We start from the raw sequence: 140,685 nt of genomic DNA, 5'->3' as shown, positions 1-140,685 counted from the left end.
ATGCAGGGAAAAACACAAATGCATATGACAGGGGACAGACAGGGATTTTTGAAAAACAAATAACTTTGATTCATGCCCAGTAGTTTTCTAGGAAAACACCAAAAAAATTATCTGCTCTAAATTCTTGCAGCACAAAAGGTATAATTCCTAACAGTAGCTAGTCCACCATTCTGAAACATTTGGGAAACTATGTTCATTAGTTACTCTGTGTGGACACCTAGGATTAAGTAATGCAGTTTTTAAGGATTCACAATGCAAATTTTCCATACCCTATCCTTCTCTTCTCAGACAGCGTCTGTCAAATCAGTGCCTAGATCTACACCATGGGGCAGTGCACTCCAGTGTGCACTTCCAAGTCCTTGTCCCCAGACAGTAGGATCTGTTGGAGACTGTTGTGGCACTCTTCTGGCCCATGCATCCAGATTTTCTTCCCAGGGAAATCAGAGCATAATGAAGTAACATGGAGCTGGCACACCACTGGGTTTTGTCTTGACATATTGTAATGACATGCCTAAAAAGCAACCTATTTTATACAGTGTAGATATAGCCAATGGGTCTCTGCTCAGGAAAAAATCAACAGCTGGGGTAACCTAGCAATATAGAGAGATCTTCCTGCTCAACAGAACCTTCCCCAAGAGACTGGAGCTACTCGCCGTTACTAACCGTAAGAATCTTCTTTGTTCCTCTGTTACTTCAATCTCCAAAGGGGGAGAGATGGAGGAGGACAATAATTTCTTTTTGCCACCTACTGCAGCCTCCTTCTCATAGGAATCTGTGAATGAAACAGTTAGAAGTATCCCTCTTAGAACATTCATGCAGGCATTACCCTTAATGACCCTATGGTTTGACACATAATCCTCTGTTTGGATTGAAAAGTGACCACAGAATTCTTTCTCCTGGAACTTGTGGAGGACTGGGAATGTCACAGACCAGACATCTAGTCTCTGGGGAGGGCGTGGTTAATGCCACTTTGTTTTTTCCCACCAGTTCCAAAAAAGAGTCACCCTAAATAGCAAAAGACTACTGATATTTTTAAGTTAACTCACAGACAGCCATTTTTCCACAGAATAATTTGATATGAATGGCATTATAATACTATTCATTAAGCATTTCTCCCTTCAGTCTTTAACTATTTTCAGTACCTGGCCAAAAAGAGCAAAGTTCCTGGAATCTTCTTTGCAGGGATTGCATGGTATTTGTTGATGAAAGAGAAGGTCAATGATTTTTAAGCCTTTGATGGATGGCTATTGTGCTTTTTAACACTGAAACCAATGGCTAATGAACTTACAGAAAAGACTGTTATCCCTCTGCAAACAGTTTCAGAATGTGAAAATTTCAGGCTTTAAGCATGGTATTCAGCTAAAAAGGAACCAAATAAACCATGCTCTGTACTCTGCATCCCATGTCTTACCCTTCACAGCATAACCATATAATCTTATTGATACTGCTCTATTTCCTCTCCATTATTCTTCCTATCAGTCTTCCTGCTCTCTCATTATGTCAGGACTATTTTAGTTTGATAATTCTGTGGGTAGGGAGTACATCTTCTATTTTCGGAAACACTGTCACAATTTTCTGCTGCCAATACTCTTAACAGCTACAAATACTGAATGCCTGCACTTTCCTAGGGATCAGAATAAAGATGACAAGCGAAGATCCTGCTTGTTCCATTCATCCCAGATTTATCCTTATTTTAAGTTAGTTAGCAAGCTTTCCTTGTAAGACAGCTCTTGTTTGCACTTTGCTGAGCACTGATTATCTTTCCTAAGACCAGCAGAATCCTCACCTGCAATAAGCTGCTCCAGGCGGATCCGTTCATGAGCTGCATGTTGGTCCACCAACACCAAGAGGTTTCCACCTAAAAATGTATCAGTAGACATTAGAAATAGGCAGCTTTGTACCAGACAGCTGTGCAGGCTGGGAGGAAGAATGACCCCTCCCCATAGGCCACATTTAGAAGATAACTATCAGCCAGCTTTACAGAAATGAAGTGAGGAGGAGGCTGTGTTAGCAGAACATAAAGTCACTACAAAACTAAAATTCAGCGATCCAAATGGGGCATTTAAATTAAGGATAATCAGAGTGACTATGAAAATTTTGTCTAATGACATCTTCATCTAACACAAGAATAAGAACTGAGGTAATCAACAAACTGCTCTGCTTAATGCAGACTTTAAAACGTTATGAAACTGCTGATTTTGAATGCTTATTTTATACAGCTCCAGCAAGCTCCAGTAATGAATGTGTCCAGGCATTGTGAACACAATCTGTTAGTAATTTGTAATTAGTAATTACACAATGTATTGTGTACAAAATACACTTTGTATTAGTAATTAACACAATGTTAGTAATTTGAGTATAATCTATTTTTATAATACTAATCTGAAGGCAGTAGGAACATTCAACAATGTCCAAAATAAAGAGAAAGAAGATCCAGGAAATTTCAAATGAAGGCTAACATTTTCCTCTACTCACAATATTAGCCTAAGGCATGAAGATAATACAAGTAGGACACTGTTCACTCTGCAGTGAAAGTGAGTGAGAGCTACTTCACCTTAGTATTGATAACTATTCTTACCTGCCTTTTTATCCATTTCATTCCTTGTGTTGATTAAACAAGCGATAAATTTATTGTCCACTTGCTGAAGAACCTGTAAGATATTCAGAACAATCACTACCCAGTGGTAAAACAATTCTAAAATTAAGGTAACATTAGAAGACAATCAAAATGGATCAATTGCAGAGAAGAGCTGTTATGAATAGGGGAGTGGAAATCACATCTTATCAGACACGATTAAAGAATTTGGTCTAGCAAAATTAAGACTAAGAGACTAAGATATATAATGATTCTTAAAATACATTGGGGGTAAATATAGAACAGGTACAGTTATTTAAGATAAAGGATGAAGATCACATGACCATAAATTGGTCATAATCTGGAACTAAAAGAACCTTTCAAAACGTCCAAGAAAATTATTGTGGATCAATTTTTCAAACAGAGTTGTAAGGGCAGGAACCTTAGTTGTTCTAAGATGTAGCTGGAAATTTACAAAATGGATTAAATGGTGGTGTAGGAGGCTCCTTGAGTTAGGAATTAAAGCTGTGAGCAATGACTCTGAGTATTTGATTTGCTGTTACCATCAAAAGAGAATGTAAAGAACCTTTAATCTGCCTTGTGTTTATACTGCATTTAACTAAGCCCATGTTTCAGGGCTTCTGCTGATTACCCACAGGAGCCAAGAAGCAAATTTTTCCTCTTTTTTGAGGTAAAACTTGCCTCTGACAGTTGGATCCACCTTCCCCAGAAGCATCAGAAAACAACCAGAGCTACAGAGAGAATACTGGGCAATGATGTGCATGCTTTGCGTATCTAATTGTTAGATTTAAATTAACAAATGTGATGTTAGGGAGGAACTTCTCTCCCAAGTCAGATGGACAGAGCTCACTGAATACTCTGTCTTAAAACATGTGCATGCTCCACCTCCCAGGTAAAAATGAATAGATGACTATTTCCTTGAAGGGATGCAAGACATTAATGATCTTTTTTATTCTCTTCCTGTGGCATGATGCAACATTTTGTGCTTTTGGTCTTTTCTACAGAGATTCTTATAATTGCTATAAGGTACTGAGGGTGTTATTAGCTTCTTCAGGAAAAAGGGAGGTGGTAATTTTTTACAGCTTTATCTTCCTAAGTACTTCAAAGGAAAGCACTGCTCAGGTAGTTAATCACAGAACCACTAGGTAAGTTGTAAAGAACAGTTCTTATTATGAGAAATGCTTAGAAAAATGGTACCCTCTTTTTCCCAGCTTTCCTCTCCTGTCTTTTTGATACATACCTGTCTCGTCTAATAACTTAATTTACCCCCCTTATTCTTGCACACAGATAGAGAGAATCATTAGTATCCTTGTCTGTCTTGGAGATCAACAAGATACTTCACCATGTCTCACCCAATCACACATCTGTCTCTTAAGTCAGGAATCTGATCACATGAGAATAATGCTAATTTATCCTGTAAGCCTTTAGTAGATAAGAAGTAACAGAGGGAAAGAATCCACTTTGACATTTCTATCCAGACAGATCATCAGCGGATAGAAGCTGAAAGCATACATTTACATTACCTTTTTAGTTTATAATCAAAATATTTGATAAAGAAGCACTAAAAGAGAGTTAAGCTTCATGTTGTAGTGCCATTTTTAAGAATCACTTTTCAGAACAGATATAAGTCTTAAAAGAAATTTCAAGTCTTTCCATGAAATCTGGGATTTGCTGTTGAAAACCACTCTGCTGAAGAATTAACCTTCTAAGGTCAATAACAATGGAACACACAGGACAGAGATTTTTGGGGCATATGAACTAAGCAAATATCTAGAACAAATGCAAAAAAATGCTTGCTGAATTATTATTTAGTTAAGGCCCAAAAGTGTTTCAAAGCAGCAGTAACAGAGCTGCCTCTTGATTTGATTTAACCATATAGTCAAGGAATTTTAGAGTCACTTTGCAGATATTTGTTTATCCAAGAAAAGATACTAAGATCTGGCTTGATACACAGGCCTGGTGTCTTATACCAACCAAGAGTTATATCTGAGCCTGTGAAAATTAAGGTTATGAACAATCTCCCTGGATACCTCTTTCCAGCAAAGCAGAAATATCAGCAAATCCCATCTGCTGAGTGGGAATTTTGGGGTAAAAGCTCTTATTGTACCTGCATTGAATGAATCATGTCTTTGGTGAAACGATAAGGATACAAGATATTATGAATTTTCACAGCCAGATTCTCAGCCTGACTGCTGGTCACATCAACAGCAATCTGTAAAAACAGAATTACATGGATAATTTATAGAATTAAGCATTCAATGGGGAGGATATGGCAACAAAAAAGCAAATAACTAGTTTTAAGTAAAACCATTCTGGAAATAGCTCTCCTTGTATTTTGATAAACTGAGCTAACAAGAATAGCACTAGCCAAAGTGCTATTCCTGTATATTCATCCCTGTATACTTTCCCATCTGGATATTACATGCTAACTTCAATCCAGTCAGCTAATTTCAAGAACCTATCAGAAAATCTGAAGTAATTATCAGGCTACACAGGCTTTCAACGGATTGCGTTACAAAAGATGTATTATCTGAAATGACTCAGAGCACCTGTTTCTGTCACAACTGAACAGAACTGTTCCTTTTCAGAAACTCACCAGCAGGTGGTTTGCTACTCCATCTCTATTGTTTGCAGGTGGAAATGGTTACATACATATGTTTACACACACACAACATGATGATTAAAGATAATGCTACCTCGTGACAACAAAGGAAGTCTTTCTAAAAGCTCCAACATTGTTCCCCTCTCACATGCTATAATCTTGCCAGGCTGTAAAAACAACCACAGTAAAATACAGTTTTAAGACCCATTGCATCCCACAGAAGAAAGATGGGTTGTTTTTCTTTTTCCATGAAGAGGACAGACACTACCTTACAATTTTGCCACCAGATAACATTTTATTTTAAGATAACTGTTTCTGCAGAGGGGAAAACAGCTTACAACAATGTTTTGCTTTTCAAACAGTGTAAGACATGAGATTAGCCAGATAGTTTTTTCTCTGAATTTGAATGAATCCACAAAAATGACTTAGTTATAAGCAATCTATAAAAAGATGTACCTGCTAAGTCTAGAGTCTGATATTTAGCTGAATAAATTATACGCAATAGTTACAGTATTTGCAATTTTGGTCCCCACATCAGAAAATAACAGAAGGAAAAAATTACTCCTATTTTAGCATTAGATGTAAGATGATACCCACCTCTGGGCAGCGAACAAAAACAGGATTATCCCATTCTGAAAACAGTGACTGGAGAGACTCCCCTTCAGCATCTAGGAAAGAACATAGAGATAATATGGGGACTAGCACCATCTAGAATGTGTTTCAATGGAAGGTAAAGGATGTTTTCTTCCCAACACTTTGGGTATCTCTACCTCACACTGATTGTATTCTATTTTGTTTTCCCTTAGAAAAAGTGAGGATGAAAGATAAATAATGGAGCATAAGACTAGGCTTCTCTATTGACTGTTTTAACTAGAACTCTGGGCAGCTCTCTGACTCCTAAGTGTGCTGCACCACAGTTCAACAGGCCCTGGAAATGAAGGGGGGAGGAAAGAAAAAAAAAGGGGGTGGGGGAACCTGTTTAGCCACCCGCTCCCTCTGGACAAAGCCACATACCAGAAAGGTGATTTCATCCTTTCCAACACAAGAAAATTGTTAGGACTGAAGCTATTTTTTCCATTCCAAGGTTGGAATGAGTACAAAGAAGGGAGTAGGTAATTATTCTTTAAACTACTGACATAATTCAACAAAGAACTGGGTATTTCATCCTGTAAATAAGTACCCCCTAACCCGCCTTCAACCCTAAAAGATTTTTCTTTCCAGTTCTAGGTTTGAGATGACTCACACAGTCCCATTGTTAACAGACCTTGGGTAATTCTGGGTTCCTGTTGGGACATCTGGGAGAATTCTTTGATTTGTTCTTACCACAGTACACTGTGTCCTGGAAAGCTGGCCCTACCTCTCAGATCCTGGCTTGCTACAGTCCTCTCTTTCCGAGGTCTAGGAAGGAAGGGTAGCACAATCTCACTTCTAAAGGGATGGCACCTGCACTGAACCCCTAAACACAATATAAATTTACTGCTGCAGATTTAACAGCATGCAAAATTACAAAAAGCTATACAATTATTATTATATTCTGATAAATGAGTGCGTGCTTAGCCCTCTACAAACTAGAGAATCCCGCAGAATTTGCAATCTAACACTTAGAAATAACAGTACCTATGTAAAATGCTGAGAATAACCAGAGACTTGCACCAGGAAATGCCTTTTAACATATATTAATATATCTATCTAGCAACATTTCTAAGGTGACTGGAATAACCCTGGTGGCTCAACCAAAGCAGGTATTTTAAGGAAGGATTTAAATGAGGCCAAGAAGCCAAACATAAAAAGAGGCACCTTCATAAATATAGCCACACTTCAGGCATATGTAACAAAGATTAAACACAGGCAAGGTATGCTTACATTGTGTACTTTATATGAAGTGTTACAAAGTAATTTATAAAGAGACTGACAAACATGAGGCCAAGCTTTTAAAGGTATTTTAGTGTCTCAAGTAACAACTAGGCATTCAATGGAGTTTTCAAAAGAAGCTCAATGTCTAATTCCCATTTATTTATTTGGATGCACCTATTTAAAATTGGCTCTCAGTGAATAAACTTTTCAAGTTAAGATTATAATAGGTCTCAGAAGTAAGTCAGACCTACTGAATACTTGAAAGGAAAACTCCACAGATTACAAAGACGTTGAGGAAAAATAGTATTGATGATGTCATGCATGATTTCCTCCCTCTCAGTCAGTAGCAAGTAGGTACAATGATCAGCAAAGTAACTTAATCCAAATGCTCAGTATTTCAGCAAACAAAACACTCTTGTCCCTGGATATATCTGTTTGCTAAAGACTCCATAAAATTTTTAGATGTTGTCCAGGACAAATAAAAAATTGAGTAATTATATTGTTTCCTTAATTTCTTCTGAAAGCAAGTATAAGATTATCAAGCAATTCTTTTTCTAAATTCTGTCTATATTTGCTATTAAAGAATTCTTCCTCTACCTACAAAGACGACTGTATTGCAGAGGTAGAGGAAGGGGTTCTTGTTAGTCCGTCAGTTATTCTCATAAAGAAACTAGGAATCTTTTCAGACAGGCGATGAAGAGTGTGGTTGAAGGAGTTGGTACAGTGCCTCTCACACAGAGAGAAAAAGAAAGAGATGAAGGAAATAAAAGCAAGGACTACACTAGGTGTTCTCATATATCTGAAGATAAACAATATTTAAAACAAGGCACAGGCTAATGCAGAATTTTTGTTTGTTTTATTCTGTTTCCTCTTTGGCAAATGTAAAGGCCACATCCTGGCTGTCAAATTCACACTCCCAGGCTACTGAATGACCTTCCACTCACATGAGACCGATGAACAAACACTGCTCAATGTTGTCTGAAGAGAGCAAAAGAGGTCCAGAAACTCTAGTGTGGTTTTCTTTCTCACTGACTGCAGTTAGACTACTGGATGCTGAGTTAGTTGAGCTAAGTACTGAGCAACTTACACAGCTACTAAACGCTGAATATGTTCAGGATAGCTGACATTACTGTGATTTCTGCAAGACTGCCCTTCTTAAGTAGGCTGCTACTTTAATCATCAGAATTATCTCCAGAATTTGTGCAAGCAAAAGTGTTATTCCCAAAGGAAAGAGAAGGCATACAGTAAAGTTTGTCGGGTGTCAAAACACTCCTGCCTTCCCTATTTTCAGGAATGCCAGAACTGTCAGTCTATCACCACCTATGTCAGTATTTAGTACAGTAATCAGGAACTTGTAAAATACAAAACTCCAAGTCACTGAGACCACATGAGATATCACAGTTAGCCTAACAACATGTTCCAACCCAACCAGAAATGATTTAATGATATTACAAACCTGCATTGTTATCAAGATTACTAAGAAAAGTGGCTGAGATTTCCAACACAGTGGTAAACATTTCACCCTTCCTTTGGTACAATTCAGACTTCTATTCTTTGTGAAATAATAATGAATTAATAAAGTTCCTTTCTACTAAGAAATTAAGGGTGTGCATTCAGGAAAAGTGGCAGAGTGATAAAGCCAAGGAAAACCAGCTGTGTGCTGATAAGCTCAGTATGGAAAAGTTCTATGAGATCCTATGGCCAGTCTATACAGCCCTGGCTGTTGGCTTCAATCCAGTATAGAGCAATGATGGTTCTCCCCCAAGGGCTGATAAGATGCAAATCCGTTTGAGAATCCTTCCAAGAATCTCTGAATTGGCAGTCCAGCACAGGAAATTCACTCATCATCCAATCACCACAAAACGCAGCCACAGACTCTCTTACCAAATAGCCTTCGCTACTGGAGATTATTGAGACTATTATCTTCCCTCGTAAAAAGACAAGATGGCCCAATGTGATTTGCATGAAGTTGTGGCAAACTGAAGAATTCTACCTAAATTACACTTTGACAGAACTTTCATAGCTACTGCCATGGAAAGATATTATTCCACAAGTTCACAGAAGCATCCATCATCTACCTATATGAACAGTTCCAGTATTTTATACATGTAATGAGAAAAGATTAATTTCCCTGCTTCTCGTTTCAGGGAGAATCCTTGCTCAGGACATACACTATTCATGAAGTTAAGATTTTCTTGTCCAAAGCCAGTGAGAATTTAGAGCCAGCAGAGATATTATTAATATGATTCTTCTGACAAGTAACATTTGACAAGCAACATATTTTATGAAGGCCGAAAAAAGACCAAGATCTTTAATATGGGGCTAACAGTAATAACATATACTTGGAAACATGACCATTTAGGACAAAAGGTTAAAAAAAAAGTATCCTTACTTTGATGTCTCTCATTTTATATATGACAACAATTATATATAATGGTAATCACAGTAAATGTCACAATGCTCAGAAAGAAATAGGCAGGTGTCTGTTGACTGATATGGTGCTAACATTTCTTTTCAATGTTGAATTAAAAATTATCTTTTAGATGCTTAAATGTTAATGTTTTACTGTTTTTATATTGACTCCAATACTTTTCTGTTTTCCATACAGCTATTACATTTAAGGCAGTGGGTATTTCCATAAGAACTGTCAGGCACTGCCAGCAAGATCTTTCATTCATCTAGCAAAATGCAAACTGTTTTCCTCATCCCTTTTTTACAACAACAAAAAACATCCTCTTACCATTCTCTGAGACAACATTCACAGCCATTGTGGTTATATCTTTAGTGCAGGCAGCTTGAAATTCTTCAGCAGGAGGAGCATTGTAAGTGCTCAGCCCGGTTGTTTTATTGATGTAAATTGTCTTACCTGACGAAACATCAAAATCTTGCAGCCAGTCAGAAAAACATGAATCATTCCTGGCATCACCTGTACTTGTGTCATCTGCAGAGAATTCCAAGCAACTTAGGAAAGTCATACAGGGAAGCTCAGCAGCTTTCGAAGTTTGTTTTGAGGATTCACCTAACATACTCTTCTCTGTGCAGATGACATTAGAACAAACTTTTTTACCAGGTAATGATAAAACACTGCTTGAGGAGACTGTGTACTCCTCCCCTTCCATACTGCTGAGTGGTGACTGGCTCACAGTATTTTCCATGGACTCTGCTCTTGTACTGTGCAATTGCCAGGGAGTATCCCCCTTAGAAAAGCTGAAATGATTTCTCGTCATTTTTTCCATGGCGGTTTTATACATTTGACAATCATTACACAAAAAATCATTATTTGAAGATTCAAGATTGAATGAGTTGTTATCTCTTCTACTTGAATCTGTTTGGAATTGTTCACCAGGTTGTTCTACTTCTCTGTGGTCACTTTTCATTCTGGACAGTTTAGACGCTAATGATCCCAGAGATCTTGCACTACTCACATTTTTTTTAGCAACCTGAGAGGAATCAGTCAATGTGAAAGGATTCTTACTCTGACAAAGTGCTTGTCTGTCCAGTAACGTGTCTTCGCTGCTGAATATTGTCTCTTCCAAAGAAACAAGAACTTGGCTACTATTGTTAGAATCCGTATACTCCAAAGCTGGAGTTTCACAAATGCTCAGGTTACCATGATCGTCATTCTGATTCTTTGAGGAGTCACGATTAGCTCGTGAATTAAAAAACGTTAGACCACGTTCACGCTCCTCTGGCAATGGTGTTGATAGCGTACACTTGACTCTACCATAGTATCTCCTGAACTTTTCTAATGAACCGAGCTGCATGGACAAGCCTAGCTTCTTACAGGGCTGAGATCTTGGTTCAGCTACTTGTTTTCCAGTGCTTTGCACAATTTCATTCTGAGGAATACCAGATCTTGCCAATGTCAATTCTCTGATATTCGATGTCACACAATGCCTTTTGCCAGCTGCAGTAGGCATGGCTATCCCCTCACTCACCTGATTTGGCAAAGTTTTGTTCTCCAACCGCTTATTCCCATCAGCCATGCACATTTCTCTGTTGCAAGGAAGGGTATATTCTTTATTTATATTACTGGAAATACCCTTAACATTTAAAGAATGAATTGGAAAATTCACTTTGCCTCCAAAAATATCCTTGGCACTGACAGGGCCAGGTCTACAGTGTGCATTTAATGCAAGATTTGTTTCTATTTGTTCACATTCACATGGTGGCTCATTTTGCATAACATGTGTTATAAGGCCTGTAGAACACAATTTTAATGGTATTGAAGTAACAGCCCCTCTGCCAGCAGCATATGTCATTTCAGTTGTTTCTCTATTTCCTTTCTTTGCATCACACATTCCCACCACTGAACTTCCAGTGACAATTTCAGGTCCTACTGCTGTTTCAGTAGGGTCTTCTAGTCTCTTAGATGGCCACTGAGTAAAATCATTATTTAAGATATGGACGGTATTGCTTTTCTGCACTACTTCGCCTTGCTGGCTTCCCACATCTTTTATATAATTCTCTGCACAATGCTGCAGGTCATCACACAGGTCTGTTTCTATTTTTTCTGATCTGGCCCCTTCACCAAGAGAGGAACAGAGATTTTCTGAAGATTTGAGATCAGTATCAAACACCTTTTGGGAAATGTTAGTGTCTTTTGGCTCCTGTTCTGAGACATCCGATATACTGAAATCAGAAGCTGTGCTGTCTTTGTTGGGCAGTAGCATCTCTGCTTCATTGTTCCTACAGGTGTCAATCGGTTCAGCCATCATTTGATCTGGGGATATTTCAGTTTCCTCTAGATTGCGATTTGACTCAAAAGGACTGGAAGGCTTTTTTCCACTCACTGATTTCCTTTTGACATCTTTGGATTGCAAGTTACACATTTCATAGGAATCCACAATTTCATCACAGGCTTTCTTAAAGCTATCTTGGATGTTCTTCTCAGAGACTGAAGGTTTCAAAACTGGGGCACTAGACAAGCAAAAGTCATTATCTTCATTAAATTCTCTGATGTCTTCACTACACGGTTCAATAAATAAATGTTCTCGTTTTAAAAATATTTTCACTCCTTCCTCAACGCAAGTTAGAAGAACATCCCAGTTATGGAATTCGATTAGAGTTTTTGCAGGGTCTAGACACACATCATAGTCACTGTACTGACATGTCACATTGAGAACAAAGATTCCATGCAACTCTGGGCCACAGCGATGGTGACCAGGACTTGAACTAGTCTGTCTGCTGGTGGTGACACTTTTTGCCTTGCAAATAACACTTTCTTTTCTTAATAAAAAATCAATTAGTTTATGTATTCTTGTCTTTAAAACCAGTCTTCTATTCACATACAAGAACTGCATATTCTTATTGTAATGCCCTTCGGAACTGATATAACCACTTAGCTCAAATCCCCCAGACTTATGCCTTATTTCTCGTAACTTCTGTGATCTGCCCAGTCCATAAATTTGACAAAAACGAGAATATACATCTCGTGTCTTGGGGAGCTGAAGCACCATGGAACAAGAGACATCATTCCTTAAAGAGAGTGAAACAGCAGGATGCATCAGTGAAATAGCCTCTACTTTCTGTCTTATTCTCTCAAATTCCAAGACAGGATCCATGCACTTCCTCCTCACTGGTAACTGATGGAACAGATTATACACAGTCACTGTAGTTCCACCACTTGGTCTGCTCACTTCAGCTTCACAGACTTCCAATCCTTGCCCATTGTGAAACAGTTTCACAAAAGTTTTTGCCATCCTGTTGGTCTTAGATGAAACTTCCACTATGCTGGCCATGTTTGCTATGCTTGCCACAGCCTCCCCTCTAAAGCCATAGAACTTCAGGTTCTCTAAGTCTTCCACTGAGTGGCATTTACTAGTGAAGTACCGCTTTCCCATTTTATTTAAGTCTTCTCTCCCCATCCCAGAACCATTGTCCACCACCTGGATCTTAAAAGCTTCCAAATCCACCCTGATAGCTATACATGTTGCTTTGGCATCAATGCTATTGAGGACAAGCTCCTCAACACACTGCCCCAGTGAGCTGACAGCCACTCCAGAACGCAGCCTGGCTCGCACATCTTCTACCAGACATCTGATCATGTCAAAATCGGGTGGATGACAAACTCAAGAAACTGCAGCAAGCTCACTCATCCATATTTGTTAAAACAATTCCCTGGGTGGGGAAAAAAAAGAAATACAAATTATGAGCACAGAAAATCTCTTATTTATTGTACTCACCCTCATAAATATACTTTTGTTTGTTCTCATGGTATTTAAAGGCTTTTTCTGTAATTACTTTCCTGCTCTGGGACTGATTACACATCAGTTGGTGCCTTCTGGATAAAAGGCCAAAATCAGAAACTATGCTCCTTAGTAGCTACATACTTGTTTCCCAAATTTAACATCCCCAAAAGAAAATCCAACCACAATGAGGCCAAATTCAAGTGACATGCAAGCAAAAAGCTTCTGTTTCCATTTGTATCAGAAATATGTACTCAGCATCACCAAGAGTAAGGCTTGAGAGCTGCTTTCCTCTCATTTTTACCTGCAGTCTCCTCACATACATTCATGATGCCTCACTCTGGTCAGAGAGCACCTGCTGCTATTTGTCCAAGAGAGGAAAAGCTGGCTTAAGAATGGAGGTGGGACACTGACTAAGCTGTTCATATAAAAGAGATCCCAGTATTTTCCATGCTTTTCCTTGATGACTCCTGCTTTCTTACGGGTATTCAAGGGAACATACAGTTTTTCCTCGCACCCCACACGCAGGGCTCCCTGGGCAGCCTAGCAAGCGCTGCTCGCCCTCCTCGGACCTCTCCTCGGACCTCTGCCTGTGGAGCCCCAGGCGGGTCTCCAAGGGCGCCCCGGCCCCGGCGCAGAGCAGGGCGGTGCAGCCCCGCGCACACTTTCGCTACGACGCGTCACGGCTGCGGTGTGCGGGGGCAGCGGGCGGGTACCACGGTCAGCCGCTTTCCCCTCCCCGCCAGGGACTCTGCCACCCCCGCACCGAGAAGCGAAAGGCACCGGCAGTCAGGGGGCGAAGCGCGGTGACAGCCGCTGACAGGCGGGCCCGTCGGCAGGGCCAGGCAGTCTTCCCCCGCGAGAGGAGGCCCTTCTCCCCCGGCGCCTCCCTGCCGCTCCCCCGCTCAGTGCCCGCCGGCCTGGAGACGGAGGGGGGGGGGGGGGGCACAACGGTCGCAGCGCGAGACCAACCGTCGCGGGCTCCGGGCGCGCACGCGGCTCCCGCGACAAGGCAACGCCGGGTGACGGCACGGACGGGCGCACGCACCGCGCCTGCGCGCCAGGGGTCTCGGGGAGGGGCGGGAACAACGGCACGGAGACTACGGCGCCCATTACGCCTCGCGCACCGCGGGCAGTGCATGCTGGGAGCTGTAGTTTCCGGGGGCGGGCTGCCATATCTACCCCGTTTCTCAAGCAGGCCGGGAGGCCCTGCCTGAGTGGGTGGGGGCTAATCACTCCGACTGCACTCTCCGTTCTGCTCCACAGTTCATTGGAATTGGGGGAAGCAGCTTCCTCTGGGCTAGCCTCCCACATACGCCACCAATTTGAGAGGTAGCCGGGTCTCCAGAGGTCAGCGACAGCTCATGTAAGGAGTGGTTCAAGGACCACGTCATTCAAAACAGCATAAAGGTTCATGTGTTAGTGTGAGCGAGCATTTGAAAGCACGATTCCCTAGAGACAGGTATCTCCAATAGGAACACAGCACCCCTAAATATCCACTATCCATTCAACACAAAAAGCAAGTTCCAAGCAATTTTATTCAAAAGAAAAAATAAATAAATTTCTTACCAGGGAGAGAACAAAATAAATAGTTTCTGAGACATTTAGATCACAAAAAAATAATGTAAATTATCCATTTAGCAATATTTAGTATCACTTCTACAACTTCCTTGAAGTAGCAGAACACTATACAAATTATTTTACCCATGTACTATTCAAACTCATTCTGCACATATTCAGAAGTAAGAGGCTGTGCTTCTAATCAGCCCCTTCAATAAAGATAATACAACTCTTCAACCTACCTGTCAGAATATTATGAATGCTTGAAAGTTAGGCAAACTGCAAAACAAGCCAATAAATTAGAACAGTAATAAAATAAAGTTCTCTGTTAGCTGAATATTAGCTGACAACAAATGGAGAAGAGGAGACTACTCTGTGAGGGTGGCTCAGGCTTCAAATGTTGGTGTTCTCTGGACAAAGCTACTTCAAAATCGTAAAGTCCTTGTGCTCCAGCGCCTCAATCTTCTTCTCATTGCGGAACTCCGCTCGGCTGATGTGGGACTGGGGGCTTCCCGTCTTTCTGAGCCATTCCTGGAGTTCCCGTACGTTGGCCATTGGACCCTGAAGTTGTCCTTGCACAGTGCCGTGGCTAGTATTTTTGACCCAACCAACCACTCCTAGTCGCTTACCCTCAGCCTGAGAAGAAAACATAGAGCAGGGTGAGATTAAACTGAACTGAAGGTGAACTACACAATGCCATTCATACATAGGAGTCAGTTTTATAGACAAAACACACATCTCCAGGGAAGTTCCTACAGGTCAGACAGGAGAGCAGCAGAGGATTCATCCAGCTACTCATTATATTCCTCCACATGAAAAACAGAGGCTGAAATACACTTTCCAGCTAGGCTTACATAACGCAGCGCAAAGCCACCCGCAGCACACAGTGCAGAGCCTCCAGCAAAAAGCAGCGAGGAGCATGAGCCAGGACCGCGGCGGCGATCCAGCCAGGCTCCTTTGGCTCGGCCCCCACCGAGCCGCTTCCAGTAGACGCAAAAGCCGCATCAGAGGTCCAGGCGGCCGCACAGGGGGGCCCCGCGCCGCCCTCGGCCCGCACCCCCGGGGGCAGGGCGCCCTCCCCCAGGGGACGCCGAGGGGGCGGGAGGCGTGCCGCAGGGCGCACCTGGGTGTACTTGCGGAAGAAAACGCCCTGCACTTTGCCGAACACCTCGTAGTCCACCGACACCAGCCCCTCGCCCGCCGCCATGGCCACCCCGCCGCCTCCTGCCGCCGCAGCCGCCGCTGCGCGATTGCTGCGCCCCCGCGCCTGCGCGACGCTGCCCGCGGCCGGGGGCGGGGCCGCCCGCGCGCCCGGCGGCCAATGGCGAGCGAGGCCCCGCGCGGGGGAGAGGAGCACCCCCACCGCAAACGGCTGCATGAATAATACGTGTCCCCGCCCCAACGGATCGCCGCTGCTCAGGCATAGAGAGGCAGTCTTCCAGAGAGCAGAGTGGTCCCGCACCACAGCTCACAACTTCCGTCTCTAGCGCCGAGTGGAAGAGAAGCCTCCCAGGAGAGCCATAGAGAGGCCACTGCTCGGCGAGAGCGGCACAGGAAGTAGCTTGAGCATGCGTGTCTCTAGGCAACAGTAGTCAACACAGCGTCCGGCGCCCAGGGCGGTGGTAAGAGGGGGGACTTAGGGCGCCTGGCCTAGCCGTTCCTCCGTGATGGGGCAGCCCGCGGCGCGGTGTGCGCCTCGGCTTCAGCAGTGCGGGCGCGGGAATGAGGTCAGCGGCTCGGTGGGGCCGCCTCCCGGAGGCTCCCAGACCGGCAGGGGACAGCGGGGAGAGCTCGGCGCTGCCCTGGTGCGGGCGGGGGGGGGAGGAGCTGCTGCTGTGTGCGGAGTCACTCGGCTTTGCCAACCCCCGGATGCTGGGCTTAAAAGCGAGCCGGAGCCGGCTTGGGATTCGTCCAGGCTGCTGTGCCCTGGACGCCGCGACGCGGATGGGGCGGGTCAGCGGCTCCGGCCGCAGCCGTTACCGCGGCGCGGCTCCGGCCGCCGTGGGGCCGCGGCCGCGAGCGAGCCGGGCCCCGTCCCGCCCGCCGCCCGCGGCTGCGCGCCATTGGCTCGGCTGCAGCAGCCGTCACAATACCGCCACGCCAATCAGCCGCTCGGGCGTTGTCGCGCCGCGCCGGGGGGGGCTTCCGGGCGGGGAGCCGCCTGCGCCCCTCTGGCCGCCTCCAGTAAAGGGGCGCGGGGCTTGCCGTCCCCTCCTCGTCCCTGTGCGGCATTTGCCGAGATTGCAGGTCTAAGGGTAGCCACTTTTTTCTTTTTTTTTTTCCTTTTCTTTTTTTTAAGCTGTATTTGTAGTAATGGTGGCTTTGCGTGGGTGTCTGAAACTTACTTTTCAGGAGATAACAGATAATAGCATGTGCTGCAGAAGAACTGGACCGTGCTTTACAGGATGCCTGTGTCTCGGACCTGTGTACCACACCGACAGATCTGCAGTGGCAAAACTGAAGGCACACATGGGAAATGCCCTGAGAGATATAATGGTTTCCCTGACGTTGTAGCATATTTTTGTTGCTACAATGATGACAGGGCACAGACAGAAAGTGAAAGAAAGGCATATCTTATTTCTAGCTACATAGACAATTAGGACTGGAAGAGGCAGCATAGGAGCCCCCTAGGTGAAAGGAAGGTAGGGATTTATAGAACCCAGAAAAGTTAAAAAGCTTTGCTAGCATTTATTAGAGCCTCTCATTATAGCTTCCAGGTGTAGATTGTTGGGAGGGAATTTATCCAGTTTTGGAGAAGATAGTGTGTAATGATTTTGCTTCTAACCTTGGGCTGTTCCTCAGGTGCTAAATGGCTGAACTGCAGTTGGCTTTGTTTCCACCTGTGGATTCTGTGGTGGCAGCTCCCAAGCTTCCAGTGACAGGAAGATACGATTCCAAAGTCCCAGTCCACCAATCCCAGCTGGAACACTTGAAGAGCACTTTTCATCACAAACTCCTACATGACAAAGAAGAAAGTTTAAAGGATCTCTACACCCCAAAAACCAGAAGCTATTCCTATTCTCTTTCTGCAGAAAGCAGTCGAGACAGCTCCAAACAGGGAGGCTGCTGTTTAGCTGGACTCCAGAGCAAATACCTTACCAGCCAGGCCAAGACTCTGCCCTCTAAATCAGTAGCCAGACGGAGGGAAGGAGTGGACCGTTCATATCCCCTGAAACCAATCTTTCACCGCAAGGCTAGAAGTGTTCCAGCGGTCAACGCAGCACAGCTTAGAAGTCCCCCATACATGGAGGAGTCTCTAAGTAGTTGGTCTAGCTCAAAGAGCAAAGGGAAGCCTCCAGCAGGGAAGTCTCAACTAGCTGCAGTGCTGTCTCCTTGGACAGTAGAACCGAAACAGCCAGCCTCCCCTCTCTACAGAAGAGAGCTGGCCTACATCCTAAGGCTGGAGGCAGATGGACAGAATCTGGAAGAGGAAATCCGAAAAAAAGAGGCCCTCCTCAGAGAGAAGCTGAGGAGAACAAAGGAGGAGCTTAGGAGGATTCAAAGAGAGAAAGAGCTAGTGGAGGCAGAGGAGAGAAGAGCCAGAGAAGCAGAGAAGACCCCTGAGCGAAAGGCCACAAGGCACTCTGAAGAGAACGTTTTCAGAATTGCAGTCAGGCCTGGTGATGGGGACTTTGATAGGGTGCAGTCTCCAGAGGTCACTAGGCCCAAGCTGGGCACCACCCTCCATCCCCAAGAGCTAGCTATGGGGAAACTCAAGAAGGAACGTTTGGTGGCCAGCAATAGCAAAATACGAGACTGCATACCCGTGGAGGATTTAGCCTCTTGCTCAGAGCCAGTCTCAAAACATAGCCATTCTCCCTCTACCCTTTCAGATCAAGAATCTGGTGACCACCTAGCCACAGAGATGTTGTACATGCAGGCTGCCAGCGCTGTGGAGCAGGGGGAGCTAGGACAGTGCAGCTTCTGTGGACGTAAGTTTCTTTGCGCCAGGCTTGAGCAGCACACAAATATCTGCAGCAAGAGCCAAGGCTCTAAGAGGAAGGTGTTTGACTCAAGCAAGGCTAGAGCCAGGGGCACAGACCTGGAACAGTATCGGCAGTGGAAGAGCTCAGAGAGCCCTCAGGTAATGTGCAGTCCCTTTGCCACCTTCAATCTGCGCGTACCGCTCACGTTCCTCCCAGCCGGAGATATAATTCTGACTGAGATGTGAGCTCCTTCCCATGTACATAGGGCTGGGGGATACAATCCAGCCATCCCCCTGAAAGGCACCTGCCAAGCAGGTAAATGGGAGGAGCTGCAGCTGCTATTAGGCGTGCATGTGCGCGCACGTGTGTGTGTGTCTTAATGAACTTGTTTTTGCAATGTGTCAACGATGTACTTCCAGAGAAAACTCACTCCTAGTTGGAGTCAGGATGCTCCTGTCAGAGGGCAGGGTGGGTCGGCTGCAGTGAAGCAGAGACTGGTGGTGGCATTAGGAGGGTGCAGAGAACTGGTTGAAAATCCAGGTAATAAAACATACTATTAAAGTGAAGGCAGTGGAAAAAATGCAGCCTTGTTCCTACAAAGTATCTCTAGAAACTTCCTCAAGTTCCTTGGCCCTTTTTCTTCTGAGTATTCTCAAGCTTTTCCTAAGTATTGGTGGAAATATTGGTAACTCCTTCAATTCCTCCTTAGTGCTGATCTGCTCAATCCTCTATGAGGAGACTCGGCTTCTCTGGGGGGTTGTTAAATCAGCAGCTGGGATCAGGGAGGGGAGACCTGAGTTGGACCCTAAGAGTAAGATGGCAAATAGGGCTGACTCTTGTGCCAGCCGCTTTGACTGCGTTTCCCTTCTGCAGAATGAGCCACTCAGAAAGAACAACTGGAGGCAGAAGCACGAGTCGTTCATCCAGACTCTACGCCAGGCCCGCCAGGTGCAGCAAGTGCTCTCCAAGGGAGGAAAGGTGTCTGAGCTGCCTCCGCTGCCTCCTGTTGAGAACCCAGACTACATTGCCTGTCCTTACTGCAGCCGACGATTTGCACCCAAAGTGGCTGAGAGACATATTCCTAAATGTAAAACTATCAAGAATAGGCCCCCACCCCCACCACAAAAGAGGTGCTGCTGAGGCAGTGCCCACCTGTACCTGCTACTGTGATTCCCTGCCTGCTTTCTGCTAGGTTTCCAGTTGCACCTTGTGCTTTCCCCTACTGGCTGTGAGGGTTGAGCTAGTATGTACAGCAAGTGAACAGCTCAGGAAATAGAAGCACACTATTAAAATGTGTGTACTTTGACCTGGGCCTGATAGTTCCTGAGCACATGTGAGGGGGTTGTGCCATTTGGGATGCCCCTCTGAGGGTCCTCTTCCCCATCTGGTGTTCTCAACAAGAAGACTTAGTGCAGGTGGAAGGGTGTTACCATACAGTGTCCTAAGCAGGGAAGAAAAGTTGTTGCTACAGGCTGTCAATAGGATAGCAGCAAAGAACAAACTAGCCATCAGAAAGGGGTTGGTCTTCAGAATCATATTTTGCTTTTAGTTTAGAGAGGTTTGGTTTTTCTCCCTACTTAACAATGATGGTGTCTGGTGTGAAATTAACTGTTCTCCCTCTTGCTCATGAGTTTCTGAAGGCTCAGGGTTTTTTTCTACCACAAAAGTAAAGAGTATTGCTGTGCTGAGGAGCTGAAATTTGCATCTGTGTGTGAGAGGCACAGCTGGGCTGGAGAATGCATCTGCCTTTGGTTTATTCTGTTGCTCTGTGGATGCTAATGTTGACACCTGAGCATGCTAACAGTGACACTGATTGTGCCTGCAATAGCATTTTTATTATAACTACCTACAAGAGACTGAGATGTGAGGGGGTCCCTTTTTTTTTTGCCATAGGAAGGATTCTGCATTCTTAAAAACTATTTAGCAATTTAGATAAGACATTTGGAGAAGCCATACGATGAGGGGGGAGCTATGTAAGTAGTCAAATTAGAAAGCAGCACTCAGACTGCTGTGTTTTTTCCCTCATCAGTAACTCTGCTAGACTGCAGAATCCAGAGCTGCTTTTCAGTCATTTTTCATGTTGGCCTGTTTGTTGTAGCACTGTTAAGTTGAATAATGAAGGCTGATAGGTTTAGTCCATACTTGTTCTACATCAGCCCAAGAGTTTTAGATGCTTTTCTGGAAGCCCAGTGACAATCCTGAAGCTCAGCGACATACTACCTTTCAGAAATTCAGTATCTTTTGAAGTGGAAGTCTGATGACATTGCTTGAAGTAGGAAAGAAGAACTGGGAGGAATATTATTAACTGCTTGCTCAACACAAGAATCTCAGGAGCAGAAATTCAGGGGTTGAAAAGCTAGCAGTAGCAGGCACTTACTGTTTTGAGAATTTTTATGCCAATTCATGCATGTACAACAGCAGACACTCAGAACTGGCCAGGCCCTTGCAGCAATGGAACAATCATCCCAAAGTGATTACTTACCACATACAATAACTGCGACTCAGAGTCGGGAAAGGGCGGAAGAAGAAATATTTCAAGTTAAAGAATAATACCATGCATGATCAAAAACAGGTCATGAATAAACTTTAACTGTAAATAAGGTTTCTAACCAGGAGAGGAGGTCATGGAAAAAAACCTTCCAAATAGATTAGCGAGGGCAAGGAATCTATGTTGTTTCAAGATGGGCTTTGAGAAGATCAGGGAAGGAAGCATATTGCCAAAGTTAGAAACTGGTGCGATACAGAGCATCATAATATCTCCAGGCTTGTAATCCTTATCAACACTTGTTGTATAAAGCGCAAATGACAGATGAGTAGTAGTTCTGTGCTTCACTTTCAGGAGCTGAGATGGAATCTCCTTTCCCACTACCACCTACTCTTGATTCCTAACTTGGCTTCTGACTCTTTTTTTTTTTTTTTTTTAACTTTCATCTGAAGCTAAGAATTGCTACAGCTTTAAAAAAAAAAAAAAAAAAAAAGTAACCAGACAGTACACTTAGGAACTTCACATCTGAAAACTTCTCAGCTGTTTTGCTCATGTGTTCAGGGTTAAAATCAAAAATTAGATTTAATATCAAAAAAATTGAGTTTTTCCTCTAGGCTAGGTTGGTAAGGACCTCTAAAACACAAGGCTTACATGCTTCCTTCAGTCACCTGGTTATTTTCATCTTTTGTGCTGCAATGGTAGGGAATTATGACAAAAATAATGCCCTTTCTCTTGCTTTCTTCCTGAGATGCAGAGTAGTTCTTGGTGATTTTGGCCTTATGCTAGAAGTATGAGTTTGTCATGCACTGTTAAAATATCTTTTTGGAGGTCAGGGGGTAGATGTGGATAGATACTTTTAGGGAAGCATCTGTTTGTAGTTGATGACAGTTGCTGATGCACATGTTTCTAGGTCAATTTATTTCAAGATTCTGATTTTTAAGATATTATTAGACTAGCTCTGTTGTGTAAAAAGCCCTATTAAATGGTCACAGTGTTTTTTGTTCTCAGAGTGGGGTTGACTACGAGTATGAGAAATCTGCAACAGGAAGCAAACAAGGAACAAAAAAATTCCAGCAGCTCCTTTTGCAAGCCCTTCAGTAAGGCAGCCCCAGTTCATGGGAATCTAGAAGAAGATAAAAAGGGACTAGATTGAACTGGCTTAGTTGGAAGCTGGATATGAGGAAACACTCCAGCCTGCAATGGGTGGAACAGATTCCTGAAAAAAGTTGGAGTGCTTCTGCCTACAGATATGTGGGCAGAAGTCCCAATACCTTGGCACACCCTGGAAAAATATGAAGGTCTCAGAAGGGGTCAGTGCTGAACTGGTCTGGCTGAGTATGTGTAAGAGTGTACAAACCTAGAGAGGAGAGAAAACCAGGCCCAGAACAATGGAAAAGAATTTGGTATATCCAAATGGATCAGAGAAGCAAGAGCAGTACTTTAACTTCAGAGCTTATTAATAAACAATAGCAAGAGGCGACAGGAGAAGAGGAAGGAAAGGGGTAGACTGAAAGCTTTATGCCAGTCTCCTATGAATTAATGAAAGGTGTAATTGAATTAAATGAAGAATAGTTAACTACCCCTGCCTGTCATGTAATATGAACTTATTAACACATTTTTCCTTGCACTATATTTTATTGACCACATTTAGTGGATCTTAAAAGTCAGCAGGGTACAAATGGTGGCTGTGGTAGATACACACATGCATGCATGCTTTTGGTACTAGAAAAAAAAAAATCTATCTGCTGGGGACGTCTCTTAAGTGACAGATAGGAAAAAGTGGCTAATACTGTGATAGAAGTTGTAGATTAAATAGAATTTGTTGAAATTACATCACTAGACTTAAATTGTCATCTTTGTTTCAGAGTTAAGCAGGGGCAGTTCACCCCTCTTTGCTGAGCTATTGTTTCAGGTGGTTTGAAGGAACACCTTTAAAAGTAACAGCAGTATCCAGAAAGTCTCAGGTAGCTGTTTTAAAACTTACTAATAGTTTAGCCATAGCACAAGGCTAAATGCAAACAGATTTACCCTCCCTCTTTGCTATTGTGATTAGCATTACCTCAATACTACTCGGGCTGTGTTACTCAAACTGGCTCAGTTTGCTCTTCTGCTACTGCAGTACAAGCCCATTCTCGGAGACATGCTGCATTTTTATTTCTTCAAATCTCTTGTGAATTAGAAGTCTCTAACCCAGTTATGCCTCTCAAGACATTTCATAATTTACTGAAAGCCCTGATAACAAGTGAGAAGTGACAGGCTTAAGTACATTTTGCAGGAACAGCTAGCTGAGCAGGTGTCAGCCAGGTTCTCGCTCTGGAAACTAAAATGCTCAGCAGAAGCTGTTCTGAAAGAAACAGGTTTTTCCCTTTGAGCCTGTCTCTTCCTATTACTCATTTCCCACTTGGCACCAAAGCTGTTGTAAAACCAACACACACTAAAGGCCCTTGATGTCACTAGAAGATGCAGCAGCAAGAGAAGAGAGCCACTCCCCCCTCACCTTTTTTTTAAAAAGGGTACAGAACTTGACTTTTTTCCACAGCAATGAACCTGCAAGCCCTTGGCTCTTTCTGTAAGCAAAATCAAAACATCAGAACTCCGATATCCCAGCTGTTTGTATGCATATTCCCCCTTCCCTCCTACAAAGAGTCAGAACACAGAATGAGTTTAAACATTTATTTAAACAGAAACTCCAAACCACTCCACCCTTTAACCTTTCAAAAAAAGACAACGACAAACTAGTTTTTCAGCCAGAGTGTCAGAGCAGGCGTAAGTTGTGTTTCACTATAACAACTCAGTAGCAATACTAGCAGGAGACTGACACATACAGAGCTAGCACTGCAAGAAGGGGAGAAGGCAAAGGGGTTTGAAATTGCTCAAAGCACTTCTGCCCACTTGCCCTCCCATTTTCAGGCCAAGACGAAGGTGCTGGCTTTAAACTGCTTTTTTGGTTGCATAGCTGGCTGGTGTGAAATCTGTGGTCTGTAATAGGCACAACCTGGATAGTGTGAATCCTCTAAGGCACATATGAGATTGCGGAGCACAGGGCATCCTCTGTCAGGGACCCTAATCCTCCACCAGATCCAAGGGGAATCCAGTCTGTGCACCTAGCTTCCCAACTGCAGAGCATTGAGAAATGAGGATAGCAGTGCACTGCAGGAGAGCGACTCCCATCTGCTCGATGCTTGCTTCTTGGACACAGCTCAGGCTCAGCTCTTCACTCCTCAAAGGCACTGCTGCGACATGACCAACTCATTCATTTCCAACGGCAACAACAACAACCAAGCTGGGACCCTAACCTGAGAACTGGCTCCAACACACATGGGGGAAAAGAGGGCAGTCACGAGGGCACCCAGTAATGTGGCCACGCCAGAGCATGACACTTGCCACCTCCCACGAGGGCTGTCCTCCTGCCCTTCCTTCAGTAACAACGGACAGACATACTGGTACTACCCTTGCCCTGAACACTGCACTGTAGAGACTGCACTTGATTGAGCTCTAAGAAACTAGCGATAGGCACCAGAGAAAGTTTTTGAGGAGCATTAATTACAAGCAGAATAGCTTGGTATTCACCTCTAGAGACAAAGGGGGAATGCTGGGTCCCCAAGAAGAGTCTCTCAAAGGAAAAGGTCTAGGAGAGGTGGTAGGATAGCCATCTCCAGTAGACCCAAGGCAATTCTAGTGATGGGGATGATTTAAGGATAACAAAATCAAAACCCCACTCTCATAGCAATGGTGAGAGGGAGTCAGGACTCCTTAGAGACTTCATGTAAGGTGGGGGGAGGCTAGCTGCTCCTGGGGTCCCCACCAATCCCACAGGCTTAGTCCAAAATCATTTACTAAAAAAATTTAAGGGGAATAAAATTAACTTGATTATCTAATGGGAAATGAGGTAATTCTGAGCATCAGACCATGCCTCTTCCCATCTCCAATTTTCTTGGGAAAGCCTCTTGCTTCTAGAAAGAGGGTGAATTCCAGCCAGAGCCTTGATCATCCACGGTCACTGGGAAAGGCTGCATCCTGTGACCATGGCATTAATGACCTATTCTGGGTAGGAAACTACATTCCAGCTTCATCAAAACACTGAGTGGAAAAATACTGATTCTTCCCACACCCGCACAGAACACGGGTGCCAGGGGCTAAGCAGAACAGAAGCCAAGCAGGGGGCAGCTATGGGCTTATGCCAAGAAGCCAGAAGCTCTGGCACCCAAACCAAGTTGAACAGCTGAAGGAAGAAATGCACGACTTAGTCTGAGACCCAGGCACTTGTCATCTGGTTAGAAAGCAGGTGGTCTGACACTGGGTACCAGAGACCCCATCTCAGACTGTCCCCTCTGCTGCTGTTGGAAATTACATCTGATTCACTTGTCTCTGTGCAGTGCCTGGAAGGTGGAAAGCTCTAGGCCCCCAGAATAAAGCCTTTAAACTCTCTCCGTACTGGCCACCGGACATAGCCATAGGGCCAGAAGTTATGCCTCGAGGCCAGGGACATGCTGCCTGCCATTATCTCCCTAACAGGGAGATCTCCACTGCCTCCAGAATGAGACGTTCTCTGCTCCCTCTGCCCCTGAACAGAGGGGAGCAGCGTCACCGGCTGGGCCTTACCATGTGCTAGGGAGAGGATCCAAGTCCTTCACCCTTCTGAAGTGAAGGTGGCGAGTGTTCGGGTTCAGCCTGCTTCAGTAAAAACATGTTTCCTCCTCCTCACACCTAGAAATGCAGTGATGAATACTGGGGTCCCAAAGGCAGCTCCCAGGAAGCAGTGAAACAATGAAAGGGCCACAAGCTGCTACTGGAGCCATCGCCGTGACGGGGCTGTTCTGCCTCATGTGCAGAATTGATAGATGAGGTACAAAGAGGAGCTGCTGCTGCTTCAATCACTGAGCTGGCCTGGAGCTCAGGGGCCCTCCCCCTCTCAAACTCACTCCTAGTTCATATCAAACGTACATGGGTGCTGCTCTGGAGCCTCCAGCCTCGCTCCTTGTCTGCGAGTGACCTGAAGCCAGGAAAGCCGCTCTCTGCATTCGGTTAGTGTGCTGTGAAGTTAGATGGATCCCAGTGGGCTCAGGAGACTAGAGGCTGGAGCGGCACGAGTCCGTTCCCAGGAGACACCAAGAATCTGAATCCAAGTCAGGTTTTGGATCTACTTCCATCTCCTCTTTGGCTGTCTGGGTTCCTTTGGAATGAACCTCCACCTGTCGAGCATAGAGCAGCTCTCAAAACAGCTCTGGACTGGCTGCAAAGCTAGGAGCTGTGTAAAGCACAACTCCTATTCTCCACAGCTATCTGTGATTCTCCACAATATCTGACTACTCATCTCTTCTCACCAGGAGAGATAAAAGAGAATCCCAAAACCCTCAAGTGTTGGGCTGTCCTCACAGGAAACTGATTTCTTGGCTTTATTCCTGTTACTACTACCAGAACCAGCATCAGGAGCTCCACAAGCCTTGCTCTAAGAGAAGAGTCTGTAAAGAGCTACTTGCCTTTCTGCAGGCTCCACAGGCTACATAGGAGCCAAGATCAGGGTCCTGAACCCTCAGCACAGGCATGCACCCAGAACCCCAGCTGATAGGTACGCACCTGCTGTCCCTCTGTCCCCCTGCAGAACCTCTGGAGCTGGGTGCTCAGATGAACCGTTTCCTGCTGCAGCTTCTTCTGGTCATCCAGACACTGTAAGACCAGGCCCCGGAGGTGCACCACTTCTGCTTGCAGAGCACTGCACATGCAGCCTGTGACGGGAGACACAGCCTTTTCTCCATCGCATGGCAAGGCTGGACCCAGGCAAGTGGGCTGCAGAGACACGGAGGGGAATCAGACCAGGTTTGTGTGGAAGGAAGGGAACTTTTAAACCAGGGGTTGTAAATGCCACAAGAAAAGACCATGCACAAAACGTTATCGTCCCAGATGAGTCCTGACTTTCAAAGCTCGTAGCAGCCAGGTTGTTAAGAGTCTTCACTACCAAGCCACTATCTTCCTCCTTTTTCTGGGAAAGCTGATCCTGTACTCCTATCATCAAAATACATCTGGTCCACTCCCTTGCTCCTAAGACTGGGATCTGTGCCTGCTCTTGGGACAGATGCTCCTGGAATAAGGCAGTCTCGCAGGCTGTATTTTCTCAGTAATTTCCTATGTAAATCCCTCTTCCTTCCTATCTCACAGCAATTTATGCTTTCTAAATAAATTTCTGTCTGCTGGTGGGCTTCTGGGCCCCCGGATTCTACATTTTCAAATGCATTAAGTGAATTTTTCTCCAGAATTGATTTTTTTTTAATCTGACCAAGCTCCTGCTCCATGTTCCAGACTGCCTTGAACTGTTCTCATCACAGTATTTGCAGCATCATCTTTGATTATCAACACCCCTCTTTTCCTCATCCAGAAGAATTAGACCAATCCAGCACCCCTTTCCCAGCTCTCCCCATAGTTCAACCATTGCTATTTATGGTCCCAGGATCTTTTGGCCAAGCATTCACTGTGGGAAACTTGGATAACGTTACCCAGGCCTCTGTTTTGGGCTTGTTGAATCCAGTAGACTCCTCAGGGGCCACTTTTAGTCCTTGAAGTTCCTGGTAAGGAAGAGTCTCCTTTTCAGGCTCTGAAGATGCCATGCTCAGAGGAAAGGGGCTGTCAGGCATGGGGATGAATTCAGCATTCTCCAGCTCCTGGACACACCAGAGCAGTGCTGTTAGGCCTGCCTGCTTTCCCGCAGTTGACTTCAATCTCCTCAGCCAATGCACCAGCACCCTCTTGTGGTAAAAAGGGCAGCTATGGCTAAAGATCTCTTCACACAGCCACAGCTTGAAGTGGGACTGGCAAGCAGGACCCCTCCATCACAGGGCAGCCTGCCCCCCAGTGCTGCCAGACAGCTCAGGCAGCGAGGCTGCTGCCATGGCCTGCCCAGCCCATGCTCTGTTTGCAGAATCATTCTAGCAGCTATTTCAGAACAGGGCACATGAGCTGGCCAGGAGGGTGTTTCTCTGCACTCTCTGGTGAAGCAGAACAGAAATTGCACAGGCAACTCTGATAAACTCTTTTCTGAGTATCCCTTACAGAAAGGGCCCCTTGCTTTTCCCCAACCTCAATCCCTATTTTAAGGCATTTCTGAGATACCACATTACCTTGCGCAGCCAGCCAGGGCAGGAGCTGCTGTCAGCACTGTTGCCCCCCTTAGCTTCTGTAGTGCTGATCCAGCCCCCTATTCCACGATCTGCTTCCATGGTTCCTCGAAAGCCTCCACTAGGATCAGGAGTCTCTGCTTCTCCTTCATTTTCCTCTTCCTCTCCTCCTCCACTTGTGCAGCTCTGAGCCACTAACAAACAAGAAGTGACAACTTTACACTTTTCCTTTCTCTGCTATTCCAGCAACCACAACTGCTGCCAAACCCCAGCTGGAGCACAGAAGATGGCTTCCCCAGAAATCAAGGCTGTACAGCCATGATAAGTGCACATACTGGCAGCATCTCCCTAGACAGCTGTTTACCTCCTAGCACTCTCTGCAGGCCTCACCAAAACAGGTTATCTGCTGCAATCTCTTGCAGCTTCTTGGCCCCAGTCCTCCCACAGGTCCATGACACCGGACTCCATCTTTCCAACAGCTTTCCCATAACCCCACCTACCTTACTCATCTCCCTTAGTGAACTGCTCTCACTGTTTCCACGTCAAATTGATGCTTCTCACTACAAAGGCCTTACTGCTTCCCTGTGCTCCCTCTCATTTCAGTTCTCCCCAGCCTTGGCCCTTGCCTTCCCATGCACTGCACTAACTGGATTTCCTCCCTTCCCATGCTTCTGTAAGGCCTTTCAAAGACAAAGAAACCATGCTGCAGGACTGAGCTGCACTCAGTCACAATAACCACTGAATTGACTTAAAACACAGCTGGTTACTCACCAGTACCAATGGACAGGCCGCTGCTGTTGGATCGGATGGTTTTAGAGTTCAGCACCTTTTCTACAGGGAGAAAGAACACACCCCTTCAGTTACATGGCCACACGGAGAACAAGGGAACTCCTACAAATGGCACAGGACAAAGCCAATGTTGCAGTCTTAGAGTTGAGAGGGGCTCACCACATTCCCCCACAGCAACCTGGACTGTTTCCAGGCAGGATTTATAGGCCAGGTCCTGGCAAACAGTACATCATCATAACCTAGCTCCAGAAATAATTCATCACGGAATCACACTTACCAACAATGATGATGGTGTGCCAGCCACGACATGACAGGTCGGGGACATGATGCAGAGATCCAAATATTGGCCGAGGCCATGAGGTACAAATATCTGACCCGTGAGCTCTCTCAGTTGGTGTCATCGCCAGTCGCCCATTCCCACCATTGCCCCAGGCAAAGATATGGTTGTCTGAGGAAAGAGAGATTCAGGAGCCTCAAGTCACTCACTCTCTGTCAGCCTGTAATTGTTGCAGGGATCTCAACTTCTCTGTTGTAACTGCTATCTCAAAGCACCTAATCCACCAGCTCCAGTTTGTCAGTAGGAGGACAAACTGATAATGACTCTGACAAGCAGCCTGCAAGGCAGCACTCTGCAGCCCCAAGGACAGCAAATGCTTGGCGCTGCACTGGAACAAGGCACTGAGGCCCAGTCTGTGAGGATTTCTTTATTCCAGTGCAGTGCTGTGGAAGATGGTCTAAGAAATGCTCAGTGGGAGCCAGTTAACCACCCTGCAGATCTAGTTCAAAGGAACCCACCACAACCTCACAAAGACCCACTCACCGTCAGTAGCAGCTATGGTGAATTCATCTCCACATGAAACCCTGATCACCTGCTTACCCCCCAAGGGGCCTCCCAGCAGGTTAATTCCCAGGCGCTTCTTATAGTCCCCAACACCAAGCTGTCCACACTTGTTGGAGCCGAAGGTCAGCAGGCGGCCTCGCTCTGAGAGGAGGAACGAGGAGACAGTCACAGCGAGGGCCCAACTCTAGAAGCAGCCATGCATGCAGAGAGCTAACAGCAACAGCCCATGATTTGAAAGGACTCTACTGAGAAGTCAGCCAGGCTGGGAAGGGACAGTGCCAGCCAACAGGAATGGCTTCAGCTGGGAAATGCCTCCCCAGTTCTTTCTCTCTTTGCTCCCCTTTTCTGATGCTGGGAGGTGGGACTTCTCCAGCCCTCTGACCAAGTTTCACCTTGCCCAAGTGAGAGTCAAAAATGTTTCCTCCACTTTCCCAAAGCATAACTCTTCCAAAACCTCTTTTTTTTTTTAAAGAAGGCTGGCCCAGCACTTAATGTTGCTTGCTTCAGCTGGCCAGGAGGCAGCACTCCTAAGGAATAGGAGTCTTGGGTTCCTCAGCCAGGCATGAGCCCTGCTACCAAAGTGTAACCCTCAATGCCAGGATCCTTGCATAGATCCTGCTGCTTCACCCAGAGAAGCCGGGCTGAAAGGGCAAAGCTGCCGTAAAGCAACCAGTATCCATTTCTGAACACACCAGCTTAGAATTCCTTTCTCTGGCTTCAGCAAACTGGGGCCCATCCCCGGGGGCTGCAAGTAGGGCTCACCATCAATGGAAGCTGTGTGTGTCTTCCCTGGAGAAATGGTACGGATCTTGTAGAAGGAGAGCTGCTTGGCCAAAGTAAGGGAAGTGGTGTAGGGCACCTCACAGTACGTCTGAGAAAAGACATTTAGATAAGCACAGAGCGAAAGATCAGATGTTCATCAGCTAAGACCTACTCAAGCAGGTCTTGATAGACCACAGTGTTAACTTAGACAGCCCCCTCCAGCTATGGGAAGCTCCTGCCAGATTCCATGTCACTGGGTAAGTTACCTTGAAGCAGGCCACTATCTGTTTTACTACCTCGGCTTTGACATGAGCCCACGGGGCAGACAGGAAGCCGAGGAACAATTTGCCTCTTCTCACAATACCAGTATCCATCCTCTTGGACTGGAACTAACAGATTGGCACAAAGCTAACACATGCCCTGTCACTGCTGTGGGACCTCTATTTCCCCATATGCTACTGACTGCTGGAAATTGAAACTAGGGACCCAAATGCACTTACATCATGGTTAATTATCCCTGATGTGCACTGATTCAAGCCCAGCTTGTTGAACTCGTTCAGTCCACATGCCAAAACTTTGCCTGTCTGGGTGAGCAGGAAAGTCCCATCACAGCCACAGTGAACAGAAACAATGTTCAAGGTCTTTGGAACATCCACCTACATAAAGGAAACAAATCATAAGAAAATCAAAATCCCAACACCCAGTGCACAGAAGCTGGGCCCATGGAAAACACGTATTGAATTAAAGCAGTGGTTCAGCTAGCCTGAGCACTGACAGCATCTAACACAGTTGTTTCAAATGAAGGTGCAATAATATCATAAAATCTATAGCATACTGAGAAACTCTGGCCACAATACAGAAATTTAAGACATGTCTAGACCTTCTATGCAGACACTTCTCAGCAGAGGAATGAGAAATATGGTGCACAGGCATCCCAGCAACTGGGGTCTACAAGCACCCAACTCAGTTAGCCAAGCAGGGCTGGGTCTGTGCTGTGTGGGTGCAATACTGTGTGATTGCAGCTTCTAGGCACCAGCTACTAAGTGTGCATTGTGCTCTGTGGACCCAGTAGTTCCAGTTAAAATCAGCCTGGGAGAGCCAGGCATGCATATGCCAACGTATGATGCAGACCTGTCAGCTAAGAGGAATACCAACAAGTTAAACCTGGCCCAAGTTTACTGTTTCCTTGCTTGTTTCTACTACCCACAATGGAATTATTACCTCTTATTTCAAAAAGGTTTTACTTTCAACTCATCTTTAACACATTATGTCAAATTCGAAGATTCCCAGTTGTCTGGAATGCTGCAAGTTTCCTCTACAGATCTGAGGTATGCAATTTGATATTTCCTACTATGACTTCTACAATGTTCTCTAAGTTCAGCATTTCCAGTTTCAGCTTGGAGATCAGAGACATGAATCTCTAAGTCAAGATGTTAGCTGGTTTGGGAGTGGCATGTCCAGGGACAAATGAAGCAAAGTAAAGGTAAGACCCTCACAAACTTTGTGATACCTCAGAAAAAACACCTTCACTTCAAACAGTCAGTATTTCAAAACAGGGACTAATCTCCATTTATGCCCATGCAGATTTTGAGAAGAGGCAGTCAAAGCCCTACCTTCTGAGGGGTGTAGTGATCTTCTTCTGAATCCAAGCCCAAGCGCCCTGCATCAGCAAAGACACTGCAGTGAGAAATGGCCACACAAGATGCCTGCTCCTAAGAAACAGTGTGGTCTCTCCCTAGTCCCAAAGGAATCTCCTCACAGCACTAGAAACCTGCTTCTGTACATCCATCATTGCCCACCATTTCTCAAGACAACCCACCCCAATCACAGAATGACTACCTCACTCCCAGAAAAGCCACACAGCACCCTGCAAGATCCCCGAATGAAGTCCCAAGGGCTCAGCCCCCAGTCCCCATTCTCACAAGGAAAGAAAACCCCAAAGAAGCAATCTTTCCCCCTAGGGCATACCAGAGAGCCCTCACCCAGGCCCTGCATCACACACCTGCACCAAGCCGCTTCCAGGAGCGGGCATGCACCAGTGCTGTTAGGTCCAGGCAGATTCTACCTACCATACTCCCCACAGCCCCACGTGTAGACTTCTCTGTTCCTGGTCAGAACTGCCACATGGTTATCTCCACATGAAACCTGCTCCACAGGGTTGGTAAGAAAAAAATCCAACTGCAGGGGCTCAAGCACTTCAGAGCCATAAGCTTTGTCAATGCCAATGCATCCGTAATAGTCCGAGCCAAAGGCATACACCTGGCCCTCATCTGCAGGACACAAAGGAAGCAGTCAGCACACAGAGCTTGTATTAGGCTGCATATTAACCTCTCAGGATGTGGCAAGAGCAATTAATTTTTTGTAATCATCCTCATCTTCAGTGCAGAGGAATGGCATCAGGAGACTACAGAGACTTTTCTAGTTCACAAGAAGATGGATAACATTATGCCACAACCTGCAGCTTTTGCAGGCCACCAGTGTCACAAAATACATGGCTGAACCTGCCACCTTTTGTAAGAGAAACCCACAAATTGACTCTGAGGCTCCCTAAGTCACTATCATAGCACACAGAGCATTTGAATTCATCTCTGTCAGACTCTGCTTTTCCAGAACTGGCAGAGCAAATTGCAAAATCTCTTGTTGAGAATTATGTTTTCAAGGGCAGAGTATGATCTGAATTCTCCTATAACAGGCAATACCATGGTTCACACATCCTTAAAAGTATTGACAAGATTAGAACTAGAGACAGCCACCAGGTCTCAAGCTTTCTGAATTAAATAGCAAATCTCAAACCCACCTCTCATTTCACCCTTGGGGTACCCCAAAAAGGGGCACATCCTCAGCAAAACCACCACCCTCCCTGGGAGTCAACATCTTCCTCTGTAGAATAATGTGGATCTTTCTCCACTATTGCACCTATTATCTGCAAAACTGACAGGTAAGTAAAACATGGGACCCTCTCCTTTGCACAAAGCTGCTATACTAATCTTATTGTTAAGGCAAGCCATCTCCACAGCACAGCAAAGTGAGGGTCCACTGTAGTCCCCTTTCAGCTCTTACCTGTGATGCAGACTGTGAAATCATCTCCACAGGACACCTGGCGAATGGCTTTTCCCTGAAGCTTCTCTACATGTTTTGGCTGCCGGTAGGAGGCTTTATCTCCATGCCCCAGCTGCCCGTGTAACTTGGTACCCCCCTGCATATTCTGTAAGACAGAAACATCTGTAAGGTTATGTAACCACAACTCGAGAGATAGTGCCAATAATTACACAGCTTCCTAGGAACAACTGAAAAGAGCAAGAGAAAATGTCTAAGCTATCCTATGGAAAAGGCCGTTTAGCTATATGGCATAACAGCAGGCACCATTTAAATGGCAGCACAGACTTTCAGGCACTTATGCACTAACGAGTGATCCAGTCTCAGGTCACCAGCTGTTAGGTCTAAGAATCGGAGAGGAATCCCAGCTCCTTCCTCGCCGCACTCATCTGCCAGGCCACCAAACACACTCCCTTGCTGCAGGACTGCAATTCATCCTTCAGCTTTTTTACCTACATTTCTATATCCTAATAGCTGCAAAGAAACCCATAAAATGAAACAAATGTCACTAAAGAGGTGTCAGGCCTGCCAAGCCTGCAGGCAAACTAAAACAACAGCTCTGAGGAGTGCTGAAGCTGAAACTAAAATGTTAATAGCCAAGTCAAAATTTTCAATGGCCATTCTTGCAGAAGCATCCAGTGAATGACCTCAAACTGCTCCCCTCCAATTTGGATTTCTTTCTTCTCTCACCTACCGACCAGTGTTTCCTAATCTTTCTTAACAGATTCTGTATCATAAATACAAAAGCTGATATAAGCCTGGATACCTGCAGGATACCTCTCTGTTACTGACCATGTAAGCCCAAGATGACTGGATTCAACTGTTTTAAATGCACTGAATGCTACAGCTTTTTGTTCACTTTAAGCTGTTGCAGAATTTCCACTCATCATGAAAATCAGTTGTTTAATACAGGACAGCTCTGGCTACATCCACAAGTCACTTCACAGATGACTTCTTTATTACAGTGAGGTCAACCATCCCATCCTCTATGATCTCAAAAATCTTCCTCAGAAATACACAAGCCAACAAAGCGTCGCAATGCCTCCAGTGCATTTCTAGTGGTCAGAAAGAGGAAGAGGAGCTGTTCGACTCAGCTTCTGGGCCTAGAGGTCCACCACCTACAAGCCTCAAGAGCACAGCAAGTCTCCAAAACACTTCCCAGCCTGATGGAAAACTTCTCCCAAAAATACATTTGCCTTGGGAGACTTGGGTTAGCCCCAGAGCAGATTGTCTCCTCCATTCCCCAGCGTTCCCTGCAATTAAATTTCTCTCTTTCCAAGCTGCCTCCCCATCTGCTTTTAACAGGCTCATGAATGGGGTTGGTGGTGGATCTGGACTCTCCTCTCCCCCTTTATACACTTCCTGTGGTTTCTCTCACTTACCACCCAGGTGTAGAGCTCCTTCTCCACTGTCACCACAGCAAAGTGAGTGTTACCAGCACACACCTGGCGTGCACTGCAGCCACTTTTGATGGCATCCAGCTTCTGGGGGGTGGACTTCCCACCCCCCCAAACATACACCTCGCTAGTGCGTGAAGTCACCACCGCAATGGGAGCCTCATTCATGGTACTTGACCTGCATAAGACCCACCCCCGCAAAACACAAATGCTTTTAATAATGAGTTTATGATCACTGTCACCACTCACTTTTCTACTGCATGCTACCAATTTTCCCATGCCCAATCTGCAGCCCTTCAAAACCACTCATGGTTTTTTCTTTTCACCAACTGCTCTCTTTGTTCAGCAATTGTGAGGCCTGAACCACTAGAGAGGCTCAGGAACAAATCTGTCTCAGAGCAGCAGAGAAAGGAGCCTCCAGCAAGCATTAAAAAAAGTCTAGAATCCAATTCAATGTAATTAAAAAAAAAAAAGGGGGCTTTCACTGAATAGCCATGGAGCTGTTCTTATTTGTGAAACCTGAAAGCCTCACAAACAGTCATGAAATCTTGCTCAAAACATGGAAGCATCCAAAATCCTCTAGGTTCCCTCCACCTCCTCTTTATTTAAGTTTCAGGCATTCCATCTGAAGGCAAAAATATAACTCTTATGCAGATAAGAATCAATTCACAAGCAGATTGCAAAATTGAAATTGTAACTGAAGCAAACACTTTGTGAACAACCCATGAACTGAACAACCTCACATAAAGTGCTCAGACAGCAATTTCAAGTTTATGAGGAAAAAAAGGTCAAATTCTATCTGATAATTCAACAGGAAAACAGCTATACATGTCACAGAACATATCTGCCACACAGAGCAACCCTGCCTTACAGGCTTGCTGGAGACCAGGGAGAATGTTTCCCTACATCCGGTTTTATGAAAGATATTCATATTCATTATGAAAGATAGTCAACAGTCAGATAGCCATATTCTTCCTGCTGAAGGGAACCTGCCTGAAAGGAGGGAGGTTGTCACAGTCTAACGCTTTCATTAAAGTTCCTCTCTGGGGAGCTGTTCTTTTCAGACTTCCTTTCAAACACATGCCCAAATAATTACCTTGGTCGCTTGTTTGGCCCATTAAGCAGTGTGACTTTCTCTTCCATCTCCCTGCCAAAAGAGAAAAAGCATTTAGGAAACAGCAACATATCTCCCAAAGCAATTTACTGACAAGCAGCATGCAGAGACAGCTTTCCCTTTCAATAAAATGCTGCTCCCTCTTGGAGGAAATGTCGCAGCTGTTTACCAGCTCACAGCAATACACAGTAAGTAGGGCAGAAGTAATGTGCCATAGAGCTAACAAACTTCCAGGAGAGCTAGTGACAGCCACCTACATATACACCAGAATTTGGCCAACCAAATGAGAACGACTTTAAATGGCTAAATGTTATCAGGATTTGGGTTTTTACACGAGTGAGACAAAACTCAGCAACTTTGCTGCCCACCAAATAAGACAATCTTTGCATAAGGGACTAAGTCTACTGTCCCAAAAGCAGCCAAAGTAGGAACCAAACAGTCTAAAATCCTGGTCCATCTTTCATAGAAAGACACTGCATGGAGGCCGATGGTCGACCTGAGCTAAAATTGACTTCCTCAGGAAAAGGGAGAGAACGAAGGGAGAAAGTGCAGGCCTAGCCTCATTGCAGGAGTTGTATATTATAAAAGACCTTTTCCAATGACCATACAAGGATCTAGGCGTAACCCTTCATTCATAGAGATTTAACGTGAAGAGTGAAAACCAGCATTCTTCAAAGGAGCCTCAGAAAGGGATGCCTCAGGGTTCTCAGTACAACAGCTGCTGAGGCCCTTCTCACGCAACCCATGTGGCAACAGACACAGTGATTGATCAAAGACAAGACAGCAAAAATGCACTTTCTCCTAAAGTGGATGAAATCTACTTCAACCACCACCTCATGCCAGGCACAAATTAGTCTAAGGACTTTGCTTCAAAAGCATCAACACCACCAGTTTGCACAAGCCCTCCTGTTCTCCCTGACACCTCTGGCTCACCGAGGTCTCAGGCAAGACTATAGGGTTACCTCCTGCGTTTGTTGAGAAGAGGTTGTTCAAGCAGTTCATCTGCAGTAGGTCTCTTCTCTGGATCCTGAAAGAGGTGAGCAACAAGTCACTCCCTGGGAAAAGCTCATCATCTACAACAAAATCTTGGGCTAGAAGACCTCGTGCAAGGGTGCATGGTCTTCTTTCCCTCACTCCTTACACAAGGGAGAGGAAAGAATTAAATATTTAGAATGAACAGCAATAAATGCCAGGAATGAGCAGTATGAACCTCCCCACTACAAAGATATCAATATTACGTTTGCTTGGAAGAAATTAATTCCCTAAAGAAATGCAGAGTCACAGTCAGAAAGCCAGAACCTTAAGAGATTGTACCGAACTGATGTTCTCACTTTTAAAGTGCCGCATAAGAAAACAATCACTTCGGCCAGCCCATAAAATAAGCATCATCAGAACAAACCCAGCACCCCTCCAAACCCTGCAGAACTGAATGACATCTTGAGAGGATGCTTCAGAGGACTGGAAGAAGCCCAGCCTTAGTGATACATCAGGCCTCACAGATATTACCTGGCATCAACATCCCTCATGCTGAAACAAGCATGTCGGTCCCCTCCACCCCTGAATGGCATGGCTTAGGCAGCTCAGCAGTGGTGTCTGAAAATTGAAAAGCATCTCACCAACCTGATCAAGGCAGGAATTGACCATCTGGATCAGCTCCCGAGAGTAGATAGTAGAATCAACCTCCATGGCCCGATTCCCCTGTACAATCTTCACACAAAGGTTCAGGGGATTCTAGGCAGAAAACAGAAATCAGCTGTAAAAGAACTGAACTGGACAATGTGTCTCATGGGGAGAGACGCTAGAGGCCATCAACATTTACTCTCCCTTCTGTGATCAAAGGACATATCCTTCTTCTTCCCTGTGTAGGACGTTCTCCAGAAACCTAGCAATTATTTCTGCAGATGTGGTACTTCTGATAGCTAGGACTTGGTGGCAACATCCACCTTTTTGCCAAATTCCTTAGCAGTGGAGGAGGGTAGGCTTCTCTCTGCACAAAAGCTCCTATGCAGCATACTGGTATTGAAACACTGCACAGCAGCACAGTCACTGGGAACTTGGCAGCCCTGAAGAGAGGAAGGCAGAAAGGGACGGTATTTTGACATAGTTCTTTAAGGGTTACAAAATCTTGCACCAGGTCAGCTAGCTGCTCTCCCCATCTCGTAGCACATGCTGGCAAATCACCTATGCCAGTCAATAATGCTCCCTTTCACCCTCTCAGTGCCAGCTGACCACATTTCCCTTGCATCCTAACTTCAGGTAAGGGCAAGAGGATTAAATCTTATGAAATACAAGACTTTCCCTATAGAATGCTGCACAGAAAGCTCATAACCACCAATGCTGAACCAAGACTACCCCATCACAAACTTCCTTCTTCTAGATGAAAGGATGTTTCACTCACAGCACTGATGCAAACTAGCACAGTTTGCATTTCTGTATCTGATAAACCCAGTGCTGCACACAGGGTAGGTTTGTCGGAAGCGGGAGAGGTACCGGCAGTGCAGGGTAGGGAAAATCTTGCATGCATTTTCTCTGGCTGTAGTTAGCAGTCCCAGGCCACTATTTTCTTAATCAGTAGATTTATCAACAATGAAAGAAAAACAGGAGCTAAGAAAAGCTATGAGCCAAGTGCAGATCTCAGGATGATGCAAATCAGGGTACTCAGTCCATCCTGGTTTGCAAACTTACTGTAGCATCAAAGGTCCTCTTCAGAGTGAGAAGTTCAAAGATGACACAGCCCACAGCCCAAATATCTGATTTGAAGTTGTATTTCACACCCTGGCAGAGTTCTGGGGACATGTAGTATGGAGTTCCCACCAGCTAGGAAAAAAAGAACATTTAAAAATCAGAAATAATCCAGCAACCTTCAGTTCTGGAGCTCTGCATCCATCATGTTCACATAGGCCCATCAGAGCTGGATGCAGCTGCAACTCAGCAGGCAAGAGATGCAGACCATACACACCACCAACATGTGCTAGAGGAAAGGGAACAAACGCATTTCTTCCCTTCCTATCCACAAACCTGTGCCTGCATTTCTTAAAAGACCCCCAACACCACCTTGCTCAGATTCTGATGTGTTATATACTGCCCAATAGAGCAGTAGTCATGAGAACACAGTGAGGACTTGCCCCTCTTTTAAATACCTTATATTCTGGGTTAATCAGGGGTTCAGGTAGTGACCAGACATATGGGAACCCTCAGGAGAGGCTGGGGGAAAAGGGATCTAGTAAAGCTTCCAAATGCAGACGCCAGCCCATAGCTGTGGAGCCACTCTGTCTGATCAGAGGGTACTGCTAGGACAAAGGCCATTTTGTCTCTCAATAAAGAGGGGTTACTTCTGGGTCAGTAAGTAGAAAGCTGGCATGAGTCCCACATGAAAGACTTTCTTCAGAAGTGAAGCTTTCCTGACAAATTGTTTCAAACAAAAAAAAATCCATTCACCACCCCAAAATCCGAAACCCCACCATTTAAATATGGAAACCTTCCCAGCTACAACAGAAATGGTGGCATAGCTCAAAGCCACAACAAGGAGAAACAGAACAAACATGACAAAAGGTGTAAGGATGAAGCTTCCCAATGAATGGAGCTGACTTCCTAGCAAAGGAACCAGACAGTGGAATAAAACGAAAAGTACAGAATTTAGGAGAGAGGGAAATATTTATAATTGCCCTCTTTTCAACTCTCTCAGCAAAGCTCCAAGGACTGACTACAGAGTTGGCCTTTCATTAGCTCTGCCAGTATACCAGATACCTAATGGGCACATTCAGAATCTATCGTCTACCTTCCATTTCCCTTTACACAGCATGACAGCTAGAGCTATGTAAGTCCTAATCACAGGAAGGTTTTAAAATCCCACCTAGCTAGAATATCACAGGGAGAAGAGAACTAGGACACTGCTCTTCGACCTTTTTGGAGCAAAGAATAATGTAAACTTTTTAGAAGACAGACACAGGCATATTTTCTATATCATCATCTTTGACTGGGAGAAAGCTTGGTAAATTAAGAACTTAGCATTTAGTAAGCAAGAAGTTAACATTTTACAAAATCATAATTTGACTGTTACAATTACAACCTCTGTAATGAAAAATACCGACAACAACATGTTATGGACTCATTTCACAGAGGATGTCTTCCAGACTGCCATCGGTCACTAGATCACAAATTGAGCAAATAGGCTCGAGCACAGCAGCATATACAGAACTAAAGATGGTTGAAAGTACTTAGTTCAAGATTATTCATCGGTGAAAAAGGAAAGAAAAGTAAACTTGCATGTGTAGATGAAGCCACACAACACAGACAAAAACAAACCTGGAAATTCATAGCACAGACAGTGCTTTCCCTGAAAGTCAGAAGCCCAAGAAGAACACGACATACCAGATATGGTTTTGCTAGGCCCACATTTAGCAAGGACTATATGCAATATTCTTGAGTTCCCACTTACTATGGAACTGCACAGTAATGCTTATGTTCTGGAAGGAGGTTGACAAGTGTTTAATTATGCAGCCTATCAGGACAGCAATAGTTTGCATTAAGTGTAATAATAAGCCCTGGTAAGGGGAAGTGCAAGCTGGCTGGCATCCTAAACTATAAAAGCCTTTAGCAAATCAGAGCTCCAGACAATGTCTCCCTTCCCAAGCCTACTGCTCACAACAGAATTAATAGAGCTGGGAAATGCAGGCTGAGGTGTTCAGGTGGCTGCAGTACAGCTTACCCTGTATCATAACTCTGGGTGTGAAACTGCTTTCTGGAAGGGTCTGGAACAAAGCCAATCTTGACAACCTTCTGGTAGAATTAATCTCTTCTGCAAAGCTCTGCCCCTCTTCAAGAGCATTACCAATAAACCACACTTTGTTACCAAAAGGAAAGTCAGTGCCTCTCTTGCTTCTTTGAAATTCAGTTCAGAGCCTGAATATCAAAGTTAAAGGACACATATCCATGGCACAATGCAGTGTCAGGCAAACACAACCAAGCCAGCTCTGACCCAGCAGAGGAAAAATACCCCTATAAGCCCAGCAGCATGCCCAAACTAATTTGTCTTACTAAGCTGGGCTCAATTACCCCAGAGGGAAAGCTATGTGACATGACTATACTGCTGCCTCTGTCCCTTTGGATGGTATGGATGGCCTTCATGTTATGTAGATTCACCTTTGGAAGTACAACTAGATACCAGGGAAAGAAGAGCAGTGCTCCCTAACATAGCTATACTGGCTCTGGTACAATTACATGCCCATAATGTCATTTATTGTTAGTCTATGCTGCTTTGCAGAGAGACAGATCTTCAAAAGGTAACCTGGGAGCAAGGATAATTGCAGGCTGCAAAACATCAGCAAATATATTTGTGTTACTGAGACAACCTAGGTGGTGGAGAGGCAAAGAAAGAACAAAAAAAACAAGCAGCAAGAAAACTACAGCATTTCTGGTCTTCTGCGAGGCATGCAGAGGTAAAAGAAAGAAAAATCTGTTCTGCACACAAGGCAGATACTCACAGTCTCAGCCATAGAGTACTCAGAGTTCAGCTTCTTTGCCAACCCATAGTCTCCTAATTTAATCAGGTTTGCCTTGGTTAGAAAGATATTTAATGTCTTTATATCTCTGAAAGGAGAAAGACAAATGTAGACATTCAGATATATTTCCAGATTTCACGTTCTTCCACACATTATCATCCTTTCTTCCCCCCATAAAGTAACTCCTACTCTATCAGCACGTTCTCATACATGCAACTCTCCAAAACCAGTCTGACCGCAAGTACTGCGGTAGTAACTGCTGCAATGTTTTATCGTATCCCCACACAAACACAAGACAGCCCAAAAAGCTCAGCCTCCAAACAGCCATGTAAAGACCACCAAGCAAAGATGGTTTTTTTCCCCCTCTCAACCCTTTCTCACATGAAGGCCATTGGACAAGTCTTATTTTTCCTGTTTTTATATATAGACCAAAGCCAAATGTCTCTGAGCTCACCAGAAACATAAGTACATGCATGAATGTGTATGTAGGTGCATATATACATATATACCTAAATGCACACACACACAGAGTGTAAAATAGATGCCACTCTGGAATTTAACCATAACGTCTTTCTACCTTATGCCTCAGGCAAAAGTCATTATGACGTGATATACTGTACCCAGAAGGTCAAAACGCGGATGGCCACTAAAATGCTGAATTCCAAAACTCACTGAAAACATTTTGTCCCAGATGGAATAATTTGTATTTAAAGTTTCACAGATCAATACAAGAAGCTGTAAATACAGTGAGGAAGCCCCTGCAGAATATGCTTCCCATGGCCAACACTTCATAACACCCCCTTTTCCTAACGTACCATCAACAACTTCCCAGTGTAGATCAGGACAACACCAAGTAAAGCAGCACTTTGCATTCATCCACTTGGGGCATCGCAAAGTCCTGGGTCACTCTGACAATGTCTGCAGCAGCAGGAAATCACTGCAAACATTTAAATAACTGTTCAATTTGTTATTATGGAAGGATTTGGGGCCACAGGTGTTCCTAGATTGTGAACCTTGCTGTCAGGATGGGTAACAGAGGTGGTAAGCAGGAAATCATTGCAAAGCAGGACAGACATGACATCTGCTTTAAGTCAAAAATATATGCACTGCTTTGTTGAGCATTAGGCACCAATCCCTCATTAGCAAGGCTCTACCAAAGATCAGAATGGAAGCAATCAGGATGCTATCCCACAGAAAACATCCTCATACAGCTATCCTCATTAGTTACAGAAGGATGCGGCCCACCACGTGATCCAAGTATGCTGAAAATAGCTGTCTACATATGCAGTACTCCCCAGAACACCATGGCCTCCTTACTCTGCCCATGCATTGGGCACTCTTGAAGCACTCATAAGCAATGAAATTTACCCCTCCCAAATAGAAAAGGGCAGCAGAAAAATGTAACTAGCTACTCATTAAACTCTCAGAGTCGATGTCAAAATTACCACTACCAGCTAACAAGCTCTATTATTTCCTTAAATAACAGGCCAAAGAAACAGGATTAAGCCAAATGTAGGACAAATCTTCACCTGGCTGGATCTTACAGCAATGCACCAGTGCAAAATCTTCATCACTGTCAGCCTTCAGGAGTTACATGAGGATGTACATGTGATCTGCAGCTATTACTTGTGAAGCAGGAGGGAAGTACCCTCAGCCACTGGAGACTGCTCCTTCCTACCCAATTTAGCAAACATCATTTATGTGCTGTGGCAATAAACAGCAAATTTACTCCATTCCTACATGGATTAACTCTTTATTCACAGAGCTGCAGCACCACACAGATAGTGATTCCATTTTTATACAGAAAATTTCTTGCACATTTATTACAAGACAGTTTGTAGCCAAGAAAAATTTGTGATAAAAGTGATATTTGATGTCTGAGCAATCCAGCTACACTTTGAACAGAGAAGCTCAGTGATTGCTTTAAACACAGAAGCAAAGGCTACTCAGAGGAGTTCTGCACTCACATCTGTGAATCACTGTTTCACTTTAGCTTTAATGCATGCCACACTTACCTGTGAAGAATTCCTGCTCGATGAATGCAGCTCACAGCTGACACAATTTGAAAGAGATACCAAATCACCATCTGCAAAGGTAGAAATAAAGCCTTATGCGAGATTCAGAGAAAATCGAGAAAACCTGACATACAGAGGCACAGCAAGAAGGCCTAACTGTACCGTTTAGATGCTCTTTTGGGAGGTATGTAAATTTGTCATTCCCTTGGGAATTTCCTGTTCCAGAAATCTCTGAAAAGAGGAAAATTCCAAAAGGTTGCTTGTTCTAGCACCTTTCATGGTGTCTGTCCTGATGAGCACCACAGAAGTCAAAATTCATTAAGTGAAAAGAAATGGGAAGAGAAGCTAATGACCACCTATCTGTGAAAGATCTGCTGTTGGGCTCTCTAGAATGAGAACTTGGACCATTGGAATGAGAACTCTAGAATGAGAACTTGGATCATTTAATATTCACCATGAGGCAGAAGGCCTTAAAATTCATTATATAAGAAAAATAAGTGCAATTATCACAGCAAGAGGTGGAAGCAGAGAGTGGAAAATAAGCAAAAAAAAAGGAAAAAAGAAAGAAAGAAAGAAAGAAAAAGGAACAGGAAAAAGTCCATGGTGATACAGATTCAAAGCAACTACTAAATGAGGCTTACTCTGAAAAGAGCCTATAGAATGGCTAAAGAGTGAGAGAAACTGAACATCAACCATGAAGAAACACAGAGGGAGATTTTAAAGCGAAAGGTTAGCCAAGACGACAAGGTGACCAAAATCGGTTGAGCTCTCTCTTTCTGTAATGCCAGAGACAGCCAAAAATTAAAGGAAAAGATTTCTGATAATCCATAAATGCTTGCAATATTCGACAGGAGAAGAAGGATGTCAGTCCCCAGATCTACACAAAAATTCCCTTAGCATTACTGCAGAAAAAATATAATGTAAATACTCAGATAAACAGTCAGATCCCCACAACATCAAGTCAGCCCCCCTACTCCCTCAAACCAGTCAAAATTACCTCTTCTTCAAATAACTTGTCTTTCTGTCGCAGAATCTTATCGTAGAGGTTCCCTCCTGTAATTATAAGTGAGTGAGAAAGACAGAGAGGTTCATCTTGGTTAATGGCAGCAGTCATTCTGCTGAGGTACTGCTGAGAACACTCAAATCCCACAGGAGATCTGATGATGGTTCATCACAGCTCTCCCCCACCACTCTTCACTTAAACTGGTCAGGCACTCTCAAAATCAAGTTCTTCTTCCATCTAAGAACTTCACTGGCATATCTAAGCTTAGGCAGAGATCATTGTTTTCCAGCATAACCATTCAGTACACTCTGAAAGATGGATCAGAAAGAAAGGCTAGCAAGTCCCTGCTTTTTCACCTGTCAATGCTTCTTGGGATAAGCAAACAAGCCTTCTTTTTTTGTTCCATCTAATCAGTTTAACTTTTTGACCTCCTATTTTCTCTTCAGAACATCTATTTCATAGGCTGTTTCTTCCCTCAAACTATTGCAAATCATGTGAGATTGTCTGGCTGAGCAGGACAAAAAAGATAATAAATAAAAAAAGCAACCCCCGCCCCCCCCAAAAAAAACCAAAAAACAATTACAAGTCTAGAGAAGTTCCTGAAGGCAGCAGTTACTGCCTTTCCATACTTATTGCCTAGCTCTGACCTGCTCATTTCCTTCATCCACCCTGCCACATGTGTCGATGAAGAATTCAAAAACAGGGTTGACAATAGCAATAGCACCCAAACAGAAGCCTGAAATCAGCAAATAGCCTCTTCAGGGTGCCACAATTTGAAGACTGCAGACTGAAAATTAAGAACTAAAAGAAATGATTGCTGCAAGCAGGGAACAATAAGAGAGTCCCTGCCAGATTGGAATCTTACTAGTAAATCCCAAATCTCTGATCACATCCTATTGCTATTCCACTTCCCAATTATCATATATTATGTTCTAATAGTAACAAAACACCAGGCCCCCTGTTCCATTCCTAAAGGAATGGTGCAAGACAGTTTTCTGATGCATGTTTTTCCCCAAGTGCGTCAAGCTGTAGATATCCAAAAAAGGTGTCCAAAAAAGGTGACAATGGCTCCTTTGCCTCCTCTGGGGAGTATTTCAGACTTCCACGTTAGGAAGATTTTTTGATGTTCCAGTTAAGATTCCCTTTGCTTATGTTCTTCTCATTCTGCCTTGTTATAACCTCTCAACATTTATTTTTCTTGTGCTATGTTCATGCTTGCTCATATCTGTAAACGACTCTGCATTTACAAATTAACCAAAGTATTCACTTGTACCTCTTCCCATGAATCTCTTTCCCCATGATTCAGACTACACAGGCTTTTAGTGATGTCTGTTTCTCAACTCTAAATTTTTTTCATCTTTTCTGCAGCTTTTCTGAACCAAAGTGCAGCATGCCAGGCGCTATATCACCAAGATGATATGCCAGGAGAAAATTTAGTTCTCTGCTCAGTTAATCAATACCTCTATGCATACACATGCCAAAAAAAAAAAGCCCTCTTTTTTGTTTCATCTAATCAGTTTAACTTTTTGACCTCCTATTTTCTCTTCAACACATCTATTTAATAGGCTGTTTCCTCCCTCAAACTATTGCAGATGTATTCACTGATATTATTCCATGACAAATCCAAGTCTCATGGTACCACTATGCACAGACAGTACTATATGTAAATCACCAGTTCAGTTTATTCATTTGTGAAGAGGGGAGAATATTTACTCAAATTTGAAGGCCTTTCCTAGATCTCTAGAAGAGACATGCCAATTAAAAAGCAGAAACTTTCCAAATCTGGCTGTTTTTTGTCTCTGCTGTGTTTTCAGATTCTGAGAAGTATCTGACAGCATCCAGTCTAGCCTTATTTTAAAAACTACTTACAAATTATCTTGGACTTGTACACTGAAAAAAAAAAGCCACAAAAACAACTACTAAGACAACCATTGACCAAAATGATACCCATAATTCTAAACCAGATGCCCTCTTCTCATGCCTCTACTTCTGTACCACCTGCCTGGACTCGGACATATCCAGGTAATGCAGGCTGTATACTCATCTCTTGATTATTGTCCCAAAGTAAAGCAATCAGTTTGGAGACATTAACATACATTTACAGACATTAACATTACACGGCTTCTCTTAATATCCTCCAATTAATTTATAGTGGCCCTAAGCATACGGTCCTTATGGGGCGGCCAAATAAGTCACACAGGGTACTCCTAAAATAAACGGAGCATCAAAAGGCTAACGTTTCCCTACTCCTGCACTGGCCTCTACTCTCTGTGAGAGCAAAAAATGACGGACTTGAGAAGTGAAAACAGTTTTGGCCAACCTGTCAACCAGCAACAACAGGCTCCTCCTGTTGAAGCTCCTTGCTTCAAAAACATTTTGTACAAGTCCTTTGCCCTCCCCAACCTGATCCAGCAAAAGCTGTTTGTCTAAGATGATGAAAATGGGATGACAGCCTTTTCCACCCAAAACCCCTCTCTGATAACATGCCAAGGCTTAACATAGCCCCCAAACACACACAGGATACCAGGGGAGCTGTCTTACTCATCCAAATATGCACACTATACCACCCCTTGATCTGGAAAGCATATTGTATACCTAAGTAGGCAACCTGTTCTAACAGTATTAGGTGTATTATCTCTTCTTCCAGCTGCCTAACAGCAGCTGCAGCTCAGCCCCTCATATTGAATCCTCCTGCCTCCCCATCCCAGTGGGGATTGGTCCCCCCGCAAACTCCAGGTAACACCACTTGATCTACTCCTGGATGGAATTTGAAGGTTTTCTCCACCACCAGAGGACTGGGCAAATGTCAGCAGAAGCTGACAGTGTCAGGCAAGAAAGAGACCTGATTATACTGGACAAGCAGATTTTCAGCTTTGATTTGTAATTGCCAAATGAAGGCATCTATAGGCAACTTTACTAAAAAAAAAGAAAAAAAAAAAAGCCCAATTCTGTACCAGCAGAGAGGCACAAATATCTTTATATATATCCTATATATAAATATCCTTATAGTCTTTTCCCACTGCTCTCAAAGCAAGGCACATTAGAAGTGTAGATGAACGATAACCCACAACAAATCAGAAGGGTTCTCAATCTCTTCTTCAGCAGCTACACAACAAAATTCATCTCCATGCCTCTGCTCCCTAGAGGATACCCAAGCAGTACTCTCTGCCAGTTCTGTGGGAGGGTAACTCAGCAACGTGGCAGCCTCCTTTTCCTAAGTGGGAGAAGGGATCTCACCATTACAGTACTCCAGCTCAATCAGCAGCGTGGTGTTATCCATGAAGTGATTGTAGTACGCTATGATGTTCTCATGCTGCAACAGAGCAAGGATAACGATTTCATTCAAAGCATCACGACGCTCCTTTTCTGACAGCCGGGTCAGGTCCACCTCCTTCCACACTACAAGTGAGTCATCCTGAAACACAAAAACATATTTTAATTAAAACACACTGCTCTAAAGAGAACAGCATGTGCCTTTATTGCAGGAAATTAAAATTTCAGGAAAAGTAAACAGACTTTCAGCCTCTCACAGGTTTCAGACAAAGATTCTTCACAAAAATAAGTTTGAGTTTTTCTGTTTGATGCTAGGAATAGCAGTCTGAAGCCATCTTTCTAGCTGGCTGGCATCCTCTTCAAAAAAAAGAACTACAAAGGTTTCCAGGGAAAGGACACAGAGTTTGTTTTGTCTCAATCAAGACTAAACATACTCTGGTCCAACATGGGGGGGGAAAAAAAGTGCATTTCCAATCCTATGCTTGTAGGATATCGTACAATACTAACCATTACGAGTACACAGCTATTCCTAAAAATCATCGCGGAAACAAGAACAAACTTCGTTTGCCCTTACAAGACCCACCCGCGCAGCGAGACGCGCTCGGAGCGGTCGGTTAGGCGGACGGTGATCACTTACAACGGTTCAAGCTGCGGTGCCTGCGGGCAGCTTCCCCTGTAAAGAAGCTAAAGATTTTCCCCTGGGAACCAAGCCAAGTGCTTCTCTTGGGCAGCCGTTAAAAAGCCAACTATAATCGAACCGGACAGCATTAAGCGACTTGGGAGCAAAGGAAAGACCGGTTTTTAACCAGTTCCACCTGATTATGCTGAAATTCTCATCACGCAAGACAGTTACCTGTATAAGATGCCCCCATGTCCTCTGTGACTGGAAAAAAACGTAGAAAAATCAGGCATCTACCGGCGTCGGAGGAGGCTCAGCGTCTCCCCACGGCGCCCCCCGCTCCGCTCCGCCCCGCCGCGAGCGGCCCGCACCGCGCAGGCGGCTCGGCGCCAGCCGCCGCGGCCCCCGCCCGCCAACCACCCGACGGGGCCCGCGGCCAGGCCCGGCCGCCCTCCGCCCCGCAGAGCCGCGGCGGCCCCCGGCGCGCTCCCGCGGCCTGCCCCGCGCGGGGCGGCAGCCTACCTCGGTGCGGCGGTAGAGGGTGGCCTCGCCGAAGGCGCCGCGGCCCAGGATGCGGATGGGGATGTAGTGCAGCTCCTCCTGCTCGCCGGGCAGGCTGCCGCCGCCGCGGGAGCCGCCCCTGCCCGAGGACTCGCTCCCGAAGTCGGAGCTGATGGAGTCGCAGTGCCGCTCGTACTTGCCCAGCGACATGGCGGCGGCGGCGCGGCCCCGCTCGCCCCGCTGCGGCTCGGCGCGGCCGCTGCTCAGCGAGGCCTCGCGGGCTCCATGTTGGCTCCCGCCGCCGACCCGGAACCGCTTCCTGCCGCCGCCGCCGCGCTGACCCCGCGCACCCGCCCCGGCCCGCGGCCTGCTCGTAGGCGCCCGGCGCTCGCCGTCCCGCCTCGGACGGGCCGGGCCGGGCCGGGCCGGGAGGCGCCGCTGCCTCGTCCGAGAGCGAGACACACCGGGGCGGCGCGACCACCACCCCCCCGCGCCGCGTCGCGGGGACGGAGCCCCGGCGCCTCCCCGGGCCCGGCCGCGCGGCGCCCCGCGGCAGGAGGCAGCCGCGTCCCGGGCTGCCGCTCGCTTTCTCTCGGGGAGCGTCAAAAGTGTCTAAAGCAGCTTGAGGAGCCTCCTAAGTAAACCACTTAAATAAACCAGGGGGTATTTTAAGGTGTAAACACATGGATTAAGCACAGCGGCCACAAACTGCGCATACCTTACCAGAGGATGGACCCGCCATCCCGGCCCAGGAGGTTCTTCTGCGGCTTGCAAGAAAGCCAGAGAGATGAGCAGATTCAAGATGCATTTAAAACACTCCTTTTTTAAAGCCATGTAAGGTGTACTAGAAACTCCTGTATTTTCCTCCGTGTGGTACTTACCCTACTGATGGCCTGAATGGATAATCATTTAGCTTCATTAATCTGCGTCTAATTCTGCCTTTCTCTCCCCCAAACCATCGTATACCTAATAAAACCTATATAAGCAGAAATCTCTCAGCTCTTGACAGAGAAGTTTTTACTTCCCAAGAAGTCAGAAATTGAAGGTTTATTTTCCTAAAAAGCTTTCAAAATACATTTTGGTAATAAAAATGGTCTGAAGTAACTGATTCATATCAAAAAAGTTATTACTGTTTTTTTGTATATATCAGAGAGATGTTAACTTTTCTTCTTACTTAAATATGCTACACATACTACATGTTATTGAAAAATAATTGCTACGGGGAAAACATGCCGATAAACATAAAAATTGTTTCCCAAGCTTAAAGATCTGCTAGGAAGATTAGGTCATTTGTGATGGATACACATTTTACACAGTTAATAAAGTATAACAGTATTCCTTACCACGCTATTCATGATTCATGACATTTTTCTATAACCAAGATGAAATAAACTGAAAGCTTCAAAAATAGTATCTTAGAGCTAGAGCTGCAATAACTTCTCTGTCGTAAGGAAGTATTAGCAACCTTAATCTTAGGTAAATGATTTGTTTTCTGCATAGATAATGTACATTATTATCTTTTGATTATTTTGTTTTCAAAGTTCAACAGTGACAGACAGCCACAGACCAGAAAACACAACTTAATGATAGAGAATGTACACTTCAGGTTGCATGATCCTACGCTCACATTAGACTTCAGGAGCTGAAGTATAGATCCCTAAAAACAAGTAGAACAAAGCCTGGATAGCTTTATCTCACTATCTTGAGAAGATTCTCTATTGCTCATAGATTGTGACATGACTGGGGTTCCTTGTAACACGGTGAAGTTTAAAGAGGTGTTCAACATTTCCATTATAAATACCTATTTCAAAAGTGAATAATTTATCTATCAAAGTTTATTAGCTGTGGGTCGTACCTCTTTCCATACAAAGATGTTGTCCTTCCAAGCAGCAAAGATTGCACCTCAGGTTTAAAATAAAGGAGCTTACAAGAATGCATGATGGCACCTCAGGTTTAAAATAAAGGAGCTTACAAGAATGCATGAAAAAGCTCAGATATGTTCTGCTAAATATTATTCACTGCCTCTCCCTCCACTGTAAGAGAAATACCTAGCAAAATGTAATCTGTCAAAAAAAAAAAATCTCATGGAAATGAGATTAAAGAATCCGCAACAACTGCAAAAAACTAAAAGACTACTTGAAAAAAATCAATAATTATGTTCCATATTTAAAAAGGAGACCTATCTTATCCATTACCTGCAATTTCATCCTGGCCTTTCATAAGCTGATGATCACAGTAGTACCTACAATCAGGTTTAGCTACCCCACAATTTTGCCTTTACTGCATTTTAAAAAGCACAGCATAGCAAGACATACACGGCCACTCAGGTTTATTGGAATAGGAATGAAGAATATATACCCAACTTTATATTGCATTTTTCACTGAAACATTTAAAGAGACCACAATTTAGATTAGAGTATTTGGATTTGATAATATGCCATTCTCTCCCTTGCAAAATCATTACTGAAAGATTAATTCAGCCTAGGGTAGGGATACTGTCATTTGAACTAAAACAGTGAAGGTCCTTACTAACTTAAGGAAAGAGAAGCCCACAATGAGAAGTGAAAAGGCACCTACATGGTTAATCATAATTAAGATGACAACACAATGAGGTTCACGTTACATACATACAGCAAGCATCATCTACCTGGGGGAAGATTACCTGCATGGAAAGTATATTGAGGGGAAAGAAAAGACCGAGCAGCAGCAATGGGTGAAAAAAAACCTAGAGTGTGAAGCTCTGCAGCAAATCCACCTGGAGTTGCAATGTGATATAGCTGCAAAACACAAGCACGTCTCCCTCTGCCTGCCTTGTCTGGCAGGCGGCACCTGCAGGAATACTCTGCCCCAGAGAACCAAGAGGACAGTTCATCTCATTAAAACTCGACTCAGTAGGGCCACTCTCCTCATACAGCCTTTGTAAAGATCACACAATATAACTGTATGATTTAAAAGCTCAAGGAAAAGGTACCTCAAGAATATTATCTAGGAAAGGAAATTAGTGACAGAGGAAACCATAAAAGAAGCAATACTGAGCTACGTGATAACTGTTCTGTAACTGCGTTTTTTGAGTAACAGGCTCCAAAAGGAAATTATTCAACACCTACATTTTATTGCAGAAACTGAAATAAAACAAATCAAAAGGGCCCTCAAGGAAACAGCTGCTCTCTCCAAACATTAGCTCTACAAATGACTCTTACAGGTAAGATGGCTGGGGCGGGTACCTAGAAATCAGAAGTCCTCTGGCAGGCTATTTCAGCAAGTCCGAAATAAGTAAGTGTAAGCCATTGCATTTAGTTTAAGGTAATAAACCACAGGGACCACTTGCAACATAAGGAGCAATCAAGCATCACTTACTGCTATTTTGCAGAAAGTTTAGGGAGTTACCTTAGCTGCAGCTGAAACAAGGTAACTCCTAGCTCATTTCCCTGTGAAGTAAAACAGACTTCTTAAAAACATGGCTGAACAACCTGCCAGTTTTCTGTGCAAGTTTGTACTATATTTTAGCGTTGCAGGAAACACTTGGGCTCACCTGTTTTGGATTTATGGAAAGGTCCAAGAAATACCAACAGGCAGAGTCTTTCTAAATCCCCTGCTCTTTCCACCTTCCTCAAAGAGGGACAGGTCTTCTAGAGTCACCCCACAAACACCTATGGTTGCTTGGGGGATAGAAACATCAGAACATGCAGGGGGCCTGACAACATTTTTAAACGTTGGGGAAGAGCAGCAGACAATACAACCCACCCTGAACAGCTAGTCTTCACAAGCCACCAAGCTCAGCTTCTTTCTCCTGTGAAAGACGCATCAGTTTCAGGTTTCTGCTCTCTCCTTTCCACAGAGCAACCTTCAACTGAGGAGAAGTTCATTTCCCACAGAGACTGTTCATTAAAGGCAAGGACATCGTGGGCCTCAAAGACAAGTACGGTTGAAGGACACAACTAAAGAGATGAGAGAGACAGAAATTCATTCCATGAATTTGCAACAGTTAAGAGAGGCCACATTAGTTTCCCTAAATGCCTCTTGTAGGACCCCATGAACTGTACAGGCTGGAATCCCCTAATGATCTTGCCAACCAGTTGCGAGACTAGTTTGAGTCCTTCAGAGGCTGTGCCGTAGTTAAACATGCTGATCTGTTGGTTATGAGACAACACAGGTGTTGTACACTTGGGCTATTTCTCACGTACCTGACTCGTGAGAAGTGGGCAGGGTGTAAAATATTCGTCCCCTGAAGCGTGCACACACACAACAGCTGCCCTGGGTACTTTTTTTTTTTTTTTTACAAAGAGTACAATTTACGTTGACATAGCAGGAGGGGGGATACATGAAGCTATATCTTACTTAGGAAGATTCATGCACTGTGTAAGTAGCGTGATAATTAAACTATTAGTCATGTTGAGAAGTGGGAGGAAGAGGCTGGAAACGTCTGATGCAGTTTGCTACAGGCAATTATAGATTTATCAATGATGCATCTATCACACACAAAGATGGGCTCAGACCCAAGTATCTGTAACAGCTCAACTTTAGCCCATTTCCCAGAAGTAAAATGGAACGAACATACCAGCTCTGCATCCACAGTACTTTGAAACAGCTCAGACCCACCTCCAACCTACCACATGAGAACAGCTGTATGATTTCACATACTCAAATACTCATCCAAGCAAGAACTTGTAGAGGCTAATCCCTTATCCAGAGGTCTGGGAATTTCCCTTCTTGAAATTCTCCCTGGTACTACTAACCAGTTATGTAGCATTTAAGTAGCCTCAGCCCTATTATGTGACACATCTCACTTGGTTACTGCATGAGGCCCAATAGAGGATATCCGGCAGCAGTTAGGTAAAAACCTCATCACTCTCTTCAGTGAGCATCTGTCGCTCACATAGGACTAACTCATCTTTGCAACAATTTAAGATTTCCTCTGAAGCACAAAACTGAAAGTAATTAAATTTCTCTTAATGAACAGAATTTTATTTGGGAGATGACAGTAAAAAACTGAATCTTGTGCTCTAGGAGCATCAGCCCAATTTCACTATCAGCCAAGCATGAACCAAACTGGTATTCTCAAAACCTCTCCATGTAGAGAGAGAGAATTAGGAGGGGGGGGGGGGGAAGCAAACAAAACAAAGACTTTTATTAGAGACAACTCTTTCTGAATGACTGGCATTTGCCATGTTGATCCTATTCCTCAGACAGAATCCAGTACATATAGTCCTGTCCAGACTCCAGAATTCTCAAATTTTTTAGAAAATGACTTTTGGTAGAGAAATACAAAGTCCTAGGAGTCTGCGTGTTTGCCGTTTCCTGTGACAGGTCAGCTTGCAGGGAACAGCAGTCAGTAGGAATGCGCACAAAGAGGACAAGACTTGCACAGACAACTGAGGTGGGTTATTTTTCCCCAAAGAAATTTTATTTGAGAAAATTGACAAAATCCCCCAACCAGTCATTACAGATAAATCCATACTAGTCCCCCACATCTGTTCTCTGGTAATCATACCAGTACAGTGCAGGTCAAAAAGCAACATCGTAATGATGATACTGCAACAGTCACCTGGGGAACTGAAAGCCTCACCACCATTTTTAGGATAAAGATTTGTTTTGTACTCTGATAAGGTTGGGGAGAGGATATCAAAACAGACAAGACACGGAAAGCCTCCTCCTTGTATTGTCTTTTCAGTTTATATATGTATGAAAAAGCAAAACCTTAGCAGATCTGCTACAGGCTTCAAACTGTAGGACCTAAAACTAACTTCAAGTGACTTTTGTAATTCAGTCCTGTGGCATAACTGCTGTTCTGCACTGTAACAGCTCTCAAAAATTTACAAGGACAAAGTAAATGCAGGGGGAGAGGAGTGGACTTGGGTTCTTCATATGGCTTTATTAAAAAGGAAACAAATTAAAAGCAATATAAGCACTTTCCAGTGGAACTAACAACTCCAGGATCTTGGCAATGGAAAAGGAGGTGCAAAGTCATAATGTATTAGATGACAGTAGATCATCTTTTCATCCTCTTTCCCATTGCCTCACCCTGAACAACCGTTTCCCTCCCAACAATAGATCAGATTCAGGTTAGAAATTATAAACATATGCTTTTTGCAAAATGGTAGGCTGGCCCCAGGGCCACGACAACCCTTTCCCTAGCCAGAATGGTCTAGACACAAGTCCACAATGCTGTGCTGCCAAACCATTTGCTCTGAAGGAATGCAGAGAAGGTGAAAGGATTTTAATCACTGCATAAAAACTGCAGCATGCAAGTCCAGGAAATTAACCTGCCTGTTCTTTTCCCAGCCTGGATTATTTGACATAATGCCATCTGGACGGCTAAGAACCTACGAGAGTCCACTTGCTCTCTGTAATACCGCATAGGAGAATAACAGTTCTGCTGATGGCACAGCTCAGATGCCCCATAGATGTTGCATTAGCCTGTTCCTACTGTGTACTGCTTTCTAGTTCATCCACATACTTCCAACAAATCCTGTGCTAACCTGCAAAGCACCTCTTGCACCCCCAGACCTCAAAGCAGGGCACAGGCCTTCACATAGCAAAAGCATTCCTTGCTTTGAGGTCTCAAAGGAGAAGATTCAGCCAGCTGTCTGCTCAATAAACTCTACAGTGTTAGGTGAGAAAAGTCTCTGCTCAACGAAAGACAAAGTTTCCTAGCACAACCTGCTCCTATTTGCACTGTGACTGTATGTGACTGATGCCTCCTGTCTGCAATGCAAAAGGCTGTCACTGACCACAGCTTTCAGGGAAACTGCTCCATCGTTTCAGAACAGGAGAGGCTAATCCAAGAAAAACACACGGAGCAAGGGTGGAATCAAGGCTGGACAGCTTATCTGAGCAGGACAGGCTTCTCTTCTCCAAGCTCAAACATGTTAGCAAGCTCTCTTTCCAAGGCTCCCCTTCCTCGAGGCTGAACCACCATATATGCTCAAGTGCCTGGACCCATCAGCACAAAGATTTCAGCTCCCACAGGGAGAAACACCGAGGTCCACGACAGGTATCAACCCTTGGACCTGGATCCCTCTGTCCTCAGGCCCTGCTGGAATGATGAATCCTATTGCTTTGCACTGACCTCTGTCTGCATGAGGCTTAGGTCCCAGCTGGTCAGAACAGGGAATCCCCCACTCTGCCCCGGTGCTGGCTGCATCGCACCTAATGAGCTCAGCAGTATCAAGTGGCTCAGAGTAACACTACAGTCACAGACAGATGGGAGACATCATCAAGCCAGGATTATAAATGGAAAACAGACAGCGCAAAAGCTTGCTGCAGCTGTCATGGAAACATCATTTTTATTTAATCGCTGCCCCAGGAACCCCCAAACCCATCACAACCTCCCCCACCCTCAACATCCAACAGGATTTCGGAAGTCCCCAATTGCCTCCGATGTCTATGCTCCCCTCCCCCTTTAGGGGCCAAGTTCCTGCAGAAAAGCTCCAATCAGTGGGTATCATCCATGAGATGGCTCCAGAGGGCCACGGCTGGGTCCCAGCGGTGTCCAGCTGGGTCTGAAAGGAGGGGGAGGAGGTCTTGCTCCTTTACTCAATCAGTTTCTTGGCCTTGAAGAAGCGACGCAGGTAGAAGACCTGCCAGGTGGCCAGTCCGATGAGACAGCACATGGAGAAAATGCTGAAGTACAGAACCCGGGTGTTTGTCGACTCTGAAACAGACAACAAACCATTGCACAGGAATCCAACATCACAGGATGCTCCTCAAGAGGGCAAAGTCCCCAGGATTTTTTTTCCCCATCCCTACAAAACTTTAAAGTCAAGATATCAAAAAGCATGAAGGTAAGGTAAGGGCACCCAAACATGAGCAGTATATGAGAATGAAGAAAGGCCATCTAATGAGAGGGGACAAGATGAAACTGCGATTAACTGCCAGCATGAAACAGTACAGAATTCACATTAGGAATGCAGAGAGAAAGAACTGATTTCTAGAGAGAGGACACACAAGACTGAGTGACTGCTTCAGAAGAGAGATGTTTCAGAGGGTTTCCTCTGACTAGGAACAGAACAGGCAGAGACCCCTGTAACCGCCTCATCTCCAGATTCTGTCCTAATAACACATTCAGCTAGACCAAACGTCTCAGAGCTCCAGTCCTCCCAAGGAATACACAAACTCTTACCATTAGTGTCCCTCATCTCCTCTTCTCGTTTCTTCATATAGGCAAAGTCATTAACGATGGACTCTGAAAGATCTTCTAGGCGCCTCAATTCTACTTCCAGAGGCTTCAGCTTTTCCACTTTAGCAATCTAGAAAACAGGAGAATCAGGAAATCAGAGGCAAAAACAAAAGCTCCCACATGGGCTTTTGCTGCCAGCTTGAACCATTCCTTCTCACATACTTCAGATCTGGGGCATTCTACCCCTAGGGAAATACCTCTACAAGCCAGAAACTACCATAGCATAAAACACTATCAGTTCTCCCACCTGTTCTCAGAAACATGGATTTACCCCTCCTACTCAAAGGAGGGGCAAAGCATGCACACAAGCACATTCCTTTCTTATTCTGCTGAATGTTACTTTAATCACAGTTGGCTCCCAAGGACTGGGTATGAAGAGCTTACCACATGGCTAAACGTCCAGTGAATAGAAGCCACAGACCAAGGTACAGGTGACTAACTTATACATGCATACAGTATTGTTATATGTGCACACTGGATAGTAGCACTGAGACTCACTTTGCTAAACATTGCCATAGGTCTCAGAAAGTCAGGGTACTTTGACTCCTAATAGCAGTGGTTTTATTACATACATAAGAGCACAATGCTCTTGGTAGGGACCATGCAGCTACAGAGTGCTCCATCTGCCTCAAGGCACCAGATGACGCTGCTGGAGTGCATAAAGGGATGGGCTCCATCTGAGCCAATTAGAAAAAAAAATACAGCTAGCTTCATAAAACTGGATCTTGCAGGACATTTTTGTGCATATCATGCAACCCATGTTCCTGTAAGCCACAAATTTATATGTAAAAGAAAACTCTACAGAAAATTCAATTAGAAAGCACATTCCATTACATTTTCAACTTTAAGTAGTTGCTGTAAACATGTGGAGTCACAAAAGTTCCCTGGCCCTGCCCAACTAAACAGCATGTAAAATGTGTGACACAAAGATACTACCCAAAGAAACTAACTGCAATTCCTGCCACTGCTATGTTGCAGATTTTGAATAACTTTGTTTCTTGCACAGAATTTGTCATTACTATGACTGAGAGAACCCCCAGCATGAAGGCCAGACTCCGTGTCCTGAGGTAACGCAATGGAAGACAAATACTATATGACCTGGGAATCACCACAGGAAACACATGGCACACCTTCAGCTCACAGACTGGCTGGGGAGCACACTTCTCACAGTGACACAGAATTACTTAGAAATAAACTCCAGGTCCAAGTCCCTCACAGCTCAAAGCGCCAGTCATGCGGGCAACAGAGGGCGCTCACGGAGCAGGCATCCCAGAAATGCCATTTCTAGATACAGCTGTCCAGGCAGAACGGGTCTGAAGAGACACTTACAACCAGGACAATGCTATTTAATCAGCCATTTCACTGAAGGGTCTCCTGCATGACATGCATGTTCTGGTAAGCAGCAGGCCCTCAAGCTCTGTACTACAACTCTGCCAGCAAAGCAGCATCGGTTTGGAAAAAGTATGGGGGGGGGGGGGTAGGAAACAGGAGATTAAAACACCCTCCCACTTTTTAGCTGACACACTGCACTAACAAAACCCTGCGGTCTGGATGCACCTCTGCCGGAAGAGCTTTGCTGAAAAACTGGCACTAGCATAATCATGCCTATGGCCTGTGCTCTGCTGACACAGCTACAGCAGCAGTCTGTAGCACACACGTTTCAGGCATCTCTACTGACAAACCAACTCTGAGTTAACAGGCTCCAATACCTTCCTGGAGGGCCCTTTCGCACATTCACAGAAAGACTTCACAGGGAAAAACCTAGGCTTGTCTATTCCACCTTGCATCCCTTCAGCTGCTGTTAATAGGTAAGGCTACTCTCAGTCCTGCATGGACTTACAGACATATATCCTTAAACCCCTCTCGCCCCTAGTGAATCCAACCTCCCATTAGCAACATGCACAGTTGCTGCAACGGATTTTGTAAAAAGCCCACCAAGCACCTGTGATGGTGAGCAATGGAAACACCATCAGCCTAGAAGGCATGAGAACATCTCGACCACCAGAACAACCAAGAAAACAACTCCATCGAGCTTCTCAGGGGCCACACACAGATGGGCCACAGCCCAACCCTCCTACCAGCACAGAGACACACACTGTGGCAGAATTTGGCAGGACTTGGAGACAGACGTTCCCTTCTAGATCAGCTAGTCCTCCTGGTATCCTCTGAAAAGTCTTTTCACCTTTCCCTACCTCCATTTCTATCTGCCAAATGGGAAAGTTTTGCTTCCCTACCCCAGGGAACAAAGACGACTGACAAAACCATACAGTAGGACAGCTAAGATTTCTCTAACCTAGCTCACTGTCTTAGTTGTATAGATCCAGACATTCTTGGAGCAAAGCAAGCTGATGCAGCCAGATTCAGACATCACCCCTACGCTCACTGCACATATCCATGCACAAGCAGGACAGTATCACTGACCCTGGTTCAAACCCCTGCATCAACTCGCCTTGCAACAGCTCAACAAGAAGAATTGGGAGGAGGAGAGGACAATGGTGCCTTACAGCAGATTAACATCACAAGCAAAAGGCTCAAAAAGGCAGCAATTCCAGGAGAGAATCCTGGACAACAGTCCTCTCCTCTGAGGCCTTACACCAGCCTGTCATGTCAAAAAACCACAAACACTACAGCAACTTGGAGACAAGGGGAAAACACATTGCAAAGCAGCATGGCTAAACAACATCATTAGCAGCAGTACAAACAGTAAACCAGTTTGAGTACTTTGCAGACATGCTGCTCGACAAGGCTGGACATCATTAGTCACTCTGAGAGGTCCCCAGAAGTCAAGGTTGCTTTCTACCTCTGTCAAGTTCTCAATTCGATAGCAGGGCAGGACTGCCAATCTACATTCTTATTTACCCAAATCTGTCCACAGACCTTTTGCATCGATCTAACTGCACTGGAGAGGAGTGTGATGTATTCTTACTTTTAATCCAAGACAATTATGTTAGTTCAACCACTAAGGATGCAGATAAACCAGCATAAAGGAACTTTTCTATGTGGGTACAGTACTTATAGGTAGCATAACAGTAATATAACTCAAGCAAATTTCTCAGGGTTGCCTTTAAAGAAATTCTGTACATGCAGTCGCCGTAATTCAGTTACACACTCGGGGTCACCCCATAGGATTTCAACATCCTGTAATCCTTCAATAGCTGGTTTAGCCAGACAGCTGGCCAGCTGGCCCAATTATTGCTTTGCTCTTCTCTGACCCCAAGCAGTTTGTTATTCTCCATGTGGGATGCGCTAGCCCAGAGGCTCAAAAGAATATGAAACTCCAGCAGGCTCAGCTCAGAAATATATTCGTCTTTCTAACTGCCACCATACGTTGCCCCCGCTACTCACTCTTCTCCATAAAGCATCTCCCATGCTGTTTTGTTCAGTGGACATAGCAATCCTTTGCAAGAACCTTTCACCACTAACAACTCTCATTTTCTCAGGCACAGGATCTGCTGGGCGCCAATCAACCTGAAGTCCTAGCAAGCCAAAAGCATGGTAGCAGTCATCAAAATTCAGCCTACAAACCAGCCAGAGACTGTCCCAACCACAAAACAGCTGCTAGACCCAAAAGCCAGCTGTGCAGAATACGAAAACTAAATTCTAAGATGGAAACATTTAGGTTTCATGCCCATTCCCAATGTCACGCCTTCAAAACAGATACCCATTTCACACCACCTACTCTGCTAAATACCTTTACACTGATACACTGCCGGTTCCTAGAAATACACAAGCACCATTTCTTAGCTGTCAGACCAGTACCTCTCTCAGTCATGAAGGTAACAACAGTAGAAACGCAACTTCATCTTCAGAATGATCTGATACTAACCTAAAATGCCCTTTGCTGCTGAGTCAGGGGAAACTATGCACCTCAACATCCTGTTGCCTCTAATACCTATGCTGGGTCACGCTGTCCTGGCAAAGAAATTCGCACATTAGGCCCTCAGAGCACAGAATGGATTTTAGCTGATGTTTGCCCCCACATGCCGCAACACACAAAGCTTCAGTGGAACTGTAGGTTGCAGACAGGCTTTCTTCACCACTGGGAAAACAGCTTCCCATCACGAGCCCCAGATCTACAAATGGCATCACGTGAGTGCTGGGAAAGGGGAGTCTGAAGTGCAGGCAGCCAAGGGACATACCTCCTCATAGTTCTTTGCTTCAACTCCGTGCTTCATATCCAGAATCACGAGCTGGTCCGGCATCCTCCCTGTTCCTGGAAGCATAATGAAAGGATTCATTGTGCGAAACATTCAGTCTGCCAGGAAATCACCAGCTCTCCCCACCACTGAGGACGGACTCACAACATCCCTCCCCTCCAGTCTGCAGCTAACTGCAGAGGCAGCACAGTCCAGCCTAAAAATACAGAGACTTCAGAATAAATCCTGGCTGAAGGAGAGCCTCCCAAAGATAATGAGAACAAGCTGTAACTAAGAATGCTAAGAGTGTGTAGGATGCAAATCACTGTAAAAACTGCAGAGGATTAGAAGATGAATACCAGCTGCTACGAGACAGCCTGGCTAGAGACAAGTCAGCAGAGGGACAAATACTCCACTGGGGAGCCCACGTTCCTCCTAGCGGGAAGTGCACTAACAACTTGTCAAGATCACTAGGGCTGTAAATGATTTTACATACAAAGGAGCAGAAGGAAAACTCCTCTGATTCAGGGTTACAGCATATAGGGACTACTGGTCCTAGCATGCTGCAGAGTCTCAAGAGGGAAGAAATACTTCAAAGTATCTTCTCAGGGAAAGCAGAGATCAGATGTCTGGGACCCACACTGCTAATATGAACCTTGAAGATGACAGGAGGCTTCCTAAGCCAGGAAAACACAATGCTACTTCAGAGAACTGCCATCTGCAGCCACAGCGAGTACAGTAAAGTTGCAGTCAACAGCACAATAGGTATGTTTTAAGGCTGGAGACTCCACCCTAGAGAACCATAGAGCTAACAGTCTCTTTTAACTGCTACAAGCTATTATATCTGGGAAAGCTCACAAGAAAAAAAGAAAAAAAGGAAGTAAAAATAAAAAAGAGGATAAGCACATAAGATACCCTAAAAAATGCAGTACTTCAGCTGTACTGAATATCCTATTCCACTACCCCACCAAGGACATGTTCGTACATAACACATTCCCAAGCCCCAGCACTTTGGGGCATATAATTGTCCTCAGCTGGCTGCCAAGAAAACACAAGGTCTAAATTCACTTATACTATGAACTTCAGAGTCTTTATTCAGGAGCATATCCAACACTCACACTTTGCCTTAGGACACTGCCAGGTGGACATTCCCTCAGTCCACAAATTCAATACATGGGTTACACAGGGACACTTCAGATCGAGCTAGGAACATGTTCCAGATCTTTAACATGGCAGCCTCCAATTCTCTCTCTATCCACTAAAAAGTTCCTCCACCACCTGAGCAGAATCACCTTCAGTCAGGACACGGAATAACCTACTGGCACCATGGTCTGTATCAACTACAAACTGTTCTGTTAGCTTCCTGCAGGATATGATGGCTCAAAATTCAAACTGAGCTGTGTAAGAGCCTAATCGATCAATCAGGATTAGGATTAAAACTTTCAGTTTGCTTTAAAAAAGATTGGTTATTGTAAAAACAAACTCAAAACCCAGCACTGTTCTTTAACAGACATGTTACAACAACCTAGCGCTCTATTCTCCAGCCAAAGGTTTTGACCACTTATGTCATATATCAGTATGCCTGGAGACTGACCGATAGGATGACCAAAAGTAGCTGCACAAGAAAATTCAAAGCACACACTCCAGTGAGGGGTTTTTATGTTGTTTAAATTACAGTAGCTTGGGCGGAGCTCTGGGGCTTCCAGGAAGATGTGAGAAAGATGAAAAGGCCAGTGAACAGGAGAACAGAACTGGAAGGATTAATTGGTCTGGAAGGGAGCGCTGCCAAGAGGCAGTAAGAAAGCATACAAATGAAAGAACTGCTGAGTGCGAAGGGATGAAGAGCAGATATTCTGCAAGAGGTTAACATTGTCAGGGACTATCCTGGAAAAACTTAAGTTGCTCTTCCAGAAGTTTACTGAGGCTGAGGTACCAGGCAGCTTCTCTCCAGGTCACCAGACCCTCAGTAACTCCCTACTCCTCCTGCAGCCACTGCTCGCCAGAGCAGAGGAGATCAGCAGCAAGACAAAAAACAAGAAGTCCCAGAGATCTTGAACTAAACTGTCCTGCTAATACCTGCATCCCCTGGGAGGTCAGGGTCTTCGTTGGGTCATCTCATGTGAGCACAGAGCTGTTTCCTGGGAGATTAAGAGAGCTCCTAATTTGCTAACTTAATGGGAAAACAGGATGGTTAAACTGGATGTCAATAAATTTTCCAAAGAAGTTCCAGAATACATAAATCATTGAACTCTTAAGCAAGTTTGGTGAAGAGAAGTATTAAAGGCTGCCTCAAAGAAGTACAGGCAGCAAAGTGACGCTCCAGTCCCTCCAGTAAATTCAGATCCTTCATTTTTATTGCTAGAGTGGACAGCAAAACCAGTTCCTCATAACTGTCCTAGCAACAATTCTAATATGACCATACAGAACTGCCATCACTATAAGGGAGAAAACAGGTAAAGATTAGCATACAGCAAGAGCCCCACAGGGGAGCATGTAATGCAGTCCATGCTTTTCTTCTCAGAAATTAGCATCTGATGCTAGAATAAGTGTTCCTGGGAACACAGCACTGGTCAGTAAGACAGGACCCTTCCACCCACAGAAGTGGAGAACTGAGGAAGGGAAAAAAGCCTGCCACACAAACACCCACAGCAACAAGAAGTGCCCTAAGAGGCTTCTCTACTATGACAAGCTGGACCTTCAACACAGGATTTCCTCCCTTCCTCTTCCTCATTTCTGTGGTTATAAATTAAGAAATCTCAACTGCTAGACTCTCCTTGGCCTAACGGCTCTTGGCTTCCTCTACCAACAGTTGTCCTCTCCCAGTACTCTACCAACATCCTCCTCGGCTGCAGCACTAGATGCCCTGACTGCTTACTTGAGGAAGCTGTGAAAAAGAAAACCTGTTAAAGAGAAACATGGGGAGAAATCAGAGCCTGGTCAGTTCCCCCCAGTGCTGACATTATAGAAGAGCTGAGGCAGGCACTTCCTTGTGACATGGTTTCTTCTTCCCCAGTACCTTAACCAAGTACTATACAAAACTCAGTTTCACAGTGCCACCTCCCTCACCTTAATGCTTCCTTGAGTTCTGGCACAAGCATGGGAACTCAAGAGACACCCAGTGTGCAGTATATACTGTTAGCAAGAAATTTAGGGCCCCTGGGTCCAAGAAGAAACTGACAGCTTGGATGCCACCAAAGAGAAAGTCTCCAGAGGAAGATACAGCTGCTCTTGGGCAGCTCTAGATTTTGGCATCTCATTCCCCCACTGGTCACCTGGTAGAAGCTGCACTTGGAAATATTTTACCCTCATCTGCACTGAAAGCTTTAAAAGAAACTCACAAGAATAGAAAGGAGACATGGAACCAGCATTTGATACCATTGAAAGAGCTATAAGGGGCTGAGGCTAGGCAAGAAACCTCTTGTCGCAAGCACCGAAAAAAGTCTAGACACAACTAAAGAAAGAAGCCCTCAATCTTCCCACTTCAGTGTGTGATCACATGGAAGCTATGAAAGGGTACGTGGGACTGTCTGGAGACCTCCCAAATACCCAGGTGTTGGCCAGTAAATGGCATGAGTGACTCTCCCAGATGAGTCACTGCTGTCTGCATGTCTCGATGTGTTATGGAGCATTTGAAGGCACTACCTTTGGAGCGAAGTAAAAGCAAAACCCTGAGCATTTGGAGTCTCTCTCTTATCTGTAAAATACTGCAGATGAGGTGTTATAAGCCAGATCCTTCCCAATCCCAATGCAGAAGATTGCCTTCTGCTTCTGGAAAGTCCTCTTCCGCTGGCAAACTATTTGTATCTTAAACGTGGGGCAGGACAGCAAAACAGATTTTGCTTTTCAACAGATATGAGGAATGCTGCTACTAGCTGCTCTGTGAAGCACCTTCCTATTTTTTAGGATAAGACATGGGAGAACTGGGCCCAAGGAACAGAACTCTGACAGTGACTGTGAAGAGATGTGAGCACCTACAGACTTGCATCTCCTCATACTACAGGAAACAAGACAGAAAGCCCACGTGTTGGCTGTTTTTCAGCACAATCATCCTGAAGTTGAGCCTAGCCACTCAAAGCAGCACATGCGTCACACTCGCAGGAAACGAGCCTCAGTGCTTGTTAGGCAACCATCCTTGCAGCACAAATGCAAGACTGATGTCCTGTTCATTTCCCCTTCCCTTTGTCCATCACTTAGAGAGCAGTTGCGGGTGCAACCCAAGGCCACGTTCTCCTACACATACACATGCCAGAAAATGGTTTCCAGCCTAACACAAAACTGTCCACAGAGATGGACAGCTGGAGAGGAAGATGGGATCCTGGAAATGATGGCATTCTACTCTGTCCTGGCTCAACTGCAAGATGAGGAGAAGCAAGAAAAGAACAAAACAGGTCTGGTTTCTTCCCTGCCAGTTCGTTAGACCTGCAGTGATCTCTGCAGGAGGAACACACAAGATTTCCCTTTCTCATGCCTCTCACAGAGGAAACCCGAGTGCTCTACAGAACAGTCACAGAAGATTACTTATTTCCAAATGCAACACAGACAGACAGCAGACATTCTGTACCACTGATGCCTACCCGAAACCTCCTGCAGATCTACTTTAAAAGTCCTAAAGTGTTTGGCAAACCACAGTCAGGGATTGCTTCGCCTATACTCCAATGCATGGATCCACTACATATACAAACTTCATCAGAAGCTAGTAGCAGACAGTGGAGGCTTCACTTCACTTACCCACAGGAAGTTTGCTCTCAAAGCAGGCCTCAAACATATCATAGTCTTCAGTGGTGAAGGCAAACTTCCCCTTAGTGGCATCCTCCTTGGCATATAGGATGTGTCCAGCTGAGTCAGTTATCTGCAAGAGAGATGCAATGTGGATGAAGAACACAATGCTTCACTGCCATGTGCTTACACTTCTTAAGCTAAGCTGGAAGACTTCTCCTAACGTTCACTTTGGATTTACTGCATTTTGTTTTCAACAGTTTCCCTCCTTCCTCTCAACCATTTTGGTTCCTCCCCGCCACTCACCCCAACCCCCCCAACGTGGAAAAGAGTGCCTCTCAGGTACTTATTCACATTCAGATTAAAAAAAAAAAAAAGTCCCTCCTCCCCTACAGCTTCTGAAGACACACTATATTAAGGCTCTTTAGTTGTACCAAATTGTTATTCATTGCCTCTGTAGCTTCTTTTTGCAAGCAAAATTCATAAATTCCCATAGCAACAGAAATATAGAGAAGCCTTATCGGACATAAAAAGATTCATTCCCTAGCAGAAGAAATAGAAAAGGGCACATCTGTTCCCCTAGAAATGAACCATCACTGTAGCCCTGAATTATACAAGGTTTGGGTGCCAAGATCCATAAAAGTCATCACTTCAGAAGACAATTCAGACTACACAGAATAATGACTGCTTTGCAATAACTCTACAAAATTACTAAGAATAGGCAAAAACTGCAGAACGTCTACAAACTGCATCAACAAAGAGCAAAACAGATATACACTTCAGGACAGAGACTTAAGAATCACTGTGCCCAACTGAATTAAAAGGTCTGCCCAGCCGAAATATGCTGGCCAGTGAGCAGGAGTGAAAAAACTGAAAGCTTTATAATACTGCATGTAAATCAACAGTACATGTTCCCCTGGAATATTTCCCAGTTTCCTTTAACAGATACAGCTGAAAATCCTGAATACTATAGTTCCTAGAGGCCTTTGAAAATCTTTCAGAGGAAGAGACTGAAAAGTTTGGGGATAATTTTAAAAGAGAAGAGAGAAGTACACACAAAAAAATGTGATACAGAGAAGGTAAGTCAGACATTCTCCCTTACTCCATCTTACAACAAAAAAGCAAGCATGCCATCTACAATCTTGTTTTCCTGTACAAAAAGCATATAGGATGGCTAAGCACTTGACACGATTCAAAGGAAATACTCATCTTATTTTCATATTACAACACCTAATTAACTCCCTGCCACAGGATACCACTGAGGCCAACAGTATGCTAGGATTCAGAACAGATTCAAACCTTTACATAGATAATGAGAGTTTCCACATTAGGAAGGAAAAATAATATGGGATATAAACCCTGATGCCTCAGGGTATAAACCATAGCTGGCAAGAGCTTAGGAACAAACTTCCTCTACATACAGATTATTCCATAATTGTCCATTATGGGATTTCTTGTAGCTTCCCCTGAACCATCTGGAATCTGTCAGCATCTGAGGACAACAAGGAGCACTGCTCTGGTCTAGTACCGCAGTTCCCAACCAGAGCTCTACCTGAAGTCAAACATCAAGTAGATGAAAGCACAGCTATGCAGTCAGGTACAGACAATTGCATTGCCATTTCCCCTGCCAGGCAGAGACAAGCCACCGAACCATTAGAGGCTCAAGCAAGTAGGCCCAGCTGGAGTGCAGAACCATCTGTATCTGACCACACAGACATGACATAAAAGTGTATGTTTTGCTGATCATACGGTGCACACTATTCAACAGTGCAGTGCTGATTCCCCAAGATGCCAGTCTGCTTATATATATATACAAACATATACACACATATATATACCTCCAGGTTGATACTGCATAGTGTGCACACTGGATCCTCAGTCTCAAGAAAAAGCAACAAGAACACAGTAGACAAGCCTTTAAAACATCCCTATTATTTTGAGCACTATTCTCTAGGGATTTGGAGAAACCAGAGCTAAGCTTTAGCTAGAGGATATTGTGCTGCTTGATCCATTTTTGTCCTTTACAGCTCTAGCAATAGCCTGCTCATAAACAGGATCTCAGACAGTAAAAGCTCTGCTATCTGCTTCCTTCAATATTGGACACTGTTACCCAAATTGGGCAAATACATTACCCACTCAGTTGGGCATGTGGGGGTGGGAGAAGTTGTGAGTAACCCATCCAGAACACTTGTGGGGGAGAAGTTGACCTGAAAGGGATTTTTCATGATATTCTAACGTTATTTACAGTAACACCATCCTCTACAGACAGGGCATTGTTCTCCCTTGACAAACAGCCCAACAAGCTCCCCAAACTGCCAGCCTCAACAATGGGACAGATGCACGTGACCGGGCCCAAGCGAGACGTCATCCACCCAAAAGCCTCCCTTCCATAGCCAGCTGGCAAACTGCGCAGATTCCTCAGAAACAGAGGGTGCCACTGTTAGTGTTGGAATATCACAAACACAGAACTGAGCTCATGGACAGGAACCATACCGAGCTCAGTCAAGATTAACTGCCAACCTCCTACATTCTGGAGACCCAATTCAGGGAACTGAAACAGACCATCCAGTGCAGAAGAAAGGAGACCACCTGCAGATATCATGCCCTGAACTAACATTTCCCACACCAACTCAGACACAAAGGAAAAGAAGTGTGCACCTATCAGAAGTGCAGCACTTAGATACACATAGGGCATTGGGTGGCCATACCTGAAGAGTAAGAAAAAGAGCAAGAACAGCATAGTCTATTCCTCCTTTGCAGCTTTTCAAACTAGTACAGTGTGACATTTGGTTTCTTAAATCAAATTGATTTTTACAGTTCCAATAAAATAAAACTTCCATGAGCACTCGTATTTGGATATCAGCTTCAGCAGCAAAGCCAGACTAAAACCCTGGCATAGGGCTCATGGCTTCACCACCTCCCTAGATAAGTTCTCTGTAATAAAAGCAAGTTTCAGAAAAGATTGCAGGTCAGTTGACGTAAGAGCAGGCAACCAGAGATCCACAACACTTGATCACTGAGTGAGAAAAGACAGAAGGTAACGTAGCACTCAGACTAAAATGCACGCACCTTACAAGGCAAACGCTATAGCAACATTTCAAAGGGCTAAAGCTGTTTGGCTCTGTCTATATACAGACAAGTCTCCTCTCACAAATGGTGTAACTATACAGAGCAAAACAATTAAAAAAAAAAAAAAAAGCAAGACTTCAGAAACAGCCTTCGCTAGCCAAAAGCAAGCATGACTGCCATTATCCCAAGGTTTTCAGGTATCTGAAGGTGGATGCTGCAAGGGTAACATGATCTCAGAAAAATCTCACAATTCTCACTGAACACTCCCATTTCTGAGCCTAGAGATTCTTGAGCTGACAGCCTTGTCACTGTTTGCTTGTATGGTCACTTTTAAAATCCTCTGGAAGCTCAGAGAGAAGTAAAAGATAGACAGAAAAAAGCTTCTGCAAATTGATTAAATAGTAATAGATCTGCTTGGATAGTTGGGGAATTAGAAGAAAGCCCAGGGAAGGAAGATAGCAAACAGAACTAAAGTGAAGCTGTTAAAGTGGTCTTTCAATAGCTTCCTGTCACCTAAATAGAAGTATTGTTCACATATATTCTGCTGATCTTTCCCCTATACTCCGTAAAGATCCTTCAGGCTATTGTCTTGGTGCTTTCCTCCTTGCAGTGAACACCGTGGCATGCCAGAACGCCCCGTTAAAATCCACATAGATCACGGTACAGAAAGGACAGAGTAACTGCTTATCAGAAGCTCGTTTCCAAGTCCCCATCTGGCCCTTCCACCGTGACCTGCTGCCTGGTCCCTCTGCGCCAGGCTGCACGCAGAGACGGAGCTCTCCGACGGCCACGTCAGTGCAACGCTCCCCTCCCCGCACAGCGTCAACAAAGGCAGCCCAGGGCGGCCCTACCCCGGCGGCCCACCCTCACCCCGCGCCGCACGTCTCGCGGCCCGCACGGCCCCGCTCACGACGGCCGGCGGGGCCGGGAAGCCGCGGGCTGCTCCCCGAGGCGCCACCCGCCCCTAGCCCCGACGGCGCTCCCGGGAGGGCTGCCGGCCCGCGCAGCTCCCCAGCACAGCGCAGGCCCTGCCCCCCTCCCCCGCCGCGCCGCGGGGGTGCCCGTCACCGCGGCGCCCGGCCGCCCGCCACGCCGCAGGCAGCGGGCGAGGCCTGCCGCCGGCACCCACGGACGCGGCACGGCGCGCGGAAAAGCGCGGCCCACAGGCCGGACCCCGCCGCCGCCCCGGGGGGAAGCCAAGCCGCGGGGCGCCGCCGCCCCCGGCCCCGCCGCCGCCGTTACGCGCGCGCTCCGGCCCCGCCCCGCCCCCGCCACGTCCGGCGCCGGCCCCGCGCGGCCCTGTCACGGCCGCCGCCGCCGCGCGGGCGGGGCGCGGGGAGGTGAGGTGGGGCGGGGCGGGGCGCGCGCCCCCGCCGCCCCCAGGCCCCCGCCGCCGCCGGGCCCCGGTCGCACCTTGAGGTTGGCGGAGGGGCCGGTGGAGGAGCCCGGCGGCGCGCCGATCTCGTACTCGCCCGTGACCAGCGTGTCGCGGTGAATCTCCTCCCGCAGGCACTTGCGGGCCTTGCCCGGCAGCTGGAAGGAGATCGGCCGCGCCGGGCCCACCAGCAGCAGCAGCGCCAGCGCCAGGCTGAGGCGGGGGCGGCCGGGCGGCGGCGGCGACAGCGGCATGGCGGCGGCTCCGGGTGCGACAGGCCGGGCGCCCTCCCCCGCGCCACGTGACCGCCGCCGCCGTGCGTCAGCGCAGGGGGCGCGCGCGGCGCGGGAGCGCGGGCGGCGCAGGGGGAGGGGCGGCGCGGGGGCGGGGCGCGCGCGGAGGGCGGGAAGCGGGGGGCGGGGCGACCCCGCGTGCCGGGTAGCCCGGGGGGCTGAAGCGTTAACGGCGCGGGCGGTTCGCCTCCCCGGCTGTGCCCGCGGGCGGGGGGCGGAGGAAGTAAGAGTAGACCCGGAGCCGCTGCAGAGCGACGCTGCTTTAAAGTGCAGGTGATGGCTGAGGCTTCAGAGAACTGCCATAAAGGTTACAAAAGTACCTGAGGCCTGGGAGGGAACTCCAGTGGGGTCTTCCCCCCCAAAAAAACACCTCTCAATATTGGCAGCAGAGTCAGAAGGAAGAAGAGTAAAGTGGATGTAACACAAGCACTACTGGGTTTTTGAAACAACATTGGTAGTTTTATCGTAGCGGCGGCACAAAATGCCACGTGTGACGGAAGCGTGCGCGTGCGCTCCTGGCCCGATAGCCGGCAGAAAGGGCCTGTTATCTCCGGCCGCCGTCTCTGGGAGGCCGCGCGGTGCCCGGCGGGATTCAGGGAGACTGTGGACGCTGCGCTGGCTGGGTGGCGAGCGCGCCAGGCATCGCCCCGGCCCGCAGCCCTGAGTCCGGGCACCGCTGGCCCCTGCTCCCAAAATGAGCCTGCTGCAACTGGGACCTTCTGCAGGAGCTACGAATGCCGAGAATTTCAGTGTGTGTCTGATCATCTTCTCGAGGTAGAAGCAGATCCACGGGAGTCAAGTATTGAACACTGCCGAGTCCACTATTTCATAGTGGATCAAGAAATGATCTGTTACACAACATGGTAATAAGTTAAAAAAAGCAAAATGTGTTAAGATACAGAGGTACATGCTACAGATGTACAAGCAATCTGAACTGCTACAGACTCCCAGAACTTTTTATACAGTTGGATGTCTCCCAAATCTTTCGGTGGAAGATGCACTTGCCTTTCTAACATTTTTTTTTTTAAGTTTCAGAGTAATTTTCCCTCTGACTTCTTCAGCCAGGAAAATTTTGTTTTATCAGATGTCGCTCTTCTGTGGATCAGCACCATGCGAATACCATACAATAGTGATAGAGATATGCAAGTGTTTTTGACACCAAATATAATTACCATGATTTTTAAAGACACTTTGGATAATTTTTTTTTCTTTCCAGCATATGCACAGATCTACTTTTTTTTTTTTCATTTGGTCTCTAATACTTTAAGTAGTTTAGCTTTTATGAACACAGCATTAAATAACCCACTATCTGCATTAATGCTCTCCTCTCTTTATTCCTGTGGCCCTTGCAGCGTTCCTCAGTGTATCTTGCCTTGGCAGGGGGAAAGGAAGGAGGAAGATTTCCCAAATATGCAATTACAATTACCACATCTGTAGTTAGCTCCTGGGATTGGCTGCAAATATTTGTGTGTGTGTGGAGGTAAGGAAAGGTGAGAAGAAAGACATGAGTGGTAGCATTGCTAGAAAACAAAAAAAAAAAAGCTCTTTTATTTTTATTAGCTTGTGTAAAAAATGTATTACCCTGTTGTTTCACTTTTATTTCTTTTAAATGTTACCATTCCTTCCTGTGGGCAAAACATGTCATTAATGGCAAGTAATAAGCAGGAATCGGTACAAACTTCAATCTTAAGAGACTTAAACTACCAAACTTTTTGGCTAGATGTTTACATGCAGACCAAGACAGGCCAAGCCATGACCAGAACGCTTTAAAGAAGAGCTGAGGCAGTACGATGAAGGCAGGGTTAGTTTCGCGTTAACTCAAGCGACAAGCTTATCTGACCTTCAGATGAAGGAACAGGAACTATGCCCTACTGCACAGAGATGGAGTGACCTCTTTGCTTGGAGAGGAATAAAGAGAACCCTCATTTAAAAAAAAAACCACCAACATGAAGCCCTTGTGCTACATTTAAATGACATTTTAGGAAACACTATTTTCCTTAGCATAGCCTCTATGTTCTTAGTGAATGTTGACTGTGCTCAAATATACAGGCCCTTGTTTTAAGCTTCAGTTTATTTTTTGAAATGGTACTTACCGTCACTTGTTGCACATTTCAGTACATCTTTATTTTTCTAATCAGTTCATAAACCTTTCCTTACTTGGACAATTAAATTAATTTAAAGCTCAACTGTTACAAAATAAATATTTAGCTGGTTTCTGCGATATATCAAAGTATACTTGCACAATGAAAACATTCTTTCCATTATGGCACTTCAGGCAGAAATTATTTCACAAGCTTTAAGAAACATAGATTATTTGAATCTGAAGATATGAAATGTTGTAATGTTCTACCACAAAATTCCTGATGAAATATGCACAACACTACAAATCTCTCCATACAGAACATTCCTCATATCAGTGATATGTAGCCAGTCAAATTCAAAACATTCAATGATGCCTTATTTTCTGGGGGAAATATCAGAGAAAGTGGCTCTGTCACGTTAAGGAAGGTAACCTCATTTTCTAAAATTGAAGTGTGAAGTCAACTATTAAAGAGTAAATATATACTGAATACAATTCCATTCCTATTTAGTCCATTTTGTCATGGTACATTTTTAGATAAGAGTTACATTTATGACCAACAAATTTATCATCAATGTTTTGTTGTAACTTTCCCTTGTATGACTGTATTATGCTATAAACTGCAGCACACACAAGTTCAGATTGTTCTAATTATAAAATTGTACCATAAACGCCTTAGTGCTTTAGCATGTTGTGAAAGAAAGTAGCACTGAAATGCTGAAAGTCTCTCTACAGTTCCCATCTTTTCACTCTGCAAAGCACTTACAAATGTAATGGGCAATCTTCATTTAATGTGCAAAGTAACTTCTAGCAGATGGAAGGCATTTTAAGATCCTTTCAGCTGCAGGTTTAGAAATAACAGTCTTGCAGGGACATGCCTTAACATTTCTACATATTCCAGGCTGGCAAAATGAAATACTTCCTGTAGTTCTAAAACTCTTAACAGATGAGAAAAAAAAAAAAGATTCATAACTTGTTACACAACTTTCATGATAAAATGATGACCTATTTTAGCATAATTTGCAATGTTACGCATTGTATGAGCTTGGCGACTAGCTGGAAGCAAGTATTTGTTCTCGCTACCATTAATCTGTAGGCAAATAGGTGTATCCCCAAAGTAAATACTATCATCTGCAAATCATGAGACACTGCCAAAATGTAAACCATTTGTTCCTGTATGGTTTTTATATTTTCAAATATCCCTAGTGCAGTTTAATTGATGTCTGGAAAATAATGAAGAAAGTTACGAATTGTTTAGCTTTCATCCCCATATTAACAAATAAGCATTGGGAACTTTTTAGTATTTCTGTAGTGTGAGGCAGCAATAGACACAGAGGAAAATAAGCCCTTTCCCACCAAATTTTTAATTGTTTTCTCAACTGAAAAAGAAATTCACAGATTGTTGGCAATACTTAGTTTTGCCTTACTGAAATGTATCTTTTATCCAGGGTGAATCTCAGAAAACAACACTATTTAATTTGCTGTCGGCATGAAACAATGTGTATGAATGTGTGTGAATGACATAATTAGACTTTTTTTCTGTTTCTGCATCAGCAGCTTTGCCATTTCTGCATTTTTTTGTTTTTAACAATAAAAAGTTGAAACAATTTTGTTCTTAAAAACTATTCTAGAATTACTTTTATGATATAATCCTTTTGCATTCTGCCTTACATCTGGCAATGCACTACAAGCTACTGAGAAACTTCTGCATCAACTACATAAGCCTTATGATACTAATCACTATTTTTACTAACCCGTGCCAGGTTATTCATCCACTTCTGGAAAGTGCAAAGCCTCTTCTTTTAAAGGGCTATATCCTAACTCACTGCCAGCATATAACCAGTAAGTCACCATCATGATCATGATCCAGATAGAGATCTAATTCAATCAACTAAAAATAAACAGTAGCTAAACAGCCATAAATCAGCATCACAGTGCTCTATCGCCCCTGTAATCTGCCTCTGAGACCCCAGATACTGTGTCCTGGTCATATAGCTAAATAAATGGCATTTTGCTAGAGGCGTGGAATAAAATAATCTTTAGCTATCAAGAGGAGAAGTATATAAGGTAATTGGAGCTGCATTTCCTTTGAGAAGGTTGAAACTATTGTGGCAATGTATTTTATATGTATCTTTCTCTATTTCATTGAGTGATTGAAGTTATTTCTACTTAAGTCTGTAAACAACTGGGAATCTTGGGCTTAAAATCCTGCATAAATGTTAATTGGCTTTCCTTGAAATCAAATGTATGGGATTTAATCTCAAATATTAGTTAATTTAGGGAAATGAAACATCATTCATCAAAGATAGCACAGATTCGATCACACATAAACCACTTTGAGGAAGCGAGTATTCAGAATACTTCTCTCATTTGTTCCCAGTTCTTTGCGTGATGCTGGCTAGGTTTTTCAGTTTTCAAGCAATAGTTGCAGCGCAAGACTGCAAGAGCTCTTTCTTTGTTCTTGGAGGAAATCTCCCACTTCATTTCCCAGGAACTGTGACCCTCTGCCCTTCTGAAGTTCAAGGGGAGCCTGTTGTCTCTCTGCCTCTGACAGACGGTTCCACAGCCCCATTTCTCCGATTACCTCAGCAGCAGGTAACGCATGAGCCTGCCAGCCTGGCAGAGGCCTGGTGGCCTTTTCTGCTGACCAGCAGCTGTGTAGGGATTAACTTTTCCAGAGAACGCCAATGAAGAGTCTACCTAGAAACTTCCACGCCCTGCAAGAGGCAGCCGGCTTTTTACCTTGCCTCAACCCCCTGGACTGTATATTGTCCTCCTTTAACCTCTGCAATACACATGCAACTGCTCAGGGAGGGTAAGAAATTGCTGCTTACATAGACTAAAGAAGCTCTACAAAGCGTTGTGTGCAATTTTGTTACCTGAGCCACAAGTCTAGAAAAATTGTGGCTTGGGGTACTGTCATGTTTTAACAGGCAAACTCTTGAACATAAAGTCAAATCATTATTTTTATCTCTGTTATGAAATTCCGTGCAGTCTAAGGACAACACAAAGGAGAATTTGTTTGAAGGTTTGCGGTATGACTTTGCAGTTAGTTTTTCTTAAAAGACTGCAGCTGAGATTCATCTGATCAAATGTACATCTCCATGTCCGAGCTGGGGGCAAGGGGACTAGATTCCCTTTCCAAGCAATGGAGAGAAAGATACTATTCTAGAGAGAAGGTCACCTTATCATAGGGCAGACTTCTAAAACTGGTGAGGTAAAGCTCACTGTAGCTTTCTTCAAACTAAATTTATGCTGAAAACAAGGTTTAATCAGCAATTACATTATGTACTGTTGCTCTGCACAAGTCGGATGGAGCAGTCTCCTCACCCATGAAATGACTGAAATAAAGAGGTAAAGCAAATATATAATGAACAGCACTTTAATTAAGAGGCGAGTGGCCACGCAGGGCACACCTCCCTGCAGATAAAGTGGAATCCTTCCTCACCTCATCCCTACCAGCTCCTGGGTCTAGCTGTGGCCCCAGGAACAGACCTGCCGACTACTTAGCCTGACCACTGCTCTGCTGTCCTCTGATGGCTAGTGACAGACACAAGATAGGAGAAAGGAAAAGCCCATGACAGAAAGACAGGATATATTTACTCCAGCATCAGGTCCAAATCCTTAATAGTTAGAGCTGGCCAGACTACCTCAGAAGACGACCTACTACCATTTTTAAAACATATATTGACTTTTTAAAGTTTGGATGTTCTTATCGGCCATATAAATTTCAATGCTTGTTAATACTGCTGAATTATTGACTTAAATGCCTTCCCAAGTTATGTGCTTCACAATCTAGTTGCCTAATGCCTGAAAGGTATTTTCTGAAATCAATTTCAGTCTCTCATAACTGAAAGCTTATCTGTCACAAAATGGGTCATCCAGTTTTTCCTGATGGAAAGATCGCCAAATCAGCTCGCAAGGAAGGTGGCTGCCCATGCCGTGGGGAGACAGCAGAGCCCGGAGCAACGGAGAGAAATACGTTACTGAGTATGAGGAAGGTTTAAGTGTGAGCGTGTTAACAGTAACTCTTCCCATGTGATCCCCAGTTAAGACCAGTTGTGACTTTGGCTGCATTTTTAAAAGGAAAACTGAGCTGAATTCTTAGTGCAGCAATCCTGAGAAACTTGTACAGGTGAAAGGTAATGAGAAAAATACCCAGAAATTAAAAAATAAATATTTTTCTACAGGCTTTGCACATAATAAGAGTAAGTTTTTACTGTGTAGGAGGCTTGAAGTCTTCGTTTTATTCTGTTATAGTGATAATTAAAAGTCAAAGAGACTGTACTAGAGGCTGTATTTCTTCAAGGCTAATTTTAATTACTTTTAACTTCTCAGCTATTTAACATTTGTATCTGTCTGTTCTCAAAACTTTCCTTCTTATACTTAGCAAGTAAGTGCAAGAACATTGGGGAGGAGGTACCAAGGTAGGAAAGAGCTTGGATCCCTATTTTAAACACAGAATTCAGCTCAGCCTGCTGCTGGAGCCACTACTTATTTCTGAATGATAATATCCTCATATCATCTGGCAATAATAAACAGAGGGCATCTGTGCACAGGGATACTACAGATTTCAAAGATATCTTCCTGCTAAGGACAAACAAGATGCAATGGACAGTCCCAATTCAGGTTCGCAACTGAAGACAACCCTTAATGAATCCATCCAGACCAATGTAATTTTTTCCTGCTCAGAACAGCCTTGCTTGTTATTTGAAGATTTTGGACAAACAAGATGCAATGGACAGTCCCAATTCAGGTTCGCAACTGAAGACAACCCTTAATGAATCCATCCAGACCAATGTAATTTTTTCCTGCTCAGAACAGCCTTGCTTGTTATTTGAAGATTTACATGAAGAACATTCCTCTATACAACTCATAAGAGTAGGCATCCTCACCAATGGTTTAAAAAATGCCTGCTACACATCAAAAAAAGAGCAGTTGAATGCTACTCAAATCACCAACACTTGGGAGGAGGCTTGGCAGCAAAGAAAGCTGTTCAATGGGATGTTTATTGGATGTCTTCCACCAGCTGCACTGCATGGTGGCTTGAGTGCTAGATTATAAATATTTCCCCTTGTGAAAAGGGGAAGTTGGCTGGATGAACACTGAATCAGCAGGACATATTCATATCCTCGGCAGAGATTGGTGTGTAAGAAAGCAGGAATGGGAAGCATTGAATTAGGCCTGGGAAGTCCCCTCTCTCCACAGGCACATGAGGAGAGCACTTATCCCTGGAAGCTAGTCAGCGTGGCACGTGGCAACAGGAATATTAATAACTTCTAAGACAAGACTTCTCCAGGGCAGGATGGCTCACCCAGACCACAGCCTCCATGGCCACCCTGTGCAGATGGGCAACTTCTCCATTCCTGAGTTCCTCCTGCCAGGACAAGCTGAGCTGCCAGGCTGGACTTGGGTGCAGGATGCACCCCAAAACCAAAAGAAGAGGTACATCGGGGATACTCCTTTTCTTACTGGTGGCCACGTGATGCTTAAGTCACTCCTAAGCATCGTACCAAAGACTAGTGGGCCTTGCAAGCCCTATCGGTGCATCGGGCTTAGCAAGTATAAAACATGTGGTTGACCATTGCACACAATATTTTATGGAGAAAGAGTGTTAGTAGACAGGCCTTTCAGTGAGCACCACAAGAAAGGCTGTTTAGCTGGAGGAAGGGAAAACAAGGCAATGAAGATGGATGGGATGTGCAATTGCAGGTTCTCATCTGCCTTGCAAGCATGACTAGGTAAAGCTGACAAGGATGAAGTGGTAGGAGCAAAGTGGAAATTTCCTCTGCCTTGCAGGGTGAATGAGAACGCCCCCCAGAAGCCTTCCCAACAGCAGCAGGGCGCAGGAGAGTCGTCAGAGTGGTGGGATAGCTACAGAATTTGTCTTGGTGCCAGCTTTGTGCAAGTGGCTCTGACTCACCAGAGCAATTCTGGACCCGGGGGGTTTCCAAGAGGCCGAGGCTGAAATCCCCAGGGATGTCAGTCTAGACAGCGTGCTCTTCCCTTTGACCTCATTGGGGGCCTCAGCTTCCTCTTTATGCAAGTAACACCAGCTGCCAGGACAGGTTATTTTGAGCTTCAGAACAGTTATGAAAGAGCAATGTGCTGAGGGTTGGAGGAAAAAGATGCTCTAGTTGTAAGTGTCTTTTTCAGACCGCACTTGTGCCAGGCTAGTCCTTGCCACTGCTCACAGGAAAGAGTTTTTATGGCTAAGATATTCTAACGAGACTCAAACAGCCTGAGAAAAGCTCCTTGTCTGACCCCAGGCGAGAGCTTGTAAAGTAAACTCTGATCCCCCAGGACAACTAGAGGGAAATCCCAGTCATTAAATCCTCTGACAAGTGACACAGGAGGGACTGCAAATTAATCCTGCTCCCCACACATCTGAGCCCAGCCCAGATCCCTCCAGTAAAAAAAAGTCCCCTGAGCAGTCCCAGGGAATCCCAGCCTGTATCATAGTGCTCTCCTGCTCTTGTCCGTAACAAGAATCCCTAATAGTCTCTGTTCAAGTGTTACATCTTCCATCCCTTAAGAGTTGGTGTGTAGGACCCGGCATGGACAAAGTGTGAGTGCACAGGACATGCTGCTGGAGGCACCAAGGACTCCCCTCTTCCATGCCTCCAGCTGTGTTACTCCCCTGTTCCATGCCTCCAACTGTGCTACCCTTTCCTCACTTCTTTGCTCTTTCCCAGCAGCCAGTTCATGGCCGCCTCACCTGCCTTTGGTGTCTCTTGACTTAAGTCTGCAGGGACAGTCATCACGGTGCTGCATGGAGCGGTCTGAGGGCGACTGTGTGTAATTGTGGGGAACCAGCGTCAGTGCCTGGCTGGTTCCTTTCACCTCCATATTCTCTGTTCTTTAGATTTTTAATGCTGAAAGACCACAGTGATTCCAGTGAAATGAAGGAACCTGGCAACCTGGGAAAGCATGGACTGCTCCCTGCCCAGCCGGCTGCGCGAGCACAGCCTGCACACCACGCCAGGCTGGAGCCGCTCGCAGCCCGTCCTGAGTGCCATCGCAATTGTGCGAGGGCTGTTTGGTGGCTTGGGGCAGTCACACAGACTTCTGTGCCAACCCACAGAAGCTGGATTTTGGTATACAATCCCATAAAGTCCTCTGATTCCCAAATGCCACTTTTGAAATGCCTCTCAGACTACACAAGAGCAACATGTGCTGCTTCATGTGCTCGAGGGTGCGTGTGCATGCGCACGCATCCCTCAGCCTTGTATGGGCCAAAGGAGAGAAAGATAACAGATGACACAGGGACACGTTGGTTTTTTCTCATCGCATTGTTTGACATTTGAATTCCAGAGTAATTCCTTAGAAACCCCAGCAATCAGTGAGATAAGATAACAGGCAGGGATGGGTACTTAGCAGTGAATGTCCCCAAGAAAATGTGAGCAATTTCCAGCCTGCCTAGGCAGGCTCAGGGCAGGGCTGCATCAGGAAGGACCTGCAAACAGCCTGAAACAGGCGTCTTTCCTCTCATCTGGCTGTTTCTCCCCTCTTCCCTGTTGAGCTATTCAACCCCAGGAACTCATGGGGGAGATGAACAGATTTCTTTCCCTCTGTGTGTGGGGTTTTTTTTACGAGCCCAGAGTGAGGAGCTGCTGCTGTGGCTGCCTAGCTTGATTCTTGCTGTGCTGCTATATATATCTCCGATTGCTGCCTAGAGGAGCTGGCTGAGATCTGAGCCACCTCTCCAAGAGCAGAGGTATCCAGAACTGTCGTGTGACAGAGCTGGAGGGGGAGGATGGCAGAGCTCCAGGGGACATGGCATAAATTACCTTCCTGAGTGGGCACCTGCCTCTCAGACCAGGAAGGCAATTTTAAAACTTCTTTCCTTTCGCGCGCGCGCGGGGGGGGGGGGGGGGGGGGGGGGGGCAGTTGCTTCTCCATAAATAATAATTAACATAGAGATTTTCTCCAGGGCTCTTGTCATCTTCTAAATGCTTGGCAAATATTAACTCATTCACCTTCACAACTCCTTGTCCTGTCAGCTGAATGAGGGTGGAGAACGTTAGCCCCAAAAAAGCGAATGGGACACCAAAGCACCCACAGATACACATGAATATCAGGGAAAGGATGTGCCCAAGTCACAGACGAGGGCAGTGTCACAGTGGGGGGACACCTGCATTCCTGGCTACCTCTCCTATATTCAGATCAGTAAACCAAACAGTAAAAAAGCCAAAACGTCCAAAGGAGAGAGCTGAAGTTAGATACCTCCATCTATGTGTGCTCTGGACAATGACACCATTTTTTCACCTGGTCTTCAGAGGCTTTTAGCAATTGCAGTTTCTCATGTCATCAGCAAAAGGCTCAGATCTTATCTGGGTCCCTAAACACAGATGTAGGTGACTGTCTTCCAGGTTCTAACCTGAACTTTTGTCTTAGGCTCTTTTTTCTTGTTCATTTTTTTCTTAAAGAGATCTGAGTCTCCACACACGATTTCCGAACCAACTTTTCACCACCCTCAAGTACTACCTAGCCTGTGGTTCCACCGAGCTGCGAAGACAGCGGCGACAGAGGGGGCCGGCCAGCTCTGCGGGTCCCCTCCCGAGGGACAGCTGCTCCGGGTGCCAGCCTGCGGAGGCATATTTGCTCGAAAGCTCTCGCAGAAACACTCTTGCCGCAGCGCTCCCCGGCGCGGGGGCTGGCCCCGAGACGCTCCGGCACAGCGCTCAGCCCTGGAAGCCCCCTGCTCTGCCCGCTGCGGCTCCACGCCAGGAAGGCGCAGGTCAGTGCCGCGGCGAAGCTCGGCTCGCGTGTGCATGCTCGGGCTGCCTCCCGAAACGCAGGGGTACACATGGCGTAGCCTCAGTGAGCCTCCGGTAGCTGCACCCCCCACACCGCCTCTTGTGCTGCCACACATCTGTCCCCTGCGGTCACACACTAACCTCGCTGACGGATTTTACTTGAAAGCTCTGGCAGCCTGTGCTGCTAATGGCAGAGCCCTGAGCCGGCTCCCTTTGTCTCCCTGGAGTCCCTGTGCAGACGTAGGTGAACGTCACTGCCTGCTCTAATTTTATCCATGTTTGATGGAAGAGACTAACTGAGCAGCAGGGAGGTAGCTATTTTGGTTTTCTCTGTGGCTCTGGGTTATATAAAGCATCCTGCCATGACCTGCATTGCTCGGGAGCTGCTTCACTCTCTCTGCCTCAGACACGGCGAGGCGGTGGCTCCAGTTTTCTCCCAGCTCCCAGCAGCCAAGGTGCCTGCGCTCACAGCATCCGCTTGGCCAGGGGCGCTGCACACAGGGGCGATGGAGAGGACTCGTGTCAGCAGGATTCGGATGTGGCCGTCTACGGGGGGAGATCGACTCTTGTCCTTTCCACATGCTCTCTATATGTGCATGTCGTGCGCTCACAGACTGTGCCAGTCGCAGTGCCTGCATGTTACCTGTGCTACATGCAAGCACACACATGGGCACGGACTCCTGGCAGGCTGCCCAGAGAGCATGAGCGCAGGCCTGCTGGCGGCAGAGCACTGCCCCGCTCGTCTCACCCGGGCTGCGGGACGGACTCCATTAGGTGGCAGCAGCAGCAGGCTGTTCTCGTGGCGGGGACGCCAGGCACCGGGGCCACCAGCAGCACCTCTGCAGGTGCGCGGTGGCCGGTGGGAGCTCCCGGCGCCAGGACCTGGTCCCTCAAACACTGCCGAGATGCGGGGCCGCTCCGGGTCTGGCCTGCCCCGCTGCCAGGAGCTGCCCCGGCAGAAGCGTTGGTCCCTGTGTGGCAGATTTAAAGCTCCATGAGACAGGGCGCTGGCGTTCAGCTCCCCGTGCAGGCACAGCCCTCGGAGGACCACCTCCTCTCTGCCCTACAGCTCTGAAAGGCAGACGGAAAGGGAGGGGACCCCAGGTTATCATCCCTGTGGGAGAGAAAAGGGCAACACTGGAAACGTGGGTTCTGACACAGAATGAGGCAGACGAAGGGAAAAGCAGCCTAGGGCGATGGGAGGAAGCGCCACTAGTGAAGCGGGGAGATGGTGGGCACAGTGGTGCAATGAGAAGCAAGAGCAGCAGGGAGCGAAGGGCAGCAATGCCGAGCGGTGGGAGCAAGGGAGCTCCCGAGACACTCCCCAGGTCCCTGCCGGCCCCAGCCGAGCTGGCACGCAGCCTCCCACTCGCAGCTGCTCTCCTCGGCGCGGGCGGTGGCAGCGCTGCAGCAGGCTGCCCGGGGAGCGCTGCGCGCCCGCGGCACGGGGTGCCCCACGGGGCAGCAGGCACTCGGGTCGCTTCCTGGGCAATTCCCACCCTCTCGCCTGCCTTTCCTGGCACTCTGCATTACCGCGGCCTCGGCCACTTCGGCCAAGCCTCTGTGCAATCCCAAGGGCTTCTCGCTGTGCCGAACTCTCGTACGTAAGGCAAGACGTGATGAGCTGCCGTCGGTGATCCCGTCCCATGCTAGCTAACCACAGCGCAGGGCCTCCACGCAATAGCTATTTCCCAACTGCAGGGAGTAGGCACATTACATAACCCGTGAGCCCTGGCTCCTCTCCCCACGCTGGCCCTGCTGGAGGCCACGTCCCTCGCGCCGGGCCCTCCCGGCTGGTCACCATGGGGCTCTGCTTCGCCCCCCTCCGTGCGTCCCGTCCCCCGGCGGTGGCGGTTACGTGGGTGATGCTCCCTTGCCTGATCTGATCTGCTTGGGTAAACCCAAGCACCAGGCCCTGGGTTTACCGATCTGGGAATTTTTAGGAGGAGGCAGCGTGACTGGGACTCCCTCCTACTCTCTGGCACAAGCAGAGCCTGTGAGCGCCTGGGTCATGCACCGAAACCCGCTGCCTGGAGGGAGTTTTGAGGAATGCCTGTTGCTTTTGCTTCTTGTGCAAGCAGCAAACTGAACAACGCAGCGTGGAGCTGGGAGAAGTTTCGCAGCTAAGGCAATCATGACGTGTCGCGAGGTAATTGCAGACGGCCCATTAATAGTGACTCGTGCCCTTCCCTCACTCCAGGCCTGACCTCCACCTCGATCCCGTTTCCTCACTTCAGACACCCCAGCCGCCAACTAAAGGAAACCAGGCGACTTCCTTCCCAGCAGAACCTGTCCTGGGAGCCGGGTCTCCAAACCCTCGTTGCTCCTCTTCTCCCCTGGCTCTGTTTCCCCCTTCCAAGATCCCATGCAGCCTCCTGCTCCTCTGAGCCCAGCTCAATGCTGCTGCACTGTCTCCTCAAAGCTGCCTGCTCACCGATCACCAGGGGTTCACGCCACAGCCCAGGCGGCTCCGCGGATCCGCTCCCTCCCACGCAGTTCCTGCCGGCCTCCCGCCTGGCCTCCCAGCACCAGCCCGGTGTGCTGCAGGACGCACCCACTTCCTAAAGAGTCACCTCCTGGGAACAGAGCCGAACCTCAGCTCCAGAGGCAGCTGCTGACATCCCCCCGGGCATGTGCATTCCTGGAACCGCTCTCCTTCCCGCCCGCTTCCCGTCCTTGCCCGGCTGCTCGGTGCAGCCTCTGTGCCGCGAGCTCGGCGGCAACGCTCAGCCCCTTCCCGGCCAGCCCTGCCGCGGGTTGCTCCCCCGTTATCGTGGTGCGATAGCAGCGCTCGAGATGCCTGCGGCCTGATTCAGGAGGGCTGGGCTGCCCGCCGTGCGACGCACTGCGCTTGCTGCGCTGGAGGCAGCGCTCACGGACGAAGGCTATGGCCACGGCTAGGCCAGGGGGCTGCGGCCACCTATCACCACCATCCACCCGAGGAGCTGCTGGGGCTGTGGCGGCAGAGCTGCCTCCTCAGAGCAGCTGGGACCCAGCCTTCGTACTCCACATCCCACTACAGGAGGACCCTGTGCGTACGCCTCGCCACCCCCCTCCATCCACGCTGGAAACGGCAGCTTGCCAGCCGCGCCGTCACTTCCCCTTCACTGCTGAGCTGCGAGCTCCTCGAGCTCCTCTAGCTCCTCGGGGCAGGTTCTCACCCCTGGGAAACCACCAGACGCAAGAGACATAATAGAGGAGGGAAGGGGTGTGCGTGCAGGAGCGCGCATATACACACGTCAGTGAAAGGGAAGAAGGGATGTGAGTGCTGGAGGCGTTGTGAGCACCAGGCACAGGCTGACAGGCGAGGGCTGCTGCTCCAGCAGGAAGTTAAGCTGTTTCACAACAGTCACACTACCAGCAAATGGCTCACTCCGGAGCGATCCTGCTTGCCAGGGAGGGAGAGGAAAATCAATGCGGACAGGATGAGCGTATCCCAGCCTGCAATACCGAGGAGGCAGCCGACGGAGGACTCTGTGGGTAGATTCGGTGTGTGTGGAGGGAGAGGATTTGAGCAGACAGTGCCATAGGTCTGTAACCCCAGTAGCCCTGGCCAGAGCAGCGCATGATCCAATGCAGCAGCAGGAGAGAAGTGTTGCTATTACGCAGCCCCCTGTCATGGATACACTGAGCTGTGGGCATTACACAGGGAGTCAGAGGCCATCAAAACTGCCAGAACCGCCAGGGCCATGAGAGTGACCAAGAAACGCACAAAGAAACTAAAATGCTAAAGGGAGTGAAAGTGGTATAGACTTCAGACAAACTGGAATGGAAAAAACCCAGTCAGTTCTCCATTAAAGTGCAAATGTGTTCAAATATTATCCAAAAGGGCAGGTGAAAACACCACTAAGCCCTCCCATTGGAGCTCAAATCCAGCACTCATTAAAGTCTGTCATAGTGAGGCAATTCAGTAAAGAGTCATATAAGGCTTGGACTGACAAAGGCTCTGCAGATAACTGGCGTCCCATTAACTCGGGGTCTTCTGTGTGGCCATGGTTACATGTTTTTGGTGCCAGAGCTGTTTAAAGCAGTCAAAGCAATCCTTGGTCCTCAGCACTCGTTCACATCCTTTCTATTGTGCCAGCACAACAGTATGTGCGGCACCTCAGAGAACCAGATTGAGGGACTGTTCTGGCAGAAAAGTAATCGCCTTTTGTTTTTCCACGGTTGGTCTTCTGTGAGAGCAGCTTACCACGTGGCTCCAGACCCAAGTCATGCGCAGCAGCTCAGGAGGTGCCGAGGTGCAGTGCCTCCCTGATTTGGATCAGCTGATTTACATGCAGTTGGGCTGCTAGACCTGGGCAGCTGCCCGCACCACACCCTCGTCATGCCCGCACAGCCGAGTCCCGGCCTCCCAGGTTGCAGCTCCGCAGCAGGCCAAGCCAAGCTGCCTGCCAGCTGCTGTAGGTTTGCTTTTCTCAATCCCCTTGGCACAGGGTCCAAGCCTTGCACTGACTATTGAGCTCTCCTGACTTTGCTCTGAGCCATTTCACCTTGCTAAACTGGCAGAGAACTAACACGGCAGAAAACAGCAAAGGGTTTTCTGCTGAGTTAGCACAAGAGAGCAGCTCCTCCTGGGGACAGCTGAGTGCTGCACCTGGCAAGGAGAGGGACCAGGCTGTTGCAGCTGGGATGGGACACCGTGGCAGCTAGCTATAGCAGTTTAGGCTGCTGAGGAGCCACAACCCGCAGCAAGCCTGAGCAGCAAGCTGTAGTAGCTGATGTCTAACCTGACCAGAGAAAGTGTTCAGTTTTCAGCCGGGTCAGCTCTCTGAACTGCCCTGCTGCACTGCTGTGTGGCTCCTGTGACCAGCACACAGAAAGAAGTGGAAATATGCAGCTGGGGCTGGAGGGGATCAGAAGTGACACGGGGCTGTGTGGTCACTAGTATTGCTGAATAGCAGCAGGAGGCTGTTTCAGAAGCAGACCAGGCTGCCAGGAGACAGGAACAGCAGCGATGTTCAAGCTGCTCACGGTGCCCCCTCTCCCCCCCAAACTCCAGCCATTTGCTCTCCCCCTGTGTCACCTGGGCCAGCATGGCCACGGGGCAGGGCCATCTGGTCACCAGCAGCCGGGGAAAGACTGGGCGGAGGCTCCTTGAACTGGTGCCGCCACCACGAGAGGAGCACATTGACCTTCATCCTCTGCCCCACTGCTCGCTTCCACGGGTGAAGTCCTGCCTTAAATGGAGGTGGGATGCAACTTCCCATGAACCCCCGCCGGTCACCGACTGATAGGACAGGACACTGGAGCAATTACCTGCTCAGTTGCTGAGGAGAGGTGTGAGCTAGTGAGGCTGAGACCCCGGCCAGCTGGCCCTCCGCGGCCCCCTCCCGCTCCGTGGCTCTTGCTGCGGTGGCTCTCGCTTCCCGCGCCCCTGGGCCCCAAGGGGCCACGGCAGAGCCCTGTGGTGCGCTGCCGCAGGGGTCGCTTTGGGCAGAGGAGCCGTCAGTCCTTACCACCCGCAGGGATCTGCACAGGAGGAAAGCGCAGAGCTATCCAGATCCAGCTCAGCCCTCCCTGCCAGGGACTGCAAATACAAACTGTGCTCAAGGAGAGACATCCTCAACCTGAGACTCAGACTGCTCCAGGAGAATGACATTTACCATAGCCTGTCCTGAAAAAAGGGCAGGGAGCAGCTGGGGTAACCTGTGGTATTTTCATTTTCTCACTTCAGTGTGAAACGTAGAGGAGAAATGACAATCCTTTCCACAGATACCAGCTCTCTAAGATCTGCAAAATGAAAAAGATCCATCTCAGAGGAAAACCTCGCCTTTCCCTCCTGCTGCAGAGAGGACCACAGCCGGTGCTCCTTGGGGCAAAGGCTCTGTGAGGATATCCATTCTCGGGGGATATCTGCCTCTTTCTCAGGCCTGTCCCAGGACACAGCCCATGTAAACTCCAGGGAACACAAGTACCCTTACAGGCTCCCTCCCACTTTGGGAAACACAGTCTGATCCAGCCAAGGCAGAGCAGGTTAATGAACAAGCGACTAATAAACAGGACACAGAGGGCTGTGCCCTCACTGCAGCCCTGGCAGACGGCTTTGAACACACTCTGTTCTCCAGCTGGCCAGATACTGGACGTGATTCTTGCCTTCGGCCACCTAACCACATCCCTTCGCTTTCCCGCGCTGCGGAGCGTCCCGTGCACAGGTGGCTGGGCACCTGGGGCACGCGGCACGGTGATGGCCACGCAGAATGCTCCTTCTCATGCCGGGTGATTGCCTTCCCAAACACAGACACTGTAGGGCTTGCCCCTGAGAAGTAAACACTAATTTCAACCCCACCCTTTCCTGCCTGGGGCTGGGAGGTAAGGGTATCCTAAATGCACACTGTGTTCATGGGCAAGGGGTGTGGGACAGGAACCAGCCCTCATAAAATAGCACGGATTGAACCTGCTGCCCTTTGCCTGCCAAATCAAACAGAGCTGATGTAAAGTTAACACTAATGACAACGGCTTGGCTGCTGGTGAGGGTTGGGTAAGCAGCTGGTTTCCAGTTTGCTGGTCTCAGCAGACTGAGGCAGGAACAGGCACGGGGAGTCCCCGTCCCCCCCCCTCCCCCCCCGAAGGTGTCTGATGCAGTGCGTGAGGCTCTGGCAGCCCCAAGGTTCCCTCCTTTCCCATCTGTCGGCAGCGCTTGTGCAACCAGCGGTGTTGATACAGCGCTCCAGATTTTAGGGAAGCCCCTGACCTGCGAGACCCACACACCTGGCCGGGATGCTCAGGGAAAGGCCCGTGGGTGGGTCTCCCTGCCAGCCGGGGACAAACCCTCCCTGCTGGGTGTTTCGCCTAGGAGGGCTCTGACTCCGGCGCTGGGAGGGAGGGAGCTGATGTCAGAGGGAAAATCACCCCCCCGCAGGCACCGAGGCAAGCGAACGGGCAGCACGTTGTCAGCGGAAGAGAAGTGCCGGGACCTTGGCTGCCTCACGCAGGCTCCTGCTGCAGCGCGGCTGGCACAGCCCCTCCCCGGCACCGCGTGGGGTGCGGTGTTTGGTCTGTCTGGTCTCCGCTCCGCACCCCGTCGTGGGAGCAAGGCGGCACCTCACCGCAGCGGGCAAAGTCTGCCCGGGCTGCGTGAAAGATCAGACTTCGCAGCGGATGTGACAGGGAGGAGGAGAAACAGACCCTGCAACCGTCTGGCTGAGGTGACCGACCAGAAAATTCTGGAATATTTATAGCTCGCTTTCCAGTTTCTTTTGTTTCAATGCCACATTTATGAGGTTTTCCTGGACGTGCACTTAACCCAGGCATGCTGCTCAGCCGGTCAGACGACGCAGGATCAGCCCCGCGCGGCCGGTGTGCACCTGCAGAGGGGCAGGCTTCGCGCACCGGCCAGAGCAGCGCCTGCACCAGCAGCCTTCCCGTCCACCCCTCCCCTGCCTGCTCATTCCCAGCCCCGAGCCTTCCTCCAGCTGGGCTGTTACCCCGTCTGTCAGGCTACGCAGTGAATTGCACTGAACAGCTGCTCTCGGTTAAAAATAAATACTCTTTTTCAGCTGGATTATTTTTAAGCCTCGGCCAGTTTCCCTCTTCGCGTTACTGAGCCACCTCTGTCCCAGCACATCAGGCAGGGCGCAAACCAGGCCCCGGGCCGAGCGCGTGACTGCTGGCACCGCCAGCTGGCTACAGCCGCGTTAACCCCCGCCTGCGACCGCTGCTCTCCGCCCCGAGGGCGCCAGCACGGCGGGAACCCCGCGCCGCCCCTCAGCGCGACCCACGCCTCGAGGGCGCGGGGCAGGTGCGGACCCGCGCCGGGCCGCCGCCGGCCCCGGTGCCGGTTCTCCCTCCGGGGGCGGGGGGAAGGGGGGCGGCGCCCCCCGCGGGCTCCCCCGGGCGCGTCCCAGCGGCCGCGGCGGGGGCGGGCCCGGCCGGGCAGCCGGTGTCCCCCCGCCGCCGGGGCCGCGCCGCCGCGGGCACCCGCCCGGCCTCGGCCGCCGCCTCCCAAACAAACAACGGCCGCTCCCGCCGCCATGGCGACCGAGCCGCGCCCTCCGCCGCCGCCATGGCGACCGAGCTCCGCCTCTCCCGCCGCGGCTGACGCCGCCGCCTGCGTCGCCCGCGAGCTCCGACGGGGAGAGGAGGGAGGGGGAAGCCGATGACGTTGCCGACCCGTTCCTATGGAGACCACGCACCGACGTCAACAGGTTTGTGTGTTTTCAACGTTCCGCCGTCTCCCGGGCAACGTCAGGCGGTCGGCCCGGCCCCAGCAACAGCGCCGGGATTGGCCGGGAGGGGCGAGGGGCGGGGCTTGCGTGGGGCCGGCACCTCCCCCTCGCGGGGCACGGCGGGGTGCGGGGCGGCCCGCTCGGCCCCGCGGCTGTCGCGCGTCCCCGGTGCGGTGTGTTGCGCCGCGTGGGGCGGCCCCACACGCGTGGGTCTGTGCCAGGCGTCGCCAGGCCTCCGGCGAGGGGCGCCCGGGCCCACGGCGCCCCCTCGCTCTGCCCTGCCCTGCCCTGCCGTGGCCGGGGTGGGCCGGGGTCCTCCGGAGGCGGTTCCCGCCCCCGGGCAGCGGGAGGGCGCCGGCGGCGCTGCCCGCCTGCGGGCCGGGCTGGGCGCCCGGTGCGGCTTAGTCAGCCGCCGCCGGCGGTGAGGGGGAGCGGTCGGCTCTGCTCCCCACAGGGAAGCTCCAAGCCGGGGCGGCGGTGGGGCGGCAGGACGGGTTTCGCCGCGCAGGCCTCGGCCTGTCCCGGCACGCGTGCCAGCGGGGGCCCAGGCCAGCACCCTCGGCGGGTGCCCGCCACCGGGAGGAGGGGAGGCGGGTGGGTGTAGGGTGGTAGCCCGGAGGAGGTTGTGTGCGCTCTGGGTGTGCGCACACCCCTGCTGTGCCCAGCCTCGCGGGCCCGAACCCCCGTCTCCTGCCTCCGCTTCCCGGGCCGCGGCTGGGCGGAGCGGGCTGCTCCCTCCGGCGCTGCGCCATCCGTGGGGCAGGCGCGTGGTTTCCCTGCGGAGAGGCAGGAGGGAATCCCTGCTCACAGGAAACCGGCGGCGGGGCGGAGACGGCGGGACGCTCCAGCGCTGCTCACTGGGGCTTTGTGCTGGAGCACAGGGCTCCTTTTCTCCCCGCCGGTGGCTGCCCGCTCCCACCGCGCGCCCACGCCGGCGCTCCTGGCGAAGCCGGCTGGATCCAGGTGCATCTCGCACAGGCACCGGGTGCCAGGTTTGCAGCCTGCCGGGCTGTTTACTCCCTGGAGCGAGGAGGGAGAGAGCGGGTTAGCCATCCGCCTAGGTGGTCGCCTGAGTTTCGAGGCCTGTACTGGCTGGCCTGTTCGTTGTCTACCTGTTTTCATCTCGGGTGCTGGTACGGGCCTTGGTTAAGTGCTTTTATTGACTTGGACCAAGCGGCGGGTCGGTAGTGGGGGGCAGCAGAGACCCTCCCCCAGGCCCTGGCTGCCAAGCAAAGGTGGCACGGGGACCCGAGATGATCTGCGCGGATATGCCTTTCCTCCCAGGAGTCGCTGCGCAAGCACACACTTGTGTTTTGTTGCTGTTGTGCAGCTATTTAGGGCTGAGTTGAAACAAAAGATTTTTCCCTCTTGCCTGCCCCCCCCCCCAGCCAAACCGCTTGGCAGATCTGCGTCCTTGGGGAGGGAGGATCAAAGCCTGGGGCTGTGCTGACAGTACTCCGCACTGCTCACACGTGTGTTTCTTCATGGTACAGTTAACCCCAGACCATTTAACAATATTGAATTTCGTATTTGTTTGATTTCTTAGATCCCCTCTAAGGAACCTCAGTTTCCTGGGGTTTTCCCAGTTCCCAGGGGAGGGGAGGCCGGTGTGGTCATGCCTCATCATTTATCCTCTCGCTGCCTTCCTGGGGTCTTTGCTCCTGCAGTGGCAGCCGCTTTCCGCTGAGCTGCTGGCTTCCCGGGCTCTGCACAGTGTGCAGTCCAGCTGTCCGGGGCGAGGAGCCGCTCGCCCAGGGCCGGCAGCAGACCCCTCCGTTCGCTCCCCATTCATTCATTCATTCGCCTTTCAAATCTCTCCATTTCAGCATCAACAAATTAATATGATTCCCACTGGGCCAGGAAGGAGTGAGCTTGAATCTCTCCGAGCCCTCACAGCAGCCCCGTTGCCGCATGAGCCGAGGACTCACAGGACTCAAAAAAGAGACCTTGTTTGTGTTGAAGGCTGTTCTCCCAGGCAGCTTGCCCAGACACGCTGGTCTCGGACGCAGACGCGGGAGGAAGGTGATTGGGAACTTCTCCTGAAGCAGGGCTGTGTCTTCAGGCGGTGGCAAAGCCTTAGCCTTTCCCCTCGAGGCCATCTTCAGCTTTGTGGTGCTGCTTGTCCCACGAGGCGCGAGGCCCCCGAGCAGCTGCCCGGCCCTCCCTGCTCCCAACAGTTAGAGAGTTGTTTCTGTCCTGAGCCAAACAATCTTCAACATCCTGTCGCTTTCCTTGACTTTTGCTGTTTTGTTCTCCACCCGCAACTGCATCTCCTTAGCTAAGCAGAGCGGTTGCCTCCTTCATCCCGGTGCTTCCTGCTCCCGTGTCCCCATTCCTGCGGGAGCCCCACGCCGCTGCGCCAGACCCTGGCCCACAGTGCGAGCGTGGCGTTGGTGCCTGCCGCCACCTCCCGAAAGCACTCGTGGATTCGTGGATGCGACGAAGAGCTCGGGTAGACTCGCATCAGATTTTGCTGGGGTTGCAGCGAGTGTTTGGGTCTTGCCTGGTTAGCTGAAGAGGACCTCCACCAGCGTGTCCGCCGTGGGGTTTGAGCGTGCTGCCTTTCGCCACAGCATGTCAGCTTGCTTCCTCGCCCTACTTCATTTCTGGGGTTTTACCGCTAAATACTGAGCGGTTCCACCAGCGCGTGGGTCATTTTGTTTCGAGTCGTTTCCTCTCCCCTTGTGGCTGACCACTGGTGGCAGGATTATCACTGATACTGCGCGCGGCACCATGGGCGCGGGCAGATAAGGGCCAGCTTGGCTGCTGTGCCCTGGGTTTCTCACCCTGCACCAGCGTTTACGTAAAGTGGGGCCGTCCCAGCAGTGGGAGCCATCACGCTTGCGCTGCTCTGGGGTATAAAACATCCCTCTGGGGTCACCACCGCTGGAGGCGGGGGTCCCAGGGCCGGCCTGGGACACGAGTGCCTTTGAGAGCTGCCGTTTCTGCACGAGGGCTGGCGGAGCCGTGCGGGTGTTCACAGCCGGCGTGGTGCAGGCTGGAGCCCTCGGCAGTGGGGGGAGGTGCTGGCCATGGCCTTGGCGGCTATTGGCGGCTATTGGTGGCTGGTGGCTGTGGCTGCATGACCACGAGGTGCCAGGATGCCTCCACTCACTGTGTTTGCTCTTTAGGGCGTCCCTGTCACACACCCAGCCACTGGGATTATTAACTGCTATTTATGCTCGGCTGTAGGTATGTCCTGCCGGCGACACAGGCGGCTGCGCCAGGCAGCGCCGCCTTCCCGGCACGGAGCAGTATTTGAGAGCAGGGAATCACTTCTCGGCGCCGCGGCCGTGTCGCTGGCGGGCTCCCCCCGGCCTGTGCACTGCGGCGGGAGGCAGGTGTTTGTCGCGGCGTGCACACAGAAAGTGAAACGTGGAACCGCTCACTGTGGTTAGTCGTGGTGACGGGATCCGTGCGAGCCGTCACTCGGACGCCAGTGGGCCACGCTGCTGCCATGAACTTTCACCTGGAGAGTGGCCGTATCGCGCAGCCGCCAGGCCGAGGGCCACGCGCTGAGGCCGGGGAGCTCCTCACGCCCTGGGAAGCGGGAGGCAACAAGCGTTGCCAGCTTCCCTGCCGCCAGCAGAGTGGGATGAAGAGCCACTGTCAGGCTGCGGCGCGGGAGCAGGGGCAGCCCCGTCACCCGAGCAGGAGGTTTACACTCTGACCGTGTTTTGTCCCTGCGGTACCACTCACTTCCTCCTTTTTTTTCACAGACACTGTGGTAAAACCGTGTGCGCCCTGCGTTTGGAGCAAACAACAAACCCACGTCATGTGTTTTTGGTTTCTCTGTTTCCTTGCCTCCGTCGGCACATGCTAGAAATGTGCAGCGTCTGTGCACTTTCCATTTGGTGCAAACAGCGCGTTCGGTCGCCAGCAGAGACGGCAACAGACAGCTCGCATCGCGCCACTAAAATATTTTGGGATCTTGGCAGAGCAGGTCCCCCCCTGGTTTCCAGAAGTTTCTTTTGCAGGTGCAGTTTGGCTGGGGGGACTCCGGGCTGCCTGCAGGCGTGGCAGGGCTCAGCAAGCCGTCCCGACGCGGGGCTGGCAAACGTCTCGGGCTTCGGACTGTGCCAGCGGCTTTCCTCCCCATCGGGCGCCGGTGCGGCAGCTGGGCAGGGACAGCCAAGCCAGGGCCGTGCCAGTTCCCCGGGGAGGACGGACCCCTCTGCCGGGAGCGCGGGGCCCCGGGCGCCGTGCGGGGGCCGGCCCCCGGGCTGGCGCAGTGGTGCCGAGCGGTTTTGCCGGCCCGCAGGCCGTCGCCGGCGAGCGGAGCGGGCCGTGCGTCGCGGCAGTCCTTGGCTGTCCCCTCTGCTCTGACGGGCAGCGCAGAAATAGCTGGCCCAGTTCTCCCGCCCCCGTGGCCCAGATCTCTAAGAACGGAGGTTGCTCGCGCAGCAACAGCAGCAGCAGCAACATCAGGCGCTGCATTTAGCCCATGAGCTCAAGCGGCGGGAGAGGCTGCCAGCAGGATCCCAGGCTGGCTGGGTGACGCTCCTGCCTGGAGACTGCGCTGCAGGCTCTGTTTGTTGCTGTAAACACCCTCGCTGCTGCAGCTTCCCTGTTACTATCTATAGCCGCGATCTCTTGGCTCCCGTGCAAGGCGAGTCTGCGGTCTGGCTCCCAGCTTTGCCTGACCTGAGCCAGGGCTGCCTGACATCCCTGTCGTGGGTGGGTGTCTCCGGGCTTCGCTGCAACCGAGATCAAAACAAAACCCAAACTGGGGGAAAGGACAAGCTGTGCCAGTGCTCCTGGCCAGTGGTTTCCCGGTGGCCCCCTGCCTGCTCGCGCCCCGCTGCTCTCTCAGCCCTCCTGGGAGGCCGCCTCTCCCCCTGCCGCCCCCGGGCTTCCCTGGCGAGGTTTCCCAGCACCCTGCGTTGCTATCCTCGGTCTCGGCTCTTGCTCTGCATATATAATAGAAAAGTAAATAATGCCACATGAGCGTAACATTTTCCTCGCTGCAGGAAATGGAGTAGGTTAGATTTTCCACATGTACAGCCTGAAATATTCCAGCGCCGAGCTATAGACAGAAGTCGCTCGGTGCCAGCGACGGGATTTATTTGCAGTAAAGTGCGTGTGTGTTCCTGGAGGAGTAACCCCGCTCCGGCTGCTCGGCGCGGAGCTGCTGCGGCCGCCGCGCCCGCTGTGCTTGGAGGGGCCGCGGGGGGGGCGGGGGTCCGTCCCGTCCCGTCCCGCCGGCCGGTGCCGCGGGGCGCGCCGCCCGCCCGCCGGCCGCACTTGGCTGCAGCTTGGAGCGGTTCCCGTCAGTCACACCCCCTTGCACAGGATGTATCCCATATAAGGATATCTGCGTCAGTGGGTTCCCGAGCTTGGCGGTAACACGCCGCGCGGGCGGAACCACGCCGCGCGGGGGGGGAGGGCCGCGGCCGCGCCGCTCCTCCCCCCGCCGCGCCGCCCGGCGGCCGCTGGCCCCCCCGCCGCGCGGCGCGACCCCCCCGCGGCAGGCGGCGGGGGCGGGGCGGGCGGGCCGGCCCCGGGGCGGGGCGGGGCGGCGCAGGGCCGGCGGCCCCCCCCCGCGGGCGCGGGTGGTGCGTCCTCCGGTGACGTCGGCCATTCACACGCGGGAGGGTATAAAAGGGCGGCGCGGCGCGGTACTCCGGCGCAGAGCGAGCCGAGTGGCGGAGCCGGAGCCGGAGCGACGCGCGGCGTGGCGGCACGGACAGGCGCAACCGGCCTCCCGACCTCCTTCCTTCCCTGCTTCCCGCCCGAGGACACTCCGCTCCTACGGCCCCGGGTGTGCACCCTCCGAGCCGAGCCGACATGATGTACCAGGGCTTCACCGGGGACTACGAGGCGCCTTCCTCCCGCTGCAGCAGCGCTTCTCCGGCCGGGGACAGCCTCACCTACTACCCGTCCCCGGCGGACTCCTTCTCCAGCATGGGCTCTCCTGTCAACCCGCAGGTGAGGGCCGGGCCGCCGGCTGCGTCCTCGCCCGGGACACCGGGGCGGGGGGGGAACACCGGCGGGGGAGGGGGGGGCGCGCGGGACGGGACCGGGCGGCGCAGAGGAGGCAGTGGGCTGGGGCGGCGTGGGGCGGGCGGGGAGCCGTGGCCCTGGCTGCGCTCTGCAGCGGGTGTGTAAAGCGGCTTCATTGATAAAACGCGAGTTCATTGAGGAGACTCCGGAGCGGCGTCTGCGTCAGCGCAGACGTCAGAGATATTTATAACAGCTCCTTTTCATGTGGAGCGGGGCGATGGCAGCGCGGCGCGGCCCCGGGGGCTGCGGGGGGCGGCCCGGGGTGCCGCTGCCCGCCCCGCTCACAGCCCCCCTCTGCCCCCGTCCCGCAGGACTTCTGCGCCGACCTGGCGGTGTCCAGCGCCAGCTTCGTGCCCACGGTGACGGCCATCTCCACCAGCCCCGACCTGCAGTGGCTGGTGCAGCCCACCCTCATCTCCTCGGTGGCCCCCTCGCAGAGCCGCAGCCATCCCTACGGCGTCGCAGCGCCCGCCGGCGCCTACCCCCGTCCTGCCGCGCTCAAGGTGCCGGGAGCCCGCGGGCAGAGCATCGGCCGCAGGGGCAAAGTGGAGCAGGTGAGCGGGGGGCCGTGCCGGGGGGGGCCGGGCTGGGCCCGGGGGTGGGGGGGAAGGACCGGGCTGGGAGGGGGGACTGCCGGGGCACGAGGCTGGCAGTGCGACTCAGCGGCCTCTCTCTGCCTGCAGCTGTCCCCGGAGGAGGAGGAGAAGAGGAGGATCCGCCGGGAAAGGAACAAGATGGCAGCGGCCAAGTGCCGCAACCGGCGGCGGGAGCTCACCGATACGCTGCAGGCGGTAAGTGCCGCCCAGGCCGCAGGCATCCCAGGGATGGGGCTGTCTTGGCTGGGGGTGCTGGGGTGTGAGGTGGCCCTGGCTGACAGCCCGCTCTCCCTGCAGGAGACAGACCAGCTGGAGGAGGAGAAATCTGCGCTACAGGCAGAGATAGCCAACCTGCTGAAGGAGAAGGAGAAGCTGGAGTTCATCCTGGCGGCCCACCGACCTGCCTGCAAGATGCCTGAGGAGCTGCGCTTCTCCGAGGAGCTGGCGGCCGCCACTGTGCTGGACTTAGGTGCCCCCAGCCCTCCTGCTGCCGAGGAGGCCGCCTTTGCCCTGCCGCTGCTGGCTGAGGCCCCAACGGCTGCACCACCGAAGGAGAGCAGCGGCGGTGGGCTGGAGCTCAAGGCTGAGCCCTTTGATGAGCTGCTCTTTGCCACAGGGCCGCGGGAGGCCTCCCGCTCGGTGCCTGACATGGACCTGCCTGGGGCCTCCTCCTTCTACGTGTCAGACTGGGAGCCGCTGGGCGCCGGGACCAGCGGGGAGCTGGAGCCCCTCTGCACCCCTGTGGTGACCTGCACCCCCTGCCCCAGCACCTACACCTCCACCTTTGTCTTCACCTACCCGGAGGCGGACGCCTTCCCCAGCTGTGCCGCCGCACACCGGAAGGGCAGCAGCAGCAACGAGCCCTCGTCTGACTCGCTCAGCTCCCCCACCCTGCTGGCCTTGTGAGGGCCCGAGCCCCCTGTACTGACTGACCCGCCGGGCCCCCTCCCCTGCCCGTGCGCCCCCATGGACTCACCGCTGTGCCCCACGGGTCGCCAGGCCTGGGGAGGGCCCCACCACCGCCACCCCCTCTGCTGGCCTGGCGCCCCAGGGCCTGGCAGAGCGCCCTGCGCTGAGGCCTCGTACCTCTTCCAGAGATGTAGCAAATCGCATGGAGTTTGTCTTGTCCCCAATGGCCCATCCATGAGAGCTGGTAGTCTGTAGCATGTCCCACATGGCTGGGTTGGTGACTCCCTCCCCTCCTTAGTATCACTAGCATTAACTAATTAATCTCTTGGTTTTAAATTATTGGAATTTAACCTGGTGCTGGGTATCTCCAACTCGTATCTAGTGCAGCTGATTAACAATAACTACTGTGTTCCTGGCAATATCGTGTTCTGATGACTTAGCAATGACCCATCTTATGTGGGGGGGGGAAAGAGACTCTATTTTATTTTCTAGTAGGTAGATAAATAGCTATATCCATGTACTGTAGTTCTACATTGATGTTCATTGTAACTTTACTGATCATGCATTGTTGAGGTGGTCTGAATGTTCTGACATAAGTTTTCCATGAAAACGTTTTTATTGTGTTTTTAATTTATTTATTAAGATGGATTCTCAGATATTTATATTTTTATTTTATTTTTTTCTACCTTGAGGTCTTTTTTGACATGTGGAAAGTGAATTTGAATGAAACTTAAGCATTGTTTGCTTATTATTGTTCAGAGACATTGTCAATAAAAGCATTTAAGTTGAAGGCTGGAGCTGTCCTTGCGTTGCCTTTTGCATCGCTTCCTTATGACCCCAAAGCAGTTCCCTTCTCTGTAATGTGGGCTGAGATTCATGAGCTTCTGCCTGAGGCAGGGGGTGCTCCAGGGGCAAGGGTTGGAATACCCTTAAGGACAAGTCTGGATGGGCTGTGGCACCTGGGGTGGCTGCCACGGTGATCCCCTTCATCTCCTTCTGGGGATGCCTGCCCTGGGCCTCATGTCCTTCCCATGCCCTTGTACCTCTGCATTTCACCTGCAGTGGCCTTTCCTCAGCAAACTTGGAGCCTCGCTTGGAAGGAGATAGGAAGGGCAGGAGAGTTCCAGCCTCTGAATCACTGAGGCTGGGGTCCACCCTGGCATTTGCATGCTCCTAGCAGCACAACTTCCTTTTGGCCTGCAGAGGCCCAGAAACTTGCCCTTGGTGCTGTGGGCTGGGTCTGGCACTCCAGGAGTGCTACTGAGTATCTTCTTCCAGCCTTAAGGGGAGAGAGACATGCATACCCCCTCTCTTCTCCCTCCCTCACTCTGGGCTGCAAGGGGTATATGGCAGAACACTCACCCTTTCCTTGCCCTGCATTTTCTGTCAGCCTTAGCTCAAAGTGAATATAGGCTGAACAGTGAGCAGCCCCCTGCTCTGGGAACGTGCTCCTTCCCTGGGGTGGCTGGCTGCAGTGTGGCCTCTCCTCCCTCAGTTGCTATAAAAGGGCTGCTGCTTTTTGTTGTGCCTGCTGCTTGTGTGCTGGACTGTGTGTCTCCCAGCCTGCCTAACCGGGATGGGGCAGGTTGCCCTCATGTGCAGAGCACTCTTCTGCTCCCTCCCTAATGCAGAGGTGAAGGTGGCAGCAGCATGTGAAGAGTGAGTCCCTCAGAGCAGCATGCTGCAAGGCCTCCCTGCCAGCCTCCAGCGCTGTCACTGAAGCTCTTGAGAGCTTCTTTCTCAAGGTGTCACAGAAATCCTGCACTGGCGCGTGGGTCCAACTGGAGGTCACCTTGACCCAGCGCTCTCAGGAAATCTGTGCAGGCTGGAGGAGTCTATGGCATTCGGGTTTGGGTTTGTGTAACCCCAGGCTCTCCGGTCACTGAAGCAAGCTCTTTCTTCACCCCTTCCCCCAGTCAGAGCACGCACAGGATATATCTCATCTCAGTAGTGCGTATTGCAGCTTCACAGCTTGCTCAACAACAAGGCCTGCCCTGTGCAAAAGTGAATATTACCCATGCAGCTTCCCGTCTTTCAACACTAAACTGGAGGCAGTGTTGGCAACTGAAAAAGAGTGAAACAGATCCCCAGCACTGACCCCAGTTGCTACTGAGATGCCACATACTTAGAAGTAGCTACTTTCACATCACTACTCTAGTTTACAAGGGTAACAGCCAGGCACAGCAAATGCAGCCCAGGCATGGCAAATGCACAGCAACAATGACCCTCAAGCAGTCATGTAGGTGCAGCTCCAAGAAAGTGTGACTGATGTGACAAGTAACCTGGTGAAGTCAGTAAATCTGGAATCACAACATGCCTTCTGCTGAAAGATGAGCGAGCCTACATGTGCTGTTAAAAACACCTGATGCTCAGCAGAGGGACAGAAAGGAACAGTGGTCTTCAGATTCCCAAAACACTGAACAAGTCTTCTCCAAGTAGGTGCAGTGATCCTGGCCACCATCTCTCAAGATCACAAGACAAGGTAATGCAACATCTAGGGCGGACTTCATACATCAGAGATAAAGTAGTCCCACAGATTAACTGAGGCTTTTTCCTTCAGATAGCAACTACAGCAAGTGCCAAGTGTGAGTGTCAGCTTTTACATTTGTTATGCAATGATGTCGAATTCAGGGGTGGCACTGCATGAGACATGTACTGTTTAACCCCAGGCTCCAGCTCTGACATTACTCTTTGCTTTCAGCCGGGGACGATCTGGAGTTCAAGATGCGCGAGATTAAATTTATGGCATGTCGTGGATGTGATTTATCAGCTTTCTAGCATTTGAGAACTCTGGAGTGAAATCTCACTTAAATCAGTGGGAATCTTGCCACCTGCTTCAATAGAGCCATGAGGGGCAGTAATGCAGCATATAAATCTCTGCTTGGAATGAATGAAATGCATGTGCCTCAATTATAAATGGTATCTGATACATCACACAGATACTGCTTTGTGAAACAAAACAATGGAATGAGATAAGACAGGCAAGTAATCCTCGCATTATTTCTGACGCCTCCTCTGCTCCTGATCCCATTGAGGGCAGTATTGTAATTAATTCTTAGAAATGCAAACTGCAGTGCAATGCATGGTAACCGTTATTGTGAATTACTAGAGCAGTGAAACAGCACAAAGAGCCTGAAACACGTTTACGACAGAATGAAAAACGGCTGCATGGCAAAGACACCCCAGCTGCACGAGGGCTGCCTGGGCAGATGCAGGAGCCCCGACGCCACCGGAGACGGCCGCCCCTCGGGCACCGGTCGCGCGGCGGGCCGACAGCCCCTCGGAGGCGCCGGGGGAGGCGACGGGCAGCTGCTCCCAGCCGCGCGCCCGGCTACCTGCCGCCGTCAGCGACTGGGCAGGTGCCGGCAGCGGCGCCCGCACCGGGGCCGGCGCGGCCCGCCGGGCCCGCACGGAGCCGCGGGCTGCGCAGAGGCCCGGGCCGGGCCGCCCCGTGCGTGCCGGGGCCGAGGGGAGGCTGCCGGGGCGGGGCGGGGCGGCCCCGCGGCTCCCCTCGGCCCCGCCAGCGCCGCGGGGACCGGAGCTCGGCGCGGCGCGGACCCCCGCGGCCCGGCCCGGCCCGGCCCGGCCGCCGCAGGCCCCGCGGCGCCCCGCAGCACTGCGCCTGCGCCGCACCGCCCTCCCCGCCGCGCTGTTTACTGTTTGGTTGCCGGGGCGCCGGGGAGCGCGGCACGTCAGGGACGTGACGTTCCGCTCCCCGCGGAGACGCTACGAGCCAACGCCATGACGCAAGTGCTTCCGGCCGTGCCCATATATGGGAAAGCGGCGGCCCCGTCTTTCCTTCGTTGGCCCGGGGCTGCGGCTCGCGCGTGCGGCTGGGCTGCGTGAAGGTTCTGGAAGGGGGTTGCGCGCGGAGGGGGCGGGGGGCGCGCCGGCCGTGCGCGAGGATGGGGGTGTTGGACCAACGGCCGGCGCGGTGGTGGCCACGCTCCAGTGCCTCAGCGTGTGGGTGCTGGGCAGCTGGGTGCAGCGCTTGTTGGTGGGCATCATTGGCCGTGGCAGTCCCGGGACTGCCCTTTGATGGCGGTGTCCCCTCAGCCAGGGCTGCACTCCAGGCTGTTCAGTGCCTTGTCCCAGCTGGGAAAAGGTATAAAACATGTTTGGGTGTGCTGAGTATATAGTGCTTGGCATGATGCTTTGGGAGAAGCAGCGTTTCTCGTGACCAGGAATCCGTGCTGGGGTCATAAGGCTGTACGGACTCCATTATTGCTTTTCCAGAGTTGTCATCCCTGTTTGTGCCCCCGGGCTGGGGGACACACGCTGTTAGCAGAAGCACGTGGAGGCTTTCCAGATTGCCTGGAGTGCCAGGTGTCGGATGTCAGCTGGCTCACTTCTAACAGCTTGTGGGACTGACTGTCCTTAACGAGGCTTCCCTAGTGTCAGGTCTCTGTTTGGAAATCTCCCCTAGCAGCTACTTGGGGGGAGAAGTGATTTGTGACACTAAGAAAAAGGCAACACAAAATAAAAATAACACAGAATATCAATTAGTGTTCATCTCCATATGGACTTGGATGAAACACAGTCTTTTAGGTTTTTGGTTTTTGTTTTTTTTTTAATAATGTACTGCATTTAGAGTATTAGAGTTACCCTAAGAAACCTGACAGCCTTGTTGCAGACTTCAGTGTAGCTGGTGACCAGCTACCTGTATCCTTGAACATTTGTTCTGGCTGGTTCTCTTGCCATTCCTTTTTTGATTATTTTGCCAATAACTGTGACTCTCAAATAAAACAGGAAGCCTGCCAAAAAGTCATCAGAGCCAATGGACCGTCAAGGTAAAAAAGATTGCTCAGAGAAGATAAGGTTCTAGAAAAGAAATTATGTATTTTGTTCTGTGTTCACTGTAGAGGAACTCAGCAAGATTCTCGTACTTAGATTTATTTTATGAGGGATTTATCAGAGGGTATGTCTCAAGCTGAAGTGTCCATGGGAAAGGTTATGAAAGAGATAAAATGAAAAGCATTGAACTGTCAGGACCAGATGATACTCACCCAAGAGTTCAAAGGGAGGTCACAGTTTAAATAGCTACTAGTCATCATGTGTGGCATCTTGCTTTAGAAGTGCTTTGATATGAGCGAGTGGGAAAGCAGTTAAGATGTCAATCAAAAAAAAAGAGTAGAGAAGTTCTTGCAAGCTATTGACCAATATCTTTACCAGGCAAGTTAGTGAAAAGTGTTTAAGAAAGAACTAGTAGGCACAGAGAAGAGTGGTGTACTAGGAGAATCAACAAGGTTTTTCTAAAGAGAAAACGTCCTGCCTCACAGGTTGTTAGGAGACCTGTGGAGGAGTCAGCAAGCACGTGGACAAGCGAGATTCAGTCCATGTAGTCTACTTCGGTTTCCAAAGAGCATTCAACAAAGTTTTGCAGCAAAAGCTTCTGAAGAAACTAAGTTGCCATGGGATAACAGGAGAAATTTTCATGCGGGTAGATGACACTGGGTTAAAAGACAGGAAGCCAGAAGTTAGAACAAAAAATGCCTGGAAAGAGTCAATATGTGAATTTCTACGAGGATCTGTATTGGAGGCTGTGGTCTGGAAAAGGCAGTGAATAATAGGGTGACTGAGAGGAACTTCAGTGAGACTTTACAAAACAAAGTGAGTGAATGATGAAATTCAGTGTAGATAAATGTAAAGTGTTTCAAATAGGAGAAAACCAATCCAAACTTTACATATACAGAAAAGGCTGTAGCCTGACTTATCACTTAGGAACAAGATCTCGGCATAATAGCAGTTCTGTGAAAATCTCAGCTGAAGGCTTGACAGTGGTAAATAAGCAAATGAAAGTTTGGGAATTATTAAGAAAGAACTAGAGCACGAAGCAGTGAACATCATTATGCCATAGTGTAAATCCATGGTGTGCCTATATTGTTGAATACTACGTACAGTTCTGATCTTATCCCCAGAAGGAGGTAGAGTGCTGCAAGAGGTACAGAAAGAAGTAAACAGTTGTTCAGAGTTGTGGAACAGCTCCTGTATGAGAAACAGTTAAATTAACTAAGACTCTTCAGGCTTAGTGAAGGCTGAAGAGTGAGGGGGAGATTACTTTCAGTATAAGAATGATGGACACCAAATGAAACTTGGAAAAAGGTGGGCTTAAAAACAGACGAAAGGAGGCTGCTTATCACACGATACGGCTGACCTGTGGAAAACCTCTTTCCGTGATTTTGTGGGTACTAAAAGTTCACTCGAGCTCAAGAGAAGTCTGGAAAACAAATGGAAGAAAAAGCTATTGAGGACTATTAAATCCCAAAACATCCCCTTTGGCTCAGGAAGTCCTGATGTTGGACATTTCTGGAGCCTTGGGGAATATTCTGGGGAAACAGCGCTGCATGCATACCTTGTTCTTACAACCTGCTCTAGGTAGTGGTTAGCAGCCACTGTCAAAAGACAGGAAGGTGGTAAAAGGGACTCTGTATCTGATCGCGTATAACTATTCTTATGTTCTTTCATAAATATTTAGCAAAACTTTTGCTCTTACTCTGTGGTTCCTTATTGAGATAGTATTTGAAATTTGTTTAAATTACCCTGAGGTGTGATCTCATATGTTCATGCTTCTCTTCTGTTCAGATCTGTTGCTGATAAGGTGGTTCTTTGACACTGCTTCCTGTAAACTTTCCAGACATACTAGGTATGCTGGTGATTTGGGGAGATGCTGAAGTGAAACTAAAAAACCCACTCATTCTCCTGACTGGGAAACAGCGGATGTCCACAGGGGATCTGGATATTATATCAACAGGATATCACAGGAAAACAAAAGAAAGTCGTAACTAACACGTGGACAAAAGTCATGTCTATTGTTTCCAATTATGGAGCTCTTGTTCTGTTTCTTTTCTCTGCATGTTTGGTCTGCAGAATAACAGCTTTTCAGCTCCTCTTCGCTGACCGTATTTGAACTCTGTTTTTCTACATGTGTTTTGTAGCTTGATCCTGTTGGCCAAAGATAACAGCTGCAACTTTAAAGGAGTCATTTTGATTCTGATTGCATTGCATCTTCCATTTGGTAAGGATTTAGCTCCTTTTAAATTGCCATCTTGAATTTTCCCATGCTAGGGAATAAGGGAAGTGAAACAACCTCATAATGTAGTATTTGTTTTTGTTTGCAAAACTAAGTATTTCTTTAGAATGAGTAACATAGTATTGCAGAGGCCATAAAATACAGTAGCAATGTCGGTCCTCAAGCATATAGTCTATAATGTACAAGATTCATATATTACCAGGTAATTGGGGTTTTTAAGTAAAACGTTACCTGGACACTGCTTTGAAGTATTCTGGGTACTGCAGCGTGAGAAACACGCAGTTCCTGCTCTGAAGCATTTGAACTAATTGTAGGAGAAATGACAGTTGCCAGTAGCACACTGTAGAGAGAAGGACAAGCACTGTTATAGCATTTAAGCATGTGGTATGGCAATTCAATTAAACCAGTAACGTAACCTAATGATGATGTGTCACTAACCTTGAGGACACAAAGGAAGATAAACCAAAGTAATGCTGTCATTACATAAGAGTTGAGTGCAAAGCCAAGAATGGGGTTACGGAACAGATAAGCATTTCATGCAGACTTTCAAAGAATTCAGCTCTTTACGGTTTTGACAAATTCATAGGAGTCTCATATCCTCCTCCCCCCTCCCCCCCCTTTTTTTCCTCCTGCTGTTTGTTAGCAAGTTCCAGCTAACCAGGAGCCACAAGCTTGGGTTCTCTGGCTATGCCTGTGCTGCTAAATCAAAGGGAGTAGGTAGGCAGCTTGAGCATTGGACTGCTGATTTTCTATCCTGCTCTATTACACAGTAAACGGGGTCCCTGAAACAGTTTTGACCTGTGCCTGCTAGCAGTCCCCAAGACAGTGCTTGGGCATGGTTCAGGGAGTAGTGCGTGCCCCACTCAGCAGTGTAGGCAAGACTGCCTAAAGTTGGACTCCCTCTGCTCTACAGGGTCATCCAGCAATATCCTAGCAGATTTCATGCTGCCAAACAAACCTCCGTGCCAGGGCATGTGACATGTACCTTTAGTTTCATGCTGTAAAAACACCCCTCTAGCCTGCAGCACAGCCCTCACATTTCTTCAATTCAGGGTGTTTGAAATAACACCTCTAAAATAATACTTACGCCTTTGGGCTACAGGGGCACCACATGTGGTTCAGAGGTGACCCTAGGCCAAGTGCTGTGAAGTGTGGATTTGGTGAGCATACCCCATGGCCCTTCCACCAGAGAACACTTCCTGGCCCTGCTTCATTTAGTACTGCTGCCTGTGTCACCGCCCTGTGAACAAGCTCTGGCAGCTTAGAGGAGGACTTGTCTCACTGCCCTACGTTTGTGTAAGGTATTCAGTGCTCCAAAATGAATTGCAATGTGTGCTGTTTGGTAAACCACTTCCCAAAATCATCCTAAACAAAGGGAAACATAAAAACTAATTTATTTTAGTAAAATTAGGTTGGAAACCACACTGGGAAACAGATATGTTGAAAAAACATACAAGAAAGCATGTCACTCTACCTCATTCTTTATCTTCAAGATCTTTGTTTCAGTCTGTACACTGAATTGAGGGGCTTGGCAAGCTGATGGGATGGTTTCCACAGCTTTCAGAACTGTAGGGTGATACTTACACAGGCTACCTACCTGCTCCAGAAGGTATGTTCCTGAGTAGGAACATTTACTTGAGAAAAGTTTCCTGTATATACCCTTATATGACTAGGGACCCTACTGAAGGCACGTGCTTCACTGAGTATGCTTTCTGGCTCTTCGTCCCATTACATTTGGTCAAGATGTGAACTTGTAGCTGCCTTCCTAATGAAACGCCTTTTGTTGCAGCTTTAGTCCCTGTTATGCAGCAGTACTACAGGAGTGCAAGACCCTTGCTTGTTACACCAGAGCGGGATTAACACTTGACTTCTTGATAAACTGGTCATATTATGTGAACGTAAGTCATCTTTGGCAAGAGAGCTTAGCACTTCAGAATTGTTATGTTTTAATTCTTTTTCATGATTTTTAGAACCTATAATTTGAGAAGCATTTTACTGTGCAAATGTTTTCACGGCAAAAAGAAATGCAGCTTATTTGCTGATTTCTAACAGAGAGTAGATATGAATAAGACAATTCAGGAATTGGCAATGGCTGTGTGTTTGTGATCAATGCCAACTAATCCCATTTGTGGAATATGGAATTCAGTATAACACCATGCAGTCAAAACTCAAGAAAACGCAACAAAATCTTTTTTCCAAACTGGTATAAATTTATGACCAGTCTGTCATTCTTTTTTCCTCCCTGTGCTGCATTCTCACTTGCTATTGTATCATCAGACGTTTTTTCCTGCTAAAGGCTGAACTGTTACATGCATGCATGTGAGAATGATTACCATAGCTAATTTTAGGCACGTGTAGTTGCACAAGGAGTGACCTCACAGCTTCCAATCTTGTCGTAAATATAGCTTAATTACTGGATATTGGATGACAGATTGTGCCCTGCAGGTGATCGGACACGGAATGTTGTAAAGACCAGCTCTGACTCTTAACCAAAGGTTTGTATTTCCTTTTAAGAAACATCATACACTTAAATAATTATCTGTGTTTGTGAGGGCAAAGTATTTATTATATAATGATTTCTACCTGAGGATCTTGGAGCTCCTTTTGGGCTCTAATGATTTAAGTGTTCTGTTCTATTCTGTGTATTACCATGAGCTTTTTAGTGTAGCATCTAAGTACTTTCCCACTAACCTCAAATGTGACTAATACGTGAATGTGTGGTTTGCTCCTCTCTCCCCAGTGGATTTTAGGTTTCAGTGCATTTCCATTACAGGTGAAAGAAGCATGCCTTGCATTCTGGAGGTGCAGGTGGTGAGTGTTGGGATGGTCTTTAGTCCCTGGGAAGTTCATTCTGCGAATTTGGACAGGTCCCTGGAAGATTGTGTCTCTTGCACAAGCAAGCATTACAGTATTGCAGAGTCCTCTTCTGCAAGAGGGCTAGAGTTGTTCACTATAGTGTTTATCTTCAGATTTGTGTGTGTGTGTGCATGCTTTTTAAATGTTCTGGGCCAAGGCCCCTGAGTGCCTTGAAGGTGAAAACCAAGGCTTTGAACTAACTCAGTTAGCAGTCCCCAGAACCCTGTGAAGTCTGTGAAGAGTGTGATTCCCATATTACTAGACAGGTAAATCGAGGCATTGAAACTGCAGTTTTAGGATAGTTTAAACCAGTCCTGTGGTCCTGCTGTCTTCTTTGCTCCTGTCCATGTGATTGTGTTCTCTTCCTGTCTTGTGTGGTGGTACTTGTCTGACCCTTCAGTGAATTAGTTCAGGAAACTAGTACAAAAATGTATTTGTTTGGGAGGGTTAAACTCCAGCTGGTCTGGGTCCCTGACCCAGGGACTAGTGCCAGAGCAAGGGAAGAGACAGATCCTGTAGCTGGCAGATCTCTATAAATGCTTGTGGAAGAGCGTCTTGAGTACGTAAGTGATTTGCCTAAAATCAGTTTGGGAACACTGACTCTTCAGAGTGTGTCCCTTAAAATCCTTTTTTTTAACATGGGGGTGATCAAACACTTGCCCAGAGAGGGTGAGGAACCTGCAACCTTGGAGGTATTCAAAACTCAGCTGGACAAGGCCCTCGAGCAGCCTTGCTTTGAGCAGAGTTGGGCTAGATGGCCTCCAGAGACCCCTTCCAACTCACGTTGTTCACTGAGCCTATGATCAGTAGGATCAGTTGGGTCAAGAAGGGTTCAGAAATAGCAGTGGCAGTGTGTGGCAACAGCCTGGTGACAAGGTTTGTGGTTTGTGACAACTATTCCAGATGTCTAGATCATCTCTATGTATATGTATGAATACCTCTAAACTCTGTGAATGACATGCTCTGGCAGATCTAACTGTAGCAATTTAAAGTTTGCTTTAAATCTTTGCTGAATAAAGTGGGTTGCTAGCTCTGTCTCAGGTGATAGAAAGGAGTCTGTGCTGTAGCCATCCCAGTTACCAATTCTGTTAGCCAGCAAGCCACCGAGGAAAAGGGCTTTTGCAAAGTTCCCAGATGGCAAGTGAGAACAGCTAGAGCTCCCATTCCTTTCACCACCCCTGCAAATGGGTGTGTTAAGCCTGGCCAGGAGAGCAGGGTGGAGAGACTGGCGTGGGAATGCCTGAAAATGCCGCTGCTGTTATCATCAGCATGCAAGTCAGATGCCTTAGGCAGCAGTTCTAGGTTTTGCCTCCCCTAAACTCAGTTCTTTCCTGGGGTCCCAAGAAGCATCCATTCACTGGTGATTTTTCCTCCCATGTCTGATATTTCTGTACTTATCATCTCCATATATAAACCAGTATGCTATAGTTTTTACTGTAGCTGATGGAGAGAAGTGTGTAAATGTCTTTGTGGCCATAGTGTTTGATTTCATAACGGATGTGCAGCATGATCCTAAGCCATAGTAGAGGTGTCCAATAAAATGGTACAAGGCTACTCACATCTGCTAAGTTTCAGCAGTCCCCTCCAGGTCCTCCTCTCTCAGTGGAAGAGTCTTGGTGCTACTCTTTGGGATTTCATCACCAGTCCTGTAATGTTTTATATATTTCTTAAAGCCCCAGTGCCTGGAGTCATGTGGTTATGTAAGAATTTAAATTTCATTTTTTATTAGGTATGTGTTTAGATCTCGAGATCAAGGAGGAGAATTGGGTAATGTGAACCTTGTAGCCTCAAACGCTTGAAGCAACAAGCAACATCCAGCACTTAAAGCAGCGATATCAAGCCAATCTCAGGAGTTACTGGGGCTCTGGCTTGTGAACACGTGGGCTGGCACCAGCGCCCGTGCTGGTGTGGGTGCAGCTGGCTGGCGAGCCCAGGGAGCCCCGCCACCGTCTCCTTCCTCGCCGCGCCTGGGCAGGCCGCCCGCGAGCCCCCGGGACCGGCGCTTCCTGCCCGCCCCGGCGGTCGCCCCGCGCCTCTCCTGCGCGCTGGCGTTGCCGGCTGCGGCCGGCCCCGAGCCCTCCCTGAGCGAGGCGCCCGGCCGCCCGCCGGGGCTCTCCCGGCACAGGCAGCCTTCGCTCCCCTTCCCTGCCGGTAAGAGCATCTCGCAGTGCCCTCTGTCGGCCGCTGGCTGACCAAGTCCCTGCCCTGCCCTGGAGGCTGGGCACCCGAATTGCAGCTCTGGGAGGTCTCAGCATGTTTCTGCAGCCCTACGGGAGTGCTGCTGGTCCGGTGGGTAAGCCCGAGGAATACTTCATTCCTCGCCTTTCAGTGCACCCTGCTGGCCTCCAGGAAGCAGAGCACTGGGGGAGAAAAGCAGAAGTGACTAGTTCTCGGAGAGGAGTATTGAATCATACAATAATCTAGGTAGGAAGGGACTCCTGGAGATGATTCCTACAGATCCGTCTGTGTTCCTCCCTCCCTGCCCTACTCAGAGCAGGTCCAACCAGGGCAGGTTGCTCACATTGTTGTGCAGTCAGGTTTTGAGTATCTCCAGGAATAGAGATTTCATAGCCTTTCTGGACGACCTGGTCCAGTGTTTGACTACCCTCAAGAGTGAAAAATGAGGATCCTAGGGATGTGCACTAAAGAGTCAGTATTCTTCCACTGCATTCCCAAACTCTTTACAGACAAGTTCCAAATAATTTTTCTGCAAAACAACTCAGCCAGTTGGCACCCAACCTGTACTGTTGCATGGGGGAGTTATTCCATCCAAGGTGCAGGGCTTTGCATTTGCCTTGCTTGAACTTCCTCAGGTCCCTGTCAGCCCATTTATCTAGCCTGTTGGGGTACCTCTGAGTAGTAGCCTTTCTTTCTAGCATATCAGCCACTACCCATTATTTGGTATAGAGTGTGAACTTGCTGGGAGTGCACTTTGCCACATCACCCCGGACATTAATAAAGACATTACAAAGTATTGGCCCCAGAATTGGGCATTGAGAGGTGCCGCTAGTACCTGGCTGTCATTTGGATTTTGTACTGCTGATCAGAACACTTTGAGCTTGGTAGTCCAACCAATTCTCCACCTACCCACCTTATTATTCACTTATCCAGTCCATATCTCACTGATTTGTCTATAAGGCTACTATGGGAGATGTTGTGCAAAGCCCTGCTAAAGTCAAGGTAAGCGACTGGCTCAGTCAAAACTAAAGAGTTGATACTACAGTCCCACAGTGCAGCAGCCTACTTAGCGAGCTGCCCTGGGCAGCCCCTCCAGCTCTTTCTGCAAAATTTTTACCCCTGTCACTCACCTGATCCTGTCTCAATTCTCTGTGGCACGAGGCCAGTTCTCTGCACTCTCACCTGTTTTCCAAAGATTCCCCCAGCATAACAAGGGTCCTTGCTCGCAGCAGGGCCAGGCAGACAGTTATGCTTTTTGTAGAAAGGACAGGTGGTTGATATGGGCCAGACTTGCCCTCAGAGTTCTTTGCTTTGTGGTGCATCTGCAAGTCTAATAACTGAAATTCCTTCTGATGAAATCTCTTGTCCTTAAGCCTTTTGGAGATGTACACATGCTGATCTTGGGTATAGCTTGCCTAATGGAGCTTTGGATAGGGTGCTCTGTTCTTGTAAACGCCATGAAGATCTGGGGCCAGTGAAGGTTTTTATTATCAGATTTCACCCTAGGAAATGGTAAAAAATTTGACAGGGATTGTGGCATTGGGATCTGGCATTTGTGAAAAGTGCTGAAGATTAAAGCACAGCACACAAGGAGCTTGGACTCCCACAGGCTGTGCTAGCCAGAGGAAGGGCTTTGCTTTTGTTTATTTTGCTAAGTCTGTTTTTGGCTCTATGAACTGCGTTCTGCAGGAAGGGCTTAGGGAGATTTTGGACTGAGCCAGTCTTGGGCCAGTGAGGGAGCCCAATACTGAACTCCTGACAGAAGCTAGATCTTTGAAGGAGTGTCTTGCTGTTACTAGCATGCTGGCAGAGCATGTTCATGATCCTGAGGTTGAAGGGCTCTGTGGATAAAGTAGAGGTTATATAGAGCATGTTGGATTCAAATGTTGCCCTGTGTGTATAATTTTGGGGTAATTTCTAAAGTAAATAAAAAAGCAGGAAAGCACAGCCCTGCATTAAGGTCCCTCAAAACTTTCTGCACTGATATTACGTTAGTCATGTCTTTGCAGCAAAATAGATAGCCCACAGCCTAAGAAAAAGAACCCTGTCCACGTACAGATCCTGACATTCTTTCCTGATCTTTTGAACCCAGGACAGAAATCCTTGTGTGGCAAGAAAGGAGTGAGACATGGATAAGAGTTTGGGTTAAGTGTACAATAAATGTACAGTCAAGCCTTTTGACAGAGCTCAGCTTCTGGGTCTCTCTGTGAGCAACAACGCTACAGCCTGTTGCCTAAAGTTAACTTGCCTTCCCTCCTTTCACAATAGAGGGAAGGCAAGTTAGAAGAATTCTGAACCAGCACTAACCTGTAGCTGCTGCTGTCTCCAACGGTAGGACTTTTACATTGTTGAAGAGTGTGCAGGGGAGCAATGCTTATTCAATTTATTCATCAGTGACCTGGATGATGGGACAGAGTGTATCCTTGGGAGGAGCGGCTGATACACCAGAGGGCTGTGCTGCCATTCAGAGGGACCTCAACAGGCTGGAGAGATTGGCAGAGAGGAACCTCATGAAGTTCGACCAAGGGAAATGCAGGGTCCTGCACCTGGGGAGTAACAACCCTGTGCACCAGTACGGGCTGGAGGATGACTGGCTGGAAAGCAGCTCTGCAGAGCAGGACCTGGGAGTCCTGGTGGAAAACAAGTTGACCGTGAGTCAGCAGTGTGCCCTTGTGGCAAAGAAGGCCAGCAGCATCCTGGGCTGCATTAGGAAAAGCATTGCCAGCAGGTTGAGGGAGGTGATCCTTTGCCTCTACTCAGCTCTGGTGAGGCCACATCTGAAGTACTGTGTCCAATTCTGGGCTCCCCAGTATAAGAGAGATACAGAGCTACTGGAGCAAGTCCAGTGAAGGGCTGCTAAGATAATTAAGGGACTGGAGCATCTCTCTTATGAGGAAAGGCTGAAAGAGCTGGGACTGTTTAGCCTGAAGAAGAGAAGACTGAGGGGGAATCTTATCAATGCATATAAATATCTGAAGGGAGAGCGTTAAAGGGATGGCATCAGACTCTTCAGTGGTGCCCAGCGACAGGACAAGAGGCAACGGGCACAAACTGAAACACAGGAAGTTCCAGCTGAACATAAGGAAAAACTTTTTTGCTGTGAGAGTGACTGAGCACTCTGGTTGCCCAGAGAGGTTGTGGAGTCTCCATCCTTGGAACTATTCAAAACCATCTAGACAGGGTTCTGGGCAACCTGCTGTAGGTGACCCTGCTTGAGCAGGGGAGTTGGACTAGGTGATCTCTAAAGGTCCCTTCCAACCTCAGCCATTCTGTGATTCTGTGAACAACTTGGAAATGGCTGTGGAGAGCTGAGCAGGTGAGGCACCCGAAAACAGCAGTGTTATAGTTGTGTCAGGTGCAGTTTTAGAAGGGTAACTCCCTTAATGTGCTAAGGTCTGTCCGAACCCAAATAGTCCATGGTGTGACAGGTGCCACAGTGCTTTGCCAGGTCTGTAATTGCTAAGGCATTTCCATAAACAGTCATGCCTCTGGTTGTTGTTTCTCTTCCCCTGCTCTCATCAAAGAAGCATCCATAGGTTTAAGCTAATCTGGTCTCTTGACTTCCATTGTACTTGACGGTCTGGTATGTCAGCTACTTGTCACATCAGATCAGAGAACCAAGCCTGCATAGTTTGAGATATATCCCCTTTGTTGCACTGCCTTGTGTTAATGGGCCATTTGTGTCCTGGCTCCAGAATGGCTGATGCTGGATGCCCATGGAGATCCTTTTCCAAAATAACATACCTAATTTCATGATTTTCTTTTCACACTGGGAACCATCTTTCTTGACCCCTGTCTGCTAGCATTCAGTACATTGAAACAGAGTAGTGGGAGTCCTGCTTATTGCAGTCCGCTGTGCAATAGGCATAGTCATTGTTTTGCTTCATAATGATGGTTAATTACTGGGGTTTGAAAGAGAAGAATGTTAGCAAATGCTCAACTATGGAGTCCTGCTTAATTGATCTGCCTAACCCTGTTCTCAAGACCCTCAGAACAAAAATGGAGACATACTAAAATGTACAGGCAGTAACAGACACTGTCTCTCTCATTTTGTTCATGCTGAGAGCAGTGGCATTTCAGTGTGCTGACTTTCCTTGTGAGTGAAGGGTGTTAGTCCCAGGGAAACGATATTCCTCCCTGAGGGCTGTCAAACATATTGCTGCCTTTCTATTTGGGAAACCTGTTGTTGGAGTCAGAGATGTAGATGGTCCACAGAGTGATTTCAGGGGCTCAGAAGGAACAGGCTTTGCTTAGGAGGTCTAATAGGTACAATACCTGAGGGAACCTCCTTTTACTTTTAGGTCTGTTGAAGCAGTTCAGTTGTGTGTTGATTAGGAATCGGGTCAGAGGGAACTAGAAGGATGGATGTGGCTAAGGAGGGAACACAATACATTTTGGGGAATCTCACTCCTCTTTGCTCCTCAGGGCCCACAATGAAAAGTGCTTACTGAGGCTGCCAGGAAGGTCCTTCTGCTTGTACTAATGGCCTCTGTCCAAATCCCCCTGTACATGAGCTAGCTTCTATCAGGGTTGGAGAGGCTGGATGAGTCCAGTCAGACATTTGGCTGATGCTTCACAGGGAGCAAGAATTCCTTTGCTTCCCTGTACATTGGAATCTTTCTGCTGACAGGAAAGATGTTAAAATAAGGTCTATATAGCCCCTATCAATTCTACCCAAGGCTTTTTTTTTTTTTTTTTTTTTTTCTTCCCCTGTGGAAACCTTGCACACGAAGTCTTGCACTATGCCTTTCAACTCAAGCTCTGGATCGAGTCTTGCAAAGATTGTGTGCAGCTGCAAGACTCCTGGAGGGGTTTTATCCTCACAGCAGATGAAGCTGGGGCAAAAAACATAGGGTAAATCACAGAGACAGCAACTTTCTTGGCATCCCTGGGATTGTGGCTCCTCCTGCCCCTCCGGCCTTCAGAAATGTACTCGGCAGAGCTGCCCGCATAGAAAAACAAATGCATCCCAAACAAAAACAAACAGAGTTGGGTGTTGGTAGTGAGTGGGCCAACACTGTGTGCTGGCGTCATCTCTGCCTGCTGCCAGCAGGTTGTCATAGGAACGGCCGGATTATTTTACAATCTAGCCGTGGAGCCAGATCTCTAAAGGAGTAGCCTGGAGGGAGGAGAGAGGGGTGGGCAGAAGGGAGCACTACTGTGTTTGTGCTGGTAACTGGAGGGAGGAGGAGTATTACTGGAGAGAGGGAGGGAAGGGATTACAAGCAAGTGCTATCTACCATAGCCTGAAACCACAACCAGTCATTTCCGGATACCTGACTTTCTCTAGTTAGCTGGATCTGGGAATTAAGTGCTGCCCTGTGGGAGAGAGGGGGTGAAGAAAAAGGCAAATCTACTGTTTGCATTAAAACTGATAAAGTATGTATCACAGTATGTTGCTGGGCAGGGACCATGGCTTGTCAGCTCTGCGGAGTGGTGTATAGCTGTGCTGGGCCCCCACTGCCCAAAAAAGTTGGAGTTGATAAAGCACTGGGTGTTAACTTACCAGGAAGAAGGTTCATCACCATTTCCCTTACCCTTTCAGGAATATTTGTTAGCTCCATTTCCTTTCTGCAAGCTCCTTGTTCCTGTTTTGAGTTTGCAGAGCACTGAAGGCATGGTAGGTACCTGAATGGAGATGCAGTCTTTGTGCTTATGAAGACTGCTGTACCAGAATAGACACACTTGGTCCAGTGGCAGGATGTTTGCACTGTAAGTGAGCTTTGGTCCTTGTGGTTAAGCAAGTCACTGGTTTTGTGCTCCAGGAGTACCCTGCAATGAAGATTGGTCACAAAAGCTAGATCCTGCAGCAGTTGTGAGAAGAGAAGCAGTGCCTTTGGTCTGATACAGCTGGGACTGTGGAGAGCTGCTTTTGTAGAAGGGAAGTTCAGGCAGCAGCAAAACTGTCTGCCTATGAGAGAGCTCCCAGCCCAGGAGCAGTGCAGGAGGAAAGAACATGGAGAGGGTTAACTTGAGGGAACGGGAAATTAGCAATATTAGCAGCTCTGTTGCCTGTTCTGTGTCCAGGGTGTGTTTACACTTGTGGTATCTGAAATTAGATTCTCCCCACCCCCGGTTTAGCTCAGTTTAATGTTAAAAGTGGCATCACTGACTTCTAGTGATGCTGGAGGTGAGGAAGGTGGGATTTTCTAACACTGCGGGTCCCCAGTGGCGTGGTGGCGAGACGTGACCGGTAGATGGTGCAGCCGTACGAGCCTGGTCCCCAGCAGCCAGCAGGATGCTGGGGGGGCAGAGAGGGCAGCATCCCTCCCCCTTTTCTGCTGGTATTCCCCCACTGCAGCTCACCTCTGCCAGGCCTAAAGCCAGGGGCAGATTAAGTCTGCTTCAGGTAGCGCTGGCTAATAGCTGAGGAGGACTCTGGGTGACAATTTTGCATGGGCTTATGTTAGCATTCCTGTAGCTAAGAGCCCCCTACAGTCACTGGGACACTGGCCTGTGGCTCCCTGGGTGGACAAACCCAGCTGCTCCTGATCCACTGCACTCACTTTATCTGGGCAAAAAATACAAGGGGTGGCAGATGCCTCCTGTAGCCCCCATTAGTGGGCTCTGTAGCCTGACTCAGCTCTAGAGAAATTCTGCTTATATCTGTCACAAGGAGGGACACCCGTGTAGGAGCTGATCGTGGATTAACTGCCAGGATGGATGGATAAAACCACTGTAGAAAGCAGGGCCTTGCTTCCCCCTCGCCATGTCATCTTGAGTCCAGCCATGTCCACATTAGTAAACAGGGTCTCCCAGCAGGCTTCACCGCACTGACCTCTTGCCCGCTGGGTCCATGGGTGTTGCCAAGAGCAAGGTTTGGCTTACTTGCTTGCACTTCTTATGGCCATAGAGTAATTAACAGTCTCGCGTGAAAGTCTGGAACAGAAGGGATGGATTGACATTCAGACTCTGCTATCTCTGGCTGCCCTGGTAGGCCTGGCTGTCTCTGGAGAGCCTTTCCCAGGGCAGCACCCTCACATGCAATCTTCTCCAGAATTGAAAGGACACGTCCAGTTTTATTGCTTGCTTTTAAAGCGATAAGTCCATGACAGATGGGAACAACAGGATCCCAGGGAGCTTTGGAGACCCTGGCATTATGTTTTTACCCTTTGTTGGGGTTCAAAAAGGATACTGAGCCTTTTTCAATACATTTTTTTTTTGATTAGCTCGTGTACATATTGATGCTGTATGTGCAGGCCAGGGACAGATTTGGAAGGGGAATATCTGTCCTGTACCTTGCTGGTTCTTAACATTTTAATAAAATACCAGTCAGAGATGGGAAAGAAATGTTTTAGGCCTTGCAATACCTTCCTCCATCCCTCCTGCTTTCTCCATTCTTCTGGCTCCTCCCAGTGGTCTCTCCTGTCCCTGCCAGTTAAGACTGGCAGTCCCTTTTTGGAGGACAGTTGGCAAGACTTTGGCATTCACATCCAACCTAGCTTTCAGCTTGTGGGCTTCTTAACCTGGGCTGCTCCAAACTTGTGAGAGAAGCCCCAGTGGGCACTGAGAGGATGATTTGCAGGATTTGGACTAACTAGTAAAGCTACTTTTTTGAAAAATGACTTCTGGGCTTTCAGACTGGTCCACTTAGACCTGGCCCCTGTTCTGGAGGAGCTGTTTACAGATGAAAATGATGGTACAAGTACTGGAGAAGAGATCAGAGTTTGGCCCATAAAAGATGCACAGAAATTTCTTTGTCTGGCATCTAAACTGCCACTCCAGTTATTTCCACATTTATGAGAAGATACAGAGATTCCTCTTGTCTCATTATATTTTCAGTCTCTACTGCTTTGAGGACATGTTTGAGGATGCAAGTTGCAGGCAGTGACTAATGAGATGTCTCAGGCATCTTTCCATGATGAGACAGCCACCAGTGTGGAAAATGCTACTCTTTTTCTGGGGGAATTTTTTTTCTTGCTGTCTGCTATAGGGAACCCACTTTCTTGTTCTTTATTTTAGCCTTCAGCAGAAGGGGAATATTTAGGGGTTTTCAGGCGGATGAGCAGGAGCCTCTTTTTTAGAGCTTCAGCAGATTCTCAGTGCTATGAGGCTCAGGTTAAACTTTGTTTCCAACTTATCCCTGCTCTGAGCTGTTACAGATTTATCCAGATCCCTCTCCCTGTTCAGCCCCTCACCCTAACGCTGTGCTGTTGGTTGGTAAGAAGACCTGTCAACCTTACTGCTGTTGTGTGTAGTCTGTTGAGCAGAGTGACTTAGCTGGCGCTGCAGTGTCAGGTGGTGCAGTGAAGCCATAGCTGTGGCTGCCTCTGGCCTGCTGCTGTTTGGGACATGCAGGCAGGTGGCTGTTGCCCATGCATAATCAGCTCTCTTGGCATGTGCGATGAGACCAGCAATTGCTGGCTCTCTGGATTTTGTATGTATGCAATGCTGGGTCTTTGGTCACTCGATACAGCTGTACATGACTTTTATTCTTCAAGAATTGGCTCCGATGGGTAACAGGACTGCCGATCAGTAAGGGTTACTGGTGAGTAGACACGGGAGCTGGGGTGGAATGTGTGAAGCAAGCAGAGAGAAGAGAAAATGGAATTGGTACAGGGTAATTGTAGGAGGCAGGGGAAGTGTCACATTGTTTTTTGTGGGAAATAAACCAACTTGGTGTGGGTCCGGGGAGGAGCAGGTAGCTGAGAACATTATTTTCCTGTGGAATTACTTGGGTTAAACCTGGTTAAGTTCAGCATTTTGAGGGTTGATGATGAACAGTAATGGTGAAGTGGCATGTGATAACTGGACTGTGGTCACAGCTCTGCTCTGGGGCTTTCCTCAGCAATAGTATGTCCCTGGTGAGATGAACACGAGACACTGGAAGGTGACAGAGGGTTCAGCACGCAGGCTGCTGCAGCTATTGCCGCTGTCACTATTTGCTGCTGTCGCTTGTATTGTCCTAGTTCTCTTTGATACAGAAATAGTGGCCACCTTTGCCCGCTGGAATGGTGCTCAGGTGTAATACTTTAGGACATTGGCCTGCTCTAAGTCTGTGCTACTCACCCCCTTCTTGTCAGGGCCAAATTTTGTGTGCACCCACAAAAGTTGGCTGCACTGTCAGGAGGATTCCCATGCAAATAGGAGCTTCAGGCTCTCCAGTGCTCAAGTGATTTGTTTGTGCAGGTTTTTCCCACACTTCTGTGTTTGAGAATGTCCCTTAAGGAGTCAGAATGCTTTTACTAGAACAGGATCACTAGCAGCTAGGACTTCAGGGACCCTGAATATATCCATTATCTTGAACTGGAACCATAGATAGGATCAGTGGTGTTGTGTCCTGGCATCTGGTGCTCTTCCAAGCATCAAGTACAGCATTGGCCTTTGGGAAATAAAGCATTAAAAATAATTTTGGAAAACATCAGAGTTTATTCCTTCTGAGAAAGAGTTTTTCTGCTTCCATGGTTTTCAGCTAAGCATGCAGTTGTACTTTTTTTTGAAGGAAACATGGTTGGGCCAGCTTTGTCCCCCCAGTTCAGGCTTTATATAATATCAAACTTACTGTAATCATTTGATGATCAAAAATAAAGATCAAGGGAAGACTTTACTCCAAAAAGCAAATGCACCTTTGCTTGCCATGGTTACAACATTGGCATTGCAGCCATGAAATCCTGCAAAGGAGATGGACTTAAAACTGTGGATAAATGTGAAACTAATTAGCTTGCTGTCATTGTCCAAGCTGAATGAAGTGCCCAAAAAAAGGAAACAGTAACAGTGAAAGACAGCATGGATCTAAACAAATTCTTTCAGCTTTAGTAATCTGTAGTGCTTCCTTAGTAAAAGAAGGACTGGGGGATTTTTTGTTCTGAAACTGAGATTGTGCTCTGACACCAGCGCCACCATATCTGCACAGTACCACAGGGACCTGCTTTTCCTAAGGGTTTTTGCCACAGAGCCCGCACTACAAACTCTTTCTCGTTTTTGTATCAAACTGTTTCTTTGTGCAGGCAATCCTGGTAGCTGCATGTGTTAAGTAGGCAAGCAGCTGCATGCAGTTTTTCCTCTTGCTTTGGACTCCTGCCTTTAAGAGATCAGGCCATGAATGATGACGGTTTTTGGGTTTGCTTTGCAGCAAACATGATCCCTGAGAGTGTCTTCATTTCCAAAAGTAGTTAGTCAATGGATTTGTCTTTAGATAAAGAATTTCCTATAGTGTGCCCTGCATGGAGCTTGTCAGCTGCAGAGAGGACTGTGACTGCAATTGCATATGCTGTGAAATTCCCAAGATTCCCATCACCACCCTCATTTAAACATCCCCCAGCCCTGCTATAAACAAGTGAGAGACACTCACCCTGCACCTTGGCTGAGAGCCAAGGATACCGACCACTCTGGCTGGAGACAGACAAGGAGCACAGAAAATAGTGTCAAGCTGTGAAGCATCTCAGCAAGGACCAATGGCCACCGTCAACAAAAACCAGACACACCTGGGGCTCGTTGCTTAATAAGCAGTTTATTTCTCATCAAAGTTACAATTTGCAGGCGAGCTGGAAAGGCAGCACAGCACTGCTGGCCAGCAGCTGCCTTTGCTCAACACATAGGAAGGTGCCTCCTCGCCATGTCCTGTTGCAGCAAGGTGCCTGTAGGGCTGTGGATGTAGTATATGGGCCTCTCAGTTGCTTCTGGCTAGTTTCCTAAGGTGACAAAGCCTACGTAAGTGTGCTGTTTACCATGGGGCCGTTCTAGTAACTTTTGAACATGCTAGACAGTTTCAGTCAGATTTGAGAGAAGAGTAAAAATTTCCAAGATGATTGTTACATTTCTACAGGTTTTGTGATGCTCAGCAGGTGGATAGAGAAACAGGCCCAACTTGCCATCTTGCCCTGGGAGAGGCATGGAGAGTGCAACTGGTATGGACCCTATGTGGCAGCTGCCAGCTGACTATGCAGGGTGTGCACAGCCAGCATAAGCATACATCTGACCTAGCCATAGCAAGTGATGTCTCTTGCCTGGTAGAAATTTCATAAAGAATATGAGAAGAGGTGTGAACGGAAAGCCAGGATGAATGCAGTGTGGGAGAGGCTTACAGGGCAAAGGACACAAATGTGGAATATGGCTCACAGTTGTATTTTTCTGTTCCAAGATTCTTATCTCTACTGGGCTGTGCCTTTTAATTCTGGAAAGAAATCTAGACAGTCTGTGCTTATGAGCCAAGGATTAGATATACCTCTGTAGCTTCATGCATTGAATGTGATACTCACATGGTTGGTGGCATCCTAAGTTCCTCTGTAACCAGGCTTGAAAACACTACCTCCATCATGATGGACTTTGTGGGATTAGATGCAGCCCACCAGCTCTTGGCAAGTTCCCAGGGTGGCACAGTTTCTTTTCTTGAGATGTCCTGGGTGCCTGGTCTGTATTTACTGTCTCCTTGCCTCAGGTGTGTGGGGTCACAAAACCGAGGGTGGTGCTGCGTGGCAAGTGGAGCTACCTAGACAAGAGGGCAATGGGTGATACTGTTTTTGCTGTCTGGTAGTTTGCTCTGAGCGCCAGCCTGGACCTCTGTGAACTGCTAGAAGGTGCACTGGGTCATGAAGCTCTGGACGCTCTGCCCATTACCCCTCTTGAACCATATGTGCCTGCTCTGCAAACTGAGCTGGTCAACAGAAAGTGGCCAGAGCCTCTGCTGGTGGGTGAGCATGAACAGTGGATTCAGCCTTTCTAAACTCATGTGCTAGGGAATACTTTGAAGCAGTTTGGCCGTGGCAGATCACAGGGACTGGTCTTGGTGTTCAAGTAGAGGTACGTGGACTTGAACTCCACCATGGGGCTGCTTTTGCCAGCTCTAGTTTTCTGTGGGGAACAAAACGAAAAGGTGGGAGGTGGAGGGGCTGTGCCACTGACGGCCAGGGTTGGTTCTTGGCAGCTTGCTCCCTGGCAGAAAAACTTTTCTGTGGGTATTGCCTATGCAGAAAGTTCATGGGACCACAGCCTTAGGTTTCACGGCACAAACAGCCTCACAACCAAGCAGGAGCCATGATTTTTGCTATATGGTGTATTTTACCACATAACTCTGGAAGGGTTCTAGCTTTGTTTTGTAAGGCAATCGCCTTCTATACAACTGATGCGAGTGCATCCTCAGGACTAACTGCACGCCTTGGGTACTCCTCTTTCATCTATGCCACACTGCAGCACTTCCCATCTGGACTAGCTTGCAGGGTTGTCCGCATGCTCTGTGGTTCTGGAGTCACCTTGACCAGCTGTCCTCTGCTCTGTTTGAATCAAAGCACATGGCCTTTGCCTGTAACTCGAGGGTGCAGCCAGCTCCCTGTGGTCACCATGCCCCCTGCTTCTGCAAGGTTATATGAGGAAAACTGGAACTTTCCTGCCAGAGGCAAGGGAGCAAATTCAGTCTCCAGCAGACCTGGAAAGATGAACAGCTCAGAGAAGGTGTGCTTCCAGGACATGTGCCAGCACTGAACCAGCACCAAGAAACTGCGGCAGGTTTACAGAAATGCCACAGGCAAAACGAGAGCTCTGGTAATTCACAGACTCCCAGGGTTTGACAGGCAATCATCCAGCCTCACTTTTTGTATAAGACTGGCTCCTCATTTCACGTACTTACCCCTGTCCCACACCCAATAATATGTGCTTGCCAGTAGTGCTGGTTAACTTTTGGAAAGTTAACCGGTCTCTGCAGAATCAAATGGAGACGAGGAATTTACCACTTCTACTGGCTGATCAGCCACACTCTACAAAACAGTGTTTTATTTCTAATCTGAAATTGTCTGGCTACAGCATCCGGCTGTGGTTCCCGTTCTTCCTTTCTTCAGGAGATTAAAGACTTTCTGAGTGTCCCATGTTTACTCCAAAGGACTGTAGATGGATAAAGGCACTTTCTTCTATTCAAGAGGCTAAACAGAGCTCACTATGGGGCAAATGCTGCAGCTCTCAGCCAGTAGAGTCCCTTTTCCCCTCTTTTTCCCCATCCATCCCCAGTGGTCAACATCTTTTTCTAAAGGAGGAAAGTTGTGCCTTTACCAGTGCTTTTACCAATGCTTTAAAAAGTGCTGTAAACTAGTGTCAAGTAACTTCTTTATCCTTACCCACCGTGTCCTTCTCTGGGTGCCATCCATAAGGACCAAGGCTGGTTTTTATCCATGTTCCCAAGGGGAAGTGCTTGGAGCCACTTTATGTGATGCAATGAATCAAAGAGGGGACAAAAATCAGCTGTGACAGAAAATCTTTTCTGGGTTGTCAGTGCTTTAGTGGGCCAAAAGGAATTAATCACGGCAGGGAAATAGGCTCTCTGGCCTATACAGAGTGGGAGAGAGAGAAATGAAAGTGCTCTCAAAGGGAGGAAGGAAAGGAGAGACAGGTCCTTGCAATATCCCTGTCAGTACTGAAGTAAATCTCTCAAGAGAAAGAGGGGAAACAATAGCAGCAGAAAGCTGTCAGAGCAGTGGCACAGCAGAGCCTTAGGAGCAGATCTGTTCCTGACTAAAGGCTGCCAACTCTGGACCTTTGTGGTTAGTTTGCTTTGGTGAAACCAGTAACCACTGGCATGTGCTTTGTCCTTCTCATCAGTGGACTGCTTGCTAAACAGGCTGAGTGGTGATACTGAGGGCAGTATCCTAGCTGGAATGTAGCTGAGCCATTGGATCAAATACTGTACTTGCACCAAACCAGTCCTGGTTTGGAGCAACTAAACTATCTGGTGGGCTGGAAAAAGCTCTGGGGAACCTTGACCAAGGTTGCTAGAGAGCAAAGTAGCAGAGAGTTTCCATCCAAGAAGCATCCAGGCAACATCTCCTGACAGTAAACAGAGGAAAGCATTGCAGTTCTGTGATCCTTAAACACAAGGGAGAGTGGATGAGGCCACTGGGAGCAGGCTGAGAGCCCTGGGAGGCTTTGTACTGACAGAGCATGTCTGTAGAGGATAACTCCCAGTCTGTCATGACAACCCACTGGGGGATCATCAGGCTTTGAACACATGCTTTCTGCATCTCCAGAGGTTCCTCGCACCTTCCTGGACATGACTGCAGGCAGGGAAGCAGGTCAAAGCATAGGCATTATTAGAAGCAAATCTGACATCTGGGCTGGCCAGTGGAACAGCCCAGGCATTTGGCTGTTTATTTTTCTTCTGCCTTTGGCGCTTTTGCTCTATACAGAAGAAGGCCTTAGTGCATTGCTAACACACCGCCCAATGCTAAATGAAACTCCCACTATTTTGAGGAAGCCAGCTCAAGCGCTTTTAAAGTAATTGCTGCTTCTTTGTGATTCTTGGACAAATTAAAACTAAAACCCTTGCTGCCACATTGTTTTTGTCTGTTGCATGGGTAGGCAAATCTGTGGTTGCAAATCTCCAGCATATCAAAGTAGCCTGATTCTGCTCTCACTTGGCCTAACACACCGGAGTAATTTCATTAATGTCAGTGGAGACGTTTCCTCTTCACACTGGCACAGAGCTAGTTTGGATATGTGCCCCCGCCGTCCAGAGAGGAGAGCTACAACTCTCCCCTGCTGCAGCTAGCAAGATCCGTGCAACAGAGATGAGCTTGCTGGAATGCAGAACGTGAGCACATAACTGCCGGGGACTAGAGAGAGCAGCTGTCCTTTCTCAAATTTGTAAGCAGCTTCACCAAGAGCAGGTTTTCACTGGGGTCTGTTAATTTCCCCAGTACTTGCTCTGTAGCATCAGGGAAACAGACTTTTGCATTGACCATGGCCTGTTTGGAGAAGTTCTTCAGAGGAACCCCCTCTATTCATTCATCTCTCCACTTTCAAACCCATCCTTTGTCATCCTGGTGCCTGACATCTTGAGCCATGTGCTTTCTTGGCCTAAAAGACAGTGGGGCTCCGAGCGTTAGATTTTTTGGAGCAGCTAGGGCCTATTTTTAGCTGAGATGCTTTTGAGGGCAGTGGAGTAGGTGCAGGTACTGTGTCCAGGGATGAGGTCACAGGAGGTTTGTGGCTGCTGAGATGCTGAGCAGAGCTCTGGTGAGTCCAGCAGTGGGAGGTTCGCTAATCCCTGCAGGGGTGTTGCAGGGAGGGGGCTGGAGTGGGTGTAGCTGGTGATATGCACAGGCAGCCAAAACCTGGTGTTGTAATGTCTGAGACAGTCTGAGTTTGGAAAAGGCCCCGATGATATCACCCTGCAGAACTGTTAACAGCAGAATGCAGGAAAGGAAATGTTCACAAGTCCTTTCCCGATCCTGTAAAGGAGAGAAATTAATGCTCTCTCTTCCCATCCCCACCACTCTGCTTGAAAATGGCTTTCACTCAAAGCCAGGCATCAAAAGAGGAATTTTTTCCCTCCTTTTTCTTCTCCTTGCTGCTGCCATCTCTCCACCACATGCAGCACAGAAAAATGAGAGCAGCAAGCACGAGGGCAGTGGCTCTTCTGCGTTAGCTCCCTGCAGGGACACTGAACTCTGCATACCATCCTGCAGTTTTGCTTAATCTGCTTCCAGAAGAGATAAACAAGCAATGGTGCTTTCACTGCTGGCACAAAGCATCTACAAAGGGAGTAAGTTCTGCAAGAGCTCTCCCATGCTATTTCTCATTTTTGGCTGCTCTCTCTCTGCAGCCCTCTGTACCCCCCTGCTGCCCTGTATGGCCACTATCTCCTGTCTGAGCCCTTTCCAAGTCCTGCACCAAAGGTGCTTGGCTGCAAGCCCTTCTTCATTCTTTGTGGCTGTGGTCAGTACAGCACAGCCCCTCTGCTCAAAAAAGCATCTCCTTTCTGAAGGTTGGAAGTGAGTGGTGAGGGCAGAGATTGCTTAATCGCTCTCAGCTGTGTGCTTTTAACATGATCTACCCACTTGTCACAGGCTCGATGGGATGGGATGGGATGGGATGGGATGGGATGGGGGGGGGGAGGAGGAGGAGGAGGAGGAGGAGGAGGAGGAGGAGGAGGAGGAGGAGGAGGAGAAGAAGAAGAAGAAGAAGAAGAAGAAGAAGAAGAAGAAAAAAGGAGGGAGGGAGAGAGAGGCTCAAAGATGGAGCCAGTTAATGTGAATTAAGTGAGCAATACCCCGTGCTGCACAAGGAGTGTGAAGAATGATGTCAACCAGCAACTGCTTGAACTAGGCAATTATCTTCATGATTTTTCTCAAACCAAAATGTGGAGAACATGTGTGTAAAATATTTCCCCCTAGAGCTTCATGCAGCAAGACCTACAGATTGACAGGGCTGGTGTGTGAAAGCGGAGCCTGTTAAACTGCTGTGACAGGGAGAGCTTTTTCTTTTAGCTGGTTATTCACTGCCAATTCAGAGTCCTGCTTTCCCCCTTCCCTGGCACTCAGGAGCACAGGCTGGTCTTCTCCTGCTGTCTGTGGTAGATAATCTCAGTGTGGAGCTCCCATTCTTATGCTTGCAAAAGAGCCAACTTCCCCCTTGGGGAAGGGGAAGGCAGATAATGGTCCTTCCATACAGCTTTCATGAAACCTCATGTCCTGGACTCACCTTTTTCAGCATGGACACATGTTTGCAGACTCTGGCTGAAAGAATGAGGGAGAAAAGGACTGCAATGATTTGGTTATGCTTGTGAGCACCATCTTGGTAGCAAGCATGGCGCTACCCTTAGGAAAACAGAAAGATCAAGAGATGGAATTGATTTTCCAATATCTTTCACTGCTTTTTGGAGTGCAGCCCAGAGGGCAGGGGTGGGGAGCAACTTAGGCACAGGGTTTGCATTGCATTATGGCTGCAGGAAAGGCCGTTGTGATTTTCCTCTGAGAGGAGGCGGGTGAGAGTCTTTCTCCAGACAGTTCACTGAATATCGTAATCTGAATTGGGAGTAGCGGGAGCTGTTGAGAAACTAGGGAGATACATTGATCATCGTGCTGACCAGTTTAGCCAAATGATGACTAAGGCAGGGAAAGAATTATTGTCTCCAAACATCTGTGAGAAGATGGGGATTACATTAACAAGGAAGAAAATTTAGACTGAGCGTCAGGAAAGTACTTCCGAGAAGTGGCTGTGCCTCCCTGGGGAGGGGGTGGGAGTCCTGTATCTGTCAAGATGGGAACAACAGTAAGTAATAACAAGTTTGATTACTTGCCATGTAATGATAACAAATAATGTAAAATGAGGCTTGATAAAGCACTGGAGTTCTCCAATAACAACCAAATGCATAAGCCAGGGGGATGAACAGGGTGACTTGGTGGGTTTTTGATGCTGGCAGGGAGAACTTGTGAGTTCTGATGACTTCCATGAGCCATAAAACCTGGATTTAGGCTTTGTTTCACTAAACACTTTTCAGAAGAGGTGATTTTGATTCTTGGGCCCCTTCTCTGAGTCTTTTCATTTGAAGGAGAAGGAGTGTGCTACAGCAATGATCAGTTTGTGCTTTATTTGCTGGCAGTGGGATGCCAGAGTCCCTTGCACAGCTTTATTTCACTCCCATGGTGGAAGATGCCCCTCTCCCTTTTCCTCTGGTGATAGGTGTTGGGTTTATCTGTATTGGTAAAAGAGGGTGTTTGGGGTGGAAAGATCTCCCAGGGAAGAATGCAGAAAGGCAAATGTGTGTGTGTGCTGTGATCCCAGCCAAGGGCTGTAACAAGGACTTGAATGGGGAATCAGATCCAGAAGTATGTGAGAAGCAGCTCTGCTAGGGTATGGCCAAGACCCTAGATGCCACAGTTGAAGGGAGACCGGGGTTGTAGGTGAGAGGAGCAGCTGGGTCTATGGGCCCAAATGAGCACCAGGCACCCAAATTAAAGGCTTTGCTTCAGCTGGGAGGAAGACAGGGCTGAGCCTGAGGGTTCCTCTGCAGCTAGTTTCTTGGAAGGATGCTAGGAACAATCTCCTATTTACAAACCAGTGAGAAAGATGGGGTTAAGGCGAGGGCTTTTTAGTGTTTTGGGGCTTTGGCTTGCTGAGTGATGAGTCCTTGATTTAGTTCAGTAACACTGGAGCAAGGTGGCAGCATTCTGTCTTCTTTGCAAACCTGAAACCTTGGTCTTGTTTGGCATGGGCTGTAGTAGCTCTGGAGGGTTAAAATGTGAAAGGGGAACACTGTTGCCTTGTGCCCTTGCCCATTTGGTGTGTTGATGATTATCTCCTAAATGATAGTCATAAGATAAGAAGGAAAATATGACTGAGAGGGTGCTGGGAGAACTGAGCCAGTCTTGTACATCACCTGCCCACCCAGTGAAAGAGGAAATGCGTGACTCAGGGCCTGGGAGTACAGCATGGGCAGGACAGAGGTGGCAGTTGCCTTGTGAGGTCCCAAATGAGAGCAGCTGGATGCCAACCACAGGGATCAGTCTTTGCTGCCCCCCCCCTCCCCCCGCAAGCTCTATGAGGACTGCAGAGGAGTTTCCAGCCCTGTCTTACAGGAAGCCTGGGTCACGGAAATGCCAGGCCAAATGGCATTTGATCCCATAAATGTGAGACAGACAAACACAAGGAAGAAAGACAAGAAAAGGGGCTGGTGGTGGAAGTCACTTTCTGTCCTGGAGCGGGTTTGTGGGAGTGCAGTTACAGCCACACAAGGAGTCATCTCACAGTCTTCAAGGAAGGAAACACAAAATGAAAATAAACTAGAAGAAACAGGCATTTCAGCAGAGTAGCAAGACCATCACCCCACCCATAGTTATCCCAAAAGATGCTGCATTAATTCAGAGACACTTTTTCTTCCCCCTAATCCTGCTACCCTCATTCAGCAACCAGACCCCAGCATGCCCCTGCGAGGCCCTTGTTAAACTCCCATGCAGAGCCTGGGGGTGCCGGGGCAGAGGAGAAAGGGTGAAGGGTAGGTGCAGAGTTGGAGGGGGGTGGCAGGCATTGCTTTTCCCTCCAGCTTGGGCAGGAGAGGCACAGCACCCTTGCTTGGCAGGGTGCAGGAGATGCAGCTGGGAAGCTCTGGGCGGGGGCTTCTGGCTCCCCCAGGCTCAGCCCAGCACAGCCTGGCCTGGCACAGGCAGATTGTATCGGATGGCTGCAAACTTGGCAATGCTTCCAGTTTGCCCTTGTATGCATGCCATAACTCCTCCTCCTCCATGGCCCTTCCTCAGCTAAAGACTCTCTTCCACTTCCTCGTGCTGTGAATGGTTCATCTTCCAGTGTCCCTGAGACTGAAAGGTCAGAAGCAGTACCAAGTGCCCTTGGGCCAGCTTTCCATCATAAGAACTCACAGAGCTCACCCAGAGCCAGCTCAGTGCATGGAAAGGGATCGTGTACCACAAGTGCCAAGAAGAGTGGGCCAACACGGGACAGAGCCAGCCTGCAATGGCAATGTACCTGCAGTGGAAAACTGAAGGTCAGCTTCTTTCCCAGTTGTTACAGATGGGTGAAAGGAGTTCCAACAGCAGCATGCATACCACATGCAGTGAAAAAAAGTCACTTGAAATCCACTAGCAATGTCATCTGTCACTTTTTCCTGCTTCTGGATGGCCTGGCTGAGAGCCGACCAGCTGCCACATCACCACCAGGCCCCCGTGTGCTGCAGTGCACCTCTCCTTAGTCACAGGGGTACCTAAACTAAGCAAGTGTGGATAGTCCTGAACTGATCTGTACTGAAATAGCTCTCACCTGTGGGTGCTGAGCTTGTGTGATGCTGCTCAGAAATCTCCCCAGGAAGAGAGCAAGCTGATGCTGCCAAAGGAAGAGGAACCGCTACCTCCCCACAGTAACCATTGCCCCACAGACTGTGACCCTTCTCTTCCCACAGTGCCAGCCAGCCTGGCTTTGCAGGACTCTGACAGGGGCAAGCACTGAAGGCATGGTCATCCCTTTACCCTCCTCAGCTCCATGGCCAGAGCCAGCCATGTCCTGAAGTTGAAGTCCAGTACTAAAATGTCCAAAGAACGAATGGAGAGTCCCATGAGACTAATGCTGGGAGTGATCTGGAGTGCAGATTTCCCCCTGTCTCTCCTTAAAGCAGACCTGCCCTGAGAGCCATGAAGGGCATGGAGAAGTTAACTCTGCAGCTGAGGAGACATGTGCGATTTGGCGAGGATAGGTTCTTTCCACAGAGGCTGCTATTTCTGCATGACCTAATCCGGGTTTGCTGATTCTTTGTGCTGTGAGTCACAGTGTGCATGGTCCCCTGTTCACTGTGTCGGGCTGCAGGACTTCACAGTAGCCTTTTGCTCTTCCCAGAGAGAATGACTCCTTTTGCCTTTGGTGCCATGTGGTGTTTGATACTTTCCCATTTACATGTAGTAAGATCACCATCGCTGTGATCTGCAGTGATGGTGCATTGACATGCAACCTTCTCAGCAACAAGCAACATGTTACCTGGCCAGGACTCACACTGGTCCAGAGCGATGCCTGCATGAACGGTTTCCCTAAAAGAGTCATTTACAGCTCTCTGAAAGTGAAGGCCTTGGAGAGATGCAGCAGCTAGTGTGGGGCAGCCTGTCTTGTCAAGGTAAAGCTTTAGAGCTGTGTGGAGGGGCAAAAACTTGATATAAAAATAAAGCAGAAGCTGGTCACCCATGGCAAGGCGAGGGCTGCCTTCCTCATCAGCCTGCCCGGCACCCATGGAAAAGCTTGTACCACCAGTAAGCCTGGCCCCTCGATTGGAGGGCTCTCCGCCCCGGCCCACAGCTAGTGCGGCAGCTGAACCCTGAGACTTTGCAGATTCCCAAGCTGCAAGCGCTGGGCCCTGGGTACCAGATTAGCTCTTTTTATTTCCTTTCATTTAGCAGAATCCTGCAGAGCTGGGCAGCTGCCAGTCAGTCTGTCAAGACGCAAACTATTTTGGGAATTTTTATGATGGAACAATATTTTTTTGGTAAACAAACGGAAAGCTGTTAAACAGGGACCTTCACCTCGCAGCTCCCGGTTCAGCTCCCTCACTGCTGCGATACCACAGTGACTGTACTGTCCACTCTGCAGAGCTCCCTTCATGGCTCCAGCAGGGGCAAAACAAATAGCAGCTTTTTTCCCCTTTTCATGAACTCAACAAAAAAAAAAAAAAAGAAGGAAAAGAGGCATTTTGGTTTAAGCGGCAGAAGCATTTTCTTGGTGGAGTTAACCCCTCATGTACCTGAGTGTTTGCTGTATATTGGCTCATCAGTGGTGCTGAGACTCTGTGTGTGCTGTGTTACCCAATTGTGCAGCATGTAGCCACATCCCAGGCTGGATTTCCTCAGGACTGCTGGAATCAAATCCAACCCAGCAGTGACACAGGGCTGACTATGTACAAAGGAAGTCTTCCTTTTTTGAAGTGCCTGTTAACAGGAAGCCCTGATGGAGTCAGAGGGTGCCTGGACAAAGATGTTGTTTGTACAGAAGAATGAAGCAGGGAAAGGAAAGGCAGAAATCTGTAACGCACTAAAATGGAGGTACCACATTTTTCAGGGAAAGAACTCATAATGGGCCAATTTGTCCTTCTTGCTGACATGGGCTAAAATTGATTTCATGATTCCTCATGTATCTTTGGCAGTGGAGAATACAGTCTCACGTGGGGTGTATCTGCCCCAGACTTTTGGGGAATTGGTCGATGCCAATCAACTGGAGTGAGCCAAGACATTTGTATGCACTAGTCCATTCCACACACATTTTGTCCACGTCACAAAGGCTTGTGGTTTTCCTCAGTTCCTGGAATGTCCAGTCCAGCTTGTACAACAGTGTTGGCTCACACAGGCCCTACTGGCAGTCCGTTAACTCCACAGCAGGCAGATCGCTGAAGCGTCTCCAGGGATGGCATTCTGCTGCTCTCCTCTGCCCTTTGTTCCACTGTCAAACCACCAGGGAGTTGTAGTGTGCCCCATTGACAACTCACAGAGTGGGACCTTTTGCTTGCCCCATCCCGATTCTGCCTTGGTATCTCGCTTGTAATTCATTAACTGTTCTCATTCTGCAACTCTGCTACTAATGACTTTTTCAGAGAAGCCTTCAGTAAAGTTGCCAGTGAGCAATTGCACCTTCTCCCTGGCCAGCTGTCTTCCCTTCTCCGTGGGCAGTAGCAAGCCTTACACTTTCCTCTCTCATCCTCCAGTTTCTCTGGTTTCTTCTCTTTGCTTTTACAGCCTCAGTGGGTCAGCATTGGAGCCTTTGCCCCTTACCCTGCTCCGTCTCGCTCTGACACTTCCTGGAATTTCTCCCATGCCCATTTGTACATGTGACCCTCTTCTCACTTGCAGGTCTTTAAAACCCTCCCAGGGCAGCTTCCTTACCCTGTTGTTACTTCTCTTCCTGCCCTTTGCCCAGAATGGTTTTCTTTGTCTTTGCATTGAGTGTTCTGCCCTTTGCTGTATAGGAGAGGAACTCATCTGGTCCCACCATGCAAGCACCTTTACTGTATGCTAGAGATGAGAGTCGCAGGAGTGCTCGGAGGACACAGGGTGAGCATCTCAGGAACTATGGCATTGGTGCTCTGTGAGAGATGCACACGAATCCTCAAGCCCCCTGGCATTTAAAGCAGCCCCATTCTGCAGATGGATGTACAGAGACCAATGTACTTAAGTACTTTGGATTCCAAGTCTGCACTTTAAACAGACACATGAGCTGTAAAAATCCCTGTGGCTCCTATTTCCTGTGATTACAGCTTCTACCGTCTGTTATTGGAGTCGCACTCCTATTTCCTCTTCCTGCTTTGGCTTTTCTCTCTTTACCCACTAACTTCCCTTCGCTCCTTCGCACCGTTCATCTCAGCCCCATGAAGTTCAGCATGCTTATCTCTCTGGTCCGTCTGCCTGTCAGAGAATATACTCTATCCCTGATAAACAACCCAGCTCTCCTCCTCTTTATCTTTCTCCTGAACTGGTCTTGCTCTTCTCTAGGGCCTTATCTCTGTAGTACTCAGTGACTTACCCAAATCAGTGTCTCTTATGCCTATCACTCCCATTCCTCCTGCTCAGCCTCATTCCTTCCCTAAAGAAGGCTTCACTTTCTGCTGCAGTTTTATTCCTCTAGCTTTTATCAGCCTATGTATCCCCCAGGTCCAACTGCACTTTGCCTTTTCTGCCAGCCCAGGGGCTACGCTCCATAAAGGTAGTCACATTGGAAAGGGAGATGACAGGAAAGTGCAGCACAGTCCTACGTCAAGTCATGCCAATATAATGTGTTCCCCTGGTGTTTCATGCCTGCCTGGTAGCCAGCAGTTTTCCAGCCCTTTCTTCTTAGTGTCAGGCCCTTAGAGCCAGCTTTACAATCCTCCACTTGGGTTTGAGCACTCATCACATGCAGGCATAGCAGAATACAGTTTCTTGTCCCAGATCCTCCTTTGCTGCAACTCAGCCACAACTGCTTATAGCTCTAGGCACTGGGCACCACTCTGCAACTAGCCCCAGTAATGATACCACTCTCTCAGGCACAGGCACTGGAGTGTTGGAGTAGTCTCCTGAGCAGGATCAGGTGCGCGAGCTGCCAGTGGGCCTCCAGGCATATAGCTACTGTCTGGAGCTCTCACACCCTTGGTGCTGGGGGTAGGTTGCAGACAGCCACCTGCCTACTGCTCATTTTCCTTTCAAAAACATCAGTCAAAATATCTGAGCTTTGGGAGGCCCATCTGAGAGACCGCTGCCCCCAGGGAGGAGCTGATGACCTCAGGCCTGGTGAATGATGTTGCTATGGATGCCCGAGGTAAATGACGAAGCTTAAGGCAGGGATGTGCTCAAGACCATGGCCTGGTGGCCTCAGTGGGTGCCAGGGGAGGCTCCCAGGGAAACATTTGCCCACCTCACATGTCTGTAGCTGACAGGGTCATGAGTGAACTGGCCCATTTGCTGCTAATGGATAGGGCTGAGTGAAATCAGTGTGGCTTTTCTGTGGCCAGTGTGGCTTCTCTGGGCCATAAGACTTCGCTGGATAGAAGTTGAAGGTGCATGAGGAGTAGAAGGGCCTTTATATAGGTGTTTTCCTTTGCTTGTGGTTTCCCCAACTATAGAGTGGTTGTGGCTGTTCCTTCAGACAGACTGTAGATAAATACACCTACAAGGCTGGAAGGCAGCTTTGTCTCTATGTGACTGTGACAATACCCAGATGGGCCATGGGGTCATTTTGGCTGGGGTCCTCCCACAAGGGTGCTTCTGTATGTGAGAGGAGCAGGGAAAAGGTCTTGAACAGGGACACTGGCAAAATCAGTGCCCTTTCCAGGACCGTGGGGGCCTGCCTTGTCTTTGCTCTGTCTGCCTGTGTGTCTGTGATGGACGTTCTTTTTCTCTGCTTCCAACCTGCAGGCATCTCCTGGTCCTCTGTTGTTTATGACACTGCAATTTGTTGCCTTGGAAATAAGTGCTGTTTTATCCCAAACAGAGCCTACAGTTTCACAGCGCGATCAAGCACAAGGAGCAGATGGTTTCCCCCATCTCTTCTGTTGTATTTCCCATTATCCTCATCCACAGTTGGATGACAGGGATGACAGGAATCTATGATTCAGTGCAAATATCTGTGGCCCGGCTGTATCTACCAATGTCAGCTGGGAAGCCATGTTTCTGCTGCGATATGACATGCCTCTGGGTCTAGCATCACTATTTTGGCTTCTTGTAAATGGAACTTGACCAAAAGCCTAAAATAAACATCTTTTCTTGCTGACTTCAGTGGTGTCTGTGAGCGGGTGGCAGGAGGAAGGTTTAACACCTGCAGTTTTTGTTTCCCAGGGCTCTGTAGATCTCTTCAAAGGCTTTCAGCCCTCTGCAAGCTCATTTTACTGTTTTGTGTGTTGAACTTTGCACAATATGTCTCTTGCACTCTCTGCAGATACTGCATTGTCCTTCCCTGCAGCTCTCCCGGGCTGAAGCTCTGCTACAGTTTGGCAACAGCTGTGCTAGGTAGGACTCAGGGAACTGGGTGGGAGCTACATCGTCATGCAAATGTCTTTTCCTGGAAGCAGTTTTTGGAAGAGCTTTTGATACTGGGGCACAGTGGGGTCATGGGCTCTAGTACGCAAATGGGATGCCAGAGAGATATGGGCTCAATAGGGCTTTGGAGCCCGGGGGATCCGAAATGCGTAGGGGAATCAGTTGTTCCAAGGCTGAGATTAATTGCTCTGCAAACGGTTCTGTTTTCATTCCTCAACATTATTCTGTGTGATTCAATCTGATTTGTTTGAATTCAGTTCTGAGGCTTATGTTCTACCGAGCACTTTGCTGCCTGGATGATGTCTTTCATTGTCAGAGCAAATGGAAATGAGTAAATTTAGTCTGGAGATTAACAGGATGTTTCTTCCTTTCAGAGCAGTAAGATCCTTGAACAGCCTTCTAGTGGAACAGTGACAGCAAAACCCAAATTGCTTTCAGGATCGAGCCTGGTCAGTTTATGAAGGGGGATTATGTAAGTGATGCTGTTAAAGCTTGTGGCTGGATTCAGTGATCCAGCATGCCTTCCAGTCCTACCTTTCCAGGAGCTGGCAGTCTATGTTTAAAATTAGTTTGAAGATGGGAAAATTGTCGTCAAGGTTCAAATGTTCTGAATTAAAAATGGGAAACAGATGAGAGGCTATTGAAAACTTTAATTCTTGGTAATCCTTTCCTAGAAGCAGGCAGGCTGCAAAGCCAGGGCTGCCGGTAGGCGAGCAAGGAGGTTGGTTTGTGGAAAGGAGCAACATTCCTGTAGTTTGGGGTGGAGATGTGGCATGGGGAGGGCAAGGCAGGTCCTGGAGAAGGAGGATACTGATTATGGGGCAAGGAAGGAGGTGCAGGTGCAGGACTGGAGTAGGAGGTGAGAGGAGGCATGGACCCATGAGATACAAGTGGCAGGAGGAGAAAGGAAGAGGGTTGCCATTCCTGTGCATGTGTTATCTGGCTCTTTTGCTTATTACTGAATTTATCCTTTTTGCAATGATTATGTGACTAAGGCTGCTTGTGCTGCTGCACCATTAATCTGTGGCTTTCCATTAACAGGCAGGTGCTTGTACCCGGGGGACCACCATGCTGAGTGCCAGAGATTCCTGGCATTGGGTGCTAGGGAGTTAAGCAGCCAGGGGCTAGAGTGTGCAAACAAACAGCGAGACCTGTGCTAACAGCACTGCTTTGTGTCAGTGGGAAGTACAGGCTCCAACTTCTTCCAATTTCTCACCTGTCCAGACTGGTACAGAGAGAAAATGCCTCTTGGAGTTGCAGAAAAACCACACCGGTTTACAGTGGATTCCCCAGGGCCCTCCTGTGGGGTATTAACCCTTTATTCCCTGGCCTGGAATTTGCTTTCTGGAGTATGAACACTCTTCTCTTTTGGCATAAAGCTTTCCCCCTGCCATCGCATGCAGAGTTGTGCTCTTCTCCCTCTGTTGCAGAGATTTCCTCTGTTTGTTGTCCAGGGCATTGGCCCACCTTCTCCCTAGAGCAGGTCACTGCTTTTTATTTTCTCCCCATCTGTACAGACATCTCTGTCCCTTGCATAACTGTGCACTGGGGCTCTTTTGTGGGAGCTGAGCTTCCTGACACAGCTCCTTCCCCCAAAAGCAGAACTTTCTCTGCTGTGTTTGGGTTGGACCTGTGATCATGTCTCTGTTTGTCTCGGACCCCACCAGGTTTCCCTGAGATACCAGCTCATCCCCCCTCCTTGAAGTATCCTTGCTCTCTACAGTCTTTTTTCCTGGTCTCACTGTTTGCTTTCCCTCTTTTCCCTGGTTTCTGAGTTTTCTCGGAAGGAATCCCGCGCTCTGGCCTCCTCAGGCTGGAGTGTTGTGTTGTTGTTTTTCCTTTCGTCGCTATGGGCAGGGATTTCAAATACTGAGCCAAGGAGAGGGAGGGAAAGAGGGAGGCAGTGAAAGAAGGAGGGAGTGCAAGGGGAGGGACAAAGAAAGTCAGGAAAGTGAGAAAGCAAAGTGTGCAGGGGAGTGCGGTGAGGAAGCTGCGGTGAAGGAATGAAATTGAGAAGGAGCATAGAGGGCATTGAGGAAAGAAAGAGTTTTGGATAAATATCAAGGGAAGCTTTTTCATTGATTGTTTTACTAATAACACTATTGCAGTAGACAGCAATATGCAGAGGAAGACAAGGAACCCCCCACCCCCCCATCTGCCTAAGACGTAAGGCATAAGAGGTTATTCAAGGCAAAGATACATCCTTCAGAAAATGAATATCCAATGCTAGAGCAGCCAGTAGGAGCACAGACTGCAGCAGGGGAAATGTAAGATGGGAATTTGGCGGGTAAGGAGAGAATGTGAAGCGCACAGGCACAGAAAAAATAACAGGACCTTCTCTGAGTCTGTTGAGAGTAGGAAGCCTGGAAGAGGGCTGACAGGTTTTCTGTGGACAATGAAGAAGGTAAAGTGGCTGAGGAAGGTTAAGGCACTTCAGAGAAGCTAAATGATTCCTATACTACAAAGAAGAAAAGATAAACTCCCTAATAGTGCAGTTCAGCTGATAAAGATGATGCACCCTCAGGCAGTGAGAACTTACAAGAGGAAATGTTGATGTGTTAGAAAACAACAGTCCCCAGGACTTGGCACTAACACCTCAGGAGCAGAGTAACCGATAGAAACCAGCAGCTGCACACAGAAATAGGGGAGGGGAGAGTGAGCATAATGTGGGCCAAGGATTTGCAGACACAGGTCTTATTTCGAGACCAGCTAAATTGCTGGAATGGTCGTTAAGGATCTGCAGGTCCCCTCTGCATGCCCACCCGGTCTGCAAAATTGCAGGGTTAAATCTGCAGCTCACTTTCCTCTGCAAAGGAGAATCATGCTCCTCTGATCTGCTGGAAGTTATGGAGTATATCACTGTTGTAGGAAATACAGCAGAATGTGGATTTTCAACAAGTTGTGAGCAGTGTCTTTCAAAGGAATTTTTCAGTGAGGCCATGAAAGCTCAGAGCAGTTCATGTCTGGGGGCTGTGCAGAGATGGTTCTAGACTAGGGTGGAAGCTAATCCAGAGAATATTGTAATGCCACTCAGTGAATTTGGGATACATCTTCATCTGGAATACTCTGCATCTCATCACCCTTGCTGGAAAAGATATAGGAGATAGAAGTAGTTAATGAAAGTTACTAAAAAGATGAAAGCACTTCCATATGAACAGAGATTGCAAGGAATGCAACATTTCAGTTTACAGAGAAGATAAATGAGAAAGGGATATGAATTAGATAGGACTATAACTTTTTTTAGGAAAGACTATATTCTTCAAAGCCTAAGCCAATGCCTAACTGACAAAGATAAGAAGGAAATTCCTCTCTAGAGAGGTTATTCCGTAACTGTCCAACGAAAAGATTATTTAACTTAAGGATCTTGTGCTGTCAGAGACAAGCTCTTGGGGAGCTTTTGTCAGCTCCAGTACTTAAACAGTCCTGTTTTTATACATAAGCAGCCTGGGGATCAATCAGCCCATAGTCCAGTGTCTATTATGGTGCTGTCAGTCCAACCACCATGGCTGTGACTGCTCTGGGCCCAGCACTGTCTACCATCAGCCCAGGCTCAGCTACTTGCCTCCAGGGCTTCCCAGCAGTGACCCTGGGAGAATTCACTATCCTTTCACTCCTATTGCTTTTGTGAGTTGTGTCGTCATTCCTCAGCCCAGTTCTACAAAATGACTGGAAGTAATTTTTCTTTTTAAAAAAAAATCAGACTAGAAATTAGGTAGCAAGGGATAAAGAGAACAGCTAATGCAGAACTAAACAGTGGCCAGTTGGGCTGATGTGATGGGTAGCCAGAAGTGGCCAAAGGGCAGTCACCTCTTGACTCTGATCAACACCACCCTCCCCTCTAGGTTGAAGCTGTCCTTCCTGCTGTAGATAGGTACTGTACTCTGGCTTAAGGAGTTCAAATGAATTTCAAAGTCCTTGGTTGCATCCTTCAGAGGAGGGTTTTCAATACTGACCATCAGGTTTGCAGATAACAGTAATACTGAAGGCAAAGCAAAGACTCAGGAACAAGGCAACCAAATTCCTGAGGATTTGGGTGTTTTAGGTGGATGGGTGACAGATGGAAAGTGCTGCTTAACGTAGAAAATGTTAGATGATTAGTGGGAGCATGGAGCCAGCCTGAGGAATCTGAGCTGAGCCTCAGTGGGTGGGAGGGAAATCATTAACCCTGTTAGTCCTGCAGGGAGAGGCAATAAGAAAAGGAATCCACATGAAGGAGGTGAGCGTGGGTTTATGTCTGTCCAGGCATGTTCCATGTGCATATTATTGTACTGGTCAGCCCTAAAGAGGTTATAGAAAGGGGATGACACTGGACTGGCTAACATCCCAATTAGACCTAGAATAATAATTAATATAATGCATTAAAACTATGCTCAGAGATGTAATGACGAGATTTAGGTCTAGGTCTTGGCTTTCTTAGCCAAGAATGTCCTAGTGCTGTTATTGCTCACTCATCTCCATTGATGGTGGCATCAGGAGAGCATGGAGTGCAAGCAAAGGGCTATCATTGCTGAGCTTGGAGGACATGACACATTAAATGCCAGGGACCGTCAGGAGCCTTGTCAGCACTCTGGCTCTTGTCACTGGATGGAACTGGAATGGTAACTATGACACTGAGAAACTTGGCCAAACTGACTAGTACTGGCTCTGCCTCCCCTGCACACTGTTAGAGGACACAGGCGTGCCCCAGGGAGCATCGAGTCCTGGTGTGAGACAGCAACCAAAGGTGGCAAACAGTCAAGAAGAGAGGGGTGAGAAGGACAGGGGTTGTTGCAGTACAGTCACATGGTGTCCTGGTCTAGGCCTGAGCACGGCTTACCAGCTGCACAGTTCATACACGTGGGGAAGGCAGAGAAACACATGCTGATAGCTGACTGCTATGTTGAAGGCAAAAGGCAAAGACTTTTTTCCAAGGACTGAGAACAACTCCTTTGCAATTGAATTCCTGTGCTGGTGCAGCTCTGTCTTACTCTAGAATTCACTCCATTCCTGATAAATTTTTGCCCCGTGTTGTGTTGTGGGGCTGTGTTTTCACACCCACAAGCCTTCACCTTCTATGCACTTTATTTGCAGCAAAAATATGCAAATCATTCTTTTTGTTTGAGAAGAAAACCATCTTCCAGCCACTGAGGTATTGGCAGTTTTATATATTTTGTGCAGTGGGAGATTTGCTTTTTTCCCAGCCTCTCCTGTCTCCATTGCAGATGCCGCCATTCCCACTTGGTTAATTTGTCCTTGTCAGTGCATGTTTCCACAGCAGTGGCAAGACTGGCCAGCCCTGGTAGGGCCAGCTATGTTTACCCGACTGCTCTGCATCCTTTAGTGAGCAGTGTATTGCTGGTGACTTTTCTGTTGATTTTTACCCACTGAAGTCACAAATTCTAAATGAATTCTTACGCCTTTTCTAGCCCGAATGAAATTGTATCTGAAAAGCAAACATGTTTTGTGTTTACATGAGGCAAAACCCAGCTTGGGAAAAGAACAGTTCAGGCACAGGCGGCTGCAAGAACTAGGAAAATTCCCTTGTGAGAAGAGTTCTCAATTCAAGAAAGAATGATGCAAGTTTGTCCCTTTAAACATGTGCGTAAGCACTGTCCTGGAGAAGGATGCTTCCCTGAAACTAGCTCTGAAATAGTTAAGTTAAACAGTTAGGACTTGGATTATCATAATAATGGAGTCTCAGCTGCCCCCAGGACCTGCAGAGGGGAAGCTCTGTAGGAAAGACAATGTAGACTGAAGAGTGAGATTCAGCTATACCCTCGCCTCGCCCCTCACCCCTTCCCCTGCCCTCCTTCAGCACAGTCTAGGATACACAGCTTTGAAATCAGTGTGCAGTAAACATGCGCTGCACCCAGTTATGTCCGCAGTGCCTGTGGGAAGAGCCTGTGAGATAAGAAAAGCCTTTCTCTGCCCTCTCTGCCTCCTGGCTCACTGGCCTAGGGCAAGGGAGGTGCAGCTCAGAGAAGATGGCAGGGACTGCCCTGCTGTAGCCAGGAACCAGTTGCTTTAAGGCGAGGAACTCTGGTGCCTGTGTGGAGTCAGGGCTGCTCCCATTCAGACCAATAGGTACAGCCCACCACCACCACCCCACGGCTCTCATCCCTGTGACGGCTGGGTGAGGGAGAAGAAGAGCACAGATAAAAAAGTCAGCACTGGAGGCCGGGGCTGTAGATGTGTACATTGCAATGGGGCATCTCAGCACTGCCCGTTAGAACAAAAAGGGAACATGAGAAAGGAAAAACTAGAAAGGGGTGGAGGAAAGAGAGGGAACCACTGTCTTCCAGCTCTCACTCGAGGGCTCACTTTCCCACCTTCCCCAGGACAGGGGAAGGGCTGCCGGAGAGGGGCAGAAGGAACAGCATGCTGGACATTGCTCAGCCAGGTCATCAGCCTCCCCTGAAATTCCCGTGTTTTT

At 48.1% G+C, this 140,685-nt stretch overlaps 6 protein-coding genes and 1 long non-coding RNA gene across 14 annotated transcripts in view; 3 read left to right on the top strand and 4 right to left on the bottom strand.

The window, feature by feature from the left end:
* Nucleotides 1-14,308, bottom strand: part of MLH3 (mutL homolog 3) — a 21,554-nt gene extending 7,246 nt beyond the window's left edge. For 3 of the 5 annotated variants that reach the window (XM_026120331.2, XM_026120336.2, XM_026120335.2), the window contains exons 1-8: nt 14,213-14,308; nt 9,793-13,172; nt 6,556-6,654; nt 5,796-5,866; nt 4,704-4,808; nt 2,579-2,651; nt 1,787-1,858; nt 664-772 (exon numbers count right to left, since the gene is read on the bottom strand). In XM_026120331.2, coding sequence (XP_025976116.2) covers nt 664-772; nt 1,787-1,858; nt 2,579-2,651; nt 4,704-4,808; nt 5,796-5,866; nt 6,556-6,654; nt 9,793-13,099 — 3,836 coding nt within the window. In that variant the 5' untranslated portion in view covers nt 13,100-13,172; nt 14,213-14,308. Of the gene's footprint in view, nt 1-663; nt 773-1,786; nt 1,859-2,578; nt 2,652-4,703; nt 4,809-5,795; nt 5,867-6,555; nt 6,655-9,792; nt 13,173-14,006; nt 14,135-14,212 lie in introns of those variants that run through there. The other 2 variants (XM_026120332.2, XM_026120334.2) reach the window with 2 other exon arrangements.
* A 452-nt stretch (nt 14,309-14,760) lies between these two features.
* Nucleotides 14,761-16,088, bottom strand: ACYP1 (acylphosphatase 1). Its single transcript, XM_026120276.2, has 2 exons — nt 15,924-16,088; nt 14,761-15,436 (listed from the first exon to the last, which is right to left on the bottom strand). The coding sequence occupies exons 1-2, from the start codon at nt 16,005-16,007 to the stop codon at nt 15,221-15,223; spliced, it is 300 nt and encodes a 99-aa protein (XP_025976061.1). The 5' UTR covers nt 16,008-16,088; the 3' UTR covers nt 14,761-15,220.
* Nucleotides 16,089-16,139: 51 nt separating this feature from the next.
* Nucleotides 16,140-23,042, top strand: ZC2HC1C (zinc finger C2HC-type containing 1C). 3 transcript variants are annotated; one of them, XM_026120271.2, is made up of 3 exons: nt 16,140-16,527; nt 17,603-18,884; nt 19,600-23,042. In XM_026120271.2, the coding sequence occupies exons 2-3, from the start codon at nt 17,610-17,612 to the stop codon at nt 19,864-19,866; spliced, it is 1,542 nt and encodes a 513-aa protein (XP_025976056.1). In that variant the 5' UTR covers nt 16,140-16,527; nt 17,603-17,609; the 3' UTR covers nt 19,867-23,042. The 3 variants fall into 3 exon arrangements, with proteins under 3 accessions (XP_025976056.1, XP_025976055.1, XP_025976057.1); XM_026120270.2 differs by having other exon boundaries at nt 16,142-16,422; XM_026120272.2 differs by lacking the exon at nt 16,140-16,527 and adding an exon at nt 16,913-17,055.
* Nucleotides 23,043-23,870: 828 nt separating this feature from the next.
* Nucleotides 23,871-49,574, bottom strand: NEK9 (NIMA related kinase 9). 2 transcript variants are annotated; one of them, XM_026120382.2, is made up of 23 exons: nt 49,253-49,574; nt 48,965-48,994; nt 48,076-48,253; nt 44,833-44,888; nt 43,836-43,906; nt 41,803-41,908; nt 39,005-39,136; nt 37,940-38,050; nt 37,282-37,346; nt 36,302-36,352; nt 35,191-35,383; nt 33,773-33,917; nt 32,782-32,982; nt 32,326-32,372; nt 31,213-31,368; nt 30,713-30,821; nt 29,930-30,091; nt 29,387-29,557; nt 29,092-29,151; nt 28,324-28,514; nt 27,703-27,867; nt 26,789-26,998; nt 23,871-26,403 (listed from the first exon to the last, which is right to left on the bottom strand). In XM_026120382.2, exons 1-23 carry the CDS (start codon nt 49,439-49,441, stop codon nt 26,281-26,283), a joined length of 2,922 nt encoding a protein of 973 aa, XP_025976167.1. In that variant the 5' UTR covers nt 49,442-49,574; the 3' UTR covers nt 23,871-26,280. The 2 variants fall into 2 exon arrangements, with proteins under 2 accessions (XP_025976167.1, XP_025976168.1); XM_026120383.2 differs by lacking the exon at nt 48,965-48,994.
* A 5,039-nt stretch (nt 49,575-54,613) lies between these two features.
* TMED10 (transmembrane p24 trafficking protein 10) lies at nt 54,614-71,057 on the bottom strand. The gene is made up of 5 exons (XM_026120344.2): nt 70,745-71,057; nt 66,275-66,395; nt 61,550-61,623; nt 57,354-57,480; nt 54,614-56,885 (listed from the first exon to the last, which is right to left on the bottom strand). The coding sequence occupies exons 1-5, from the start codon at nt 70,958-70,960 to the stop codon at nt 56,764-56,766; spliced, it is 660 nt and encodes a 219-aa protein (XP_025976129.1). The 5' UTR covers nt 70,961-71,057; the 3' UTR covers nt 54,614-56,763.
* A 24,547-nt stretch (nt 71,058-95,604) lies between these two features.
* FOS (Fos proto-oncogene, AP-1 transcription factor subunit) lies at nt 95,605-98,309 on the top strand. Its single transcript, XM_026120456.2, has 4 exons — nt 95,605-95,934; nt 96,321-96,563; nt 96,693-96,800; nt 96,903-98,309. Exons 1-4 carry the CDS (start codon nt 95,794-95,796, stop codon nt 97,509-97,511), a joined length of 1,101 nt encoding a protein of 366 aa, XP_025976241.1. The 5' UTR covers nt 95,605-95,793; the 3' UTR covers nt 97,512-98,309.
* A 2,873-nt stretch (nt 98,310-101,182) lies between these two features.
* On the top strand, nt 101,183-133,938 carry LOC135328648 (uncharacterized). The gene is made up of 5 exons (XR_010389607.1): nt 101,183-101,362; nt 104,450-104,529; nt 106,334-106,442; nt 106,990-107,039; nt 133,653-133,938. It is a non-coding gene; the product is annotated as an uncharacterized LOC135328648 (long non-coding RNA).
* Nucleotides 133,939-140,685: the final 6,747 nt, after the last annotated feature.

This window comes from Dromaius novaehollandiae, chromosome 5 (assembly GCF_036370855.1).
Source record: "Dromaius novaehollandiae isolate bDroNov1 chromosome 5, bDroNov1.hap1, whole genome shotgun sequence".
In the NCBI taxonomy this organism is placed as follows: Eukaryota; Metazoa; Chordata; class Aves; order Casuariiformes; family Dromaiidae; genus Dromaius; species Dromaius novaehollandiae.
The sequence above is the reverse complement of the archived record's forward strand: the minus strand, read 5'-3'. Positions and strand labels throughout refer to the sequence as shown.

Excerpts from the sequence above, each read along its gene's own strand:
- ACYP1 (XM_026120276.2), bottom strand. The coding sequence starts at position 16,007 with ATGGCGGCGGGCGAGGGGCTGGTGTCGGTGGACTACGAGGTGTTCGGC. Across the intron at positions 15,437-15,923 it reads TCTTCCGCAAGTACACCCAG|GCTGAGGGTAAGCGACTAGG; the intron begins GTGCGCCCTGCG and ends TTTTCTTCTCAG.
- ZC2HC1C (XM_026120271.2), top strand. The coding sequence starts at position 17,610 with ATGGCTGAACTGCAGTTGGCTTTGTTTCCACCTGTGGATTCTGTGGTG. Across the intron at positions 18,885-19,599 it reads AGAGCTCAGAGAGCCCTCAG|AATGAGCCACTCAGAAAGAA; the intron begins GTAATGTGCAGT and ends TCCCTTCTGCAG.
- NEK9 (XM_026120382.2), bottom strand. The coding sequence starts at position 49,441 with ATGTCGCTGGGCAAGTACGAGCGGCACTGCGACTCCATCAGCTCCGAC. Across the intron at positions 30,822-31,212 it reads CAGGGATAATTAACCATGAT|ACGTACTGTGAGGTGCCCTA; the intron begins GTAAGTGCATTT and ends GTCTTTTCTCAG. Across the intron at positions 29,152-29,386 it reads GCACACCATCATCATTGTTG|AAAAGGTGCTGAACTCTAAA; the intron begins GTAAGTGTGATT and ends TTCTCCCTGTAG.
- TMED10 (XM_026120344.2), bottom strand. The coding sequence starts at position 70,960 with ATGCCGCTGTCGCCGCCGCCGCCCGGCCGCCCCCGCCTCAGCCTGGCG. Across the intron at positions 66,396-70,744 it reads GCCCCTCCGCCAACCTCAAG|ATAACTGACTCAGCTGGACA; the intron begins GTGCGACCGGGG and ends TCTCTCTTGCAG. Across the intron at positions 57,481-61,549 it reads AAGCAAAGAACTATGAGGAG|ATTGCTAAAGTGGAAAAGCT; the intron begins GTATGTCCCTTG and ends CCTGTTTTCTAG.
- FOS (XM_026120456.2), top strand. The coding sequence starts at position 95,794 with ATGATGTACCAGGGCTTCACCGGGGACTACGAGGCGCCTTCCTCCCGC. Across the intron at positions 95,935-96,320 it reads GCTCTCCTGTCAACCCGCAG|GACTTCTGCGCCGACCTGGC; the intron begins GTGAGGGCCGGG and ends CCCGTCCCGCAG. Across the intron at positions 96,801-96,902 it reads TCACCGATACGCTGCAGGCG|GAGACAGACCAGCTGGAGGA; the intron begins GTAAGTGCCGCC and ends CTCTCCCTGCAG.